Source organism: Equus asinus, chromosome 5 (assembly GCF_041296235.1).
Source record: "Equus asinus isolate D_3611 breed Donkey chromosome 5, EquAss-T2T_v2, whole genome shotgun sequence".
Lineage (NCBI taxonomy): Eukaryota > Metazoa > Chordata > Mammalia > Perissodactyla > Equidae > Equus > Equus asinus.
In genome coordinates, this window is record NC_091794.1 from 92,035,628 (window position 1) to 92,177,703 (window position 142,076).

The 142,076-nt window shown below is 51.7% G+C and overlaps 3 protein-coding genes and 1 non-coding gene across 11 annotated transcripts in view; 3 read left to right on the forward strand and 1 right to left on the reverse strand.

Annotated features, from left to right (window-relative positions):
* Positions 1-19,491: 19,491 nt before the first annotated feature.
* PTPRU (protein tyrosine phosphatase receptor type U) lies at positions 19,492-98,627 on the reverse strand. Of its 7 annotated transcripts, none has more exons than XM_044770213.2 (32): positions 98,424-98,627; positions 83,191-83,322; positions 79,946-80,217; positions 79,333-79,414; positions 79,114-79,229; positions 78,537-78,711; positions 77,757-78,050; positions 67,970-68,278; positions 63,838-63,947; positions 63,311-63,512; positions 62,941-63,043; positions 60,054-60,327; positions 59,203-59,239; positions 58,250-58,388; positions 53,897-53,926; positions 50,820-50,977; positions 41,677-41,867; positions 40,990-41,065; positions 40,449-40,525; positions 38,233-38,250; positions 34,184-34,220; positions 33,449-33,537; positions 33,239-33,355; positions 32,316-32,470; positions 30,153-30,288; positions 29,487-29,636; positions 27,743-27,916; positions 24,987-25,127; positions 22,727-22,852; positions 22,440-22,597; positions 20,932-21,067; positions 19,492-20,670 (listed from the first exon to the last, which is right to left on the reverse strand). In XM_044770213.2, exons 1-32 carry the CDS (start codon positions 98,494-98,496, stop codon positions 20,608-20,610), a joined length of 4,350 nt encoding a protein of 1,449 aa, XP_044626148.2. In that variant the 5' UTR covers positions 98,497-98,627; the 3' UTR covers positions 19,492-20,607. The 7 variants fall into 7 exon arrangements, with proteins under 7 accessions (XP_044626148.2, XP_044626146.2, XP_044626150.2 ...); XM_044770211.2 differs by having other exon boundaries at positions 33,440-33,537; XM_044770215.2 differs by lacking the exon at positions 53,897-53,926 and having other exon boundaries at positions 33,440-33,537.
* A 6,175-nt stretch (positions 98,628-104,802) lies between these two features.
* Positions 104,803-132,654, forward strand: MECR (mitochondrial trans-2-enoyl-CoA reductase). 2 transcript variants are annotated; one of them, XM_014853683.3, is made up of 10 exons: positions 104,803-105,066; positions 117,645-117,742; positions 118,206-118,337; positions 122,924-123,067; positions 125,770-125,872; positions 126,971-127,073; positions 128,063-128,136; positions 130,550-130,610; positions 130,754-130,826; positions 132,252-132,654. In XM_014853683.3, exons 1-10 carry the CDS (start codon positions 104,891-104,893, stop codon positions 132,410-132,412), a joined length of 1,125 nt encoding a protein of 374 aa, XP_014709169.1. In that variant the 5' UTR covers positions 104,803-104,890; the 3' UTR covers positions 132,413-132,654. The 2 variants fall into 2 exon arrangements, with proteins under 2 accessions (XP_014709169.1, XP_070366631.1); XM_070510530.1 differs by having other exon boundaries at positions 105,056-105,276.
* Positions 106,316-106,418, forward strand: LOC123286169 (U6 spliceosomal RNA). Its single transcript, XR_006528441.1, has one exon. It is a non-coding gene; the product is annotated as a U6 spliceosomal RNA (small nuclear RNA).
* Positions 132,655-138,658: 6,004 nt separating the features above from the next.
* Positions 138,659-142,076, forward strand: part of SRSF4 (serine and arginine rich splicing factor 4) — a 26,129-nt gene continuing 22,711 nt past the window's right edge. Inside the window, exon 1 of the mRNA XM_014853682.3 lies at positions 138,659-139,163. Coding sequence (XP_014709168.1) covers positions 139,057-139,163 — 107 coding nt within the window. The 5' untranslated portion in view covers positions 138,659-139,056. The remainder of the gene's footprint in view (positions 139,164-142,076) is intronic.

The following is a 142,076-nucleotide window of genomic DNA, read 5'->3' on the forward strand; positions in this document are numbered from 1 at the left end:
TTTAATCAACTTAGCCACCATTAGCACATGAATTGTTGTCCTCACTAATATAATTTCTATTAGCCAGATAAGAATAATTCCTGCTATAATCAACACAATACAAATTTGTTAACTGTATTCCTTTGCATGTGTGAGCTGGGCCTCTGCCCTTCTTCAGTCTTTTCTCAACTTGGACAGACCCATCTGTTCCTCGACAGGAACATGTCTTCCTGTATCCCTAGTCAGTGGGATGGATTCTGCAGCAGCACCACCACCCTGCCAAAGAACACACTGATTTAGAGGAACTTGCCCTGCTTCTGCTGCCACTCTGGCTACTGTGTATTGAGCACTTACCCTGGGCCAGGTGTGGTGCTAAGCACTTTACCAAGATTATCTCTAAGAAACAGGCACTGTTCTTATCCCCATTTTACAGAGATGGAAACTGAGGTTTAGAATGGTTGAATGATTAGCTCAAAGTCCCCGAAATGCTGAGTGGTGGAGGTTGACTTTGATCTCAGGTCTTTCTGATTCTAGAACCCACAATTTCTGCTTCTATTTTGTGCCATAGAATGGAGATAGTCATTGCCTTCCAGATGTTCCTTCTCCTCCTCTTTGTTCTCTTCTTCCATCTCCTCCTCTTCCCTTCAGCCTCCTCTTCTTCCTCCCAACCCCCTAGTGAATCACTTCTTTCTCCCTTTCCCTTCCTCAGCTCTTGCCCACAGTCCAGCATCGCCAGCCTCCTTTGGACAGGCAGCCTGAGATCTGGACACTCCATGTCACTTGTTGGGACAGCAAGAGGGATATGGCTTCAGAGCCACGCTCACCTTATGAGGAGAAAGTCCGGGCCCTAAGGCCTCTCCCCTGGCTCCAGAGCCACTTGGCTGGGAGATGACACATGGTTTTTCCCTTCACTCCTAGCTGCTCAGATATGGGAGTAGCTTTACCCTGAGCATCCCCTTGCCGCAGGTGTCTGAGTGATGATATCACTCTTCCCAGGGTAACTTTCAGACAACTGTGCCAAGGAGCTTCTTCGGAACCTCATGTGATCCTCGTAGCATCCTAGCAAGTAGAGCATTATGCCACTTGGATGTGGAAACTGGAAGCTCAGAGCGATTTTTTGTTTGTTTTCAAGATAACCGTTAGAATATATTTTATTTAGCAGGTCGTTAGCTTGATTTCCTATTATTTTAAAAAGTTATTCATAATCTGAGATAATTGCAGATTCACATACAGTTGTAAGAAATAATACAGAGGGATCTCTTATACACTTTGCCTAGTTGTCACCAATGGTAACATTTTGCAAAGCTATACATAATATCACAACCCAGATTGACATTGATACAATCCAAAGATCATATTCTGACTTCCCCAGTTTCACTTGTGCTGGTTGGTATGTATGTATGTAACAAGTTCTATACATTTTATCACCTGCATAAGTTCATGCATTTGCTACCCCAATCAAGACACGAAAGAGCTCTAATACCACAAAGATTCCTTGTGGACTTACTACTTTTAAATATATAGACATATAGGATGGCTTAGCAAATGAGGAGGAGTATAGTAAAATTAAATGTTTGGTCTAGGCCAAATTAAGAGTAAAGTAATATGTCAGAATGGAGCACACTTCTGTAAGGGAAAATCCTTCCTGAAACAAAATTTTTGTATTAACATATCGATTCCACTGGGAGAGGTCTTTCGCCCACCTGCATTTAGATGTGGGGATTGTGGGAGGGCTGCACTTCCACTGCTGCCTCTGATTTCTGGCACAGGCTTCCTCTGTCCTTTATATATATATATGTTATATACATATAAATATTTATATATCATATATATTATGTATATGAATATATATGAATAATAAGATCATCATAGTTCTTTTTCTCTGAAAATTATCAGCCTACTGTTCTAACCAAATGTTATTAGATTTCCAATGTGAATTTATTTATACTGTATTTTATGTTGTTTATTAAATTTTAAAATGCACATTTTTGTTTGTTTGCTTTATTTTCGCAACTACAGTGAAAACTATACAATTTCTTAAGTAAAGTTTTGTGGGATCCGGCAGTGACCAAACCAATGTCCTGCCCTTTGGTGCTTTCATTCTCGTGGAGAAGGAGACAGTAAAGACATATACACCTACGTACAAAGTCAGCTGGTAATCAACGCCCTCGAGAAAGATAAAGCAGAGTAAAGGTGTTGCTATTGTTCTTATTATTTTTTATTATTTTTATTATTTTTTCCTTTTTGTATTTAAACTAAAAACAAAACAAACAAAAACAGCTCACTCATTTCTCCCCCTCCCCACCCCATGCCTCTGACAACCACCAATCTGTTCTCTGTATCTGTGAGCTTAGTTTTATTTATTTATTTATTTTTAGATTCCACATATAAGAGAGATCACACGGTATTCATCTTTCTCTGTCTGACTTATTTCACTTACCATGATGCCCTCAAGGTCCATCCATGTTGTCACAAATGGCAAGATTTTATTCTTTTTTGTGGATGAGTTATATCCCATCGCGTGTGTGTGTATATATATACCACAACTTCTTTAACCATTCATCCCTCAACGAACACTTGCATTGTTTTCATATCTTGGCTACTGTGAATAATGCTGCAGTGAACATAGGGTTGCATATATCTTTTCAAGTTAGTGTGTTCATTTTTTTTTGGATAAATACCCAGAAGTGGAATTGCTGGATCATACAGTAGTTCTACTTTTCATTTTTTGAGGACTCTCTATACTGTTCTCCATACTGGCTGCACCAATACGTATTCCCACCAACCGTGCACAAGGGTCCCCTTTTCTCCACATCCTCACCAACACTTATTTCTAGTTTTATTTTTGATAATAGTCATCCTAATAAGTGTGAGGTGATATCTCAGTGTGGTTTGAACTGCATTTCCCTGATGATTAATGATGTAGATCATCTTTGCATATGCCTGTTGGCTACCTATATGTCTTCCTTGAGAAAAGAAATATCTATTCAGATATTCTGCCCATTTTTTAATCAGATTGTTTGGGGGCTGTTGCTATTGAGTCGTATGAGTTCCTTATGTATTTTGGATATTAGCTCCTTATCAGATATATGACTTACAAATATTTTCTCCTTTCAATAGGCTGTCTTTTCATTTTCTTGATGGTATTCTTTGCTGTGCAGAAGCTTTTTAGTATGATGAAGTCCCACTTGTTGACTTTCGCTTTTATTACTTTTGCTTTTAGTATCAGATTCAAAAAATCATCCCCCAGACCTATGTCGAGGAAATTACCACCTATGTTTTCTTCTTGGAGTTTTATGGTTTCAGGTCTTACATTCAAGTCTTTAACGCATTTTGAGTTAGTTTTTGTGTATGGTGTAAGATAGCAGAGCAGTTTCATTCTTTTTCGTGTGGCTGTTCAATTTTCCCAACACCTTTTACTGAAAAGACTGTCCTTTCCCCATTGTATATTCTTGGCTCCTTTGTTATAAATTAATTGACTGTATATGCATGGGTTTATTTCTGTGCTTTCTATTCTGTTCCATTGATCTATGTGTCTGTTTTTATGCCAATATCATACTGTTTCAATTACTATAGCTTTCTAATAGACTTTGAAATCAGGGAGCATGATGCCTCCAGCCTTGTTCTTCTTTCAGAATCAGAGTGATTTTTTTTTGAAGCTGAAGGACTCTAGAGATCCTTAATCTTCTCATTTTACAGATAAAGAAACTGAAACCCAGAGAAAGGTCACCCAGCAAGTGAGGGGCAGAACCAGCATCAGATCCCAGGGTCCTGAGTTTCCAGCAGGAGTAATTAAAATTGTTGCTGGGGAAGGGAAGCAGCTGCTGCCAAGCCAAGCGGTCATGTAGACCACGTCCAGCTTTGTACCCCCTGGGGTAATGGGGCGCTCTGAGCACATCCAGAATGCCTGGGGACTCAAAACTCAGCACCCTGGGCCTGTGAGAGGCCATTTCACAGATGAGAAAACCGAGGCCTGTGAAGGCGAAGGAGAGGCTGCCCAAGGTCACACACACAGTGAGTGGCAGACCTGGGACAGCTCTGCCCCCACCCTCCCCAACTTCTCAGAAGAGCTGGCCGGGTGGGAATCATGCTGAAGCTAAAAACAAAACAAAACAAAAGAACAACCAAAATCCTGGACTGATCACAGGCTGTGCCTGCCATTTCGTTACATTAGGGACTCCACGTATTTGGGCTGAATAAGTTGACTTATAGAAATTGCCATGTCCTGGGGCTGCTCACATCAGAAGCAGCAGGTGGTTGTTCCAAGTGCTCCTGAATGAGCCCGAGTCCAGCTGGGACAAATCCATCCCTCCAAAGCAGCATCTGCTGGGGGTGGCATTGAATTATATCACATTACAAAGCCACTCCTGTAACCTTTATTTAGCCAGAGTCAGAATCTCCCACCAAGAGACCCACTTCCCCGTCTGGGGAGTTTTCCGGTTAGGAGGCGTCTTGGGAGCCAACTGCGTTAGAGAGGGCAGAACAGGTGTCGATGGCAGAGTGAGGGGCTGCCAGGCCTGGACAGGGCAGTGGGGGGGGGGGGTCCCCTGATGGGAGAGAAGAAGGCTGGAGTTGAGAGGGCCACGCTGATGGGATAATTCACTTCCCAGGGTCTGTCACCCAACAGTGCCCTGGAGATTCATTTCATCATTCATTCACTCACTTCTCACTCTCTCACTCAACAAACACTTGTTGGCCAGTGATGTGCCAGGTGAGAGGAATACAGAGGTGATTAATGGCTAGGCTTACCCTTGAGGGGCTCACGGTCTGGCACAGAGACAGAGACTCTGCCTCAGGAAGCGCAATGTTAGACACCGGGGAGCAGAAGGAGGGAGCGCTGAACTCCCTCGGGAGCCAGGTGAGGAAGGCGTGGGTCTGAGGGTGGGTGCCCCAAATCAGACCCTGAGGCAAGGGCTCCAATGCCAGTAGCTTACCTGGGAGGGGACCCGAGGTGAGGACTTGGAGAGAATAAGCAGAGAAGGGAGAAAAGACAACAAAGCATGGACTCACGAGTGGGTTACAGTGATGGGCATATGGGGTTCCATCCTGCTGAAGACCCTCTGAGGACCACGTGGAGATGTCTCAGAGCCATCCTTCTGGAGGAGGGGAAGGCTGCGCATTTACCCACTGACTTTCGGGGCATTAACTCCTCCCATCCACCCCCATACTTCTAGGTGGCACCTGCCACATACACCTGCCACACAGACAATTTCTCTGAGTGCCAGAGAAAGAAAAGGAAGGGCAGGTGTTTAAGATGGGAAGCAGTCAGCATGCCCGGAACTGTCTGTAGCTGCAGGAGAACTCAGAAAGTTCAGGAGAGATGAGGTGGGCCATCAAGAGCATCTGCTATGGCATCTTTAAAAAGCTGACATTTGAGCTGGGTTGAAAGCGTGAGTAGGAGTCTTGTAGCTGGAGCGGGCATGGGGAGTGGCTAACGCAGGCAGCTGGAGAAGTGTCGGATGGGAGGGGACAAAATGAAAGCGGCTCACAGGGCCAGAGGACTTCATGCAAAGAATTTATTTTAGAATTAATGATGGGGGAGATTTGAGCAGCCTTTATGGAGGGAAGGCTTAGGTGGTGGGGGTGGGGAAGCTGACCAATGGGAGAGAAGCAGAGATAGAAAGAGTACTCAATAGGGACAGCCCCTGCAAAGGCAGAAGGAAACGGATCCAGAAGACAGGAAGGGATTGGCCACCCACAAGGAGAGGGAAAGTTCTGTTCCTGAGATGGTTAAGAATTCTGTTCCTGAGCTGGCTGAGCATAGGTGTAGCTGTAGAGAGAAGGGAGCACTCACAGAAGTCAGTCACCCGTTGGGAGTGAAGGAGTTGATGGTTGGGGATGGGAGAGGGCTTGAGAAGGGTGGGGACTCCAATCATCCTTGAAGGCAAGGGGAGCCCAGCAGACTATAGGAAGGCCAGGGGAAGGATGGGTGATGCTGGAGCCAGCTCATGTTGGCACTCACGTTGGCACTCACTCTTTGGCAGTGTTGCCAGTACTCCTTGAGTGCAGTTCTCAGCAGCTTCCCAGCAGCTCAGACAGGAATTAAGAAGCAGATGGTCTGCATTGGGAAATGGCTGGGGTTTGGCCGGGCAGGGTGGCGAGAGGAGAATGCCAGCCGCTGGCAGGCGCAGTATTCCTAGGGGCAGGCCTCACCTGCTTCCCATCTCCTTTCCTACTCTTGCACCAGGGAGAAGAATGGGCAGGAGTGAGGGCAAGGGTTGAAAAGACCCCAGCTGGGAGTTAGGGGACCTGGGCTGTCATCCAAGCTCTGCTGCCCACTTTCTGTGTGACCCTCAGCAAGTCACTTCGCCTCTCTGGACCTCCATTTCTATACCTATTAATTCAGGACTTCTCAACCTCAAAACTGCTGACATTTTTGGTGAGAAAATTCCTTGTTGTATGGACTGTCCTATGCATTATAGGATTCCTGGTCTCTATCCACTAAGTGCCAGTAGCATACACACACCTATTGTTACAACCAAATGTCCTCTAAGAAGCAAAATTGCACCCAATTAAGAACCACTGTGTTAATTGGAATAAAAAGAAGAAGACCTATCCAGTCAACCCCTGCGAAAAAGGTTCTCATGGGGAACACATAAAATAATGAGAACTGAAGGGGACGGGGGACCTTTGGCAGCCAATTAGAGCAGCTTGGATGTGCATAATTATTTGTCACAACTTCTCCTCCATTTTCCCACCTGTCAAATACACGGCTCAGAGGCTGAGCTGAGTCTAGAAGCCAGGCACCATGTTTCCAAGGTCCAGACTCCTCCCATACTACCAACTTTGTGAAACGCCACCCTTTTGCAAGGCATCCTGGGAGGATGCCACATCCTTGTCTTTCCACAGTAACTGGATGTTCCCAAGATGGATCTGAAAGAGGCAGAGGTGAAGAGAGGAGGCCACGATGAGAAGAACAAGAGGAGCCCAAATCCAAGGACTGAGATGGAGGCAGCAAAGGAGACCAGATGACAGGGTAGAGAGTGTTTGAGTCAAGGTCCATTCAGGAGACAGCGAGCACACCAGTAATTTGAACATGGGAAATTTAATGTAAAGAGATGTTCATTAGTCAAAGGGGGTTAACCAGTAAATGCAGTAAAAGAGGACTCTAAAGAACACAGGAATAGCAAATGTAGGGAAAATTTACTACCTCTAGCAATGACGGAGGGTGTGGCTGAGGCTGATTTGTAAAGATGGCTGCAAGGTGAGCAGAGCACAGGCTGAGCGAGCAGTGGACCTGGTGACTGATGGCTACTGAGGTGAGTGCCCCTAGCAGCTCCCACACTGAGTAAAAGAAAACAGAAGGGGGTCCAACACCAGAAAAGCGCCTTCTGAGGCTATCACCTTGCAATATCCCTCCAGTGCCCTCTATTGGCAGATATTAACATTGCACCAGCTGGCAAAGAAATGCTTACAGGGTCCTGCTCCAGTATCACAAAGCAGGGCAGAGAAGGATGGACTTGGCCCTGAGAGACAAGAAAGTGATAAGTGCCACAATCCTTGCCTTTGCCTAATCAGTTTCCACAAACACCCTCGACACACGTTTGAACTTCCATTCACAGCACAGCAGCTCTGTTTCCACCTGACAAGACACAGTTATCCTTCATACAAATAAACTTCTCCCACTTGCCTCAAAATGAGGAGATACATAGTTCCAATGTCACTGTATCCACCGCTGACTATATGAATGGCTCCTCAAATTCAGGACAGTCACACTGACTATTCCGTTTCCTAAAGACTAAACTGTAAAGTTAACCTCCAATAGTTTATATATAAACAATGATGGGAAGGAGAGAGAAGAAGAAAATGGTTAACATATAAATATAAACTTATAAACATAACAAGCAAAGCGACTATAGTCCTCATTTCTGTAATTGGTCACGAAGCCATAATTTATGTCTATGACTTCCTTCTTCCTCTACCCATGCAACATTTCCCCCGCCCTCAATCAGAGCCTCAGCTGGTTGGGTTTTTACCAGGAAGAGTGAGCCAAAACTTTACTACTGAATGGTATGAGTCCTCAATTTTCTTGCTTTTGGGGGTTGCTGAAGTTTTCCATTAACCTTTACGACTGGACATGGAAGCACTAAGAGGCACCCCAGAGAAGCCCCTGAGTTCCAGAAGTAGTCCTCCACGTGCTCATGGTGCAGGCGCTGCCCAATCTCCCCTTGGTAAGCAGGATCAATTATTCCATCCAGTAGAGTAACTCTTTTTTCAGCTTCGGTGTTTGTTCAGTGACACAAGGCCCTCCAGTGGCTAGATGGCAGTCTCATCCGTCCATTCACTGGAACCATCACTGTGTCCTCTGTTATGCCCCCCTGGGAAACAAAGATCTTCAAGCCAGCAGAGTTTAAATTTGCTCAGACAAGAAGCAAATATTCTGCAAGTGGGTGATCAAGAAGGAGAGTTCCGTGCCAGTTGTCATTGATTGCTTCTCAGCTCCAGATCCACCCTTCGGAGGCTGCTTCAGGTACTAGAACATTTTTCCCTTGCAAGCATGATGTTAATCATTGTCAACAGGTGGCACTGGCACGACACTGGACACTATCTGACTGCAGTGTGCTTTTCTTCTTGCTCTTGCAGCACTAGGTGGTGTGCAGGGCTCTCAGTGGAGCACACCCCTCGTAATATCAGCAGCACCCCAATATCTGGCTTTCTAAAGGCAAGATTGGAGGGAGCCGCAGCTCACTTCTGAGCATCTCCCCAAAGATGGCTCCCTATTCCCTGCCACCCAACTCTTTTGGAAACTTCTTGGCAGCCAGTGCCCCAGCTGGCTTTCCAGCAAGTTCAACAGCAGCCCCCACAGGCAGCTTCTGAATTTCACTGGCACCTCACCAGGCAGTTCTTTGCCCACTAACCTTGGCCCACCGCTGGGCCATCTCAGGCCTGGACAACCCAGTGAACTCTTCCACCATTCAATGGGCTGCAACCACACCCTCTCTAATGGTCCCAGGCATGAGGAGGAAACTCTCTCCCTTCCACGTATTATTCCTTGCATACTCTCCTTCAATCTTAGTGGTAGTCTTTAGAGTTCTCTTTTATTTGCCTTTAGTTAATTTGATGTGGTTTCTGTCTCCTGAGTGGACTTTTTTTTTTTTGAGGAAGATTAGCTGAGCTAACTGCTGCCAATCTTCCTCTTTTTGCTGAGGAAGACTGGCCCTGAGCTCACATCCGTGCCCATCTTCCTCTACTTTACCTGTGGGACGCCTAGCACAGCATGGCTTGCCAAGCGGTGCCATGTCCGCACCCGGGATCTGAACCAGCAAACCCCAGGCCACTGAAACAGAGTGTGCGCACTTAACCGCTGTGCCACTGGGCCAGCCCCTCCTGAGTAGACTTTGATTGACACAGAACCACTCCCATTTTCACACCTTGATTAATGGACCGTATTCTAATAGTGAGAGAGGCAGCACTATACAATGGTGTCTATTTCAAAGCGTATATTGCATCCCTTCAGAGTTTATCTGCCAACTGGCACCATACTTGAGCCTTCAATAAGCCATTCCACCTTTCAATTAAGCCATCCAATTCCAGGTGATGAGTTATATCGCAAAACGAGTTAATTCCATGAAAATGAGCGCACTGATGCACCTCCTTTGTTATTAAATGAGTTCCTTGAGAAAAGGCAATTCTAGGTAGAATACCACGATGGTGGATGAGGCATTCTATTATGGATGATGGTGTGGACAAAAGCATTACAGTAAGGGACAGCAAATGCATATCCAGAAGATGGTTCTATTCCAGAAAGGAAGAATCTCTGCCCCCTACATGATGGAAGCGGAACAATGAAATCAACCTACCACTAGGTGGATGGCTTGCTCCTGCAGGGAATGGTGCCATATTGTGGGCTCATGTTGATCTTTTCTGTTGGAAGGTTGAGCACCCAGCAGTGGCAGCATCCAAGGCAGCCCTTTGTAGGGGAAAGTTCATGCTTTGAGCCCAGGTATATCCTCCATTCCTGCCACTATGGCCCCTTTTTCATGGGCCCATTGGACAAGCAAGGGATAGCTGGGTAAAGAGACTGATAACCACAAAGCTTGTCATGCTGTTCACCTGATTATTGAAAGTCTCTGGTGCAGTGGATTCCCTGTAGTGGGCATTCACATGGGACTCAAATCTTAACAGTCTACACCCATTGCGAACAGTCCATCCACATGCCTCTTACCCAGAACTCCTTGTCATCAATCTTCCAATCCTGCTCAAGTCCCTGACCATCCAGCCAAACCACACCACTAATAACTGCTCATAAATAAGTGTGGATCCATACTTCTGGCCATCTCTAATTCCAAAATGGACAAACAAATATACTGCTTAAAGCTCTACCCAGTGAAAAGGCTTTCCTTCGTCACCATCCTTCAGGGTCACTCCTGATCAGTGAAGTCACATCACTGATGTGATGGTTGAGTGTAACGCTGCAGTCTTCTGTTTTGGGTGGTACCAGCATATCATGTGGTGCCATCTGTAAACCAGGCTTGAGTTTTTATTCCTCAGTCAAATGGTCTTTGGGAACTCCCCATGAAGCCAGAGGCATGATTCGAAGGAGAAGAGGCAATGAAGCAGGAGTCTGAATCACTGACTCATACAACGTGTTCAGACCTTCCAGACTTGCTCAAGTGTGGTCTCTTTTATACCACTCCCATCTGATGGTATATTGCTGATGCACAAAGCTAAATTTATGGCTAGTTGTGTCAAGGGAATCCTAAATAGGAATCTCAGGCAACATGACCACCTGATGTCCCATAATGAGCCATCCAATCTCTACCACAGTCCAGTAACAAGCTAGAAGCTGTTTCTCAGAAGGAAAAGTATCTGCATAAGAAGGAATAGATTTACTCTGAAATCCTAGAGGTCTTCACTATGGTCCCCCTTTGGGGGCTTGCCTGAGACTCCATACAGCATCCCTGTTTGCTATGAAACCTTTGAGAATCATTGGGTGTACTGGGTTATAAGAACAGAGTGGTAGAAGGACTTGTACTGAAGTCTTTACTTGCTGCAGTGCCTTCTTTTACGATGGTCACCTCCCGGAACTGGAATTCTTAGGGGATTTTGTCAATGGGTCAAAGTAGCATCCACAAATGTGCTATATGTTTCCTCCAAAATCCAAGAAGCTTATCAAGTGCCATACCCCTTGTCTCGTGGCAGGTACTGTAAGTGCAGCAACTTGACTTTCACCTTAAAGGAGATATCTCAACATGTTCCATACCAGTGAACCCTCAGGAACTTCACTGAGATGGAAGACCCTTGAAATTTTGTGGGATTTATTTCCCGCCCTCTCGTATGTACACAGATGTTGCAATTCCTGTCCATCAGATGCAATCAGCTTGTCATCCACGTAGTGTACCAGTGTGATGCTTTGTAGAAAATCAAGATGATCTCATTGTTTGTAGACTATACAATGGCAGAAAGCAAGAGAATTGACTTAGTTCTGAGGCAAGACTCTGAAGGTGTACTGTTGGCCACTCCAGGTAAAAGCAAACTGTTTTTGGTAGTCCTCACAAATTGGTACACAGAAAAAGGCAGTAGCTAGGTCAATGGCTACATACCAAGTGCTATACTGAATTGCTCCAGGAAAGATACTATATCTGGGACAGTAGCTGCAACTGGGGTCACCACCCAATGAAGCATACAATAATCTAGTCATGCTCCAAAACCCATCCAACCTCTGCACAGGCCAAAGAGGCAAGCTAAAGGGGGATGGCACACGAATCACCACCTCTTTACGGTCCAGGCTTCATCAGTCTCTGAAATTTCCGCAGGATGGAGAAGTGCTTCCAGTTTACCATCACGGTAGAGAGAGGAAGTTCCAGGAACTTCTACTTCGCCCTTCCTTCCATAATTGCTCTCATTTCATGAGTCAGAGACCCAAAGTGGGGATTCTTCCAGTTGCCATGTATGTCTACTTCAATTTGCACACATTCAGGAATTGGGGAAGTGACCAACTGGACACACTTGGGCTAAGTATCTATCACCTGACTACCTAGGTCCTTGCTTTGGCCACAGTGGCATTTTGCATCCCCAGGAATTATCATAAATTCAGAGCAAAGCCTAGTAATCTCCAAAGGTCTGGGTACTTCTTTTCCCAAGGGCAGTCACTCTAATAAGTAGCCATAGGTCCCTTTGGTGAAGGCTTGGAGGAAGATGTAGGGTACATGCTTACAGCACTGCTGCAAGAACATTCTTCAAGGGGCTTGGCCTCTCTTCAATCAGGGGGCTCTGGTCTGTGGATTGGTTTATGTCTGGAAACTGAGGAGAGGTCACAACTCTCCAACACAGTGATTCAACTCAGGTTTTGGCCACTAATCATAGAGGTTGGTTTTTCTGTTATAAAGATCAAGCAATACCCTAGCAAGCTGGCCATCTATTTCCTCCCTAGGGACACACTGATCAATTAGTGACTACCAAAGACCCCTATTGGCCAAGGCCTTCTGATTACTGGTACGCCCTGCTGCCTTTTATGGAAAATGCACTCACCTTGTCTTTGGCTATTAAGCACAGCCAGCTAGCCTCTACCACTCCAGGATCCTGTCATCCCCATGAAATCAGGGAGACCGTCTGAATGACAGAAAACACCATGATGATACCTGGCCTACAAAGGCGAACACCCACAGAGTATCTTAAGGATGTAGGTTCTCACCTATGAAATGGTTCTCACCTATTGAAAAATACGAAAAATACATTTTTCAAAGCCTCATTTAGGAATTTTCATGGAACTCAGTTGCTGGTCATACCTGATAAATCCACTCCAACATCCTATATGCTTAAGCCTTTGGGTTCCCTCTTCCACATCGTTCCATGGAAGCTCTGCACCTCCACTCATTAAACGTAAGCCACCTTCAAGTCCAACTTTGAGTAAACCAACCGAGTCAACTGTTAGAGCCACCTTCAGCTGCACAAGCTAACACGTTAAATCCCAAATCGCATCCATGAATTCAGAATGATTTAGTATTATCTTCCACTCTTAGAACCAACTCCCATGTATATTCCCCAGGATTATGTCAAATCTGGCTATTAGCAAGAATCTTGCCATTCTTGTATCGTATGTATTGTCTCCTCCTGGATCAGTGTGTACCTGAGCCCCTGGAGCATTCTGAGATTTGACTCTCATCAGGGGTCCGATGGCAACAAAGGGTGCTTGTGGCATGTTTTGAGAATGGTCATCCCCTTTCAAGGCATCTGACCCATGTGAGGTTATCACGGGGTTTTCAAACAAAGGAAAAGTAGTCTCAGACACAAGAGGGCAAGTTCTCTCCATTTGTAAAGGGAGGCTCAGAGTCCAGCCTGATGTCTCTAGTCCAAGTTTCAGGATCCCATTCTTTCCTAATTTATACCCAAACTCTTACATGAGAAACTTGGCAATGCTGTAAATTTAACTGATGTTTAAAGTCTGTGACCCACACAATTAAATTTTACGTGTTATTTTCAACAATATCAGCCCTGTGGCTGTGTGAAATAAGAGATTCTTCTAAAGATGCCATGGAAACTCTGTGGTTCTCAAACCATGACTTGAGCTGAGAATTAAATGACCTGAACTCATCATTTTCTTCCTAGTAAGTGCTCCAGTGCATTCCAGAACACATCCCACACCACAGTCCTTACAGTCATAGTTACTGATGTGGTGGTCAACTGCAATAGTCACTTGGGCTCCCAAGGCACTTGCTTCAGTTGGCTTTGCATCAAAATCCATCACAGGCGATAGCATAATTACGAGGCCACAAGGCTGTGGATCATTAGCATCCCATGTCCCATTGGCAAGGAGCTCAGCACTGTGCTCAAGCCCAAGGGCACAAACAAAACCAATCAAAACTCCACCTTTGAGGGTCTGTCTCCTGGGACCCTGCTCCCAATTCTATATGGATTAAGATTCAGTCAGGAGACAGCTCATAACCCACAATTTGAACATGGAAATTTTAGTGTAAAGAATTGTTAGCTAGCAAAATATAGTTAATTACAAACAGGGGTAAAAGAGGACTCTAAGGGACCAGAAACAGCGTCTGAAAGCAGAAACTGAAAGAAGCACTCAGAAGAAAAAGTGTTCTGCAAAGAACCAGCTACTGTGTCTAGGCCGAGGGAGAGGGGATAATGAAGGAACCAAGGACTGAGGTCTTCCCCCAAGACTGAGATGGAGACCTCTTCAGTGAGGGAGTGCCGACCACAAGAACACACAGCCTCTAGTGGCTGAGAAACTTGCCGGGGAGCGTGGGCTAGCACTGGTCTGCAGAAGCGACCCTCTAGAGAGTGAGGCCCGAGGGCACAACTGGAGCTGGTCCACAAGGACCACTGAGGTCTTGGCTCCTGTGCTGAGTTTATTTAAAAAAAAAAAAAAAAAAAAAAAAAGATGGAAGGAGGACCAGAACCTAGAAGTGCCTTTCTGCTGCTATCACCTTACAGTGTCCCTCTAGCGCCCTCTACTGACAAAGTCTTACATCGCTCCAGCTGACGAGAGAGAACTATTCACAGGGTCCAGCTCCTGTATCGAAAGCAGGGCAAAGAAGGGCGTATTTGGTGCTCAGAGACAATAAATCGATAACTGGCAGGGGGAGAGGCAGATATGAAGGGGAACAAAGCGTTTGTTAGGAAAAGAGGGGCAGGCATTTCTCTGCCTTTTGGGGGGCCGGACAGGCCTGGGCTGGAGCCCTGGGGAGAGGACTCCGTGCCTGGTTCTCCTCAAAAAGAGAAATGCAGTCACATAAGTAAACACAGCTCAAGAAAGCCTCATTGTTCAGCTTTCAAATGAAAAGAAAATAAAATTCCTGGACAGGTTCCCTCTGCCCACCCCTGGGAGGAAGTAGGAAGTGAGTTGAGATGCATTTCATTTTTCTTGAAGAGGCTTTCTCAGCTCCTCGGCTCCTGCTGACTCAGGCCACTCCCACCATCTGCAGATTCAACAGACGCTCAAACGTTTCTTCAACAGCATTTTCTGCAGGCCTGCTAGGTGTCAAGCACTGAGGCTGGGAGGCTGTTTGTGGGCCTCAGCTAAGCTGTCTATGGCTGAGCCAGGCTCGAGCGAGCATTGAGAGAGCAGACTGACTCAGGGACAAGAGAAATTGCAAGCAGTTCATCTGGTTTGGTTCTGATTTGCAAGTGTTTCTGTGATGATGACAGGGGCAAAGGCTTGGGAGTCAGGTGACATGAGTTCTAATCTTGTCTGGTTCTTCCTTAGCTATGTGCCCTTAGCGATTTGCCTCACTTCTCTGAGCCTGTTTCCTTGTATATCAAATGGTTTGGGTAACATCTACGTCTGGGGATTGCTGGGAAGACTAGAGACAATGCCTATATTCAGTATAATGCAGGGACCTGCCAGGATGCATCCCCGGGCCCATCAGACCAAAGCCCAAACCACACCCAAGGTTTCACCAGACTCAGACAGCAGATGCTTAACTAAGCCAATGGCCTAGCACCACTGAGGTGCCTCAGCCCCGTTGTCGTGGATGTTGAACTCAGGGTGCCCTACTTGGAATGGGCTCCTAGAGAGCACCTAGTCCCAACTCCTCACTGGACAGATCAGAAGACAAAGCCCCAGAGAGGGCAGATGTTTGCCCAAGGCCACACAGCACGGTAGGGGCTGAGCCAGCATTGGAACTCAGCCTCGTGGCATTGAGCCATTTGACCAACTGGACAACTGAAAATAATGTGCTTGAGAGTATGGGCTTTGGAAGCAGACAGACAGTTTGCATCCTGGCTCCACACCTTTCATTCATTCAACAAACATCCCCTGAGTGCCCAGCATGGGCCAGGCGCCGTGCTCAGTGCACGGGACACTGGGGGACCAGAGCCACATGGTCTGGGCTCTCTCACAGTCTGGGGACAGAGGCAATAAACAAATAAACCAGCTAATCACCCCTGAGTGACAGGGACACACAGGGGTGGGGCCCTGGGGGTGACGGGGACTGTGGGGCAGGGGCCAGGGCACTAGGAAGGGCCTTTCAAGGAGAGGCCATCTGAGCTGGACGTGGACACCAAGAAGGACGAGCCATGCAGAGACAGGCAAAGGGCGTCCAAGCAAAGAGCTCGGAGGGATAAGGAGAAGAAATGAGGCCAGAGCGGGTAAAGGAGCCAGCAGGAGGGACCTGGGCAGAGAGGGCACAGGGCACAGCAGGGGGCGCCACGGAGGTCCCGGCCAGGAGCTCCGCTTTTACTCACAGAGCAGTGGGAGGTCCCTGGAGGGTCTGAGCAGGTGGGCAACATGATCTGGCTTCTTTCTTTCAAACGATCGCTCTGGCTGCTGCTGTTTGTGACACTTGGTGGCTCTGGGACCTGGGGCAAGTCACTCAGGCTCCCTGAGCCTCGACCTCCTCATCTTTCACAGGGGACGGTAACAGGACCTGCCTCACAGGCTGCAGGGGAGGCTGACACGTGACGACCCACACAGAGCACTCAGCATCATCAGTGCCGCACGAAGCTTTGCTTTCACGCCTCGTCCAAAGCCTCATCTTCCACCCACGGGACACGGCGTGGCCTGAACCTGGTGAACCATAGGTCCTTCCAGTCCCGTCAGCACGACCCAGCCCCCCACTGCCCCGGGAGCACCACGGCTGTGGCTTTTTTTCTCCACTTCTCGGATGAGGCACCTGAGGTTCCCTGAAGATCAGGACTGGCCACAGCGCCCCTGCAAGGGGGGCACTCAGACCCAGGCCCTCGGACGCCAGAGTCCCCGCTCTCACCACATCACACGGCAGGTCCTGCCTGCCCAACGACACCATTATTCTGCACTGCCCTCAGCCATGTCTATTAAGCTCCCATCCATCAGAGGTCAGCTGGGGGAGGTCAGCGGGGCCCAGTGACAGGGAGGAGCCAGGCCCCACTCTCAATTAGGGCTTTGCAAAAGGCCTTAGCATCCATCAGAGTCTGGCTCCATCTCCTGGGTGCCCAGGATTATAACACGTCCCAGGGAGGGGCCAGCAGGGCGGGCATGAGAAGTAGTAATCGCCTTGGCCAGCTCCTACGCCCGGGTTTATTATGACGTAAAGAAGCACGTTCAGCTCCTGGCAGTAGTAGGCAGCAGGCCGGATATGGTTAGAAATCCTATTTCCTGGATCCGGTGGGCAGGCACTTCTACCCCACACCTGCCGCCTGCAGCCCTGGGCAGAGCCAGGCCGGTCCACTCATCTTGTGCTCAGGCCGCCTGCTCCAAGGCCACCACCTCTGACACATTTAACGGCACTTGAAAACCAGCGCCCAGATCACAGGTGACCTGTTTGGTGTCGCACCGAGGGGGCCTCTGACTTTCAGCATCGCCCCGACCCACCATGGAGCAGGGAGGGTAAAGGCCAGGCTTTGGAGTTGGCCCACACGTGGTTCAAGTTCAAGTTCTCGCTCTGCTATGAGACGGCTGTGACTTCAGGTGGGTGAACGGCCTCCCTGAGGCCCCGTCTCCTCGTCCCACCCTGAGGAGCCGTGTGGGGATAAGCAAGAGACAGAGGGCGTGGGTGCAGAAGGAAGGGCAGTGCTGACCATCTTGTGATCCAGGGACTTCAGCGCGACGTGCGGTGGCGTTTACTGAGGGCAGTTACGTCACCAGGGACGATGCTGGTTTTTAAACCTCTCTCTGTAGACGCCACAACCAACCCTGCAGGTGGGTCTTGTTACGTCGATTCTCTAGGCTGGGAAACAGGCAGCCCCAGGTCTTGAGCAAGGTCACCAGCTGGTGGGATGTGGGGCGGGGGGTGGGACCTGGGCCTGTTGATTCCGGAGCTGGCCCTCCTCCCAACAGGCAGCCGACATTCCCGGCTCCTCTGGAAGGCCGTGTCAGGCCACTGGTCAGGACAGGCACAGCCACACTCTCTGCTGCCCTCCCTCCCTCACGCCCACATTTCTCAAGCACCAGTTCCAAGATAAGCCCTTTTCTGGGCAGTGGATACAATAAGGTGACCACAGAGACACTTCCTGCCCTGGAGCTCAACACCTGATGGGGCAGAGGAAAGCTGCATCCACACTGCCCAGAACACATATGCATCAGTTAGCTTTTGCTGCATAACAAATGATCCCAAAATATAACAGCTTAAAAGAAAGAGCAATTTATTATCTCTTCCAGTTCTGAGGGTCCGTTGGGCAGTTTCCGCTAAGCTTAACCCTGCGGCTAAACTCACCCAACAGGTCAGCCAGGCTGGAAGGCCCAGGACGGCCTCATTCACAGGCCTGGTGATGGGTATTTGCTGCTTATGGGATGTGTTGGTTCTTCTCCACGTGCCTTCAAATCTCCCAGTAGGCTACACAGCCTTCCTCACATGGCAGAGTTCCAAGAAGGAAAAGCAAAAGCCACAATGCCCCCGAGCTCCAGGATCCAGAACTCACTTGACGTCACTTCTGCCACATTCTGTTGGTCAAAGCAAGTCACATTCTATTGCTTGGCCAGTATCTGTGACATACATTTGTGACCCATCAGATGAGGCTTAGAGAATAAGTGGGAGGGGGTCAGTTTGTGCCCTAGTTAACTGGGATCATAACAGTCTAATAATTTGTGTGTGTGAGAGATGAAGATTGGTTCATCTAACATCTGTGCCAATTTCCCTCCACTTTTTTATGTGGAAAGCCACCATGGCATGGCTTGACAAGCAGTGCCAGGTCCCTGCCAGGATCCGAACCTGCAAACTCTGGGCCACCAAAGCAGAGTGAACGAACTTAACCACTACACCACCGGCCCAGTCCCAGTAACTGATAAATTTTTAATTCAGATTAAAGGATGTTGAATTGTGAGGTCGTTAGAATGGGTCATATCCTTTAACCAATAGAGAAACTGAGGCAGAGAGAGTCAGCCAGAGTGTGAACAGAATCAGTACATCATAGAACTGGTTTTCATATGAAGAAACTGACGCTCAGAAGCAGGAGTGTCTTACCCAAGGTCACACGGCAAGCTTGTGACAGAGCCAGGAGTGACTCGAGTCCCTTCCAGCAGCCCACTCCTCCTCCCCCGGGAACGGCTGGGCTCGGGCACCTGGATGATCAGTCCCAGAAGAGGTGTCTCTCCTCTGCCCCGTCTCTGCTGTGTTTTACATGGAGCCCTTTCCGCACACCTGGCCCCACTCAAGGCACTTAATCCCACCTCATCTGGTCCTAACAGGATCATCCCCATTTCACAGATGGGAAACTGAGGCCCCGAGAGGGCAGCAGACTCACCCAGGGTCTCACAGCTGGGGGGGGCCCATCTGTCCCACACCAAAACGTGGGCCTCCCGTGCTACCTGGAAAGAGCTCGACCCGGATCCAGGCCCCGGAGGTGAAAGGCGGTTGTGTGGCCCTCAGGGTCTCGGGATCAAGCCCACCGTCTGAGGAACTAACTCAGAGGCCTGCGTGGAGGCAGCAACAGCCAGAAACCCTCAGAACGGCCTCTGCCAGAGGAAGAGCCCTGAGCGAGGCTCTGGTCTACACGCCCACCGTTTTATGGATGAAAAAACCAAGGCCAGGCTGCCACTCAGGCCTCTGCCTCCCGGTCCAGGGCCTCCCACTGCACTAGGAGGCTGGGGGCAGGAGAGCAGCCCGGAGCAGGCGGGTCAGACACACACGGCCACTCTGTGGCATTCAGAGAGCACGTTTATTTACAAAGCGTTTTACAAACATCAGCTTAAGCCTCCCCACAGCCCCCTGCGAGGTAGGTCAGTAGTCATATCTACAGTTTACAGATGGGGAAATTGAGGCACGGAATGGGGGTGTGGCCTGCCCCATTTTAAAGAGATCTTCCCACCCCTCCATCAAAAAATAACAAAACAAACAAAAAAGCATTGATGTTCCATCATAAAATATACCTTCTTCCTCCAAACTCTAGGGCTTGCGAGCACCCCTGACCTAGCAGCACCCCCTCCCCAGTGGGCAGTTTGACCAGGAGCCACAGGGACCTCAACCCCAGGGGCTGTCATTCAGCCTCACAGACTGTCACTGGCCCAGGCTGAGCAGGACCGGCCAGTGAGGCCTGAAAGGTACAGGCAGAGGGACTGAGGTGACTTCATTCTGCAGACACTGGGTCAGGCAGGCAGGGGCTCTGAGGGGGCAGGGTGGGGATGGGCAGCTCCTGGTTCGGGGAAGCTCAGAGCACATGTCAGGGAAGCAGAAGTGAGAGGGGTCATGAGCAAAATATCCCTGGGGCTGCAGCTCCCCCCGGGGAGGCCAAGCTGCCATGCCCACTGGCAATTCAGGGCAGAGCCCAATCTCCCCAGGGCCCTCAGCAGCTGGGCCAGATGAGATTCTAGAAGCCAAGCCCCGGTGCACTCTCTACCCATGTCGAGCCAAGTGGTGGAACCCTCGGCCTGGCACACGCTCTGCAGGGCCTCACATATCTCTGCCGAGGGGTGGGACACAGTCAAGGGGCTTGGGCCTGGGTTCCCTGGAGCTGGCAGTTCTGAGCCCCTGTCACTCTGCCAGGCAGTGCCAGGCCTCTCAGCACAGGCCTGCAGGACCCTGTGGACGTGGGCTGGGCTGCAGTCTTGCTAAGCTCCTCCTTGGCCCACAGCCTGCTCATGGGACAGGTCAAAAGGCCCTGTCCACAGTGGAAGGGGCATCGAGGGCCCAGTGTCCACTCCAGTGCTTTCCCTGTTGGGGCTGTGGCTGAGCAGAATAGGGAGCATAGGTCTTTCTCATCAGTCTGGCATGGTGGGCCCGGCCCTGAGTGCGCAGTGGGTGTCCCAGGCCACGGGCCCCGCTATCTTGCCTCCAGCCCCTCCAGGTACTCCAGGGCCACATCGTAGCAAAAGTGGTACTGATCCTGGGGAGAGGGAGAGAAGGAATCACAAGCCTGGCCCCTCTCGAGTCCTGGGGAGAGACGGCAGACAGGGGCCCTGGCTCATCTTTGGGAGAAGGGGGAATTGGGGTTACGCTTTGGCACCATGGGACTAGAACCCAAGGCCCAGTGTGGGGAGCAGATATGGGAGTGTGGGTGCTGGGGGGCCCGGCCGAGCACTGACCGCAAAGTAGGAAGTAGCTGGGCACGGGGGAGTAGCTGGGCACGGAGGGACATGGCCCTTACCAGGGTCTCCACCATATTGGGCTTGTAGTTCCTAAGCGTTTTGGCAGCAAAGAAAACGTCCACCAGGCTGTGGCAGCGGATCATCTCCAGGACGGTGGCACAGGCGCAGAAGGTGCCGCTGCGGCCGCCACCATTTCTGAATGAGACACAAAAGGTTTGGGGTGGGCTCGGGGTTGGGGGCAACTCAGAGGTGAAGGGCAGGGCCAGGGTCCGGGAGCCCAGGGGCGATGGGCGGGGCCAGGGAACCCAGAAAGGAGGAGCCAGGCAGCCCAGGGGCGAGGGGCGGGGCCAGGGAACCCAGAAAGGAGGAGCCAGGCAGCCCAGGGGCGAGGGGCGGGGCCAGGGAACCCAGAAAGGAGGAGCCAGGCAGCCCAGGGGCGAGGGGCGGGGCCAGGGAACCCAGAAAGGAGGAGCCAGGCAGCCCAGGGGCGAGGGGCGGGGCCAGGGAACCCAGAAAGGAGGAGCCAGGCAGCCCAGGGGCGAGGGGCGGGGTCAGGGAACCTAGAAAGGAGGGGTCCGGGAGCCCAGGGGCGAGGGGCGGGGCCAGGGAACCCAGAAAGGAGGGGTCCGGGAGCCCAGGGATGAGGGGCGGGACATGGTTAAGGGAGCGGAGTCAGACGCTAAGACTGGCATCCGAAGCCTGGAAGCATCTAGAAAGACAGCGCCTCCAGGAGAAACATCAGATGCTGAGAGAAAGAAGGCTAGACACACTCCCAGAGAAAGACGCTGGGACTAAGACAGCCACGGAGGAGGGCGGCAGAGCAGCAAGAAAGCAGAATGGAAAATGAGCAGTGAGCACACCAGTCACCCCCAGCAACAGCCACAAGGCGCAAACACACAGACGCTCCTGGTCAAGCCTCTCACACACAGAAACCCTCCCATCCCCATCACTCTCCCTCCTCAGTTTCTGTGACTCTGGGGTGTGGGTGCCTCGTGGGAGAAGGGAGTGGGACTGGGCCCTCAGCCCCCTTCTGGAGGGGTCTCTCCCACCAGCCCGGCCTGAGTCAGCCCCCTATCTCTTGCACCCAGAGTGCCCAGCCTGGCACTGGGAGGGTGGTAAGGCTGAAAGCATGAAAGAGTGGGGGGCAGAGGAGTGACTGCACCCAGACACCAGTGAAGAAATGAATTTGTGAATGAGGCACATGGATGGATGAAAAAGCTGTACAAGGGCAGGCAAGAAAGAAGACCGGAATTCCATCAGCTTAAAACCCGCACCCCCATAGGGTGGGGTAAACAGTCCCTCCAGGACTCTAACTAAACTGGCAAAGTCAGACATCACACAGAGGCTACTGGCCATCGTTCCGCGTTGAGCCTACACCCTGGAAGCTGACTGGGTTCCTCCAGGGAAGGCAGGGCCAGCCTTGCCTGGTCGGGCAGAGTCCAGACCATGGCCATCTGGGAGCCCAGGGGCTCCAGTGCCAGCCTTGAGCCCTCTCTCACGCTGACCTGGGACCCCAGCCCATGGCTCCTGACCCCTCCCCCCGGCCTGCAGCAGGGCCAGCACTCACAGGCAGTGCACAACGGTGCGTCCATCCCCACTCTCCGCCTGCCACTTGTCCACCTCGGCCAGCAGGTGCAGGAAGGCCTTCTTGGAGTCAGGCGTGTCCCGGTATGCAGACCAGCGCAGGAACTGGAAGTGCCGCACCAGCAGGTGCCCTTCCTGCAGCTGGGGGTGCAAAGAGCCAGGGGGACATGAGCACTGGGGTGACGAGGCCCCCTGGTGACCTCAAGAGGGTCATTAAAGGCCACCCCAGCCACCACCCAGGTTCTCACCTGGGGCTCCCGGATCACTCACCCGAGAGATGTTCTGCACCCGGAAGACACGGGCTACCAAGTCTTCATCCACTGAACCCGACACGAACTCCACCTCCATGAGGCCATACTGCTGCCGGCCTGGCTCTGGCCAGTACTGCAGGCACGGCTTGGGGCACAGGCACGGAGAGGGGAGCTGACAGAGCCCGGCAGGGGCAGCTGCCGCTCACACCCGCCCCCAGACCTCCACACCTGCCCTGGGAGCCCCACTCACTCCAGAGGCCTCCCACTCTCCGCCACCCAGTCATCAGACTGCAGGGCACACCTGCAGCAAGGAGTTCTGTACTGACACACTCAGGTCAGCTGAGACGAACCCTTCACAGTGGGTGCACTGACACTGCTGTGCGGCTATACAGCGACACCTAACACGCCCACACACACGCATGCACACACACACACACCTCCATGAGGCTCCTTCTGCCAGGGATAGGGCTAGATCACCCCACCCACCCCAGCACCCCCAGTCCCGGGCCTTCTCTCTCACTCCCTCTGCCCTCCAGCATCACCTCACAGAGGTGGGGTATCCCAGATGCTGTGACACAGCTCAGCACTCCCACGCCTGCCCCAGGACCCCTCCATGGAGTCAGGATCTTAAATGCACTCCCCCAAGCTGCAGACTCGAGACAGGAGAGGAACAGAGGAGGCACAGCCCCCACACATATACACACATGGGCCCTCCAGACTAGCAGGCCCAGAGCCCCGGCTTCTAGTCTCAGCTCTGCCTGGAGCCCAGGTAAAGCTCTCCCTTTCTCAGCAACCCAGTTTCTCCATCTGTAAAATGGCCCCAAGCTGCTCCCAGACAACACTATGCTCTAACTCCCTTCTTCTCTGACCACAGCCCACAGAGAGAGGACACTGCCTTCCTCTTTTTGCCTGGGGTCCTGGCCGCTCCTTGCATTCAGACCTCTGTGTGGACTGCTCCTTCTCCATGGATGACTCATCTCCCACCTCTTCACCTAGTTAATTCTACCCTTCCTACACATCTCAGCTCAGACACTGCCTCCTCCAGGAAGCCCTCCCTGGTATACTATTCCCCCAGGCTCCCCTGCATCCCTGTGCCAGCTCCATGCTAGCCCTTTCCCTCTTTGATGTCACTCTCGGTTTTGTCCCTGCTTCCCCCGGACCATAAGATCCACAACCAGGGGTTGTGTGTTCTGTCTCCCCACTCCCAGCTGCAGGGCCTAGCAGGGAGTGGCTCATGAGAAAAGGTGGTCGAATGAATGAGCAAATGGGCGACCAGTGAATGATGTCTGCATAAGCCTCCCTCTGGGTCCCTCCCCACTATCTGAGCAAGAGCGGGTTCTTGCTGTGTAGGAGTCCCTCCAGATCTCTGCCCAGAGGCTGGAGCCCGTGACCTTGCAGTCCTGGGCCATCTATACCAAGTGCCTGACTCGTAAAGAGCCCAGTTATCCAGTCTTGTCCAGGCGGCCATTAAGAGGCTGTCATGCTCATTTGACAGCAAATCTTCCTGGCCTCGCACAAAGATCTAGGGAATACGGTCACCTGGGGCTGGAAGGCTGGGCATCTGCTTTGCCCGGGAGCTCCAGCTTTGGGAGCCCGAAAAGGAATTGGGGGCAGCCCCACTGGCTGCCCCAGGCTGAGGTCACTGAACCAGTGTCTGGACCAACCTCAGCAGTGACTGTCACCCTCACCATCTTCAGCACTACTCTGTGCTAGGCACGGCCTTCTACACACAGCTCACGTGGTCCTGACAACAACCCCATGAAAGAACCGGTGCTGTGAGGGTGTCCATTTTACAGAGAAGGAAACTAAGGCTCAAGAGGTAAATTCACTCATCCTCCATCAAAAGTCAGAAAGTGAGGAGGCTGGGAACTTACTCTGCCTCTAAGGCCCCCATAATGGGCAGTTTAGTCCAGGAGCTCTGGCGGGAGGCAGCCCGGGCAGGGTAGGGAGCACAGCTCTGCCACTTCCCAGCTGTGTGACCTTGGAGAAGTTGCTTCACCTCTCCAGATCTTAACTTTCTCCCCTGAAGCCCATAAGTGCAAAGCACAGTCCCTGGCATACAGCAGGTGCTCAATAAAGAGGAGCTATTTGTCTCCAGTCTGACAGCCTCGTTTTACGGATGAGGAAACCAAGGCTCTGGAAGGAGTGTAACTCGTCTAAGGTCACTCAACAACCAAGCAGCAGCACTGGGATCCAACCCCGACTGCTGGGACATGCCCTGAACACACTGGGGTCCTGGGCAGCAGGCAGCCAGGCAGCCCGGCCCGCGGGGCCCTCACCCAGGCAGAGTTGGACTGGTGCAGCTGGTTGAGCATGACGATGGAGGTGCACCCATAGTCGTAGACCAGCCGCCAGAAGTCGGGCGTGGTGCTCTGCAGCGGGTGCAGGGTCACGATGAACGCTGCGCTCCGCGTGTAGCTCTGCAGAGAAACCGGGACTCAGCAGGGCCTGTCCACCGTCCCTGCCACAGGTGGAGCCCCCCACAGGCTGTCCTCCCACCCTGCCCACTCTGAGCTGCATGGCTCGGCCCCACAGGACCTCCAGTGGCCCATTTCCAATTTTGGCTGATGCACTGAGGCCTGAATTGACAGAGGGAGCCCCGGGCCTCTAGTGCCCAAGCCCATGGCCCCCGGGAACTAAACAGCAAAAGGTTCCCAAATGTGTGGCAATGGGAGCTTGGGCATGGTAGGCAGAGGCTGGCCAAGTCTGCTTCCTGCCTCAGGGCCTTTGCATTTACTATTCCTGTTGCCTAGCACAAATTTCCTAAGTGTTTACATGGCTCTCTCCCTCACTTCTTTCTGGTCTTTGCTTACCTGCCACCTCCTCAAAGAGGCCCTTCTTACCACCTCATCAAAAATAGCCACACACATGCCCCCAAAACCCACATTAAATACTTCTTCTGCTTGGTTGTTTTTTTGTAGAAATTACTAGTGTGTGACATCCCATTATATATTTGTTTATTGACTGTCTCATCTCATCCCCCGAATGCAAGGTTCAGGAGAACAGAGATTTCAGGCTGTGGCCTGTGCCCAGCACCTGCAGGGGTTCAATAAATATGTCTGACTATTTCTCCAGGTCCCTTCCAACTCCACGGATGAAGGCTCTGAGATCCCAACCCAGGGAGGGACTCTGCTCCCCACTCCCGACCTCATCCCGCCAGGAGCACTGGCACCGGCCTTCACCCCTTCAGCCCCACCCTGTCTCCTCCTGGTGCCCTGCCTTGCCCACCGTCCATGTCCCCCCCACCCCTTCTCCTACGACCTCCTCCCTGGGACTCTGAAGGTCCCCTGACTGGCAGCTCCTCCAGGCCAGGCCCCACCAGGCTCCAACACTCAAGCCTGCGCACCTGACAGGGCTCCCTGCAGACTGACCACCCCAGACAGACCCCAGCTGGCCCCCAGACAAGCTCGCTGCAATCCAAGAGTCAAGGCTCCCGGCTCCAGGGTGTCCTGGCTCACGATCGACAGGCTGTGCCCGGCAGGGATGAAGTACGCAAGGTATCAAGGACCCCAGGGAAGCTCCTCCACCTGACAGGCCCATTCCCACCCAGGGCCAGGGAGCAACAAGACCCTCCCCAGCTCAGAGACGCTCAGGCCCCTCAGAGGGCCTCCTTCCCAGCCTCCCCTCCCCCATGTGCAGATGGGCACGCTGAGGCCAAAGAGTGGACTGGGAGGGAGGTCACAGATTCCTAAGTTCCCATCACAACTCTCCACTCCCCATGCCACCTCTCCAGGACCCCGACCCCCTCAGCAGTCATATGCACACCTACACTCACACACATGCCATCAGGCTGGTGACAGATGGGCCCCTTGCCCGTCGCTCCCTTCAGCGGCTGGGGCTGCTCCTCCCCTTGCCTTCAGCTCCCACCGGGAAGCCCCTGGGAAGCAAGGCCAGGAGCTCTCCCTCTTTAGAGAAAGCCCACTGCCCCCTGCACTGTCCTGCCAAGGGGCTCTGGCCAGGAACCATCTTCCTCGTAGCTGCCACAAGGGACCCTCCCGCTCCATGTCTCTGATTTGCACGTGGAGAGATGTCCAGTGGAGACACACTGGCCTTGGCCCGCCTGCACGCACTCCTCCCATGGGCGAGTGTGGGACAAGGATGAGCGTGCTCAGCTCGGCCCCTTCCTCTTTTTGCAGATAGCCTGTCCTCAGAAGGTGTGTACTGTAACTGTTCCTGGTTCCTGCCACACGTAAAGCCTGGCCCTGCTGGGGAGGGGTGGCCTGTGGCTGTACAATGGTATCTGGGAGGACAGGTCGGCCTGACTAAGGAGGAAGGAGTTGCCAGTCCACTGAGCCACACATCTGAAGTCACGTTCTCCAGTTTCATCAGTTTTCTTAAAAAAGGTAAGGCTGTGATCTCCACCTGTCTGTCTCCTGCGCTTCTCTCTCACCGGGTTCCACCGGGAGAGCAAAGAGGTGATGCTCACAGACTCCTGCCCCTCAGACAGCAGCACCTTGGAGTTATTCATTGGGCCCTAAAGCCCATGCTCAGCTTGCAGCACCCAATAAAGGAGGCAGAGCCCCCCGAGCTGGGGGCAGGGAGAGGGGCTTCTAAATGGCTCCTGAGTCCTCAGACCACAGCCAGGGTGGGGCCAGGGAACAAGTCACCATTCCAGGCCAGGTCCTGGGGCAAGCTCCAGCTCAATCACCCCAGGACAAGCTCCCCTGGCTCCAGACATCACCTCTCAAGTACCAACCCCAAACCCTCCCATCCACACCTGCCAAAGCTTCCTGAATCACTCATCCTACCCCAGGCTCTGCTGGGCCTGATCCTGGAGACGGCCTTGCCTGAAGTCCACCACCCAGACCCCCCCCCCCCCACTCCAGCCAAGGGTAATACCTGAGGGAGAACACTGGCTTTGATGCCCTGAATGGAAGATCACTAGGGGTAGGAGGGTCACCTCATGGGCCTGGTGTCCAAAAAGGGCAGAGGATTCCCCCAACCAGAGCCCTCAGCTCCGCTCCCGTGGCTCCTGGACCCTCCCAGATCCTGCTGGCTGGAGGAGCCCCAGAGCCCGCCCCGCCCTGGCCCTCACGTCAGTCAGGGCTGCGTTGATGTAGTTGCTGGGGTCCCCGTCGGTGGGGATGAGGAAGGGCAGGCAGCGGTCGGGCGGCAGCACGTCCATGCTGCGGTTCTTGTCCCGGTTCCGGGGCAGCAGGGCGATGCTGCACTCCTCCACGTCCAGCGGCGGCGTGACCGAGTTCAGCGTCTACACAGAGCGGGAAGAGGAATGCAGGTGACGTCCAGTGCTTGCTGGGCCTCCTCACAGCCCCAGGGAGGAGACTGGGCTGGGGTATCACCCCCACTTTATGGATGGAGAAACTGAGGTCCAGCGAGAACGGAGAGAGGGCAGGGCCCCAGGCTCCCCATCCAGGCCACGCAGGGTCTGGAGTCTCCCTCCTCACCGCCCGCGTAACCTCAGACAAGCTAGTGCATCTCCCAGCCTCAGTATTCCTCAACTGCAAAGTGGATAAGAACATGCCCGCCTCAGGGGCTGGTGGGGAGATGAAGGGAGCTGAGGCCTCGCACCGAGCACTGGGCCTGGCACACGCAGGATCAACACACACAAGGCACAGCGAGGGTGGTCACTAGCTTATCGGGTGCTTTCATGGAGACAAGCCCTGAGACCCACATCTTCCACAAAGCAGACCCCAGGGACCCGGCAGAGACGGTCACCTTCCTCGGTCACGACCCCGTCTGAACAGAACATAAGTGCAGAGCACCTGGACTACAGCAAGCAGGGACTCCGGTCATCTCTACCCTCTTGCCTTCAGGCCTCACGATCCTGATTCACGAGTCTGTTTCTTTCTCTTGTTCTTGGGGATCCCTAACAGGGAACCCCAGGCTCTGATGGTCCCCAGGGCCTGACATCCTCCTCCAGGAACCACAGGCAGCATTTCCTGTGACATCACTCTGTACCGGCTCTAGAGTGCCAGGCACCAGCACATGCCATCCTGCCAAACCCTCACAGGAACCCTGGAGTGGAGAGGACTTCTGGGGTCTCACCTGCCCCCTGACCACTCTCCAGCTTCTCTGGAGAACCAGGCTTCCCTTGTCTCAGTCACATGACATGGGAGACTGGCCCCACCCCAGAACCAGGCCCGGGTCAATCAGTGTGTTCCATCCCTCTGGCCCCAGTGACCAGCTCAAGGACGAGAGTTTGGTCCAAGAATTTTGTTGAAGAGCTTGGGGGCAGGAAGTGCCTCTTTCCAGAGTGTCCTGATAGTAGAGACAACATGAGCCTGGCACTGCTGGGAACCAAGGTGTGGGTCTGAGAATGAAGCAAAAGCAGAGGAGAGCAGAACCAAAAACAGACAGAGACTAAGGCTTGGCATCCTCATTTGAGCCCCTAGATCCAGCCATAACTGAAGCCACACCATTCTCAGCCTTTTCAGTTATAAGAGCCATTGAGCTGGACTTTTATCACTTTCAACCAAAAGAATCCTAACCAATACAAACACTGCAAGGGCAATATTAACCATCTTTCTTTTCTAGGTAAGAAAACTGAGGCTTGGAGAGGTAAAGTGACTTGTTCAAGGCTACTTACCGCTCGTAACTAGGTAAGCCAGGATTTGAACTCAGGTTTATCTGACCTCAAAGCCTGGGCTCCTAACCACTGATGTACCACCTCCTGCACTGTCTCAAAGTCCTTCCTGGTAGCCCAATTCCGTCCCTCCTGCAGAGGACTCCCACAGCACTGAGGACCTCCCGATACACCATGCACCACACTCACTCATTCATTTACAGTTACACACCTACAACACACACTCATGCCCCACCTGGAACTCCTCCCGCAGCTGGGACGAATTACTCTGAGGGTCAATGCGGATCATCTCCTTGTAGGTGGCCTTGAACTCGCTGACAGGGATGGTGGTCTCCCCACACAGGCAGGCCTCCAGGATTGCGTCGTGGATGAAGATGTACTGCTCCTGGAACATAAGGCAAGGCTATGAGGAACCAGGGGGGACTATCAGCTAGAGATTTTGGGGCGGTGGGAGGGGGAAGAAGCTCAAGGCTGAGGTGGGGGCGCTCTGAGGTAGGACGAGTCCACCCACATGTCACAACAGGTTCAACCAACGCTCCTCGAAATGACCTTCGTGGACACATTCACTTATCTCATCTTTCATCCTTGTGAGAAGCTCTGAAGGTGAGGGCCAGCCCAGGGTTATACATCTGATGAGGACACAAACCTGGGTATGTCTTGCCTGCAGAACCTATGACCTTAGCCTGCTGCTGTCTGACCTCACCTAACAGAACACAGTGGGGCTGAGTGTGGGAAAACCCTAAGAGGTCAGCAGGCCAAGTTCGGGGATGCAAAAGAACAGCGGGGAAACCCTGGAGAGGGGAAGAGCCTCAGGACAGCCTCTGACACACCCCCAGCTGTGAGTCCCTGCACAGGGGCCCCAGTCCTGGAGGGGGCAGTGGGAGAGGGCTGCGTCTCCCACCTCGGTCTGGATCATGTTGACGCGCCGGGAGCAGAGGGTCTTCACGCAGTTGTAAATGTCCACGACGCCCTCACACTCCGCCATGTCCAGCATCACATCCAGAACGATGTAGCAACCTGTGCGGCCAGTGCCCGCGCTGGGGGGAGAGAGAGTCCCAGGGCAGCTCAGGGCCTTGGGGAGGAAGCCCAGGACCAAGGAGATGAAAAGAGGGGCCCTGGGGCACCTGGCCATATCTACACCACACAGGGGATGGAGGCACAGAGAGACCGCACCGGGGGCACAGATGAGCCAGGGAGAAGGCTGCTGGCAGAGTTGTGGTGGAATGTGATAGAGGACGGGCCTTGGGGAAGGAGAGGGGGACAGGGTAAGGAGAATGAGGGGGTGAGACTTAGCAACTTTGACAGAGGGAGAGGGACAAAGGTGATGCTCAGAGCTTAATCCTAGAATGTTCTTGCCTCCTGGATATCCCCCAAGTCTCCTGGCCATCCTTCAAAGCCCCACACACCCACACCCACTGAGAGACTGGGTAGAGCCTCCCCAATCTGTCCAGCAGCTGTCATTCTCCTGCGCTCCCCAAGCAATCTGGGCAGGCTTTTATTAAAACACTCTTCCTGCTATGTGGTCACGGCTTATGTGGCTGGCTCCCTGACCCCCCTGGGAGCTCATCAAGAGCTGGGCTGTCTCAGGTCCATCACTAGGATCCCCACGCTCAGCACCAGGCTGAGGAGATTTGAGAGGAGCGGGGAGAAGACAAAGATGACACCAAGATTTCAAACTTGAAAATGGTGGCATCAAAGTGTTGGCAAGAACACGTGGCAATGGGGTGTCCCGCACACCACTGGTGGGGGCTTAAATCAGTACAACCACTTTGGAAAACTGGCAGCATCTGCTAAAGCTGAATGTTCGCACAGACAGCAATTCCACTCCTCCATACACACCTCACCCCAATGCGTGTGCACGTGGGCCAAAAGACGTGCCACAGAAGGTGCTCAGCAGCACTATTCATAACAGCTCAGAACGGGAAACCACCCAAATGCCTATCAACAGTGGAATGGATAAACACACTGCGGTTTATTCATCCGGCGGCGCAGCAGACAATCTGGACGAATCTTACAAGCATAAGGTGGAGGGAAAGCAGTCAGACCCAAAGAGCACACACAGTGCGATTCCATTTATGCAAAGTGCAAAACAAGGGTTTAGCAGTCAGGAGAGTGACTGTTCTGGGAGGGAGGAGGCGGATACAGACCAGAAGGCGGGTCAAGGGGGCTTCTGGGGGCTGCTAATGTTCCGTTTCTTGATCTGAAGTGTGGTTATTTCACACGTGTGTTCAATGAATTTTTGTGAAAATTCATAAAGTGATATACACACTTATTATTTGTGCACCTTGTTTAAGTACATTATACATTAATAAAGTTTTATTCCAAAAAGACAGTACCTTAAATAGGCCTAAAGAAATCAAAAAGAAGCTGGTTTGGGGGCAGAGCAGAGAAATGAATGAGTCTGCCACGTGGCATTTGGGAAGCTGATAAGAACCCAAGGAGAGGAGCCAGGACGAGATAGAGAGGCCAAGGACTTGTGGGCCCAGGGGACTCACCAACGTCACAAGGGTCAGAGGTTAAGCTCTCCAGGGGTAGAGAGGGGACAGGAATAAGACAGGGCACTGGGTCCCCACTTAGGAAGGTATGGAGCCAAGGGGGAGGCAGAGCAGAGAGGAAGGGCCAGTGGGGTCACAGGAGCCAACCAAGGCCGGGCTGGGAAAGGAAGGAGTGAGGTCAAAGCTGCAGAGAGTGAGAAGGCCCAGGGCGAGGAAAGGCCCTGGGTTTGGAGAGAAGGCGAGGTCCCTCCCAGCACCTGGGCCAAACCTAGCACAGGGCAGGCGTGCAGTGCATACTGCCTACGTGGAAGCAGACAACACTCTATCTTCACCAGCCCCTGCACCTCCGTGTCTCAGCGCCTCCTCGGCATCTGGGCCCAGGGCCTCACAGGTCTCAGGGAGCATAGGACAGGGCCAACCTCAGTGCCGAAGCTCAAAGGGCAGATGGTCCTTGGGGGTCCTTCTCTCCTGTCCTCTAAGCAGGATGAACCCAAGCCCAGCCTCCTGGAGGGACCGTGAACCAACCCCACTCCCAGCCCCTCCTCTCCTGGGGATTCCCAGCGCCCCACCTGCAGTGGATGACGATGGGCCCAGCGTCAGGGGGCGTGGAGGCCTTCACGCGCCGGATGAAGGCCAGCAGCCCAGTAGCATGGTAGGGGACACCATGCTCCGGCCAGGCCGTGAAGTGGAACTGGCGGACCTCATGCCGGGCAGTGTAGCCTCTCTGGGGAGACAACAGTCAGAGTCACTGCTGGCATCTATTAGACACCTGCTGTGTGCCAGGCCCTGTGGTGAGCATCTCACCACAGATCTCAATTAATCCCAATAATAAACTTATAGGGTGGAGGTTAATAACTCATTGCCCAAGCACGAAAACTAGGGCTCAAGGAGAAGAAACCACTTGCCCGCAGTTAGATGAGACAGATATGTGGGACTTGGGCCGGAGTCTCCTTGATCCTAAACCCATGCCATTAACACCCTCCTCTGCGGCCAGGCTACGGTGTAACCCTAGCAGGACATTTTGACTCCCTGGTCTTAGTTTAAAGGGGAAAACTGTCTTTCCTCTGAGGATTTTACAGAGGATCAAACGGGATCATGGACAGGAGAACTTGGCCAGTCACTGACCCTGTGGCCTCTCATGAGTGACGCAGCCACTCAACCTCACTTTCCTCATCTGTAAAATGGAGCTAATGGTAAACACCCAATCCCACAGAGCTTTCCAGGGCTGAAACAAGATGTAACGGGCTCAGCCCAGCGCCCGGCACAGAGCAGGACCAACACCTGGCAGCCACTGTCATCATCTCCATTGTCTCGATTCCTTGTGGAGTGGCCAGCAAAGATGGTTCCCTCCCGTCCCTCCACGGTGCTCACAGCAGTTACAGAGCAGCTGCCTTGCTGGAGAGGACGGTGGTGCCTCCTCACCCCGCCTGCTCCTGGCCTGGGGGATGGGGAGGTGCGCTCTGCCTGGAGGGCCAGGTGACGGGACACTCACCCGCTCCAGGGCAAAGGTGCGCACAACATATTCGGCTAAAGTCTCCGTCTTCACCAGCGTGATCTTGATGTCCCCGTACATGTCCGAGTCCTCCGGCCAGTACCGTGAGCATTTCACCTGGAGTCCCCACGGGGCAGGCTCAGTGGGTTCTTTGCTGCCCCCCGTGGCTGCCAGGCCCCCTCACCCCACAGCCCCGCTTACCCTGCCCACCTCCACCAGCTTGGTGATCATGACAATGCTGGAACAGTGCTCCTGCCACACCATGCGCCAGAAGTCGTAGACCATCTCGGGCTTCGGCCCTGGGGACACAGAAGGTGAGTGTCCCTGAGGCTAGGTGTCCACCCAGAGCCGGCACACCCACTGCCCAGCACCCCCACCCAGGCCAGGAGGCTCCTGAGCCCCAGTGGGGGCTTTCTGCTCACCCCACACACACCCCACCAACTGCCAACTCATGCTTGGAGAGCCCTGGGTGGGGGCAGTATCAGGGAGGGCCTGCCTGGAGACCCTGGCCATCCCCAGGAAGCATAAGTGGACGGCTAGACTCTTGGTCCATAGCACAAGTCTCCAGAAGCGACAGACAGATGGACAGTCGGGGGGAAAGACAGCCAGAGGGACCCAGGCAGCCCCCAGGCTGAGAGGCACAATCCACACCCATGAGGACGGGGCCTGGGGCCCTTTTGCATGCAACACCTCGGAGACAGACAGAGGGACCAGGGAGCTACAGACAGGCTGAGCATATTGGGGAGGGGCAAACACAGAGAGGGTCAGAGACTGATGGCCAGATTCCAGAAGACTCAGCCGAGAGCAGAGATCAGACAGACAGAGACAGAGGCAGAAGGGAGGCAGATGGGGGTCAAGCAGATGAGCAGGGAAGGCAGACAGGCGCAGAGGGCATGCAGCACACTGCAGGGTACACGGGGGCACACGGGCAGAGGCGCCAAGTACCTTGAGTGGCTATGAAGTGGTTTGACCTGTGGTAGCCCTGCAACAGGAGAGGAGGGTGTGTTAAGACCCCAGGGGGCAGCCCCTCACTCCCTCAGACCTCCTCTGCCTTCCTCTCCCAGAAGCAGCACACGAACCCAGGGAACTGTCCCGCCGCTTCCCCAGGACCTCCTAACAAGGGTGGCCCTGTCCCTCAGCCCCCGAGCAAGGAGGGAAGTGCGGCTGGGACGCCAGTGTCTTGGTTCTAAACCCATCTTTGCTGTGTGACCCCAGGGAGGACACGACTCCTTTAGGGGCGTAGAGAGTCTCCCCATCCATAACCTGGGGATAATTATCCACAAGCAGCTTACAACCCAGCTGGTGTTTGGAAACAAGTAAAGTGCAGGGTGACCCTGCCCTCTCCCCAAAGCCCCAGAGGCCCTAATCAACCCCAGACCCCAGGCTGGGGTCTTGCCAGCTATCCCAGCCCCCGCCGGGGCAACCAGAATGGGCAGGGCCCCTCCCCACTTCCTTAGTCATGTAGAGCTTGGGGGGCCCAGAAGAAGGGTTCATGGGGGGGCAAATGAGCACAGGGGTTCCTCATGGCCCTCAGATCAAATGGTTTTTAAATCTTTAAAATCAATAACAATAATAAATATTTTGAGACCCTATTATGGCCACGTACTGTGCTAAGCACTTTACCTGAATTTTCTCTCACAAGAGAGGGGCCAAGAGCTACTTCCTCCTCCATCCCCAGAGCCCTCAGGTTGAGAAGAGGGGCAGCTGGTCTCCCACACCCGCCCTGCGGCCACAGCCCCCGAGTCCTGCCCACACGAGATGCCCAGGGCACCAAGGCGGGCAACACGAGACAGGCAAGAAGCACTGAGGGCTGGTGCAAGAGAAGACAGCCCAGCTCGGCCACTCGCCTCAAGTTCCCACAGGCCCCAGCCCAGCTCCCACAACGCCTCGGGCCTGCGGGCTTCTCGGGCCCAAGGAGCCCTGGAGCCAGACTGCCAGGGTTCAAGTCCCAGCTTTACACAGCTCTCGCCAGCTGTGCGCCCTTAGGCAGATCCCTTCACTTTTCTGTGCCTCCATTTTCACATCTATAATATGGGAATAATTATAGCATTTACCTCCTAGGGCTGTTGTGAGGAGTAAATAGAGTAACGTATGTCAAGGGTTTGGCGCAGTTTCAAGCACCAAGTCAGTACTTGATCAATAGTAGCTGATCATTATCACCACCCCTTTAGGGGTCAAAGAGCACCCCTGAAGCTCCAAAGAGTGCGGATGTCAAGAATTCCCAGGGCAGACAGTGGTTTGCTATAGCGGGTAAGAATCGGAGTCTTGGAGTCAAGGTGATCTGGGTCCCTCGCTGCTCTGCCAAGTAGCAGCTGTGTGACTCTGGGCACCAAAAGGGGGCTTCTTGGCCTCCAATATACACACAAATCTCCTGGGGATCTTGTTAAAAGGCAGATGCAGAGTCAGAAGGTCTGGGTGGGGCCTGGGATTGTGCATTTCCAACCAGTTCCCAGGTGGTGCTGATGCTGGGCCTCAAAACACACTTGGAGGGGCCGGCCTGGTGGCATAGTGGTTAAGTTCATGCACTCTACTTTGGCAGCCCAGGGCTTGCATGTTTGGATCCCAGGCACAGACCTACACACCATTCATCAAGCCATGCTGTGGCAACCTCCCATATACAAGAAATGGAGGAGGACTGGCATAGATGTTAGCTCAGGGACAATCTTCCTCACGCAAAAAGAGGAAAATTGGTGGCAGATGTTATCTCAGGGCCAATCTTCCTCACCAAAAAAAAAAAAGAGACCACAACACACTTTGAGCACCCAGGTTCTCAGCCTCTCTAAGCCTCTGTTCTCCTCTGTAGTATGAGGATAATAGTGAGACATACACCTCAGAGAGTCTGCTGTAGACCTACACACCATTCCCATGAAAATGACCAGAACACAGTCAAAGTTACCAATAATGAAAAGCCTACCAGCATCACTCAGCCCTCACTACCGAAACTTCCCTGGGTCTAGCGTAGTTCCCACCTGCTGTCTCCCTAGCCACGGCCTCTGCTTCAAGTCCTCTGCAGAGATGCTGGGCAACTGGAGCCAGAGGAAAAGGTGGAGGCAGAGGACGGGAGGGTCCAGCAGAGGTGCTGCCAGTGGCTGCCCTCCCAACCTCAGCACTGGTCCAGCTGGAAACAGGCTACTCCACTTAAAACCAGTTTGCCTAAGAGTTCCACATGAAAGCAAGGGCCTCTTCTGACTCCCCATCTCGGTCCCTCCAGTGCCCAACACACTCAAACACCAGTCAGTAAATACAGTAAGAAGCTAAACAAGGTCTTAAACACATAACCCTCAAAATATCTGCATTAACTTTTGAATTGAATACGGGCATTACTGTACAATTACATTACACAGAGGACGCTGACATGGAAAGTTTAAAATGATCCAATGTTAAAGGAAGATCAGTCAATCACCTTGAGCACACCCACTTTAGAGACCAGCGTTAGAGCACTCACTGGTCCTCACACTCTGGGCATCAGCCTGTCCTAGGAACCTGCTCCTGGAGTGGTCACCTGAGCCCTCCCTGGAGTCTGACTGGGGAGCCGGGGGATGGGCCACCTGCATTATGGGTAAGACCCTCAGAGCATCCTGATGCTCCCAAAGTGGGGGAACCACAGTCTAGCATAAGGGTTGAGGGCTCAGGCTGGGTTTGAGACCCAGCTCCCAACAGCCGTGAGCAATTCGCTTGACTTTTCTAAGCCTCGATTTTCTCATCTGCCAAATGCAGGTAGGTCCCCACCTGGCAGAGTGTGGTAACAGTGAAATGACGTGCCTGAGGTGCCGGCACAGAGCAGGTGCTCAGCCAGTGACTCTCTTATTAACGGGCATTTGAAGATGTATTAAGCCAAGTGTTCTATGGGTATTTCTCAGGAATCTGACAACATCTAATGGAAATAGGGGGGATTTAAGAGCAGGAGGTTTGCAGTGGAGATCCTCAGCTCCTAAAGGGGGCGCTAGGGCTGAGCATATCCACTGCCTTTCCAGCCCTAACATTCCATTTAAATCCGAAAACTTTACAAATCAACTGTTTAAGCACACTCGGAAGGAGGGCAGACGTCAGGGAGCACATCTGGGTAACTGCCCACCCCCTGCAGAGGTGACTGTGGGGACCTTTCACTCTATGAATTAGACATCTCCATGTTTTCTGAAAGTCTGAAATTTTTGCAATTATAAAAATCAAGAAATATACTTTTAAAAGAAAATAGGAGATAAAATAGAAAAGGTACCCACAAGATAGCAAACAATCCCATCAGTCATCAAATATCATGAAAATAATATATAGTAAAAATCAAATCAAAGGATCGCTAGATGGATTGGGTTTTTTTTTTTTATTCTTAAAAGGCCCAAAGATGGCACTATTTTTAAAAATAGAATACCCAAACTGCTCCCCAAAAGTAAAACATTCAAATTAGGGCTAAACTGAGGGCAAAGTGGTGGGGGCTGAGTGTCAAGCATACTGATCACCAAGGGACTTAAATCCCTGGTCTTAAGGGGACTGACCAGGGTCATGCTCACTTCCTTGAAGACCCTGAGCCCCAAGCAGCAGCGACAGGGCACCCAGGGCAGCTCCCCCCAGCCCCACCGCACCCACGGCCCCGCAGAAGGTGTGGCTAGTGAGGACTCATCGGACATGGGGAGCTAGAGGACAAAGGTGAGCGAGGCGGTGGCCAGCGCAGAATGGGACCTGGGGAAGCACCCCCAGTACTGCTGCCCGTCTCAGGGCAGGGCGGATGGGAGGAAGTGCTTACAACAGGGAGAGTGTCGAATCTGCAGCCCTGGGCGGCCCCTGGCCAGGCTGTTGAAATGGACGGTTGGTGTCAGGCGCACGGGTGGAGGGGAAGGAGGACAGAGAGAGAGAGAGGGAGAGACAGCTGGAGACTGTGAGAGAGTCTGAGGTACAGCCAGTCAGACAGGAGGAGGAGGAGAAGGAGGAAGAGGAGGAGGAAGGGAAGGAGGAGGGGGAGGGGGAGGAGGAGGAGGAGGAGACGGGAGAGAGATACTTACTTCACGGTTTATCCGAATCTTAATGATTCCAGTGAGGGAACAGTACAAAGCAAAAGAGACAGATATTAGGCCAGAGGCAGATGGAGGTGGACGGAGCACAGCAGTGGCCAGAATGGGCGATGTGAGCAGGGGAGGCAGAGCAGAGACAGGTGGACTGGGGTGGGCCAGAGAGGGGCGAGTGGCATGTCCCTGCCAGGCCCAAGGAGAAGCCGACTGGGACTTTGAGGAGACCGAGGAGAGGCCCCCTGTCACCAAAGCTGCCCAAGTCCAAGAGGTCAGGCCCAGCCAAGGGAGAGGATGGGACGTGGGGAAGAAGGTAAGGAATTCTGGAAACCATGGGGCAGCACATCTGGCCGCCAGGAGGAGGTGAAGACAAGAGCGAGGAGAGATCATCTCCAGACTCCCTGACCCCCCAGATACAGGCCTTCCTCCTCCTACGCACTTCAGGCCTGTGCTCTCCACCTGGCATGTCCCTCCCCTTCCCCTCCAGCCACCCAAAGCCAGCTTGAGCTCTCCTGCCTCCAGGCAGACTGCCAGGACCAACCCTGGCCCTTCCACTAACTGTGCTGTGCAATCTGGGCAAGCCATTCCTCTCTCTGGCCTGTGCCTTCCCACCTCATCTGAAATTAGGTGACTTGCATATTTATGAGTCTCCCCTACTAGAATCCACATGTTCAAGGAAAGCAGGGATGTGTCTGGCTTGGTCACTGCTGCATCCCTGGTCCCCAGCACAATGCCTGGGACAGAGTAGGTGCTCAAACGATAGCTAACAAATGAATAAATGGTTCTCTGCTGAACTTGGCTTGCTGCAGGGTGGGGGAGTCTGACCAGAGTCCCTGGACTCTGTTTGGTCTCACCCTCATCCACAATTGTGGAGCAGACTCATCTCCTCTTCTTCACCCCCAAGCCTAGGCTCCTGGCTTCCTGCCTATCTCTGATCCCGCTCTCAGTTCAGCCAGACCCAGCTGCTGCAGTGGATGGCAGGAGAGCCTCATGGTCAGCAGCAAAGGCTTTGGAGAAACAGACAGGCTGAGATTTGAGTCCCTTCCTGACCACTCACTAGCTGTGTGACCTAGGACAAGTAGCTTCACCTCTCTGAGCCCCAGTTTCCTCACCTGTAAAGTGAGGTCATGATGCTAACTACCCATAGGGTGGTTGCATGGATTACATAAAATTAAATATTTGGCATAAAGTGCTTAGCACACTGCTTGGCACACAGTTCGTGCTCAATAAACAGGAGTTACTATTCTTAAAGTACCACTCTGATCATGGTGAAATCACTTCTAACCACTCCCTGGTGCCCCTAGGGAAAGCCCCAACTCCTTAGCTCACCATTCGAGGGAGGCCTCACAATCCAGCCCCACCTGCTCTCAGCTTCATTGTGTATCATGGACTCCCACCTCCAAGCTCTCCCCCCTCACTGAAAGGGGATGCTCCCTCACCTGTCCCCCCTCACTGAAAGGGGACGCTCCCTCACCTCTCCCCCTTCACTCAAAGGGGATGCTCCCTCACCTCTCCGCCCTCACTGAAAGCAGATGCTCCCTCACCTCTCCCCCCTCACTGAAAGGGGACGCTCCCTCACCTCTCCCCCCACACTGAAAGGGGACGCTCCCTCACCTCTCGGCCCTCACTGAAAGGGGATGCTGCCTCACCTCTCAGCCCTCACTGAAAGGGGATGCTGCCTCACCTCTTGGCCCCTCACTAAAAGGAGATGTTCCCTCACCTCTTGGCCTCTCACTGAAAGGGGATGCTCCCTCACCTCTCCGCCCTCACTGAAAGGGGATGCTCCCTCACCTCTCCCCCCTCACTGAAAGGGGACGCTCCCTCACCTCTAGGCCCCTCACTGAAAGGGGACGCTCCCTCACCTCTCGGCCCTCACGGAAAGGGGATGCTCCCTCACCTCTCCGCCCTCACTGAAAGAGGATGCTGCCTCACCTCTAGGCCTAGCTGTCTGCCCTCTTCCTTTCGTTCTGCTTCACTGAAGCCCCCCCATCTCTCAGGCCCACTCCAGAAGTCTGCAGGAAGCATTCCTGACGGCCACCATCCACTCTGTGCTCCCCTCTGAGCTCCCTGGCACTGACTGCAGGAGGTGGGGGCGCCCAGAACCCAGCCATCTGAACCCTCATTGATTCCCTGACAGGCTCCTGCCCTGCCTGGACAGTGAGCCTGGAGCGGGCGGGGCCAGGTCAGCAGAGATGACAGGGCACGGCACTCACGTCTATGTAGTTGGCGTTAATGTAGTCCGCATCCGGGTCTCCCAACATCGGGTGCAGTTTCACTCGGTGCCGATCATCTGCAAACACAGAGCAGGCGGCCATGGGGTGGGCAGGGGCTGAACTGGGAGCCCAGAGCTGGGGCAGTCAGGGAAGGCTTCCTGGAGGCCAGAGGTGGGGCGCAGGCAGGGCAGCAAAGAGGACCTAAAGGTTCAGGGCCAAACAGCTGGCTCCAGGTAGTGCGGGAAGCAGGCCAGGCCAGGGGATGCTCCCTCACTCAGGCAAGTGACCTCGGGCAGGGGGCTTAATCTCCCAAGCCTGGCTTCCTCATCTGTAAAGCGGGGATTACAAAACGTCCCACTTCACAGGGTTATTGAGAGGAACAAGTGAGATAATGGGTGTAATGCTCAGCGCACAGCTTGGCATTGGGAGGCCCTGGAGAAATGGCAGCCGATACCACTGTAACCTCTGAGGCTGCCCCAGGGCGCTCCCCACCGTAACTCCCACCCACTGCCCCAGACGCCAGGCCCTTCCCAGGACTCACAGGCAGGCACGTGCTCCTGCCGGCTGCCCTTGAGCTTGTCTTTCTTCTTTGTGGCATCCCAGCCTTCAAAGAAGCTCTGCCAGGTGGGAAGTGGTGGTCAGCGGGGGAGGGAAACCCCTCCACTCATAAGGCCCCTTCCTGTCAACAGGGATGATGTGGGCGGGACCACAGCAAGGGCCAGGTTCAGGGCTAAACGTGGGGCTTGAGAGACATTTTAGAATGAGGGTCAGGTTTAGGGTAAATCCAGGTATGAGTTAGGAATAAGGTAAGGTTAAGGGTCAAATTAAAATTAGGAGGAGGGTGGTGTCAGAGTCCAGATGGAGGCAGGAAGGGATTCAAGTCAGAGTCCAGACAGAGTTTAGGATGAGAGTCAGGGTCAAAGTCCGACTGGGGTTAGGTTAGAGGTCAGGGTCAGGTTGGACTGGGGATAGGATAAGGATTACCATCAGGTCCAGATGGAGACTGAGTTAAGAGTCAAGGTCAGATTTCAAATCAGGGTCAGGATGACAGTGAGAAACCAGGTCAGTGAGATAAGAAGGTAGGTTAGGGTCAAAAAGGGTTAGGTCGAATTGATTGTCAGAGCAAGGTCTATCTGGGGCTGGGCTGAGGGCTGCCAGGGCCAGGGTCCACACTGAGGAGGGACCAGGGAGGCCCTGGCGAGGGGTCGTGGCTGGACGGGCCCTGCACCTCGTACTCCTGCTTGAAGCCATAGCCCTCGGCCGTCTTCATCTGGTTGATGTGCTGAAGGAGGTCGGCCACACGCACCGCGGGATGCAGCTGCCCCGTGTGGTACGGGGAGCCCTTCCGGCCACACGGACGCCGCGGAGAGCCCCCCAGGAGGCTGCTGGCCTCAGTGACCCCACCGCTGCGCTGGTCCCCTGCAGTCAGAGAAAGGGGAAGGGGCTCCTGACACACGCCCAGCCTGGGGAACCCCAGAGGGACTCGGGGTGAGGGGGGAAAGGGAGCAGGCCACCATGGAGGACGGCTGGGCTGTTCCCTGGAGCCAAGCAGCCTGGCTGCGCCCACCCCATGTGACCTTGGGAAAGTCCCTTCCTTCTGCATCTAGGGTTTCTCATCTGTCAAAGGAGCGGGTCGCATCTCTGACCTCTGGGGGCCCTTCTGGCGGCGCCCTGCCTGCCGCGATCCTGCCATCCCCTCCCTCCATCCTGCATCCAGCGGACTTCATCGTGCTGCCTGCAGGGGGCAGCGCTCGGCAGAGCCCAGGACAGCCCCTCCCTCCCCCTCTTCTAGGGAACAATCCGGAACATTGGCAATTACCCCCATTCAAAGACAAGCAAATCCCGAAATTAGCGCGGCCGCCGCCCCCCCTGCAGATTAACGCAGTCACCTCAATAGAGGGTTTCTCCCGCGCAAGCATTTCCGCTGTCAGCCTGCGCCGCGACCTCAGCCAATCGGGCAGCGGGTCGAGAGGCTCACAGTGCCCCACACCCCCGGGAAAATAGACCCTCCTCCCCAGGCCCACGCCCCAGCTCTACTCAGCAGCATCACCAAGGACATCCCACCCTGGTCCTGAGATCGGGTCCTGGGACTGAGAGCACATGAGAGAACAGCCCCGCTCAGCGACACCACCCCCACACGCTCACTTAACACTCATTTCCCTTCCCCTGTCCGGGGTAAGGTGCAGGGAGCCTTCAAGGCCAGACCCCCGGCATTTCTCACAGATGTTCTCTACCCACATCTGAGCCGGCAGGGGCAGGTGGCCAACTCTCAGTGGGGCCTAGATGCTGGTCCCCTCCCTTCCTTGTGCCTTCACACATGCGGGTTCCTCTGGTCCGCACACCCTGCCCCTCCTCTTTTGGCCTGGCAAACTCATTCTCATCCTTCAGGCCTCAGCTGAAATGACCCTCCTTGGGGAGACTTCTTGGTGTCTGGCCTCTAATTCCCACCATGACTAACTGACAGAATGAACGCAGGAGCACCGGACAGACGCCCGTGCAGCTCCCCCGCCCCACACCCCAATCCTTGTCTCTGCAAATCAAGGAGACCGCCGGGCCTGCCTCGGTGCCCCCTTCCTGGACCACTACTGGAAAACTGCCTCCAGGTAGAAAGGCGATGGGAAGGCAGGGCCCACTCATTTGTCTCTCTTCTGTCGGGACTCACAGTCCTGAGCTGCCTGTCACTCCATGTCGAAAACAATTGTGTCACATATTTGATCCACATTTCTAGTTGTTTACAGCTGGTGGGCAAGCCAGTTACACCATCATGGTCAGATGCCCCAAACTCTTGATTTTACAGATGGGGAAACTGAGGTCCAAAGAGGTAAGACCTCCCTAATGTAGTGGTTGCTAAAGTGTCTTCCAGAAAGTACCAGTGACACCAGATGACTAAGTGGTAGTCCATTAAAAAGAAGAGAAGGAGGACAAGGAGGGGTTCTATGTTTTAAAGGAGACAGGTGAATTCTGGCTTAAACAAAAATAAGTAGGTTATTTCCCTGTAAGATCTCTCAGGGCTTCCCGCAAGGTAGAGTGCATTTTGAATTTCCAAGAGATGGGTGCAAACAGCAGTGATTCACCACCGTCTTTCTCCATGGAGAGCTTTTTTTGTTTGTTTCATGAAATATCCTCGGGGGAACACAGTGTAATATGGAGATTAAGAGCCAATCTCTGGAGTCAGACAGGCCTCAGATCAAATCCCAGCTCTGCCTGTGACCCTGGGGATGGGACTCTCTCTAGACTTCCATTTTCACATGTCAAATGAAGATAAAAACTGTTGTTCTCCATACGATGATGTAAATACTAAATAAGATAATGCATATAAAGCACGCAGCCCAGTGCCCGGCACACAGTGAACGCCTGCAGCTGGCGGCTGTTGGCATCATTAGTAGCCTCCAGGAAAGGGAGGAACCTCTTTAGTCCAGAAAGCCAGGGCAGTTGGTTGACAAGAGAGGGCCTTTCTGTCGTGGTCCTTCTCCACTGTAGGATCTTGGTCCAGGACCTAACAATTCTAAAGAGCATCTACAACAACACACAAGACAAGTGCAAAGATTTCAAGCAAAAGGATTTCAGCTGGCTCAAAGAACTCAGAGACAGAGGGGTCCCAGTGCTGTTCGTGGAAACCATGCTGACAACTCCACAGAGAGCTCTCCAGGTGGAGAAAGGAGCAAACAAGGATGGTGGAGAATCCAGCAGCTCATCCCAGAGACCCCGAGGGGCTGGCAGCTCTAAGGCAGCCTCACAAGCAGGCATGGAATCAGCTTGCAATGGCTAAAGACAAGCAAAAACTGCCCTCTGGTTGGGATCCTGATGGAAAGGCAGAGCCAAATCTGGGCGGCTTCCAGCAGAGCCTGAGAGAGACACAAGGTGTTCTAGAAATAAGGCCAGCAGGAGACAACGGGATGATGGTGCCAAGAGGACCCTCCATTTCCTGGGCCCAGAGAAGACAGCTCCCCATCTCCTTGCCCATGAATTCTCATGGGATTTCACAAACACACACACACACACACACACACACACACACACACACACACTCCTCTTCACCCCCACCCACACCCCAAGGACCAGCTTGCCCACAGCTGGCAGCCCCTGAAAGGGAAGAAGAGAGGAAAGAAGGTGAGAGCCAGCCCTCAGCTTCAAGGTCACCACCCAGGGGTTCTCCCAGTCTCTCCACAGCTCCACCATGATTGTGGGACATCTTTTGGGAGTAACCACCAGACAGCTGACGTTTTAAGGGAAGGGCTGAGGCCCAGGGAAAAGAACCCTGTGTCTAGAGTCACAGAGAACCTAAGTTCAAATTCTGACTCCAGTCACTTGACCTCTCTGGGCCTCAGTTTCCTCATGTGAAAATGAGAATCCTCAGATCCTTCTCAAAGATGAGCACTTTCCCCAATTCCCATCCACCTTCAGATGAAGATGGGCCCCAGTTATACAATCCAAGAGCACTTTATCCTTTTCCTTCACTGTTTGCAGTTAGCAAATGACTTTAAAGAAACACAGCCGGTAATAAAAGCTAACAATAACTAACATATTGAATGCTTTCATATGCCTGGCACAATTCTTAAGTCATTTAATCCTTAGACTATGCCCATGATGTAGGCACTGTTTCATCCCCCTATCCCAATGAGGAAACTGAGGCCCAGAAGGGGCAAGTTATGTTCTCATTAAGTGGCAGCAGTAAGATTCAAACCCAGGCCCATCTGACTCTGGGTCCTGTTGTCCGCCTGCTTTCTCTGTTTCCCCTTCCTGATAAAAGGGGCATTTATGGTGATGAAGTAACTGAGGACTTATTTGACAAAACATTTGGCCAGAACCCACTGGTACCCACAGAGGTCAAGAGCTCTGCATGGATGGGGGCCAGGAAGGTTTGAGAGTTTTCATAGGCAGAATTTCAGAGACAACGGGGGCACATTCCAACATCTTGGGAACATTCCAGTCGGCTTCTCATGGCCAGCCTGCCACCATTTTACTGAGCATGGTACGTCCCTATTTTAAAATTTGCAAATGGAGGAGGTATCAAAATCAACATGGCTTTCTGTTCTAAACTCCAAAACTCTGGCCTCCACTGTTTGGAAAAGCAAAGAAGGAAGTGGAGGCTAGACCAGTTTGGGGCGTGGAGAAAGAGAGAAGGTGCTGAGACTCAGCTCCGGTCTTCTGAACACACCTTGAGTTTCCCAGCCCTCGTACCTTCCCCGTGTCCTGCATCCTGCCTGCAGTGCCCACTCCCCCTCACCGTCAGTCCAATCTTACCCATCTCAGCCAAAACCCTGATCACCCTGGCCCAAAGGTGTCTCTTCTCCAGACTCCGGCAGCACTAATTGTCCCCACCGTCCACATGGCAATTAGCCTGGTGCTGACTTCCTAGGTCAGTCTCGTCTCCCCAAGTAGTGAGTGAGTTCCTTGGGAGCAGAGTCCATGCTTCCTGTCTCTCTATATGTCTATTAAGGACTCTGCAGCAAGGCATGCGCCCACAGGACCCTCACCTCCCCCTCTCCCCAACACCCACTTGAGTTTCAGCCCAGTCAGACCTCTCCATGTTCTCCTGAACATTTGCACAAGCTGTTCTTCCCCCACGCATGCCCTTCCTTTCCCATCTCTGCCCATCCAAATCCCACCATGCCAGCAGAAGCGGCAATTTGCAACTCAGAAAGACCTGCATGTAAATCCTGGCTCTGCCACTTTCTGGCTGTTTGATCTAGACAAGTGACTTCCCCTCTCTGAGCCTCCATTTCCCCATTTGTAAGATGACAGGTTGATGACAGCTACCACGCAGGGCTGTGGGGAAAAGTGAATGAGGGAGATCACAAAAAGAACAGGGTAAGTAAGTGCATGTCAATGAATTTGAAAATGTAAAGGAAATGGACAAATTCCTAGACAGATATAACTTACTAAAAGTGGCTTGAAAAAAATAGAAAGCTTGAATAGTCCTTTACTCCTTTAAATAAATTGAATTAAAAGTTTTAAATTTTTCCATAAAACCAAAAAGAAAGATTGTTTGACGGGTGAATTCCACCAAACTTTCAAGGTGTCAATTATTCCATTTTTCCATAATAAGGAAAAAAGAGAAGAGACCTCAGTATATTTTATAAGACTAATAGCATCTTGATACTAGAAACCAGACAAGGAGTGTACAAAAAAGAAAAATTACAAGCCAATCCCATTCGAGAATACAGCTTTAAAATTTTGAACAATATTATACTGAATCCAACAATACATTAAAAATATAATGCATCATGGCCAGGATGAATTTATCCCAGCAACTGAAGGTTATTTTAACATTCAAAAATCTAAAAGTGTCTTTCACTTCATTAACAAACTAAAGGAAAAACAAAATATGACATTACAATAAGTGCAGAAAAAATCACTGGCAAATTTCATGTCCATTTAAAATAAAAATCTATAGCCAACTTCGTTCTCAGTATTTTAATGTGAGCAGTGTTCCTTTTAAAGTCAGGAAAACAAGATGAGGATTCCTGCTATAAGTGCTTCCCTTGAACAGAATACTGGGGGTCCCAGGCAGTGCTGTGCAGAAAGACAAGGAAAACAGGATAAGAAATGAGAAAGAAGCAATAGAACTGTCAGTATTCGCAGATGCCTTGACTGTACTTAGAAAATCTGTAAGCTTCTACAGACAAATGAGAATTAACAAGAAAGTTTATCAAGGAGTATGGATTTGAGATCTATATATATACACACAAAAATCAACTGTATTTCTCTATTTGAGCAACAATTATGAAAGTACTATTTTAAAAGTATACCATTTGTGCTGGGGAAACTGGATCTCCCCAAGCAAAAGAATGAAGTTGGACCCTTATCTAATACCGTATACAAAAATTAACTCAAAATGGATCAAAGACCTAAATGTAAGATCTAAAACTATAAAACTCTTAGAAAAAAATATAGGACAAAATCTCCATGACATTCATCTTAGCAATGATTTCTTGGCTCTGACACCAAAGGCACAGGCAACAAAAGAAAAAATAGACAAATCAGACTTCATGAAAATTTAAACATTTTGGGCATCAAAAGACACTATCCACAGAGTAAAAAGGCAACCCACAGAATGAGAGAAAATAGTCGCAAATCATATATCTGACAAAGGATTAATATCCAGAATATATATAGAACTCCGACAACTCAACAATAAAAAAACAAACAACCTGATTCAAATATTTTCCAAAGAAGATACACAAATGGGCAAGAGACACGTGAAAAGATGTTCAACGCACATCATTCATCATTACGCAAATGCAAATCAAAACTGTGAGATGCCATCTCACACCCATTAGGATGACAGCTATCAAAAAAAAATAAAATAAAATAACTATCGGTGAGAATGGAGGGAAATTGGAACCCTTGTACGCTGTTGGTGGGAATGTAAAATGGTACAGCTGCTATGGAAAACAGTATGGCAGTTCTTCAAAATATTAAAAATAGAACTCCTATAAGATTCAGCAATTCCACTTTTGGGTATATACCCAAAAGAATTGAAAGCAGCATCTCAAAGAGATATTCACATACCCATGTTCAGAGCTGCATTATTCACAACAGTTAAAACATGGAAGCAACCCAAGCGTCCATCAACAGACGAATAAGAAAAGTGTGATAGATACAAACAATGGAATATCATTCAGCCTTAAAAAGGAATGAAATTCTAAAAGATGCTACAACATAGATAAACCTTGAGGACATTATGTTAAGTAAAATAAGCCAGTCACAAAAGACAAATACCGTATGATTCCACTTAGATACTTATAGTGGTCAAAATCATAGAGACTGAAAGCAGAATGGTGGTTGCCAGGAGCTAGGAAGAGCGGGGAATAAGGTGCTATCGTTTAATGAGTGTAGAGTTTCAGTTTTACAAGATGAAAAGAGCTATGGGGATGGAGGGTGGTGATGGCTGCACAACATTATGAATGTATTTAAAGCCATTCAGCTGTACGCTTAAAAATGGTTATGAAGGTAAATTTTATGTTATGTGTATTTTACCACAATAAAGAAAAAGTGTACGATTTGCAATGGAAATCAAAACTATAAAGGACCTGGGGGTACATGTAACAAAAGATGTACAAGATCTTATGGAGAAAATTATGGAAAGACACTCAAAGACCTAAATAAATGGGGTGATATATATCATATTCATCAATGGAAAGACAATTTCATAAGATGTCAGTTTTCCCCAAATTGATCTATAGGTTCAATACAAACCCACCCACCAAAATTTTCCAAGGAACTTGCAAAAGTGATCCTAAAATTTATAAGAAAGAGAATGAGGACAAATATAGCCAAGACACCCTCGACAGAGAACAAAGTCGGGAGGGCTTGATGTTCCAGATATCAAGATAGATTACTACAGTAATTAGGCTGTGTGGTATTGGCTCAGGAATCACCAAATTAGCCAAAGAAAGAGAATAGGGAGCCAAAACACGATCCACATACATATGGGAATGTGAGCTGTGACAAGGTGGCACCGCAAGTCAGTGGTGAAAGTATGAACCGAAACAACTGAGGCCAGGATAGTTGGTTTTCCCCACAGAAAAAATAAAATAAAATCCTTAATTCATATCACACACAAAAATCAATTACAGATGGGTAAAGATTTAAATGTAAAATGCAAAATATCAAAAGTTTTAGAAAAAAGTAAAAAACATTTTATGACCTTGCGTAAGGAAGAATTCTTTAAGAAAACAGAAAAAGGAGAAATCAAAAAGGAAAAGCTTGATGAACGTGACTAAATTGAAATAAAAACGTGTTCATCCAAGGACACTATAAATAACCTACAAAGATGAGCCACAAATTGGGAGAAGATATTTGCAATTCATAAGTGACAAATGTGTATCATCCTAAATATATAAAGAACTCCTAAAAACCACTAAGAAAGCAACAGAAAAACCAATAGAAAATTAGGTAAAAGACATGAACAGGCATTTCATGCAAGAAGAAACCTGAATGGCCAATAATGATTTGAAAACATGTTGCACCTCATTAGTAATCAGAGAAATGCAAATTAAGACTATAGAGAATCACCATTTTATACAAACTAGCTTGACAAAAGTGAAGAAGCCTGGCAAATTCTGAGCTTGACGCAGAACCACAGAAACTCGTGTACATTGCTGTGAGGCGTGAACCCAGGCATAGCCACTTCGAAAAACAATTTGGCACTGTCTTATAAAGCGGAACAAGCGCATCCTCTCTAATCCAGCAGTCCTGCTTCTAGAACCTCCTGTGCAGGTGCATCTGGAGAGTCATTTAAGAATGTTCACTGCAGCCTCATTTGTAATAACAAGAAAACCAGAAGCAAATGAAATGTCCACGGATGGCAGAATGGAGAAATAAACTGTGATCCGTTCATACAATGGAAAACTATTCCTCAGAGAAAATAAATGAACGACAGCGAAACATTCACCTGGGCAAATATTAGAAACATGATGTTGAGTTGAAAAATAGAGTGTGATTTCATTTTTTTAAAGCTCATACACGAGAAAAATCATATAATGCGTTGTCTGGGGATACACGCAGACATGGTAAAACTACCCCAAAAAAGGCAAGAAAATTATAAACACAAATTGCAGGGGAATATTTACATCTAAGAGGGAAGCAGGGGATACAGTTAGGGAGGAGCATACACATGGTGTTCCAGTTCACCAGTGGGATTCATCGGTGTTTGCTGTATTATGACTTTATGACTTTCATAAACATTACGTGTTTTCTTTTGTAAAAAATCAGCACTAAATAGAATAAAAAGATGTGCGATCAGCAATTTACGGCAAGCTCCTAGCACATCCAGCCGAATCACTATACTCTTCCCGCATGCCAGGCACAGCACTAAATGATGTACACACAATATCTCAGTTAGTCTTCCAGCAGTCCTAGCAGCAGAGATGATTTTTATCCCCACCTTATACATGATGAGAAAGCAGACATCCAGAGAGGTTAAGCAACTTGGCCCAGGTCACACAGTTAAGAGGATCTGAGTGGCAACCCAGGCCTGTCTGACTCCAGAACACTCTCTCTTAGCCACTAGCCTCCTGCCACTCGCAGTAGGCACTCAATAAGCCAGCAGACTGCTCTGACCCCTCTGATCACACAGCATCACTCTCTCCTCTGAGTCCCCAGAGCATCTCTCACAATTAACATGTGACTTCGCGTTCCTTTTATAGAGTCTGTGTCTAAGTCCTCAATTTTCCTAAAGCTCCTCCAGTACCAAGGGAATGCCTGTGCCTTCTGTGTACTTCCAGTGCCAGTGCTGGTACCCAGCAGGAGCACAACAGATGCTTCAATCTTGGTTCAGGGTGTTCCAGAACTCATCCAATGCCGGGGGGAGGGGGAGGGGAGCCCAGAGCCATGAGGAAGAAGCCCCAGGGCCCCAGCACTCACCCCGGGGGCTGTAGCCGTGGGCATCCATGAAGGACAGGCCCAGCCGCTCATCCTCCTGCAGGGTGCTCTGGTCTGTGAAGCTCCGGTCCACGGCGCTCATCATGTGGGTCTTCTCCTGGCGGTAGTTGACGGTGGCCTTGGTCATGTTCACCGGCTTCCTGCAGAGGGGGTTCACGGGAGACGCAGGCCTGAGTGGGCAGGACAGAGCCCAGAGGCGGATGGGAAGGCCAAGCCATCAGGGGGCCTTGAGGCCAGGAGTCATTCTAGAAGCATCCCTGAATGCTGAGGGGGCTCTGCCTCCATCCTTTGCTCACCAGAACCAGAGAGCTGCCACTTGCCCCCAAAGAAGCCACAGGGTCCCTGCCCTGGGGACCTTTGCTGAGAACAACAGATGGAGCAGCAGTGGCCTCGGACTGGGACCTGGCTCCGAACTCTCACCGGCATCAAGGGCTCCGGAAATGGGAAGGAAAGTCACTCTGGGCCTATTTTGGTGTCACAGCAGATAGACATCCCACCCCAAACTAGAAGGATGACTGCCCCAGCTCCAGCCCCAGCATCCTCCCTCTCCAGCCCCAGCTTCCTCATACTCCATCCTCCTTTGCCCTGTCCTCGTCTGCCCTGAACACTCCTTTACTCCTGCAGTGGGTAGGGCTACACTCCTCTTTCAGGGTAGTCTGGCTGGTGCTCAGTCAGTGCTCAGGAGTCCTCCCCTGGGCACAGAATGAACCGTGGCGCCTTCTTGCCCCCAGAATGGTCCAACCACAGGCCACACTAGACATGTAAAGAGATCCCCACAGGGTCTATATTCCCGCCACTGCCCACCAGTCCAAACTGCCACTGGAAGCAGCAGAGAGAGGGTAAGAGGCCCCAGTACCTCTTGAGAGGGCAGAGCTTCCAGAAAGGCCCCTGGACAAGGGTCCCGCACAGCCCAGGCCTCCAGCCCAGCTAGCTTTACAGACAAGGATGGCAGTTTGTGACTCCAGGGGAACTCAAGGAAAATGGGAGGGAGGACAGAGAGTAGGGGGCAGGGGTGCAGCTCCAGGATGGAGGGGCCCAGCACAAGCAAAGAGGAAGTGACTTGGGACCCTCATGAGACTGGAGAGGAGCCAGGGGCCCAATCACAGGGAAGGCTTGAGACAGCGAGCCATTGCCTGCACAGCGCTGCAGAATGCAGGACGTGGGGTAGACCCGAGAAAGGACTTCCAGGTTATGAGGGCTCAGGGACGCAGATCATCCATGGAGACGAAGAGGCCAATGAAAGAATATGCCCAGACAGCCAAACACCAATCAACCTGTCCTGGCTCAAGAGCTGCCCAGGGCAGGGGAAGGACAGGAGGGCCTCTGGACACTCCTACTGCAGGACTACAACGTCCTTCCCATGCTGAAAAGATGACTCTGTGTCCACGCTGGGGACCAATGCTGCTGTGCACTGAGGTGGGCACAGCCTTCGCAGTCTGGAGGAGAGACAGCTCAGCGGGCACAGGCCTCCAACTCCCAGCCTCACCCCAGGCTCTGGGTAGCGCCCTCGCTGTGACCAGGGAAGAGCCAGGAGCCCTCTGGGGTCAGGTGAGGAGAAACCTCTGTGGCAGCGACCTTGACCATCAACGTGAGAGAAGGAGGAGGAGGAGGAAGGAGGGAGGGAAAGGAGGGGGGGGGCGTGGAGAGATCAGGAGGATCCAAAGGAGGAGGAGGAAAGTAAGGGACAACGACAAGAGAGAGAGGGATGGAGAAGGGGACAGAGGGAGGGACAGGCCAGACACGAGCAGACCACAGGGAAGACAGACAGAGTGCCGTGGACAGAGGACAGCTGGTCAAGCTGGCTGAACCAAGGTGCCCAAGGAGGACTCGTCACAAGGGGACGCTGGCCGAGAAGGCAGTCTCCAGTGGAGTACCACAGGGCTCTGTTCCCACCCAGGCTGGTGGCCCACTAGGAAGAACCACACACACCAACCAACCAGATCCGCAGAAGACAGAACCCGGGAGGGACACCGACACTGCCCGCCTCCAGCTGACCCCAGGGTGAGATTAAGCAGATGGAATATGGGCACATGGAAAGTTCTGCATTTAGGCTCGAGAGTTAACTGCGCAGCAGAGAGGGAGGGAGAGCTGCCTGTCCGTGCTTCCTGCAAAAGCCATGCTGGAGGCTCCGCGGGGCTGACAGGGTTCGGTTGCTGGAAAAGCTAACGTGACATCGGGTGACATCGATGCAAGCAGAGGGTCCAGGGAGGAGGAGGTGAGACCACCGTCCTCTGTGCTGGCCCAGGGCCACCTGAGCCTGCTCTGCAGGGAGGGAGAACAAGCACAGGTGGGGGAATGTTCTGGAAGGCTTGCAGAGTCAGGACACAGAGGCAGAAGACGGGGTGCCCTCAGGAGGCCGTGGAATCAGACGGTGACCCCAGCTCTGCACCTCCTGTGACCTCTGACAGGGCCCTAACCTCTCTGACCCTCAGTTTCCCCATCAGTAAAATGGAGCGATGGCAGCACCTGCTTCTCAGGGCAGCCGTGGGGCTTCGGTGTAAAGAACTGAGCCCAGAGGAAGCGCCCAGGAGACGGCGGGTCTGGGAGCCTGGGGCTGCCCCATTGGAGAAGTTGCTCGTGGCCCTGAGAGCTGCCTGCACCGTGGGGAGAGCTGTCAGCGTGGGGACAGGTGTGCCCCACAAGCACACACACACACATGGGCTGCCGACCCCAGAACGGGGCCTGTGTGAGGACCCTCCTGGGCGTGGACTGTGGTCTGGTGTCAGGAAGTCCTGACCGGTAGGAATGGCTCACGGACACAAGGGGCTGCCTCTGGGGGCGAGAGGACACGAGGCTCAGGGAGGTCAAGCGACTCATCCAGGGCGACTCAGCAGAGCCTGATCTGGACCTGAGACTCTGACGACAAGCCAGCGCTCGTGACCTCCACACCAGGAGACGATGGAGAGGAGGGACAGAGCAGAGGAGGGATGCTGAGGCAGAGGTGGCCCTGGAGGAGGGGATGACACTCGGCCAGGCGGGGGGTGGGGCCCAAGCCCAGAGGGGTAGCGTGGCGGCTCCCCGTCGAGGGCCTGGACCCCAAGGCGGGTGGAGCTACTTACGGGTAGCAGGAGTAGGCATAGTGGTCTCTCCTGGCAGCGTGCAAAGAGAACAGCACAGTCGGCCCCCGTCCTGCCACAGGCCCGGCAAGGGCCGCGCCCAGCCCGCAAGGAGGGCCCTGGTGCTTTCCGTGCTGGGGAGGGGGCTGGCCAGGGACCCGACAGGTCAGAAGGGCCCTCCTCGTCCCAAGGGCCAGCTGGGCTCAGTCATTGAGGACCAAGACCCAAAACCCCTTCCGGAACCTTCCCCAAGCCTGCCACTGGAGTGAGGAGGAAGTGGGAAAGGGCCTGAGGGGAAGCAGAGCTTTCACACACAGTCACAGACACACACATTCACAGAGAGAAATACACACACTTGTACACTCACACATAGACACGCTCATATGGATACAATACACACACACTCATACACATAGAAACACACTGACACACTCATGCACTTAAAAACACAGACATACAAACATGCAGACACACTCACACACACAAAGACTGACACACACAGATACATACACAGATAAATATTCACAAACACACACACGGGTGCGCACAATCACACAATCAACGTCACGCCCTCCCCCAAGGCTGCACTCACCCTGCATATGGCCCCCACCCTCAGTCCCAATGCCACTCACACCTGCAGGCCCTTCAGCCCTGAGGGGACAGCCCTGAGCATTCACCTGTGCCTGAGAGGGACCGTGGCTGGGGCGGGGAGGGGCGGCAGGGGGCGGGGAGGACTCCAGCTGGACGCCAGAGCGAGCCTGGGCTGCCCTCACCACCCAGATTGCCCCTGGGAGTGGGGTCCATTAAAGAGGCAGCCCACCTCCTCGTGGGCACCCAGCGCACGCGTGGGTCAGGAGCTCTGGGTTACCGCTGTGCACCCCCAGAGAGGAGGCCGAGCAGGTCTGGTCCCACGGCACAGGTGGGGAAGCTGAGGCTGGAGAGTCATGGTCAGCCCAGGACTCTGGGGGTCAGTAGTGGAGCCTAGAGCAGGACCAGGACCCCAACTCCAGAACCAGCTCCCTCCTGAGGCCCCATCCAGGCCCATCCAGGGGTCCCCGAGCCACCGCCCCCACATCACTGGGCAGCAGGGACCCCAACGCTGACGTTGCTGATTGAGGGAAGGCAAGCAGAGAAGGGAGAGGAAGACTGAGGCCCAGCCAGGGCAGGAGACTGGCTGGAGTCACACAGCACATTGATCCAGGGCCCTGCAGCTGGTCACAGAGGCCTCAAAGGGGCAGGACAGCTGAAGGAATGGCATTCTTCTGGTCTCAGCTGAAATCCATGACTTCTGAGGGCCTTCCTGACCGCTCCCCCATAATCACCACCACATCACGTCCCCCTTTACCCTCTCTCTGCCCTCCCCCCAGCACCCTATCCTTTCCATAATTCGTAATTATCCATTTGGGCTTTTTCTGGTTTAATCCCGGGCTCCCCACCAGCCACTAAGCCCCAGAGGGCAGCATCCTGTTCCTGTCTGTCCACCGCTGGATCCTGGGGCCAGGACAGCCACAGCACATTACGGTCCCTCGAGAAACAGTTCATTGAATTGAGTGATCAATAAATGAGGGAAAATAAATAAAAGAACGCCACCCCCAGGAGCCTCCATTCCCTCCTCTAAACAAGCGAGGATGATACTAACTCCCAGGGGCCGCGGGAGGCTGAAGGGACAGGAAGTGCACGCTCGGGTCCTCCCTGCCTCCTCCACCTGCAGAGTCGGGCATGGGGGGCTCAGGAGGACCCGACTCCCTGGGGCCAGACCCCGGGGAGACACAGCCTACAAGACAGACCCTCCTCTGCTCTCATGGAGTGCTCCCTCCAGCAGGGAAGAGAAACACTGAGTACAGCGCTACAGGTACGTAAAAGAAAAAGCAGGGAGAAGACGACGCTGCCAAGAAGGGCAGACTCCGGAGGCAGAGTTAGGGACCTGACCCGGCCTGGGGTGCACCAGGCCACCCCTTCCTTGCCCTGGAGTTCCCAGGGGCAGGTGCACCCAGCCTCGTTGTCCACAGGGCAGGGCAGGATGGAGAATCTGATGCCTCCTCCCAAGCTGGCCCCCCGGGCTGCCTCCTTCCTCCAACAGGGTACACGGGGGGCAGCTGGGTAACTGGCCTCCCTCAGCAACCTCCTCATCTGCCAATGACATTCGCACCCCAAGGTGATCTGAATGCCCCCATCCCTGCCAGGGCTGCTCTGTCCCAGGACATCCCACAATGCAGACCGGGGGAGCCCTGAGGAGCACAGTAGACCCTGAAGGCCAGGCTGGATTCAGGGGGACGCAGTGAGGTGCTAGAGAAAGGGGCTGAATGGCTTTAGAGGAAGGAAGGAGGTGCCGGGGGACCCTAGAGCTTTTGGGGTCCCCTGTAAGGGTTTGTGGGCTGGCAGCTGCGTAAAGCGGAGGGTTTCCTAGTGAGGCACTGGCAGCATCTCTGACCATCCTCTCTTGGGCCCAACGCTCTCTGCAGGGGTGAGGGACATCCCCCATCCTGCCACTCCTCTCTCCTGGAGGGTGGATTTCAAGGCCTCAAACACTACCTGCAGCTCCCCAAACTCCTCCTCTCTCACAGCTCTCTCCATCTGCCCCACGCCCCAGTCCCCAGAGCCAACGCCCAGACAGACAGGCACTTGCCCCTTCCAGGCAGCACCTACTGCGCGCCAGCCGTGGTGAGGCCCTTCAGAGCCCCAACTGCGAGAAGCACAGCTCTGCGGTCAGGCCTGGGTTCAATCCCTCCAGCCATCGGCCAAGCGACACGGCAAGTCACTAAATTACAGTTTCCTCATCCGTGAAAAGGGAGGTGGACCAGCTTTGTGGGTCAGGATCCAAGAAGCAAATGTCCTCTGATGTATCCTGAGTGCACACAGTAGGTGCTCAAGAACTAATATCCTAAGGGATGATGTGTGTAAAGCTCTCAGCACACAGTAATACTGATCAAATGATGGTTTTAAATATTTCATCTCATGAAGCTGTGCAGGGACTAGGGAAGGGAAAAAATCTGAGCCTGACACCCTGGACAGGCCACCTCCCATGCCACCCCCTCACCATGTCCCCAACACTGGCATGCCCCACCCCCAGACTCCCTGGAAGAGTCTTACCTGCAAGGGGATCCCTAGCCAGTTTTCCTTCATCCCCTGGATCCTACTTATCTGCTCCCAGCAGCCCAGAGACCCAGCGCCAACTCACCCACGTGTGCCCAGCCTGGCAGCAGCAGGGGCTACAGAAGCCAGAGCCCAGGAGGGGAGGAAAGGGAGCAGGCCTGCCTCTGGTTCCCTGGGTGACTGTGGCAGGTCCACGCTCCCTCTGGCCTTCAGTGTCTCCATCCCTCAATTAAGGTGCTTGGACCACACTGTCCTGGGGCTGCCTGATGGGGAATGAGGTGGGGCAGCGGGGGCGAGCAGAGAGGTCTCAGAAGCCTCCCCCCACCCCACACCCTCACCCCAGCTCCAGCCAGAGCCTTGGCCTTCATCTGCTCCATGGACCGGGCTCCCAGGGAGGTGTATTTGGTGTTCTGGAGACAGGTTCTATTGCTTTAAAAAGATCTGAAACCCACTAGGCTAGATGTCCTTGAACTGCCTGGCAGCCTTCACTTCCTGGGCTCTGAGCCTCCACAATTCTAAATTCTGAGATTCTCAGAATCCCAGATCCTGGTGTTCTGAAACTCCAAAATTCGAAGTTCTAGATTCTAAGATGTACTGGGATTCACGTCGCCCACTGCAACACATCCCTCGTAAACACACAGCTGCACCTTTGAGGCCTGGGAGAGGGTGGGGGCAGGAGGGAGGTCTTCTGTGAGTCACGGGCCCAGGAGGACTCCTCAGGGGACCTACAGTAACAGGGTCCAGGGCAAGCTGAGGCCAAGAGAGGGTGGGGCCCGGAAACAGCCATGACTCAGGGTCCTCGGTTTGAAGGGGAGTGAGCACCACCACCCCTGGTCAGGGTCAACACCCCAGGGCAGGGCAGACAGGTTGGCAGAAGGTCTGCAGGAGGCTGGGGACTCAAAGTCAGGTCACTTCCACACCCTCCCCACTGGAAAAGCCCCGCAGGCACAGGAGGGTGGTGCCCACTTCCAGCACAGCTCCTTGGCAGCGGGCACCGAGCGCCCTTCCCTGGATAGTGGCAGCAGGCACCAGGCAGACCTGGGCCCCAGCCAAGCCGCTCTGGGGCAGCCCCATCTGCAGAGTCTCTGGCTTCCCACCGCCGCCCAGCTTGGGTCCATCCACAGGCCTGATGCCCAGGCTGGCAGCCCTCCACACACCCGCTAGGCGGCTGGCCCTACCAGTTCCCAGCCACCGCTCCTCTCTGCCCACCAGGCCTCTGAGGGTCAGGAGCCACAGGTGGGCCAGGGCACCAGCGTCACTCACCCCTTGCGGATGATGATAATGATGGCCCCCAGGAGGAGGATTAGAACAGCAAGTCCCCCCGCACAGATGCCCAGAATGAGCCCCATCTCCTCCGATCTCTGGGACACCTCCAGGGGCTGCTTGCTTTCCTTACAGGCAGCTGGAGAGAACAAAGCAGGACAAAGGATCAGAGGGGAGATAGGGACCACTTACCCTCTGCCTGCTGGGGTCTGAGCCCCAAGGAACAAATGAGGCTGCACAAACACACATGCACAGACAACTGCCCCTGGTCCTCACACAGGTCCGGCCTTTCAATCAGATTGATGTCCTCACCATCCTTCACGCCTTCTGCATTCCTGTCAGAGGCTTTACTTTCACTGTCCCCCATCAGGAATGGCTCCCATCTCCTCTCTACTATCTCAAATCCTCCCCATCCTTCAGCGGATGCAGGACAGAGGATGCCTGGGGCCTCCAGACTAACCCCCTTGCCCTCCTGAGCAGTGATGGGGGAAGAGACTTATGTGCCTAGGGCATGGTTAGGGCACCTCAGCATGGCAAACCAATCCTGTCTGGGAGCAAGGACAATCCCTACACTGCAGGGTCCATGCTGTCCCCACTTCTTCCCCACCATAGGAAAGGGGGCAGACAGAACCCAGAACCATCGCCCAGTACCCATCACCCCCATGGCCCAATCATAATGGCTCCCTCTCCACAGGCCTGTCCCAGGCCCCTGCCAAGGCCCCTTCTGTGACCACAGTGGGTGGGGAGTTAAGGGGGTGCAGCCCCGCTGTTGGATCTGGGAGAAGGAGCCCTTGAGGTGGGGCGTATGGGGGCCAAGAAGGGAAACCCTTCCGGACCCCAGGCCTGTAGGACCAGCCTCCTCTGTTCCCACAGCCACGGGTCCTCAGGGTCCACCTCCCCGGAGCCCAGCAGGTGAGAAACCCGCTACTGGGGCTGAAGCCTGCGGGACTTACCCTTCCTGGCAATGCGGATGCAATTCAGTCGGGTCTCCTGGAGGCACAGATGGGGTTTCAGCACCAATGAAGAGCAGACCTGACCCTCCCCGGGGCGGGGGAACCTCGGACAGCGTGTCTTGGGCCTGGTCAGGGCTTGTCTGGAGGAGATGGTAACTAAAGACACCCAACCGGCAGGAGGGCCTGGGGGGGACCAGAGGGAGGGGACGAGAGGGGAGGGGCCTGCAAATAGGGCAATGCCTTAGGAAAGGGGAATGAGATGGGCGGGAACAGGAAAAGAAAGGGGGCTCATCTCATGCTCATGCTAATCAGAAATGAGGCTAAGGGTCTGGTTAGCATGGTTAGGAGGGGGAAGCCTGGGAAGGAGAACTCTGAGGAGGTAGAGTCTGGAGGAGGGCGGGGTTTCGGGGAGGAGGAGGGTCCTAGGCCTCATGGTCTGCTGAAAGCCGGAACCTGAGATGGACCCCTCTGGGGAGAGAGGAGCCTGAGATAGACCAGGGCCTCAGGCAGCGGTCAGGGACTAGCCCAGGGGCTTGGCTAGAAGGGAGTCTGGGAAAATAGGCTCAGGAAGTGGGTAACGCTGGAGAGAAGGAGCCTGGGGTCAGGAGGGCGGGGCTCAGGGGAGGAAGGTGAGGCTATAGGAGGACGGAAATCAATAGAGGAGTCAGGGAACAGGGGAGGAGGGCCGGGGGGCCACGAGAGGGGGCGGGACTCAAGAGGGGCGGGACTACGGGAGGGTGGGTACCAATAAGTGGGCGGGGCCTGAGGTCTCTCTTCCATAGTGGCCCGCTCCAAGGTGTCCCCAGCCTGCCCCCCAACGGCCCCCACCACAACCCTGGCCGGTCCCTCACCCCCTTCAGGTGGCTTGTTGCCTGGAAGTAGATGAGGTAGGCCTTCCTGGGCTCAAGCGGTGGGTTCCAGAAGCCGCGATAGGTCTGGTTGTCACCCACGGTGAAGGGCATGGCCTCGGGCAGACTGCTGGCCGCCAGTTCGGCGCCAAAGTAGTGCACCAGGCCGCGGGCCAGCGCCGCGTCGAAGGTCAGCGGCACTGGGAAGCAGTCCTGGCCACCTGGCTCCCGCCGCAGCCTCCGCGGTCGCTCCTCCTCCACAATCACCTGGTACACACTGGACCGGGAGGGGAGAGGGCAGTGAACACGGGGCCAGAGAACGGGAGAGGCATCTGGTGGCTAAGGGCATGGGCCTTGGGATCGGGCCCAGCTTGGGGCTAATCTCGGCTCTGCCTGTTACTAGCTGGGCAAGTCACTTAACCTCCTCAGGCCTCAGTTTCCTTCTCTGAAAATGGGAGTGACCAGAGGACCGTTCCATGGGTGGATGAGAGGAAGGAGGCAAGGTCAGGAAGCAGCCAGTGCCTGTCAGCTGTCACCACTGTGACTAAGCTGAAAGAATGCAGGCCCTGCTCAATGGCACCAAGCCCTAAAGCCCCACCCAGGCTCCTCAGTGAGTCCTCCTGAGCCTGCCACAGGACCTGGGATCCCAAAGCCACAGGACCCAGGATCCCGAAGCCTCGGGCTCCACCCTGGTATCCACAGCTCCCTCTGGGCCTCAGTGAACTTGAGTTAGACTCGAGGCATTCATTCACTCAGAAAGCGTTGACTGAGCTCAGACAATGGGCCCTGTGCCAGCACTTGGGGATCCAGGCTTCCCGGAACCACCCTCCATGGGGAGACAGCAACTGAGGAAGCAACAAGGACACTCAGCCTACATCCCGCCCAACCCGGGGCAGCCTCGAGTCTGCAGCCCTGAGCCCGGCATCTCCTGGTCCTGACGGCTGAGGTGTGTGCCCTGGTCTGTCTTGCCTCCAATTTGTGTCTCCTGGTTTTGACTTGTGTGTTTCTATTTATTATTCTCACTTTACTGAATGACCTTTTGCTGTGAGCTCCTCCAAATCCTCTGTGGAACAAAGCGGAGAGTAAATAAATGAAGCTGACAAATTTCAATATTTCCAGTCAGAGCCTCCACCACGTCTTGGCATGGGACGCCCCGCACTGACAGCCTGCGCTCTAGGAAGCAGAAATGCCTTTTCCTTGCTCTCCAGCTGTTTCTTTAGAGCTCACAAGTTGTAGGGGAATCACCCCAGCACCCCGAGATTTGAGCCAGAGAACAGAGTTTGTTCTCTGTCACAAGCACGTTACAAACACCAGCCCAGGCCCTGCTCAGCCTCCATTTCCCAGGCTGAGGTCAGGCCTCTCTCAGCCCCAAGTCCCACGAGGAGAGGATAATAATCAACACTAGCGGTGAGCAAAGCACATGTTGATCTGGGATGATCCCAATCATGCAGATAAGGAAAAGGAGCTCAGAGAGGTGAAGGACATGCCCAAGGTTGCACAGCCATCATGTCTCTCCACTCTCACCATGTTCCACCCGCCTACCCCTGCCTGAGGGACGCTGACCAGGCCTGCCCACAAGACCCCTCAACAGGACAAGGAAAGGAGAAGGTACTGCTAAGTTTCCAACTCCTCCCAGATTCAGCTGCACCAGGGCCCGGAGGCACCTGGAAAATGCAAACTGCCCCTCAGACACTCTGGCTTTCTCCCGGGTCTCCTGGAGGGTCTGGGAATCAGTGCAGGACAGACAGTGGAAAATCAGGGAAGGCAAAGCAGGAAAGAGTAGAGGTTGGGGAGTGGGGAAGTGAGGGGTGTCCAGGGAACCTGGGGAACCCTCGACCTTCTTGGGGCAGGGACTTAGTAGAACGTTCCTGTGCCCAGACACAGGCTGTCCCCCTCTCCCAGTGCATGCACCTTTGTGAAAGGAGGGGTGAACCGAGGGCCAGGGAGGTTCTGGGACTTCAAGAAAAGGTACAGCCTTCGCAGACAGACCTGGGTTCCAACACCCAGCTCTATTGCTCCCCCGCTGGGGGCCTTCAGGGCAAGTTACTTAGGCTCTCTGGGCCTGTTGCCTGAAGTGTGAAATAAAGGTAGTGGCACCCACTCCACAGGCTGCCCCGAGGATAAAAGAGCTCGTGCAGGTAAGGTCTCTAGCACGGTGTCTGACTGACAGTATGTGCACACACTCGCATGTACCCCACAAACACTCTCACCCCTCTCTCTCATACGTACACACGAGCTCCTATCCTACACAGACCTCTCACACACCCTCAGACTTACCACCACAACTCTCTCACACAGACACTCACACTTCCACACCACACACTGCACACACACGTCTTTATCACACACACACAGGCAACCCATCTTGTCTCCAGCACCTTCTCCCCAGCAGAGGCAGCCACCGTGGCATCAGCATCCCCAGCTTCCTCTGGAGAGAAGGAAGTGGAGAAACCAAGCTCTTGGCCACTCCAGAAAGATGGCCCTATTTGGCTGGCTGCCCTTGCCTTCTAGAAAGCCCATCCCTGTGTCTCCCTGGGCAAGACCCTCCAGGGACAAAGCTGGGAAGAAATAAGGTCCCCAGAGTTTCACTTCTCGCAGGGGTCTGAGGGAAGGCCCTCTGGAGAGGCCTGGACAGTCACCTCTCCAGACTGGACACTGTGCAGAGATCTCATGACAGTCACCACCAGATACCCATGGCCTCAGAGGGGAGTGACTGCAAGGCTTCTGCCTGCCCAGGATCACAGAACGTCCTCCTCCGGACACTCTGAGCCCTGAGTGGGAGACTGCAGGAGGACTAGGGTGAGCTGGCCTGGGTAGGGGGCTCTGGGTCAGAGGAGGGGCCTCGTCCCTGCAGCCCTGACCTCCCACCCCTCCATCCAGCCTTTCCCACCTGATGGGCGCGCCGCGGCCCTGTGCCGGCCTCAGCAGCACGGTGATGGTGTTCTCAGACTCGCCCAGGGGCGACGGCATGTCGGCATAATCAAAGCTGGGAGCTGGGGAAGGGGACAGGGACATTAGCATGGAGCCTGGCCACTGGACCAGGAAGGCCAGGCCTCCAGCCTCCTTGACTCTGTCCTCACATCTCTCCCCTTCAGCCTTATTCTCCTTGCTCCCTCTGACCTCAGCCCCTGAATGGTACATTCATCTCAGCAGGGGCCCGCTATAACCATCCCAGGATGCTCCCACGCCCCTCTGCCCACGGAGCCCTGGGATTCGGGGCCTCCTGCAGAGGGGCCGGGCCGGGGTCGGGCAGGGCTCACCTGAGATGTTGGTGGTGATCTCAGTGAGTGCCGCCTGGCCAAAGCCCTTGCTGGTGCGGGCCCGCACGGAGAACAGGTAGGTGGTGCCTGGGTGCAGGTTGGAGAAGACGTGGTAGGTCTCGTTGCGGAGCTTGGAGATGGTACGTCGTGGGCCCGGCACATTCACCGCAGGGTCTGATGACTCGATGCTCTGGTAGCTGATCTGGGGGCAGGATGGGCAGGTAGGCGGGCACAGGGATGGGTAGGGCACCACTGGGCCCATAGCCTCCCACTCATCAAGGTGCAGGTGAGCAAGGATTTGCTGGGCAAAGGGAAGACTCAGTGGGATGAAGGATGCCCGTTAGCCCAGGCCGCTGGGCACCTTGGCCTCTCTCTCCTGCCTTCAGGGCCCCTGTCCCCATAGCCCACAGGACACAGACCTGGACAGAGCTGAACCTTAACGATCACCTCTGTCCCCCCAACATACCTCCCTCTCCAAGCTGTGCGTTCACACCAGGGGCCCCCACTGTAATAGGGTCCAAACCCACCTCATACTGAGTGATGAGGCCATTGGGTTCCTGGGGCTCCTCCCACTTGAGGAAGATCATGTCCTCCAGTGGAGTGAAGGTCAGGGACTCCGCCGCAATCCCGCCAGGCACTGCGAGGGAAAGGCCGCATAGGGCACTGGAAAGCAGGTTCTGGAGCCTGACACCCGGGTTCAGATTCCAGCCTTGCCATTTCCTAGCTGGTGCGCATGGAATACGCAACCTCTCTGAGCCTCGATTTCTTTATCTGTGAAATGGGATGATAATAACCCCTCCCTCACCAGAATTAAAAGATATGATGTACATAAAGGCCAAAGGCAAATATCAGCAATTTCACATGGTTCAACCTGATTACTCTAAAAGGGTGGCTGGCATTTTCGTTCCTGTGCAGGTTTCCTCTGGCAGAGAAGAACGTCTGAACGCTCCCATTTTGTTCCAGTTGAGTGGTTTTCAGAAAATACAGACATTTGCCAGAGAAATGAAAACAATTGCATTAGAGTGGCAGGATTATGGGTGGAGATGTTTTCTTGTGTAAAAATGTTTAATTACACAAACAATATGTTCAATGTAGAAAATCAAAATGAGCATAGAGTAAACTAATGGCCCCTGCAATCCATTCCCCAGAGATAAGTACTGTTAGCATTTTAGCATGACCCTTTCAGGTTGGTTTGGTTTGGTTTGGTTTGAATGTATCACCCTAACAGCAGGCACAAGGAATTTCTTCTAGGAAGAGAACGGTCTTTATTTGGGAAAACACCTTGATAAACCATTGTGGGGATGCTAAAATCCTGAGGCAGGGGAAAGCAGAAACCAAATAACAATCAGTGAAAGCTAAAGGGCTCTGTGTTAAAACAGTGAACAAGGCAACACCACTATCCACCCACCAAAATGATCAAATGCAAAAGGCAATTAGCACCTGAAATTTTCACACACTGCTAGTGGGGGTGTAAATTGATACAAGCACTTGGGAAAACTGTCTGGATATATCCACTTATTCTGAACCCATATCCTAAAACCTAGCCATTCTGCTCCTAGGTATAAACCCATCGGAAGTGTGTATGTCTACCAAAAGAAATAATAATAATAATCTACAGGGATTTTCTTTGCAGCACAATTTAAAGTCGCTGAAAACTGGAAACAACCCAAAAGCCCAACAACAGTAAATAGGATAAATAAATTTGGCATATTCACATAATGGACTATTCAGTAATGAGAATGAATTCTCTAGAACCGCACACACAACACAGCTGACTCTCTCAAGCATAAAGTTGGGAGAAAGAAGCCAGTCATAAAAAGAATACATGCTGTATGATTCCATTGATATAAAGTTCAAAACCAAGCAGAAATTAATCTCTGGCATTATAGGTCAGGATAATGGTTGCCCCTGGGAGGTTGTGAGTGGGAGGGTATAGAAAGCCGGCCTTCTGGGCAGCTGGAATTGCTGTTCTTCGTCTAGGTGTGGGTTATCCTGATGTGTCCAGTCTGAGAATTCACTGAGCTGGCCATTTAATTGATAAGTGCACTTCCTCTTAGTATTACACTATTTTGATTAAAAGTAAAAAACATTAAATAATAAGCAGCTATTGGAAGGAAGGAGGAGAGGGGCAGAGAAAGAAGAGAGAAGGCCAAGCAGGCCAAGTGAGGCCTGGTCAGAGTGGATGACGCAGCCACAAGCACACCTGGGAGTGGGGGGGACATCAACATCAACAGACTTTATGAATGGGGTCATCTGATGTTGACCTTGAGGTTGTCTGTGAAGGGGAGCAGACTATGCTGCCCCACAACATACAATTTTGGCATAAGGATTATTTTGAGCTGAACTGAGAAGAAGCAGATACAAGGAAAATTCTCTGCCCTCCCCCATCTGCCTAAAAGCAGGACATAAATTTGCAAAGGTGCCCCCTCCCCTCTCTACAGGAAGGAAAGAAGTTAATCACTGAGACAACTCTGGACCCTTCTTGGCCCAGAAGAATCTACATAACTTTTACTAACTAGCCCATTTGTTTCCCCCATGTGTTTGCCTTTGAATAATTTGCCGCCCCTAGAATCGCAGACCTTTTTCTTTGTCTTGTCACTTCTCTAAAGATTCATGGTTCCTTTGTTAAGATGCTATATAAGCCCAAATTCTAACCACCCCTTTGAGTTACTCATCACTGAGGATTACCATGTGTATGTGCAATGCACATCATAGCAAATTCCTGTTTGTGCTTCTCCTGTTAATCTCTCTTTTCTAAGTCTAATTTATCCGGCCCCAGCCAATGAAACTAAGGTGGGTAGAAGGAAAAAAGTTATGTTTTACCTTCTCTACATTTTCAGTGCTTCAGGGTAAACCCCTCCAGTCCTCACTGCCACCCCCAGCAAATCCTCAGTGCATCAGCACAGGGCATAGGCCATGCACGCTGCCCAGAGTGAGTGGGGTTTTATGAAATCACAGAAGGAGGTAAATTTTGTGTCTGAGCCACTGCTGTGCAAAACAGAAAACTGCACGTGTGGAGAAGCCAAAAAACCATCAACCAAGGAGCTTAGGGTACCTGGGAATTTGAGGAATCTGGGGGAAGGCTTTGGACCTGTGCTGCCATTAGAGCATAGCTGTTAAGAGTGAAAACTCTGGGGGCTTGCCAGGTAGCAGAGCGGTTAAGTTCCCACGCTCTGCTTCGGCAGCCCAGGTTCATGGGTTTGGATCCTGGGCACAGACCTACACACCGCTAATCAAGCCATGCTGTGGAGGCATCCCACATACAAAATAGAGGAAGACTAGCGTGGATATTAGCTCAGCAACAATCTTCCTCAAGCAAAAAGAGGAAGACTGGCAACAGATGTTAGTTCAGGGCCAATCCTCCTCACCAAACAAAAACAAAAACAAAAAAAACAATGAATTCTCTGAAGCAGACGGCTAGGTTTGAAACCCAGCTCTGCCACCTATCTACGAACAGCTCTGCCACCTATCTACTAACTATGTGACCTCATCTGTAAAATGGGGATAGTAACAGTCACCTACCACACAGGGTTGTCATGGGGATTATATACGTTAATATATGAAAAGCATTCAGAATAGTGCTTGACGTGTAGTAAGTGCTTAAAAAGTATTAGTGTGACATAAGTAGAACACTGCATCCAATGACATTTTTTTTTCAAGTATACATGGAATATTTACCAAAATTTAACCATATGCTGGGCTATAAAGCAAGGACAAAATTTCAAAAGACCAAAATTAGAATATGCACTCTGACCACAGCAGAATTAAGCTAGATATTAGTAACAAAAAGATAATTAGAAAAGTTTCAATTACTTAGAAATTAAGCAACATAATTCTAAATAACTCTTGGGTCAAAGAAGAAGTCAAAACAAAAGTATAAAATATTTTGAACTTAACGATAATGAAGATAGAACATATCAAAACTCGTGGGATGCAGCTAAAGTGTGGCTTAGAGGGAAATTTATAGCTTTAAATGCATAAATAGGAAATAAAGGCACAAAATCAATGATCTAATAAGTTCCCATCTCAAAAAGCTAGAAGAACAGCTGATCAAATCCAAAGAAAGTACAAAAAAGGAAATAAAGAATGGAAAATAAATATACAACAAAGAAAATCAACTCAGCCCAAAAGTTGGCTCTTTAGAAAGATTAATAAAATTTATACATCCCTAGCAAGAATGAACAAGAAAACAGAGAGAAGGCACAAATTATCAATATCAGGAATGAAAAAGGGGATATCGCCATAGATCCTACAGATATTAAATAAATATAACCAGAGAATATAATAACCAAATTTATGTCAAGAAACTTGACAATTTAGGTGAAATGAATAAATCCCTTAAAAACATGGTACACCAAAACTGATAGAAGAGTAGAAGATCTGAATATTCTAACATCTATTTTAAGAAGTAAAACTATTATTAGAAAACACTGCCACAAAGAAAACCCCGGGCCCAAATGGCTTCACCGCTGAATTCCTCCAAACATTTAAGGAAGAAACTATGCCAATCTAACCCAAAGTCTTGCAGAGAATAAACATTAGCCGTCATTACATTGTTGTTACACAGTTAGTTTAATCCTAAGCAAAAACTTTCAGTCTCGGACACGGGGTGAGTGTGGGGGCACTGAGGGCCCTGGGGATCGGGGGGCGGACCCTTACCATCCTCGTCCGTCTGGAAGGTGACCTCCTTGCCCTCCTTGCGCCCCTCGGGGTTAGTGAGGACGAGCCGCACGTGGACATTCCGGTAAGGCAGCAGGTTCTTGATGGCGTAGCGGCTGACACCCCGCTCCATCTTCACGCACTCCCGGAAGGTCTGGTTGTGGCTGCTGCCCAGGGTGTAGTGGTAGCACAGGGACACAGTGTAGGTGTGGCAACGTGTCACGTTGTAGCCCAGCGGTTCCCACTGCAGGGTCAACTGGCGGGCCTGGATCTCGGCAAACGCCAGGCCTTTGGGGGCCCTCATGGGCTCTAGAGAACCCAGGCAGCAGAGAGAAGAAGGCAGAGAAATTGGGAAGAGAAGGGGGACAGGAGAGAAAACATCAGTTGGCCGACTGAAACCATCCCTCCTTTGCCCCCAAGAGCTCAAGGGACACCCTAGAACATGGAACAGGGAGTAAAAGTCTGTGTTTTGGAGACAGGCGGGGCCACATCTGAATCCTGGCTCAATCGCTTGCAGCTGGCAACCACTGGCTGAGTTTCTGTACCTCTCTGAGCCTTAGTTTCCTCAACTGCAAAATGGGACAACAGGCCCTACCTCACAGGAGAGTTATGAGGTTTAAGGGAATGTGTGCAAAGCATGTGCGAGAACGGCTAATACGAACAGGCCTCAAAAATGCTGGCGATGATATTTTTAATAACACAGTCTACCTCCTATTTCAAGATCATCCTGGAGAACATCAGGACAGTCTGAATCAAATGGCCACATTTTTCTTAATTTATTAATTCCAAACTTGCTCTAAAACAGCTTATAGTAAAATATATGAAACAATAAAATATAGAAATCAAGCTGATGGGGGAAATGAGAGCCAAATAGTTAAATAAAGGCAGAGAACGTTAGGGAAACAGAAATGCATGCCATTAGGTCCTATGCGGTCTAAAGCTAAGGTTCAAATTGAGTGGTGAGTTCCCTGACTGCCAAAGCAAAAAGGGAAATACAATCTGTTATTATCAGGATAATAATAATAATGGCCCTTAACATTTATTGGGGGCTCTGTATGTGGCCGGCATTGCTCTAGAGGCTTTAAAATGCCTTATCTCATTTAATCCTCTCTGAAATCCAATAGACAGGTGCTATTATTAGCCCTATCATATGTGGAAATGGAGACACAGAAAGATTAAGTAACTTGCCCACAGTCACACAGACAGTAAGTGATGACACTTGGATCCAAACCTGGACAGGCTGGCTCCAGAATCCATAGTCTTAAACACCACTACCCTGCCTCCCCATAAGGAATTCACTGTCAAAAAAAAAAAAAAAATCACACAATGCCTTAGGAGAGACAGCTACCCCAACACGAGGGAGGAGTCTATAACTGTGCCTTACAGCTTCTTGATGATCCCATGGGGCCAGAAAGTTATCCCCATTTTACAAGCAAAGAAACTGAGGCTTCTGAAGCAAAGCCAGGCTGGAGCCGAGGGGCTCAGCCCCCAGTCCTGCATCTGCATTGACCAGCTGTGTGATCTTAATCTCTGGGCCTCAATTTCCTCATCTATGAAATGATGGAAGAAGCCACGATGACTAACAACCCTTTTCACTCTTGCACCCTGACTCTGTGAATGCAGTTTTATCACCCTTGAGTTCTGTGAACACCTGCAAAGCATCCCCAGTCAGAGGATCTCGGAACACGCCTTAATGACCAGGTGAGACAGCTTCGCCTCTGAAGATGATTAAGTATGACCCCATTATCCTTTCTTATCTGATTACTTTGCTCAGGATGCTCTTTACAAAGAAGATGCAAAGGGAAACATCAGCCCAGGCTGCTCTTTACTCCGGAGTTTATGGGTACCACAGCTTTAGATGCTGGCCCCAAGTACAGCACAACACAAGGTTCTGTTTCCGCCCAAGAGCGCTCCTTTCTTCCCTGGGCCACGGGCAAGTGGCATTCTCCAGTCATGTATCTGGCCACCAAAGAGATATTTCCTGCTAGGAACAAGGCCCACCTCCTGACTTCTTACAGAGTCTGGCTCCCTTCTCCCCACAAACAAGGCAGACCTGATTCCCATCCGACAAGGACATTAAAGGGCTGGCTCCCACAGCTACTGCAACCCGAGGGCTGCTGGCTGCAAGCCCACTTACTGCACTTATGTTTTCTCTCACATTCCTGGCCCGCAGAGGAATGTTTTCCTATGTAGTTTTATTTTAACCCATCATTCCAATCTGTTTGGAGCGGACGGGGCGGATTTTGTGTGTGCTCGCCCTGCCATCTTGTTCAGAGGTCCTTGTTTCATTCCCTGACCTTCCGGCTCTGGTCCTGGCTGCCCCAAGTGTACTGTCCCAAGGTGTCCATGGGAACCAAAGGACCACTGCTCTATCTGCACCAGTGAAAGCAGGTCTCAGTTCCCTGCAGCTCTGCTCACATCTTCCCTACCCCCGGAACACCTGCCCCATATTCCTTTCCATCCTTCCAGGCTTGGCCAAAGCACGCTGCTTCCTTGGTCCTCCTGCAGCATTTCGAGAAGGGCATGGAAAGGTACATGTAACCTGGTGACACAGGCTGGGTCAGGACTATGACAAACAGGACAGTAAGTGTCCCATCCAAAAGGGGCAGCTGCTACTCAGCTCCAGGCGATGCTGCCCTGCAGGACTACAGGCTCAGGGTTGCCAGATCCTCCCATTTTTTAAAAGAAGCCAGATATTCAGATTTTTGTGTGACATCTCCAAATTTTTAAATACTGGCAACCTACTCAGGTTTTTGAAAACCACTTGGCAGGGCACAAGATGGCAACCTCTAAGTTGGAGGATGAAACTTCCACCCTCATGCTGGGTGTCTCCTTCTCCATGAGCTGGGTTGGCCCCCATCTACCTCGCTAGACGGAGGGGCCTTTGAAAAGAAAGCTCGTTTTTCTCTTCCCTCTCCACCCTGATCAAATCTGGGCAGATCCTGGGGCCCAAAGAGTTTGTTGACTCTAGACCAATAGGTTGATTGAGGGGTGTGAATTCATGAGTCTCTCTGTGTTTCCAGAAACCATCTGGTGCCCAGACACGCTCTCTTCAGCTGCCAGCACACGCTGGAAAAACAGAACCTGGGGATCTCAAAGCCCCATCCCTCTAAATTCCATAGGGCTGCAGGCTACTCAGAGGTCAAAGGTCAAAGTGCACATTAAAACAAGGAGGCTAACAGTTAAGATCGATTAAAGTAGGCCAAAATGTGTTGATTTTAACAATGCTAACGAGGATGCAATAACCCTGAAACATCAACCGTTTCTGGGAAGGGGCTTTGAAGCGGGCGGGTGCTCAACATTTAAACCCTATCTCAACCTCTCTCATTAGTTCTATGACTTCAGCTAAGTGACTTCCCCTCTTTGAACGTCAAGTTCCTCAACTGAAAAATGGAGACAATAACACCTACTTTGAACAAGTGGGAGAGTTGTCTGAGATGTTGTGAGTCGAAGGCCTAGCTTATGGTAATTAATGAATGAATGAATATGTGCACACTAAGGTAAGATACTGGTAGCAGCATAAATTAGTACAACCATTTTTTAAAGCAATAGATGTCAAAGTCCCTTCTTAAATCACTCCTGACTATTTCTCTTAAAGAAATAACTCAAGAGGATAAAAGCACTGTAAGCACTAAGTTTTTCAATGCAGTATTACTTATAACACAGCCACGTGCAGCAAAACAACATTTAGGTCAACAGCGGACCAAATACACGATGGTGGTCTCATAAGGTTAGCACCTTACAGCTTAGGAGTGTACAAGGCCATACCATCTAGGCTTGTGTAAGTGCACTCTGTGATGTTCACACAACGATGCAACCGCCTAATGACGCATGTCTCAGCACGTGGCCCCGTCGTTAAGCGACGCATGACTGTAACAGGAATCTAGAAACAGAAAGTCCAGCAACATGGAGACACTCCATGGACTTCTATAGCCACTAAAAATAATTACAAACAACATAACACGTGTAACACCACCAAGCAAAGGAAGCAGAATACAGAATGCTTTCTACATCCCGGTGACGAGGGTGTAAAAATGTGTACTGTTGGCACAGGGGCAGAGATTTGAAGAAGGGGGAAAAATTAAAACAGCTGTTGGGCTAGGATTGTGGGATTTAGAGAGACTTTTTAAAAATGCCTTTTACTGATGTTACAGTATTGTTTTTACAGTAAATAATATTGTGGGAGGGAAGCTATGGGGACAGAGAAGATGACAACACAGCTGGCCACCAGCAAAACAACCACTGGCCCAGGCATCTAAGCAAGGAGGGGGTGGTGATGTCAACGAAAAGAAGCATGTAATTAAGAGGGGCAGGAGACGGTGTTTGGGTCCTGTCTGCCTGGTCCCTGCTCCAGCTTCTGTCCTGGCCGGCCTACGTTAAGTGTTTAGCAGGCCTGGCACAAAGCGGCACTCAGCCCATGACGGCAGCTGCTGCTGCTGTTTCAAACACTGGATTGGAAATCGAGACATTCAACCTTTGGTTCTGGCTCTGCCATGGACTCACTGTGCAGATTTGGGCAAGGGACTGTATCTCTAAATCTCAGTTTCCTCATCTATAAAATGGGAACAATTGACAGCTGTCACCATGAAACCTGGGATCTTAACCCACTGTATGATCCCAGGCCAGTGCCTTCCCCTCTCTGGGTTTCAGTTCCCCCATCTGTACGCTAAGGAGAGTAGACTAGAGATTCTCTATGGACCCCTAGCTCCGATTTCTTTTATTCTAAGTACCTGACCAGAACTGGCTTTGAAGAGTTAAAAACACCATGATAATGACAGTTGTCACTTACTGAGTACTCACTGTGTGTCAGGCACCTTACTTCACGTGCACTTCAAACAGTCACACGCAAGGACCTGTACTGACCACCAAACACTGGAGTGGCCCAGGGTTGGGGATTCACAACTCCCCTCTTTTCCATCTACACTTAGTCCCTAAAATCTAAGGACTAAATCAGGGGTTCTCAACTGCGGCATTACTGACGTTTTGGACTAGAGAATTCTGTTTGGGGGGCTCTTTGTACATCGTAGGATGTTTAGCAGCTTCCCTGGCCTCCTCTACCCTTTAGATGCTATTAGCAGCCCACCCCCAGTTGTGACAACCAATATGTCTCCAGACACCGCAAATGTCTCCTGGGAGACAAATTCACCCGCGGGTTGAGAACCACCAGCGTAAAGATCTCATCCAGTCTCACGGCTTTAAACACCTCCTACACCACGTCTATACTGACGACTTTCAAATTTATATCAGCAGCCCGAGCCTCTTCCCTGAACTCCACACTCGTAAATCCACCCGCCTGATGGATACCTCCACTTGAACGTGTAATAGGCATCTCAAAGTCAACGTTCCCAGCACAGAGCTCCTGATCTACGACACCCCGTCACACCTGCTCCTCCTGCAGTCTGCTCCTTTGCAGTAAATGACAACTCCATCCTTCCAGCTGCTCAAGCAAAACATCTTGGAGCCACCCTGACTTCTCTCTATTTCCCTCTCTCTCACTGCAAATCCAATGCATCAGCAAACGCAGTTAGCTCTACTTTCAAAGTAAACCCCGAATCTAACCACTTTTCACCACCTCCACCACTTCCTCCCAGCTGCCAGCCTCCACCAGCTCTCAGCTGGATTGTGGGAGCAGCTTCCGCACTGGTCTCTCCTCTGGTCCCTTTGCCCTCCTCGAGTCTGTGCTCCACAAAAGGACCAAAGTCATCCTTTTAAATATAGGAAGAGATGTCAGTCCTGCTCTCCAACTCTCCAAACCCCGCAAGGGCTCCCTAGCTCACTCAGCGTGAAATGGCTCTGAGTCCCACACCCCGAGCAAGAATCTGACCTCTCCTCCTGCCATCTCTCCCTCAGTCACCGGATCACAGGTACACTGGTCTCCTTGCTGCTCCTCACACATGCCAAGCAGGCTCCAGCCTCCAGGCCTCTGAGCCCGCTGTTCCATCTGCCTGGAACGCTCCTTCCTCCAGCCTCCTGCATGGCTCACTCCCCCACCTCTTTCAGGTCTCTACTCAAATGCCACCTGCTCAGAAAAACAGTCCCTTGAGCCTTTTTAAAATAACAATCCTCCTACCCCCACTCCCCACATCCCCTCCCTGCTTTATTCTTCACAGCGCTTACCATCATCTGACAACCTATATGTTTGACTTGTTTACTTATTTACCGTCTGTTCCTACCATCAGAATGTGAGTTCCATGCAGAGTTCCTACGTGAGGAATTCACATGCTAGAGGCCTTTGTCTGTCTTGGTCGCAGCCCTGCATCCCTAGCAACTACAATAGTACCTGACACATAACAGGCACTCGATAAACGTTTGTTGAATGAATCTTCATGCTAACCCTGTAGACTAAAGACCATTATTATTCCCATTTTATAACACAAGAGGACTAAAGCCCTAAGAGGTTAAGTAACTTGACCCAGATCCCTTAGCTAGAAAGTAATTCCCACTGGAACACTGGGACCCAAGACCCAACAGCCTCCCCAAATGCAACATTAAACTGAATTTTAGATGGTTCCCAGATCGGCTTTTAAAAACACTTAAGAATATTGATTGGCAAAAAATAAATAAACCTCAACCTAAACCTTGTACCTTATCCAAAAATTAACTCAGAGTGGATCATGAATCATGGACTTAGATGTAAAATGTAAAACTATAACACTTTTAGAAAAAAACAGGGGAAAAAAATCTGAGGAATCTAGGGCTAGGCAAGAAGTTCTTAAACTTGACACCAAAAGCACAATTCATGAAAGGAAATTTTGATAAACTGGCCCTCATCAAAATTAAAAATGGTTGCTCTGTGAAAGCTCAAGTGAAGAGGATGAAAAGACAGGCTAAAAGCTGGGAGAAAATGTTTACAAACTACACATCCAGCAAAGAACTAGTATCTAGAATGTGTAAGGAACTCTCAAAATCCAACAGTAAAACATAAACAATCCAATTAGAAAATCGGCAAAGACATGAACAAGTCACCAAAGATGATATACAGATGGCAAATAGCACATGAAAAAGATGTTCAGCATCACCAGGCATTAAAGAAATGCAAATTAAGACCAAGATGGGTGTCACTACACACCTCTCAGCAGGGCTGAAAGCGAAAAATAATGACAACACCAAATGCTGGCAAGGATGCAGAAAACTGGATCACTCATACACTGCTGGTGAGAATGTAACACAATGCAGCCACTCTGGCAGTTTTATTAATTATGCAATTACCGTACAACCCACCAGGTGTACCCTTGAGCATTTATCCCAGAGAAATGAAAGTTTATGTATATGCAAAAACTGGAACGAGTCCAGATGTCCTTCGACATGTGAACAGTTAAACTGTGGTATATCCACACCATGGAATATTACTCAGCAACAAAAAGGAACGAACCGTTGATATGCACAACAACTTGGATGACTCTCCAGAGAATTATGCTGAGTAAAGAAGCCAGTCTCAGTGCCAAGACAATTCAACGGGAAAGGAACAGTCTTTTCAACAAACGGTGCTGGACAACTGGCGTCCACGTGCAATAGAATGACGTTGGACCCCTACTTCACACCACACACAAAAATTAACTCAAAATGGATCAGGGACCTGAATGTAAGAGCTAAAACTATAAAACCTTTAGGGAAAAATAGGGATAAATCTTCATGACTTTGGATGAGGCAATGATTTCTTAGATAGACATCAAAAGTACAAAGAACAAAAGAGAAAATAGATAAATCGGACATAATCAAAACCAAAAATTTTTGTGCTTCAAAGGACACCATCAAGAAAATTAAAAGACAATACACAGAACGGAAGAAAATATTTGCAAACATATCTGATAAGGGTCTGGTATCTAGAATATATAAAGCACTCTTACAACTCAATAATAAAAAGACAAATAACCCAACTCAAAATGGGAAAAAATCTAAGTAGACATTTCTAAAGAGAAGACATATAAATGGCCAATATGCCCATGAAAAACTGCTCAATATCATTCACCATCAGGGAAATGCAAATCAAAACCACCAACGAGATACCTCTCCACACCCACTAGGAGGGTGATAATCAGAAGACAGATAATAGTGTTGGCAAGAATGTAGAGAAATTGGAACCCTCACACACTGCTGATGGAAATGTTAAATGGTGCAGCTGCTCTGGAAAACAATCCAGCAGTTCCTCAAAGGATAAACATAGTTATTATATGATAAATATGCTATATACCCAGGAGAAATGAAAACGTGTCTACACAAAAACCTGTACATGAATATTCATAGCGATATTGTTCATAATAGTCAAAAAGTATAAACAACCCAAATGTCCATCAACTGATGAATGGATAAATAGTGATATGTCCATACAATGGAATATTATTTGCCAATAAAAAGGATAAAGTATGATACATACCACAACATGGATAAACCTTGAAAATATTACGCTAAGTGAAAGAAGCTAGTCACAAAAGACTATATATGATTCCATTTATATTAACTATCCACAAAGAGGCAAATCTATAGAGACAGAAAGTAAATGAGTGGTTGCCTAGCGTTGGAGGTGTCGGGGAAGTTGGGGAGGTAGACTGCTAAAGGTACAAGGTTTCCTGTTGGAGTGACAAAAATGTTCTAAAATTGACTGTGGCAATGGTTGCACAACTCTGGGAATATACTAAAAACCGATGAACTGTATACTCTAATGAGTGAATTGTCTAAGATGTGAATTCTGTCTCAATAAAGCTGCTACGAGATTAAAAAGTCAATTCCAAAAGGTTATATACTGTATGATTTCATAATTTAACGTTTTTGAAATGACAAAATTTTAGAAACGAAGGACAGATTAGCGGTTACCAGGGGTTGGGGGTGGGGGAAGGGACAGAGGCAAGTGGGGAGGAAAGAGCGACACAAGGATCTTTAAGTGGATTGAACTGTTCAGTATCTCGACTGTAGTGGTGAACACGCAAACTTACACATGGATACACTGTATAGAACGAAACACACACAAATGAGGACCGGTGAACCCGGGGAAGTCTGAATAAGATCTGTGGACTGTTTCAATGTCAATACTTTGATTGTGATACTATACTACAGTTTTGAAAAATGTTACCATTGCAGGAACACGATAAAGTGTATAGGGAATTCTCTCTGTATTTTTGCTTACAACTGCCTACGAATCTACAATTATCTTAATTCCAAAAAACAACAACAACGCTGAAATCATAGAGTAAGAAAACTGTTCTGTTCTCCATTTCCTTTCCGGTTGAACAAAGTCTCCTTTGGTGCAAGTGTGCCATTGCTCCTAACATCTGCTTTACCCTTTTAAACCAGGAAGAGCAGACCTCAGGCTCAAATGCCCAGACCAGAGGATCCAGCTAGAATGTAATAACACTTTTATTTTATGGCGTTTAGTTGTTTATTTTATCTAGCTGATATAACGTAGAATTAAGAAGACACATTCTGGAGCCAGCCAGTCAAGGTTTCTAATCCCAGCTATGCCACTTAATAGCTGTGTGATTTTGGGCAAGTCATTTAACATCTCTGTACCTTAGTCACTTCATCTGTAAAATAGACATGACAAGAGTGCCTAGATCATGGTGCTGTTGTGAGTTTTAAAACAATAAATGTGTGTGTGTACACACACATATTTGTTTCAAGCACAAAGTAAAGTGTTATCTATCATTATCTTTACCTTAACAAGAATTGAGGGAAAATCACGAAGTTTTAGAAGCACAGATGCAGGCCATACTACCTCTCAGAATGTGCCCCTTCGCGCCTGGGTTGCCCCGAGTCCATACCCGGTTGTCCCGCGGGGCCAAGAGGCACCCACCTGCGCACTTGGTGCGGCTGACGAGGGGCGGCCCTGGGCGGCCGGTGCCGCCGTCACCCGGGCGCGTGAGCAGCACGCTGATCTCATACTCGGTGTCGGGGTCGAGGTGCCACAGCTTGTAGGTCTGCAGGCTGACAGCGTGCACCTCGGCCCAAGGGCCGCGCGCCATGCGGTACTCAATCTCCTTGCGCACGATCGGCCCGTCGCCAATGATGGAGTTGGTGTTGAGCTGGATGATGAGGTAGGTAGGACCCGCGCGCAGTAGCTGTGGGGGCGCGATGGGGGTAGGGGGCTCTGGGAGATGGGGGAGAGGCGGAGCCGACGGATGCTGCTGTGAGACCCGGGCCCCCAACTCCGCCTCCCACCACATCCAAATCTCCAAGAGCCCTCCCCGTCCTCCCAGACCCCTCATGCAACCCCCAAGCCCCCGACGAGACCACCTCTCCCCACCCGCTAAAATCCCGGGCCCTTAGGAGCGCCCCGCTCCAAAGGCTGACCCGCCCTCACCCCTCAGCCCACACCCTCTTCCTCACTCCCCTCTGAATCCCTGAGTCCTCGCCTGCAGGGGCTGACCACACGCCCGCTCGGGTCAGACCCCGCCCCCTGGATCAGACCTCCTCCCAGGAGACAAGGCCCCGCCCCCGGTCAGACCCTGCCGGCCCCACCCCTCCGCGGACCTCGCCCCTCGGCCAGACTCCGGCCCGGCAAGACCCCGCCCCTCCTGCATCGCCGCCACTCGCAGGGTGCGGGCCCCGCCCCCGCGGGCGCCGGCGCGCTCACCCTTGACGATGAGCTCCGCGAAGTTGGAGACGCCCGCGCCGCGCGGGGCCTGGGACACGCAGCGGTACAGGTCCTGCTCCGCGCGGCCCACGGCTGCCAGCGGGAAGGTGGCCAGGAAGCGCCGGTGGCTGATGTGCCGCACGCCGGCCGCGGGCACCAGCGCCCCGCTCTGCCGCTGCTCGAGGAGAGGGCCGACAGGGTCAGGGGCGTCGGGGAGGGAGGGTCCCGGTCTCGCTCTGACCCGGACGAGGGGAGTGGTCACTGTGCTGGCCCCATTTAACCGTCCCTATTACACGGGGGTATATGGGGTTCCTGGAACCAGCTCCGCCACTAAGAAGCTGATTAAGGGAACGTGGTCGCTCTGTCTTTGATGGAGAGTGTGGTTGGGGGACCCTGGAGCCACACACTGTCTTGGGAGGATGGGGGCTCCCAAGAGGGCAGAGCAGAACCTAGGGCAGAGCCAGGACGCCTGTGTGTGGGTGCTGGAGGATGAAGTAAGGACTCAGCACCCCGCAAGGGAGCCAGGGCCCAGAATAAATCCCCCGCCTTGCCTAAGATGCCTGCCCCCTCCGCTTACCTGCAGGAGGAAGCGCTCCGCCTCGGCCGCTCTGCCTGCCGCCATGCACTGGAACGAGGCGTTCTGGCCCGCGTTGACCTCCACGTCTCCCAAGCGGGAGAAGTGGGGGGCCTTTGCTGCGAGAATAGAGCTGCGGCGTGAGCTGGGCCTGCACCCCTGCAGACAGGAGCCACAGCTGCCCGCACCCCTCCCCCTGCGCCCCAGTGGGCTGGGACTCACCGCAGGGGTAGCTGAGAAGCAGGATGTCATCTAGGCCCATGTAGCCCCTGCGGTCTGGGGAGATGAGGGCCTCAAACAGCACCTGGGGGAGGTGGGAGGGCTCCTGTCATACTGATATCCCTCCAGCCCAGCCTGGGAGGTGCCCAGAGAGGCCCCTTTCAGCTCTGCTCCAGCCCCATGCTCCTCAACCAGCAGAGGTCAGCCCAGCTCCCAATGACCCTCCCTACCAAGCCAACTAGTTGTGAGAGGGGGTGTCCGTACCCAGAGCTAACAAGGTCAAGGCCAGAGGTTCCATCCCAGTCCTGGACAGTTAACTTCAAGCTGCAAAACTCTCCCAGCCAGACAGGGTTTCCAGGTCAGCACTGTTCCAACTCAGCCTGGATCCCAGCCATAGACTATTCCTATTAACAACGACTCTGAGGCTGAACTCAGACTGAACCGTCACTGAATAACCCAGTGCTGACCGCAGACTGACACCTGACCTTGACCACAGAGTGACTCCTGATGCTAAACACAGACTAATTCCAACCTCAGCCACTCACTCTGACCTCAAGGTGACACCCCTCTACCCCCGCCCCAAGCACAGGCTCACCACAGACTAAACCCAGCCCACCTGATATTCATTAGGCCAGAAAGTGCTGACAGCCAGCTCAGCCTGGTACCACTGACGGCCGTGGGATCCAGTCATATTCCAGACAGCGCTGCCCAGGGGACCCCCATTGACGCGCACGTAGATGCCCAAGGTGCCCGGACTGTGCCCATCCCGGCTGTACAGGAAGTAGCTGAACTGCACACAGTGGGTGTCATTCTCGCTCAGGCTCTGGAAGATGACATGGGCCCGCTGGCCTGGGGCATGCTGAGAAGCGTTGACCATCAAGTACGAGCCTGGAAAGAGAGGAGGAAGAGGCAGGATTGGAGGAGAGCCTGGGGGAGGGCCAGGGCCAGGTGGGCACAGAGGAGAGGCAGGAACTAAGGACCCTGGGCATTTGGATCCACCCAGAGTCAGGGGTTCTGAGTTCTGGTCCCAGCTCTGACTCACCGTGTAAGTCCCATCACTTCCCTGCCTCTGTTTCCCAGAGGAGAGAGTTGCAGCAGCAAAAAAACACACAAATCTGACTTTGTCAAAACCCCTTATGGCTCCTCACCACCTACAATCCCAGTCCAGGCCATGCTGATCCAGGCTTTCCCCGTTTTCCCAGCTGTCTGTCCTTGGAGGCAGGAACTGGGTCACTCAGCTCAGGAGTCAAGAGTCTGGCGCATGACAGGCCCTCAAAGGCCACCTCTTCTGAAGGCCTCCCTCCCTGTCCCTCTATGGTTTCCTCTCCTGGCCCTGGATCATTCATAAAGGGTGTCTGTCTCACCCCCAGCCTGTGAAGCCTTGGGGCTCCACTGTGTCCCCAGCACTGGTCTGAACCCCAGCTGAATGAATGTGTAGAACAGATTGAATGAAAGGACTCTAAGTTCCCTTCCAGCCCCACCCCCTGAGTCTAAATTCCTGGGATACAGTTCTCTTCACTTCCAACCTGGAGAAAGGCAGCCCCACCCCTTCCCCAGAGATACGTGCCCTGTGCTGGGGGGGATGGGGGGGTGGCTGGACTCCTCAGGACCTGGCTGGGGGACTATGGCTTCCCTTCTGTGGGGAGAAGACCCCAGCAGCTGTCACGGGTGCCCGCAGCCGCACAGCACTGCCTCCTCCCGGGCTTGGCTGCCAGCCAACACAAGCTGATTCAGATCCCAAACCATGAGGCTCCCTGCTCTGGGAGGACTCCCCAGGGACTCCACTGGAGGGGCTCCCATTCATCTCTGTGAGCCTGTGAAGGCGGCTCCTGGATCAGTCCTGGTGGGGTAGTAAACAGAACCCCAGGTCCCCGAGCCCACCCAGGAAGGGACACATCCCAGCCCCCACAGTCTCTCTTGGCTTCCTCCATCCTCCTCTCTCGTCTCCCTGAGAGCAGCTGCGGTCCTTCTCGCCGTTTCAGTCTGACACTTTGTTCTTGCCTCTTCCTCCTGTGCCCTCTGCCTCTCTCTCCTCTCTCTTTTTCCCTAGTTTTTCTCACTCTGCTTCTCTCCCCATCTCTTTCATTTACTCCCTTCATTCCTGTGGCTCTTCCTTCTCCCTCCTGCTCTCTGTCTCTCAGTGTGACTCTCCCTCCTTCCTTCTCTCTCCACCCCTCCAACCCTATTTCCAGAATGTGAGCGCCAAGAGAGCAGGGACTGTGTCATCTCGCTGACGCCTGCAGCCCCAGGATCCAGCACAAAGCCCACACTAAATACTAAATTTCTCTCCCTCCTCTCTCACTGGGTATTTCTCTCCTTGTGAGAGAGAGAGAGGCTGGGCCCACGCAGGTGGTCAGAACTGTAAGAATTTCCATCGGCCACCTTGTACCTGAGTACCAACCATGTACCAGGCCAACACTGGACCCTGGGGATATGGAAACAGCCCACACAGGGTCCCTGCCATGGTGGGCACCTTGACAGATCATTGTCACGCAGTCAGATTTGACACCTGCTAGTACAGAGGTCAACTAGGGGCTGAGGGCCCCACGAAGGCAGAGATGAATGCCCCAGGGAGGGCTCAGGTGAGCAAACACATGGAAGAGGGAGGCAGGGAGGCCTCCAGGAGGCAAGGTGAGGGGCAGGAGACGAGGCTGCAGAGGCCGCCGGTGCCAGGTCGTGGAGGGTCTCTCTCCTGTTGGCTTCAAATCTGGGCCCCACCACTGAGATCCTTTGCTGCCCGTCGCTGCACCCTTGACAGCAGGTGCCATCTCAGCCATGCTGTGAGCTGAGCAGCGAAGGCCCTGGCCACTACTGTGATAGGACGAAGGGGAGGGGGCTCGCAGGCTGCCCAATCCTGGGCTTCCCTCAGGAAGCCCATTTGGTCCTCACACTGTGCTATGTCCTCCCACCCAGGCTTTATCAGTGAGAAAGTCAAGAATTTGGCCTCCATCTGTCTTATCCTTTTCTTAATTTCCAGTGGATTCTGCACCCCGTGAAGAGGGGTGCTAGTGTTTGGGTCCCCTCAAATACCTCCAGCAATAGCAACTAAACATTAACTGAACCCCTACATGCCATCCCTGTGTTATGCACTTCATATACATCATCATCTAATAACCCTACGAAATGGATTATCGTTCTCTCTGTTTTACAGTTAAGAAAATGGAAGCTCAGAGAAATTAAGTGACTTGCCCAAGGTCACCCAGCTGGTAAAGTGATGAAGCCAGGATGTGAACCCCAGTCTTTATGATTCTGGAAGCAGAGCTCTGGGCTCCATCAACAGAGCAGGAGGTCAATACTAGAATCCATGGAATTAGTCTCCTTACTCCCAGTCCAGTGCTCACAAGGCCAAAAGTGCCCCGTCCTGAAATAGGGGCAGCGCAAGGTAGAAGTTGGGAAAGATCTGGGACTTCCAGGAAGAAGGAGGCAGAGGAAGGGCGGTTTACACCCGTCCAGCCCCCGATGTTACTGCCCTGTCAGCATCTTCACGTCCTAAGGAGACCAGGATGCAGAGGCTCTCAGGGAGAAGGGGACATCCCAGAAGGCGGAGGATTCAGGAAGACCTGGTGGGAGTAGGGTGGATTCTGAGCTAAGCTGCAGGAGGGGTAATAGGAAGTAGAGTTTAACTCACAGCTGTAAGGGCCTTTGATTACTTGAACCTGCACCCATTTCACAGGTAAAACTACCTGATACACACAATCGGACAGTGTCCAGAGAGCTCCACATTCATAGTATCATATTCATCATTACAGATGCAAAAGCAGATGAGGCCCAGAGAGGTTAAGTAATGTACCCAAGTTCACACAGCAGGTGAATAGAAATGGAAGGAGACGAAGGGAGAATGGTGACTGAAAGCAGGCTCACCATGGGGCAGGTCTGCAGGTGCCCGGGTACCAGGGTGGATCCGCACTTGCTCCCACTGGAAGTCATCGTTCTGGGCCTGGCTGTATTCGCAAGGCACTGCTGGGTCACTTGCCTCCTCGAAGGTGCAGCCGGCTGTGAGAGCAGGACCTGGTTAGCCCAGGCTAGGGCTGGGCTGCTGGCCAGGAGGGCTCCTGGGGCTGCCCTCCAGGTGCCCCCACTGTCCCATCCTTCTGCCCAGGCCCACCCTCCACCCCTGCCTCTCCTCAGGCCCTCCCCCCACTGCACCCTCCAACAAAACTCTCCCTCCCCCACCCTCTCCCTCCACGGAGGCCGTCCCTCACTGTCCCTTCCCCATACCAAGACCTCCTCACGCGGCCCACACCCCCAGGGCTCCCCAGGACCCCCCACTGCTCAACCACCCATCAGACTCTCCTCAATTAAAACTAGTTGTCATTAGAGCCTCATGACAACTTGGGAGAGCAAGACTAAAATTATCCCCATTTCACAGATGAGGAAACTGAGGCCCAAAGAGGTTAAGTGACTTCCTTAAGATCTCTCAGCCAGTTAGTGACAGAGGTGGGATATGCACAGAGGTCTCCTGACTGCTAGTCAGTGTCCTGTCACCTGTCCCTCCATCTCAGCACAGTGGGCCCCAGGACTAGCAGGGTCATGAGTGCCCTGAGCCAGCCCTGACAGTATCCCCTTAAAAATAATGATGGCCACCGACCACCACAGGCTTACAAGCCCAGCACAGGGCTGATGGGTCCGGGTACAGGTCTCACTCAGGCCTCTCCTGCTGAGGCAGGTACCACTATTATTCCTACTTGACAGATGGGCTGCAGGATGCAGTCATTGTCCAATGTCACCCAACTTAGGTCTCTGCCTGCAGGAATGTGACATGCAGAAGCACAGTCATGAGTGGAATGGGCACACGTATGACCAGAGGGAGCAAATTCTCATGATCTGGAACCAATATTTACAGTTTAAATGAGAAGGGGAGGGAGCAAGAGGGGACTGAAACGGATGTGAGTCCTCTGGTTGGTAATGAGGTCCACAGATCTTGGCTAGTGCGTCAAAGCCCTCAGCTGCGCCCCTCATAAACCTGAGGGCACCACTGGCTCAGAAAGTACCTGCCAACTGGTCCTGCACTCACTCCTGTACCTTGGCGTCTGGAGCCCCATCGGGGGAGTCTAAGGCCTCTGAGACCCTTAGCCTGGGCAAGTGGCGAGGAAGCAGGTACAAACGATGCCAGGCCCTGTCCTCAGTACCTGCCGGCCACTGGTGCTTCTCCCCATTTGACAGATGCGGTGACTGAGGCTCCGGGGGTGAAGGGATCTGCCCATAGTATATAGTGGTACATGAGTGAGTGGGCTTTGGCATCAGAGAGACCTGGGATTGAATCTTGAATCTGCAATTTGCCAACTCTTGTGACCATGGACAAGTCCCTTCCCCCTTCTGAGCCTCAGTTTCCCATCCCCAGAAGGATTCAGTGAGGGGTGCACTTAGACAGTACCTCGCACATGCAAGCACTCAGGAAATAGCAGCTCTTCCCAGCTGCCACCTGAGCCTACTAAGTAACAGAGCAGGATTTGAACCCATGTCAATCTGAGGCCAAAGCCCATGTCTTCCATCAGAAAGCCATCACCATGAGAAGGAGCAAACCTGAGTGGCTTCCCAGCCTCAAGGAGAGGAGGGAAGAGAAACAGACAGTGATGGGGAGTGAGGGCCACCCACAGGGCCCGGTGCCGGGCGTTTGCACACGCGGCCAGGGACTTCACTCTCGGGAGGCTATGTCATTTCATCGGGAGCAGAGACTTCCCTAGGTTGTTATGCGGATCACGTGACACAGCAAACGGAAACACACCCAGCACAGCCAGGCAGGAAGGGGCTCGCCACCGTTACGGGGTCTCCCTTTTCCTCCTCTTGAATCCCATCAGAGTGTGAAACCATAAGATGGGGGCATGAGGCTGGTGCCGAGGGGATGGGACAAAGTGACAGAAGCCTCTCTCCAGAGCTGGGGCAGGACCTTGGCTGAGCTCTTTGCCTCTTTGTGTGAAAAGGCCTGGTCAGCATCATGCCCTGTGGCCTGTGGGAGGTGCGTTTTAACACCATCTGTGCTGGGAAGGCCTCAGCAATCGCTCTAGAAAATGACCTACAGCACAGCAGAGAGAGAACATAGGGATGGTCAGGAAGGGCTTCCTGGAGGAGGGGGACAGATGACGTCATTCAGCCTGAACTGAGTCTGCTCCTGAGGGCCTTAGCCAAGGCCTCCCTGAGGCACAGGGATCTCCAGAAAGGGAAGCCCAAGACCTAGAGCCCTGGCTGACACTCAGGCCCTTCCTGTTCCTTCACAACGAACAAGGCAGCTGCCCCAGATGTCTCAGCTGTGGCCCTGGGGTGAGCCTAGGGGTGTCAGCTCCTTGGCTTCCTCCTGTCCATCCTAAGCCAGGCCACACCACTTGCCAGGACTCCCAGCCTGACTGACCTGGTCAGAGGGACCCCCAGACCATCTGACCTTAGCCAGTGTAACCCTCCGTTTGACTGACTTCAGTCATATGCTCCCAAGACTGACTGACCCAGGTCAGTGACCTCCAGACAGATTGACCTCAGCCAGAGCGGCCCCCAGCTGATTGTTCCTGGTTAGAGTGGCCCCAACGTCATCCGGATGACTGCCAGACCATCTGACTTCAGCCAGAATAATCACCAGACAGATTGACTCACCCTAGACTAGCTGACCCTGGCCAGAGTGACTCTTGACCTCTGCCAAACGACTCCTACCCCTGACCTCAGCAAGGCTGATCCTCCCCATCCAGAGTGACCCCTTAAGCAGAATGGCTCCCCCTCCCTCGGCCATGTCCATCCCCAGCCCTGTGTCTCTGGGCCAGGCTGGAGTTCAGCCACAGCCCTTAGAGGGTAACATCTCTGGGGCCAGGCTCCCCAAGGAGAGCCCCACCCCCACCTCCTCTCCAGTTCGCCCTGGGATGGGAACAATCAGCCCTCCCAGGCCCTGGGAAAAGCCCCATCACCTCCAGTCTGGATGGCTCAGGAGCCAGGAGCCCCCAAACCAGGCCCCAGCTCCTGCTGGAGGCCACCAGTCCAGGGGAAAAACCTAGATCGGACTTTGGGTTCAGAGCAAGAACAGTAGCAGGGGATCCCTCTTGACTCCATCATCACAGACGTGGGCACAGACACACACACGCACATCAACACCAACACAAGGGGGCTGCCACTATCCACCATGACCACCTGTGCCATGAACTCTCAGAGTAACCCAGAAGGGAGGAACCAATATTATTCCTATCCTACAGATGGAGACTGAGGCACAGAGAGATGAGGCGGCTTGCCCAAGGCCACACTGTAAGTCCCAGAAGCTGGGATTTAAGCCCCCTATCTTTATTCAAGGAGGCTAGGCACACACCACCTAAGGCCCTGGTATTTCACTGGCCACATGTTAACTCGGTTCCATCCACAGGACAGTTGTTTACTGACAATACAAATCAGGTCCCAGGCTGGCAGTATTAGAGGACGAGGATGGTTAAGACTCTGCCCTGCCCTCAGGGACCTCCCAATCTGAGTGGGGGGTGAGGGAATGTGATGAAGCAGAGAAGGGTCAAGGCCACAGGGGGGCCCAGGGAGGAGGGTGGGTGCAGAGGAAAGGCTTCCTGGAGGTAGGTGCATCTGAGCAGAGCCTGGAAGGATGGGGATCGTTCTGACCAGTAGAGATGGGTGGAAGGGCATTAGAGGCAAAGGGCCCAGCAACAGCAAAGGAAGGTGACGAGTAACAGGACACAGAGGAGCCCAGACTGGCCAAAGCAGCAGAAATGAGACCAGAGGGAGGGTCCATCAGGGAAGCCTTAAGTGCTGGGGTGAGAAGTTTGGCCTCAATTTCTTTTGGTGAGGAAGATTGTCACTGAGCTAACATCTGTCCCAGTCTCCTTTTATTTTGTATGTGGGATGCCGCCACAGCATGGCTTGATGAGCAATGTGTAGGTCCGTGCCCAGGATCCGAACCTGCAAACCCCAGGCTGCAGAAGTGGAGTGCGCGATCTTAACCACTATGCCACCAGACCAGCCCCGAAGTTTGGCCTCATTTTGAATTAGGAAGCCACAGTGGTGTCTGAGCAGGGGAATGCCTGGATTCAGATAAGACAAGTGACACATCCTATAAGCCATGAGGAGGAAAGGTGCCTTCTCCAGAGGGCAATAGAGGATCAGGAGTGGGACAAGCCACCAAGAAGTTCAGAGTCAGATGTCAGGAACTGGTGAGGAAAGGGGCCTCAAGTCTCCAGCCCAGACAAAAACAGCACACACTCCAATCATGCCCAGGGAGATGCACAATACACACACACACAGCCCCAGACTCAAATGTTCACACACATACACCCTCCCTTCCCCCAGCCTAGTCCAAGCCTTAGGGACACAGTCTCAACTGGGCTTGGGACAGGAAAAAACCAGGCCCCTCTCCGGATACCCCATCTCTGCTGGGGCCTCCCGGAGAGGGTGGGCTGAATCAACCCAGGACCCCCACCGGCTCCCCCAGCCTCAGCTCAAACTGGCCCAGCTACATTCCTGAGCTAATCTCCACAATCTGGCAGGCGGTTGCCTGAGCAACCGTCAGCCACAATTTGGGAAGGCAGGAGGATGGTTTCTCCACATCCGGCTGGGCTCTAGACGGGGTGATGTAAGGGGCAGAGCAACCTCTGCAGGAGGAGCCCGGGTGTGCGAGGGGGTCTCCCTGGTGAGTCTGGCGTGAGGGTCTCCACCTCTCCGTGTATGTGTGTGTGTTCCCATATGCCGACGTGTGTGTGTGCGTATGTGTACCTGGCTGTGAGAGTGAAAGCCTGGTACCGACTTGTGAGTACTCAATCGGGAGGCAGGAGACCTGCATCTAACTCCTGCTGAGCCTCTAACTCCCTGTGTGACCTTGGGCAGGTGATTTGCCCTCTCTGAACCCCTGCCTCCTCACCTATGAAATGAGAATGGGCGCCCAGGTGACCTCTAAGGCGGCTTCCACCTCCAGAATTCTGATTCCATTTGTGTGAGTATACATGTGAGCAAGAATAATTCGAGGGAAGAGAGAGATCCTAAGGGGAGAGGATGTGAGGGTGAGCCCACGTGTCTTAAGGTGTGGGTCCTCCAGGCACTGTGCTGTGAAGCTGGGGGCGTGCAGGTGTACTCTTACGTGCAGCGGTATGTGGGCACATTCAGTGATCCACATGTGCCTAAGGGGAGGTGCGTGTACGTGGTGGGGTAGAGGCGAGTTGTGCGTGTGCGTGGGAGCACCACCAACGTATGAGCACCAGACTTTCCTCCCGACCAGACAGGGAATGGTGCTCTGTGCCAACCGCGCCTGCCAGCTGCCACCAGTGTTTTCTGAAGACCCTAGGTATACAGAGTCTGTTTGCAATGAGATTTTTGTTCCCTTTGGTTTGTCAATAGAATATCCAGTTCCCAAGGGTGGCCCCAGGAGAAATAAAACTTCTCCCAAAAGATTACAAAGGTAGGGGCTGGATCATCCCCAACCACAGGCACAGCCACAACCCTGGCCTGGGGAACCCAAATACAACCCCAACAACAACACAGGTCTATTTCATCATCCAAAGTCACACCCCACTCTAGGTAGCCCAACCCCACCCTGGAACCAACACTGGCCTCACCCCTGGACGTGCTTGCCCAGTCCAGCCCTATCCCACGCTCACCCCAACTGCAGCCGCGTCTCAGGCCTATCTCACCCCCACCTCCTCCCTTCCTGAGGTCAGGGACTATCTCGTATGCCTTTGAGCCCCATCCCCAGCTCTGTGTACAGTCAATGGCCAACAGTGGCTAGACTTATTGACTCCATGATCCCACCTAATCTGACCCCAACCAACCCCACCCAGGCTCAGGACCATGACTCCAGCCCAGAGTCCCGGCACAGCCCACCTCTCTGCTCTCCTGCCCAGAGCAACACACCCAGACCTTGGCCAGGGCTCCCTGGAGCTGCCCTCAAGAGCCCTGAATAACTGATGAACAATTAATTAAAGGCAGGGCTGCCAGCTATACGCCCACCTTCAAATCACCCAGGGTTCAGCATGCTGCAACCAGAAGGATCAGCCAGGGCCAGGCCACAGGGAGGGAAAGCTGAACTAGTCCCTCTACAGGGACCAGCACAAATCTCAGTGATGCCGACATCCTCCCTTCTCCACTGAGGACAGAAGGATGCTAACCACAGCAGGGGAAACTTAGGCCAGACCCACTCCTCATCTCCCTGATCTGTAGGCACCGCAAATCTCACAGTTAGTGGTAGGGCTGCCATATTGGCAGCCTTATAAGGGGAAGGCACAGGGCAGGCACTCAGTGTTAACTCCATAGGTGTGTGGAGGGAATGCCAAGGTGGTAAGTTCAAGCCTTAACAGTTCTTCCCCCTCCCCAGATGCTAACACAGGGCCAGGCACATAGTTGGCGCTCCATGAATTCTCACTGAAAGGATGTGTCCAGCGGAGGCATGCACAACAGTACAGAGACAGGGGGAAGAGAAGGATGCGGTGTGGTGTAAAAGAAACTTCTGGGTGTGGAGACCCAGTCCAGAATATAAGCCCAATACAGTCCCAAGGAGCAGAGTAGGTCTCAAGGGCAGGGGTCAAAAGTGGCACAAAAATGAAGTGCAGTGAAGATGCCATGTGGAAGAGTGAATTCAGTGTCAGGGCTCTGGGTCCTGAAATGCAGTAGAGTGCACACAACCCAACAGTGAGCAGGTACAGCACAGGGTAGAGGCCCAGGGTAGCAATCCTGTGCAGTGCACAGAGGCAGTGCTGGGTCCTGTGCAAAGGTGCTGCCTACAAAAACGCAAGCCAGCACCAAAGCCCAGCAAAGTGGCCCCAGGCTGCAGTGTAGAGAGACTCCTGGGGCAGTGTGCAATGTGGGCAGAAGTGCACATGGTGAGGATGCTTGACGCAAAGATGGGGCTCAACTGGGGCTGACAAACCTGGGAAAGGACACCAGCTGACAACTCAGTGGTCATACCAAGAGAGGCCAAGATACCACAGGGGGCTGCGTTACAGTGGCAGTGGTGCAGCGTGAAGGGCTGGCAAGGAGAAGGCACATACGTGGTGCAGTGCAGTGGAGCAGTGGGACAGAAGTGCTCTGTGAGGCAAAGGTGCACTGTGTTGGTACAGCGCAACAGTGAAAGCAGAGGGGCTCTGCCCAGAAACTCAGGAAAGGCCACATACCCAGTGCAGTGCACATGCCCACTGCAGTAATGCAGTGTAGTATGGAAATGGCATGTGATGCAAAGATGCAGTGTGGTGGGATCATGCCATCTGTTGGCATGGTGCAGCGGTGCATTGCTAGGAGCTATGCCCAAATCCCAAGAGAGTCCAAAAGCCCAATGCAACCGTGACATCCAATAGAGTGATGCAGCACAGAAGAGAGCTGCAACAACACAAACGGAGTACAGCCGCAGGATGGAGGCACAGTACAATGGGACAATGCAGAGGTGGCGCACACAGACACCCAAGGAGACTTCACACAGCCAACACAAGGCAGAATCCCAGCGCAGTCATGCAGTGCGGGGTTGAGAAGCAGTACAGGGCAAGGACGCAATGCAGGGGCCCAGTCCTGGGTGCTGGTCCGGGGCCATAATGCAGCGCCATGATTAGTGTAAGGCAAGGACACAGCACACTGCAAAAGTGTTGTGAAGAAGGGTGCACATGCCTCCCTGTGATGCACGGGTGAGCAGGGGAGCCCAGCCCCCTGGAAAACCCCGTACCTGCAGCTCTGCCAGGCAGGGCTGCCCATCCCATGGGGTGGGGTGAGGACTCATCTGCCCTGTGGGCTTCCCCCACCTCATCTCCCAACCCCAACATCTTCCACCCCAGTGACTCTCCAAGGGCAAAGGATGAAGCCACCGCCGCCCATGGGACGGGCAGCCACAACTGAGCACATTGTCCAGGTATTTATATCCCAGCAGGGCTCCAGCGCGCTGGCAGGCAAACAATGAATTCAGATCCTGCTGAAAAGCTTTTGGACAATTAAAGCACATCCCCTGGCCCCCAGCCCGGGGCTGGGCAGTGGGGGTCAGGACAGGGGAGAGACAGAGAGGGAGACCCATTGGATTAGGCCCTGGTACAGAGTGGGTGAAAAGCGGGATGAACAGGGAGAGGATGAGAAGAGAGCCAGACCCAACCAACCTGGCTGGTCACTCCAGTGCCGCCCCTACCATCACCCCTCCCCGGCCTGGACTTCATCAGGAGCCGAGAACAAACTTTTCTGAACACACAGGATGCTGCACACACGCACACACACACACACTTAATAATAGTTAACACTTACACAGTGCTTACCATGTGCCAGGAGCTGTTCTCAACTCTATACACGTGTATATGAAATATATCCGCACAGCAACCCCACGCAGCGTGTTCTGTTATTATCCCCATCTCACAGATGAGAACACTAAAGGCCCAGAGACGTCAAGTAACTAGCCCAAGAGTTATGTGGCCAGTAGTGGTGGAGCCAGGATTAGAACGACGATGGCCTGGCTCCTGAGCCCGTGCTCTTAACCACCACACTCTAGGTCAAACACCTATTTACACACACGTACAACCACAAGGTGCATGCGTACACACATCTAAACACACATGCACGCAATCTGAGCAATGTACTTCCCACTCTCTTAGCTGAGACACACTTATCCTTTCCAGATAGGTTTCTGGCACCTCCCAGTTGTCACCCCTTATCCCCCAGCTATCCCACATCCCCCTTCTCTCCATCCCCCATCTGTCCCCCAAACCTCAGCTGTTCCCCCTACGCCACCTGTCCCTTCATTCCCAGCTGTCCCCATCTCCCAGATATATCTTCATTGCTAGTTATCTCCCATCCCCCAGCTGTCCCCTATCCCCCAGTTGTCACCCATCCCCCTCTGTGACCTTGCCCATCAAATGCCCCCAAAAACACCCCTTCCCAACTTCCCCATTCCAATCCTTCCCCGCCACATCTAGACTCAACTCCAAAACCTCAGCGACCCCTCTAAGCCCCCTTTCTTTTCATCCCTTCTCGTTCACCACTAGGTCCTGGGGTCTGCACCCCGGGAATCTGCCCAAGACCTCCTGACTCATCCAGTAACAGCCTTTTCTGAGCTGTCCGCCTCAGGAGTCCTCCCCCAGCCATTCTGCAGGCAATGGTGGCCTCTGCCCAGAGCCAATCAAGGAGGCATACCGGCCCCCATCCACGACTGCCCTCCAGAGCCCCAGCTCCACCCTCCACCCCCTCTGAGCCCTCCCTGGGTACCTGGGGGCTCACATTGAAGCTAACACTGAGGGGCTACCTGCCATGTACATGGCCCTGGGGACAGGAGATGACAAAGACCCAGCCCAGCCCTCAGGGGGCTCCCAGCCTAGAGGGGAAGGAGACTGGAAATGGCAGCAGCACACTGTCACACGAGTGTGATGAGAGAAACCGGAGAAACCGACCCACTGTGCCCGGAGGCGGAGGCGTCTGAGAAGGCTCCACTGGGGAAGTGACATGGGAGCTGGATTCTGAAGGCTGAGCAAGTAGGGTGGCAAGAAGGGTGGCAGGGGCGTTCTCAGCAGAAGACACAGTCCGTACAAAGGGAGACAGGAGGGACAGGGCCTAGTGGGTTCTCGGAGTAGCGTTGGCCTGATGATCCTGGGTCATAAGGTGGATAGGAGGAACGGGGCCAGGGAGGACAGGCCTAAACATGAAGCTGTCATAGGAAGCAGCAGCTGGGGTGTGCAAGGCCCCGCCTGTCACGTTAGGGTTTGACTTGTGTCCCCTGGGTGCTGGAGAGCCTTCAGCTTGGGGCAAGGGTATGCAGCATCTGATGTCTGCCTAAGTGAGGTCATTCAGGTCACAGGGTGGTGGAAGCACTGGAGGCTGATGGCAGATTGGAGACCAAGGAGGGGGCTACTGCAATAGTCCAGGCAAAAATGATCGGGCTAGAGAGAAGGGGATATGGATTCAACACAGCCTTCTTCAACGGCCGCTCAGTGATGGTCTGTCCGGACCACTTCCACTCCCTGAGGCGTCCAGGCCTCACTGAAGATGCCGCAGGCCTCACATCCCAAGACCAGCACTGTCCATACAGCTTCCTGCCATGATGGAAATGTCCTCTACCTGCACTGACCAATACAATAGCCACTAGCAACTTGCGACTTTTGAGGACTTGAAATCTGGCTGGTGAGACTGAGGGACGGAATTTTTATTTTAATGAATTTTAACTAATTTAAACTTAATAGTCACATGTGACTAAGCGGTCACCATACCAGAGAGTGCAGGTAAAGAACATTTCCATCATTGTAGAAAGTTTTATCGGATAGCACAGCTCTAGACTGAGTAACCGTGGAGAAGCAGAACCATATGGGCCTCCTCTAGGGGCTCCTGGCCTTGGGGCCCCAAAGGAGATCAGGAGGCAAGCCCCAGGGAAGGGAGTGTCAGCAGCTGAGCTGGCACAGCCCCAGCCCCTGGTCCACAGCTGGGCACAGTCAGCAAGACACTCCCCACCCAAAACATGCACACTCCTTTCTTGAAGACATACATACCTAAACACACAAATAGACACACCGACCACAGGGCACCCCACAGCCAGACTCAGAAACACCCGGATACTCCAACACATGGGTAGGCCATTGCTGGATATGTAAATACCCCACATTCAGACATCCAGACACTTTGGTACTCCACACCCAGACCCCCAGGCACCTGGACAGCCCCACATCTGGACATAATGCTCCCGCACTTGAACACCCATTTCCCTGAGAACTCCCACACACCTGGACACACCCACCTCCAGATCCAGAGACACTGGGACATCCTTGTGTCGGCACACCCTGAGCCTCCACACCTTGGGACTGGGGTGCCCACACCTAGATACTGAGACACCACCCACCCAAAGAGCTCCGCACCCAAACTCCAGGAATGTGACACCGGGGTACCCAGACACCCTAGCATCAGGCTCCCCGGGGATCAAAGCAGCTGGTTGCCTCTCTACTCTGAACTCAGACCCTGCCACACAGGGTAAGCAGATGGCTAGATGCCCTGACATATGTCCTGTGCCCAGGCTACAGTCATACACACACAGACACCCCCCACTCTGCCCAGATGCCAGGATCACACCTACACACACCTTGGTGGCCTCCCCCAACCCCACCTGCAGGAGTCACCACAGGGAACACTTTCCCTCAGGCTCAGAAGCTGCCAGGACAGAGGCTGTGACCCCACCTGCCCACCCCAAGAGACGGAAGACTGACAGAGGGTCTCCGGCTCCTGACGCAGGGCCCTCCCTCCCTCCTGCCCAGACGCTCAGATTGACGGTTGGGACTCGATGCCTTTCACCAACTGCCAGGGCCTCCAGCACAAAGGGCTGACACTGGGGGGCCCACAGGCCCTGCCAGCTGCTGGGGGTGGGGTGGGAGGACAGAGGGAGGGAGTGCTGGGAGCTGGGGGGAGGGGCTGGCAAGCAGAGACTGCTCCCTTCCTCTCTGCCAGGGACCTAACTTCCCCAACTCGCAGCTCCCAGATGACACTCTACGTGGCCTTTTCACACACAACACCATTCCCCAAAAGAATTTTCCAGATTCCTGGAGGGAAACCGATTTCTTTAATCTACTTTCAGTGGAGTCAGTGCGCCCCCATCTGGCATCTCCCGCCTAGAGCTTGACCCACTGGACCTGACACTTTCAGGCCTTGACTCGGCTGGGCCTTGCGTCTGGCACTAAGGATTCAGAGGTGACTAAATATCCAGTTCCTGTCCTCACAGAGCTCACGGTCTGTAAGGGAGAAAGGGCCAATAAACTATAATTACAATAATTACAATGCTAAGAAAATATCCAATCAACCCTCACCCTTCCTTCCTAGACTAGAACAGAGAGTAACTAAGGAAGGCTTCAGGGAGGAGGCGATATCTAAGCTGAGGCCTGAAGGAGAAGCAGGATTTCACGAGGCAAAGAGGTGGAGTTAGAGAGTTCTGGGGAGAAAGGACAGCTTGCGCAAAGCCCCAGAGAGGAGATGGCAGGTGACGGGCATTTAGGGGTTATTGGTAAGTGGTGAGACTGACCAGAACATAGCAGGCAAGAGGCAAGGGGCATGAAACAAGATGAGGTTGAACAGGCAGGCAGGGGCCAAGGGGGATGGCCTTGACCCTGAAGGCCATGGGAAGCCTTCAGAGAAGATCCCTGGCACCATGGAGAGAGGGATGGAGGGGAGGGATGCCTGAGGATGGAGAGAGGGGGCAGATGAGGGAGCTCCTGAGAGGGCATAAGGGTAGGATGCATCAGGATGCAGGGAGGGTGGCTTGGAGGAGGGAAGAGGGTTGAGGGAGGAAGGGGGGCACAAGGCACCCCCTGCAACTCCAGCTAACCCAGCCTTCGTGAAAAGGCTGCCCCAAGTCTAGCCTGGCTGATGAAAGCATGGAAGGACGACAGCACGCCTTAAGCAAGCAGGGGGCCCGCCCTGGATTTTCCCTGACACCTGGGCTGGCCTGGGCTGGAGGCTGCCCACGAGCTCAGCACCCCCACTCTGGCCACTCTCACCACTTCCTGCCGAGTCCCCTCCCTCAGCCCCAGGGAGAAGGGCCAGCTGCCCAGACAAGCCTTTATTGCCCAACCTGAAACCACTGGGCAGCCTCTCCCTCATTCCTGCTGTCCACAACTCCAGCAACCAAAAGGACAAAATGAGCTAGAACACAGTGGAATAAATTATTGCCAGACTTGCATGGCTCAGAGACATCACGCACCACCCTCGGTGGGGCGGAGACTCAGGAGGCATTCAGGGAGCTGGGCTGTCTACCCAGATTCGGGGCAAGGCACGATCCCACCCCTTCAACTAAGGGCTTCTGAATTAAGCTCTAACAGCAATAGCTACAAGAGGGCCAGGAGCTTTAGATGTGAAGTGACTTGCCCAAGGTCACAGGGACAGCAAGCGACCAAGGCAGAACTCGAACCAGGTCCCCCTAGCTTCAAATCACACCCTCTGGGGCTCTGTAACAGTCCTCAAAAGCATCTTTTGTTCCTTGGCACTCACATATAGAGCCTCACTTTACAATCTACCCAGTACCATAACCATTGTTATGATGCCCATGAGGCAGATGAGGAAACTGAGGCTCCAAGAACAGAAGTAACTCACTCAAGGTCTCACCCCCAAACCTCTGTTCTTCACATGACCCCCTGCTGGCAGGAGCTGGGGCACGTGAGTGTTCTTCGAATCAGGGTGAAGGTGGTAGGGGTGGGGGAGTGTATGGTACCCCTCGGGTTTGATCTCAGGGTGGGGGAGGGGGCGACGCTGCTGCAGGATGGGAATGGGGGGTTAGGGGAGGATAGGGAGGGAGGTCGCCTTGGTGTCCTCTCCAGCACCGAGAGATCAAAGCTAAAGCTGTGTCTGATGCCCCCGGGGCGCAGGGCCAGGCCCCAGCTCGAAGCCAGCGGCAGGAGCGACCGCGGGAGTCCAGGGAGCTGCGCCTGAGAGGCCTGAGGGGCAGCGGGGCCGAGAACGCGATCCCGGGAGGCTGGTTCCCGGAGGCCGGAGGCCTGGAGGAGGCTCCGGCGCGCGTCTCGGCTCGGATCCCTGGCTGGGGCGTGTCTCCCCGCTACTCGGCGCCCGGGGTACCGCGCTGGAGCCGCCCAACCGGTGGGGAGGAGGGAGCTGAGGCCCTAGGGAGCAGGACCGGCCATCCCTGCCCAGCGGAGGGGTGGGCGCAACTCCACTGGCGGGGGCCCGCGTCTGCGATCCCAGGCCTCAGGGTGGGATAATGGGGGCTGGCGAGGGGGGGCGGGGGCGGGGACACGCACACACAAACACACAGCCGACACACGGTCCGCAGCACATATGGACACACAAACACAGCTCCGGATACACACATTCAGATACGCGATCACACGTACACACACACACACACACCCCCAAAAGACATCACACTCCGAATCACACCCAGACAGCGCCATCACACCGACACAGACGCTCACACACTCCACACACACGGCGGTCCCGGCCGGCCGGGAGGCCGCATAAAGTTGCGGAGTCGACCGAGGGAGTGTCCCGGGAGACCCCGGCGTCCGCGGCGCCGCCTGCGCGCAACGGGAGGGGCGCCGTCCGGCGGCCGAGAGCCAGGCCCTGCCCGCGCCCGGACGTCGCCGCGGGCCGCCCGCCACCGCCCGGGCGCCCCGCAGCCCCGGCGCCGCTCGGATCCGCCGCCCGCCAGCGCCGCGCCGAACTTGCGAAACAACAAACAGCCCGACATGTCGGAGTCGGCGGCCGCGGGCCCCCTCCGCCCTCCGAGCCTCAGGCCCGGCCCGACCTGGGAGGGGAGGGGGCGCCGCCGCGACAACTTGTCCGGGGCCCGCGCGCCACACACGCACACACGCGGGACACACACACAGACACACACACGCACATCCTGCACCGCCCCCTCGGGCGGCCCCGGGCCCGGGCACACACTCAGCCACGGCCCAGGCGCGCAACACACTCGCAACATTCCTGGACACGCAGCCAGCTCGCACGGACACACTCACATCCGCTCCAGACACGCTCCTACACACGCATTCCCGGCACACTTGGCATTCACTGGGACCCACGCAGCCCCCGGGGGCGCACACCACAAACCCCAGACACTCCCACATGTACACAGCGCGCACACAGCGCACGGACACACACGTTCCAGACTCGTTCCCACGCCTTCACACACGTACACGCAGCACACAAGCACACACACACCACACGCGTTCCCTGATCCACACGCGAGCAGAATCCACACAGCACTCCTGGCCACACGCATAACACAGACACACAACACATTCTCAGACACACAACAAACAGCACTCCCGACTATGGCATACAAAATGCAAACAATTGCAACACATTAGCGGATACAACTCTGACCACACAAGCAAACTCAGATGCACACACAACAGACACACAACCTACTTGGCCGCACAAACACTACACATTGGCAGACACACAAAGACACTCAGCGCCCATCCAAAGCCTCGATGCACACAACATTCACCCCAACATAGTTGTAGACACACAACACACACGGCACCTTTTCTTGCACACACAACTCATGGACACACAACATTAGCAGACACACAACACCCGGAGCACACGATCGCACATCCAACACTCAGACACACACAGGGAGCAGGCTCATAACGCCCGGTCACCCGACACTCACACTTTCTCCCGAGCTGCGCCACGGGCCCCGGGGGCTCCGCGGGGCGAGCTTGGTCCGACCGGCGCGCGCTTACCTGCCGGAGTCTCGGTCTCCGGCGCGCACAGCTGGAAGGTGAGCGCCAGGACCAGAGCCTGGGCGCGGGCCATGGTGCGCCGCCGCCTGCCCCGGGGCCCGGCGCGGGGGGCGCCGCCGCCGGAGCCCGAGCCGAGCCCGAGGCGAGCCAGAGCCGGAGCGAAGCGGCGCGGCGCGGAGCGGGACTGGCGCCGAGTCCAGAGCGGGAGCCCAAGCAAGCGGGGCGCTGACGTCAGGCCCGGCCGCGCGTTCCGCGGTCTCGCGGCGCCCCCTGCTGGCGGCCGCTGGCAGCCGCGCGCGCCGCCGCCGGGCCGGGTCTCCCGCTGCTCGGGCGCGCCCCTCCCCCACCCCTGCACCCCTGCCTGGAGATCGGTGGCCGGGCCTGGACGCCCAGCCGCCTGCCCAGAGCAGCACCGACGTTTTCAAGCGAGCATGCTCACTGCCCAGGCCTAGCTCTCGAATAGTGCTCTCAGAAATACAGACCCAAAGATATGGGGGTACCAGGTACCCTGTGATGCTTGAATTCCCTCTACCTAGGCCCCTGCAAATGCACATTCAGCCATACCTCCAAAGACAGGGTGCTCATCCCCTCCCACGAGCGAGTGGTTGGGTTTTTGGAAACGCTAGCTTTTAGAGTTGTTCATACTATTCCTTTATTATCCTTTCAATGTCCATGGGGTCTGTAGTGATGTCTCCTCTTTCATTTCTAATATTGATAATTTGTGTCCTCTCTCTTCTTAGTTAGCCTGGCTAGAGGCTTATTGGTTTATTGATTTTTTTCAAAGAACCAGCTTTTGGTTTGGTTGATTTTTTTTCTCAATTGATTTCCTGTTTCCAATTTCACTGATTTCTGCTCTAATATTTATTATTTATTTTCTTCTGCTTTCTTTGGGTTTAATTTGCTCTTCTTTTTCTAGTTTCCCAAGGCAAAAGCTCAGATGATTGGTTGTAGGTCTTTCTTCTTTTCTCATATAGCATTCAGTGCTATAAATTTCCCTCGAAGCACTGCTTTCACTGCATCCCACAAATTTTGATAAGTTATGTTTTCATTTTCATTTAGTTCAAAATATTTTTAATTTCTCTTGAAGTTTCTTCTTTGACCCATGTGTTATTTAAAAGTGTGTTATTTAATCTCCAAGTATTTGGGGATGTTCCCAGCTATCTTTCTGTTATCGATTTCTTGTTTAATTCCATTGTGATCTGACAGCAGACATTGTACGAGTCCCATTCTTTAAAATTTGTTAAAATGTGTTTTACGGCCAAGAGTGTGGTCTATCTTGGTGAATATTCCATGTGAGCTTGAGAAGAATGTGTGTTCTGTGGTGGTCTGATGAAGTCGTCTATAGATGTCCATTATATCCAGTTGGTTGATGGTGTTGTTGAGTTCAGCTGTGTCCTTACTGACTTTCTGCCTGCTGGATATGTGCATTTCTGAGAGAGGGCTGTTGAAGTTACCAACTATAGCAGTGGATTCATCTCTTTCTCCTTGCAACACTGGCTTTTCAAAAGTTCTTCCTTTTCATGCCATGAAGTCCACCTCCCTCGCTAACTCTCACTGGTCCTAGTCTACCCTCTGGCTATACAGATTAAGTATATCTGGGCTTCTACCCAGTAAAACCCTTGTGCAATGACCACAAACTAGTTGTCCATTACTTTGTAAGACCAGGCACTTTCTATGTGTTTTACCCACATGGACTCATTTAATCCTCACCACTATTATTCCCATTACACAGTTGAGGAAATTGAGGTAAGAGGGAGGTGACTTTCCAAGATTGTGCATTAGTTTGTGGCAGCAGCAGGATTTGAATCAAGGCCACCTGGCGCGACATGAACAGGGGCTGAGACCTGCTTCTCATCTGGAGCAAATCAACAGATATTGGATACGGAGTCATTTATTCAACAATTACTGTAAGCCAAGGTGGAGAATTAGACAAATATTCCTACTCTCATGGAGCTTACATTCCAGTGGTAAGACAAGAACAACAAATTACTCAAAACAGCAAACTCTCTGGTATATGAGACAGTGCTATACCAGAGAAACCCGGGTGGGGGAGAGAAACAGTGATGCAGAAGGGGGTTACTGCGGTTTTAGACAGAACACCTACTACATGATGTGTTCATTATTTGTCTCCACCTCTAGAACATGAGTTCCCTGAGGGCTAGGACTTTGTCTTGTATCCCAGTGCTTGGTGTCCGACGTGTAGTTAGTGCTCAATAAATACTGGATGGATAAACGAATGAATATTGACATGGTCCTTGCCTTCATGAAACTTACATTCTAGGGGAAGAGACCAACAGCAAACATGCAAATAAATCTATAGTTCTGTTCTGAGATGTGCACTCTAAAGGAAATGGATGGAATGTTGGAGTAAATAATGGGGGGAGGGGCGGGTCTACTTTACTTAAAGTGATCTGAGAGGAATTCCCTAAGGAAGTGACCTGGTGACACCTGCAGTATTAGAAGAAGCCAGCAAATCAGTGGGGAAGAACATTGTAGCCAGAGGGGACAGCCCATGCAAAGGCTGGAGCTGGTGGGTTTGAGGACCAGCAAGGCCAGGGTGGCTGGAATGGAGTAAGTGCGGAGGGAACGGGAGCCAGGTGCACCAGGAGAGGCCATCAGGGCCTGCAGGTTATACAAGAAACTATGGGGCTTTGGCTTAAACCCTAAGAGCAGTGGGAAGCCATTGGAGCTTTAAGCAGAAGAGTAAAAAGTTCTGATCTCTCATTTTTTTTAAAGTCCCCCAAGCAGCTGAGTGGAGAACAGATTGTGGAAGCAGAGGGACCCAAGGGTACATGGGTCTAATTAGTGGGCAGTGATATTGGATAGAGCCCAGGGGTTCAAGGAATATGTAGGCCCTCCCTGTGCACTGCCTCCACTCTCAGCTGGCTCTGCACTGACGTTGGCACAACTGAGGTTGCTATGGGCCTGAAGGAGGGAGGACTGAGGGCTCTTGGGTTCTTGGGTTCCTCTCTTGTGAGCACTGATGAGCTCTAGGCTGAGCCAGGGAAGGAGGCAAAGAGATAGCAGACAAGAACCAGAGGCAGAAAATTAAACAGAGAAAGTCACAGGGAGAGAGAGACAGAAGCAAGAAATGGTGATGGGGAAGAAATGGAGACAGAGAAATGCTGGCTGGAGCAGAGAAGAGACAGAAAGGATGCCCCCAGAAAAGGAAACTCAAGGAGAGAAACCTGGAGAACAGAAGAAGCAACGAAGGATGCCGCTGTTTGCAGCAGACTCGTGCAGAAGCCTCACGTCAGGAGTTTATCATTGATCCCATTTTTGGGGCGGGGATGTGGAAACTGAGGCTCAGAGAACATACGGCACTTGCCCAAGGTCACACAGCTAATAAATAGTGGGCCCAGGACTCAAAGCTAGGCCTGACTGATTCCACATCCTTCACTCCTTGTACAAGGGAAGTCTATAGGGCAGAGACTGCGATGGAGGGAGAGAGAAAACACAAGCAACAGGTGGACACATGAAAAGGGAACATTCTGTTTCACTTGAAAAAGACCACAAACTTCCATAATCCTTAAGAGAAGAGGGAAGGGAGAAGGAAAGTCCTGGCCTGGAATGACCGACCCAAATCTACGGAAAAGGAGACGGCACCACAGACAGGGCCAGGCCACGAAGAAACTCAAATACCTTCAAGTCATGGAATATTTATGACACCTACCCTGTGCCAGGCCCCATATTGGGTGCTGGCGTCATGGAGATGCACCAAACATGCCCCACTCCTGCCTGGAGGGAGAAGAGGACACATAAATAAATAAGAGACTGTGTCCTAAAGGCCAAAACACCAATCCAGAAAAAACATAAAGGCAGCAGGGGTTGAATCAGCCTAGGGGATTGGGAAACAACATCAAAGAAATTATTTCTGAATCTGGAGTTTCCCAGGTAGGCAAGGCAAGGAAGAACATTTCGAGCAGAAGGAGGAGGCCAAAGAAAGGCACAAGACATGGAAGTGCTGGGAAAGGTGGGTATCAGGTGCAATTGGATCATAGACTGCACACAGTCCAACAGCAGGAGATAAAGACAACGTGGGAGTCAGTGCAAAGCGTCTTGAATGCAAGGCCAGGACAGTTGGACTTGAACCCCTCCATCACTGGTTCTCAAACTGTGCCCCTGGGGTAGCCAGGTATTCCTCAAGCCAAGCTGAGGGTTTCTGCCATTGAATTAAAACCATAGCCATCTTTTTCTAATTTGCAAGAAGGCAGGTTAATTACAATGAATAGAATTTTCTTTGTTTGAAGGTGTTTTTCCTCCATACCTTTTTCCAAAGACTTTAGTACATGTGTGAGAGAATGATAGAATTAGCATAGAATCGTAGTTTCACTTTGTTTTGTTTACAATTTTAAGTTTAATATATCAATAGTTCATGGAGTTCTACAAAGAACTGTAGCTTCTGGTTCTCCCTAAGTACTGGGGAGTCACAGAAGGACTTTAAGCAAGGGAAAGACAAAATGTGATATTTCTATTAAAAAAAAAATCATTCCGGAGGCCTGAGAAAGAAGGAATTGGGAAAGGAGAGAGAGGGAAGAGGATCTCAGTTAGGAAGAAGGCCGTTGACATCATTCAAATAAGAGCCGATGGCCTGGACTGAAAGTGAGGGCTGTCGGGATGGACAGGTGGGCTAAATCTGGCCCCAAGGAGGAAGACCTACTGATGATTCTCCAAGTTTCCTGGCAGGGCTGCCCAAGTAATTCAGAGGACCCAATTTGATAGAGAACATAATGTCAACAGCTCAGTGTCACCTAGGGAGTCTTCCAATAGAAGGAGACCTATGTGTCATCGTGAAAATAGAAGATAGGCAAGACTGGGTATTGTGTGTGTGTGTGTGTGTGTTTGTGTACACACTGTATGGGACCAAGTCTTTCCCCTATCATGGGACGTCAACTTTCTTTAATAATAAATTGAAGTACAAACACTTTTTGAGCTCATACTATGAGCCAGACCCTAGTCTGGATGTTTTACATGTGATGTTTTTCATTTAATCTTCATGATAACCTCCAATATCATTTATCAAATGCTTTCATGTGCCAAGCATTGTGCTAAGTGCTTCAAGTTGAAACAGATACTATTATTTCCTTCATTTTAAGGATGAGGAAATAGAGACACAGAGAGGCCAAGTGATTTGCCCAAAATCAAATGGCTGGAAAGTGGCAGAGCCAGGACTCAAAGCCAGTTTTGCTGGAATCCAGCTCCTGCACCCTCCATCACAGCACTTTGCCTTCTTCTCTTCCTCAGAGCAAAGGCTCTGAGCTGGCAGGCTTTGGGTCAATAAAATCCAGAGAAAGGAACTCTTCTTTATCCTTCAAAGCCCTGGCTCAGTGTTTCTCCAAGTCTGTTCCCTGGGCCACCTGCCTTGGAATATTCTTACGAGCTTGTAAGAAATGTAGATTCCTGGACCTCTCCCCAAGATTCTAATTCAGTAGGTCTGAGGTGTGACCTCAGTTGATTTTTATGTACATCGAAGATTTTGAGTCACAGGACTGGCTCCAACAGCACTTCCTCCAAGAACCTCTATCCAGCTACCATCCCGGAGCACCTCTGTCCTTCAGACTCCAGCAGCGTCCTCTGTCCTGTCTATCATTCAACTGGGGTTTTAGTTATGCTCATGTCTTCCCTCCACTGAAAATATGATCTAGCATCTTTCCCAGGCTACATCTTTTTACAAAGCACTTCCACTGTCTCACTCAATCCCTTTCTACACTGTGAGCGTTCTGAGAGGAGTTTCTCCTCCTTGTGACCCCTCCCTTCTATCTAAACACACTTAGCTTTTTACGATGTACTCTCTCACCCACGATAACGTTATTTTATTGTTTCATCCAATCCTCACAACCACCTTCAAGGTATATTCTCCCCATTGTACGGCTGAGAAGGCAGACTCGGAGTTTTAGCCACTTACCCAAGGTGGCTAAGCTAGGAAGCGGCAGGCCTAGGATTTGAACCTAAATCTTCTAACTCCAAGCCCAGTACTCTTACTTCCACATCAGTTTACATCTACTGAACTCAGTGTAGCGAAGCAAGCTTGGCCCCCTAAAATGTTAGAGGGTAGCGGGGATTAAAGGAGATGAAGCCTGAAAGAGCCTGGCACAGTCAGCACTCAATAAATGGTGGGGAGGAGAAACTGAGGCCAGGGGAGGGTAAACGACTACCCCAAAATCAAACACCAAATCGCATACTGTAGACACAGCTCTAGGCCTGTCCCAGACGCTCCTTGTTGGGAGATCAACTTTGGCGGGCTCGGAATTCCGCCACGGCCTCAAGTCCCTTCACCGCCCAACCCTCGCTCCCGGTGCAGTTTCACCAGGCGGCACTGCGCGGGCAGCGGCGGAGGATGGCCCTTTAACAGGAGCAAGGGGCGTGGCCACGCGACGGGGCGGGGCGGGACGGGGCGGGGCATAAGCGCGCGGTCGCGGGAAGATGACGCTCCCGGGACATCCAGTTCTGAATTGACTGGAGGGAGCATGTGGGTCTGCCGCGCGCTGTGCGGGGCTCGAACCCCTGCCCAGCTGCGGCGGACGCTGCTGCCTGCTTGGGACCGCCGCCGGCCTGCTGCCGCCTCCTACTCCGCCTCTGCCGAGCCCTCCCGGGTCCGGGCGCTGGTCTATGAGCATCACGGGGACCCGGCCAAGGTCGTCGAGTAAGAGATGGCGCCGAGACGGGGCCAGGGGACTGGGGTTCCTGGAGGGTTTTAGGACGGGCTGTGGAGAAGGGGAAGTGAGAACGGAGGGACAGGGTCTGGGGAAGAAGGCAGAGAATAATAGGACCGAAACTGAAACCCAGGGCATGTTTGTAGCTCAGAAAGTCTGAGCTTCGAAGAAGTTGGAGACCGAGAGGCACGATTATAACGGTAATAGTAGCTGACGTTTATTGATCGAGTACTGTGTTGATCGAGTACTGTGTGTCAAGCAATCTCTGTGTAAATGGATGCTCTCATTTAAGCGCCACAACGACTTTTTGGGGTGGGTACTTGATTTAGCCGCGTTTTGCAGATGAGAAAACTGAGGCACAAGAGAGGTAAAATTACTTGCCCAGAGTCACACAGCCAGTAAGTGGCAGAGTCGGAATTTGAACTCAGGTCTGACTGATCTGCCCGAGTTCCTACCCTCTATTATTTTTTGAAGGGGAATTTCAGAATACTTTTACATCCATTTGGATCTTCACTTCTCAGTAAAGTAGGCCAGAGATCATTGTTTTCATTTTACAGAAGGTGAGGGACTTGTCCGAAATGATACAGCTAATAAAGATTGGAACAGGGACGGGAATCCATGGCTCCTGACTCCTATCTCATGTGATTATGTGATTTCCGTCCCACTATGCTGTAAATGTGCTTTTAATAAGTTAAAAAGAGCCCGTTTTGGAGCCATACAGACCTAAGATCCAATCAGGCTCAGCCTCCTAGTAGCTATTTGATCTTGGACAAGTCACTCAGCCCCTCCTAAAATTCAGTTGTATCTTAATCCATGATTTTTGCATGTGGCTGATAAAAACAGTATGTGAATTGTCAACCATTATAAATTTGCACATAAGTGACTACAGCTATTCAAAAGGGCTCGGGGGTCATTTAGTGGAGCCAAGGTGAAAGCACTGGTCTGGAAATCGGAAGACTTGGGGTCAAATCCTTGCCCTCCATGTCCTAGCTGTGTGTTTGGCAAGTTACTGAGGTTTTCTGAGACTTGGTTTCATCGTGTTTGAAAATGGAGACAATACTCTCATAGCTCATAGTACTAATCATCTGAGATCAGTCTAATACTCTCCACCAAAAAGCACCGCTTACTCTCCTGCGCTCCCTTATTTACAACTCTTTGATCCCCAGCAAATGGTTTGATTGTTTTCCAAAGCATAGGTAAACGGAATTATTTTCATGATTAAAATACAGGCTGGAGTGCTTGCTTTGGCAGCAGGTATACTAAAATTGGAAAGAGACAGAGAAGATTAGCATGGTCCCTGCACAAGGATGACATGCAAATTTGTGAAGCGTTCCATGTTTTTACTTTTAAAAAAAGATACAAGCTAGATGTCTTGGCAGCCCAAGGGGATACACCTCAGATAAATTCAAGGTCATGCACTCAGCAGAGCCACATCCACCATTAGAGCAACTGGAAAGAATATTGAGAAGACACACCAGGCAGTAAACCCTAAAGTGTATGTTGATCATAGGTAATAAGTCACCATGTTGGGAAGACATCTCCTTGAGGACTGCGCTATGATGAGCTGGTAAAGCTCTGGGGAACACTCCTTTTCTAGGAATGCCCCCCTAAACGGGAATAATGTAGTGCCTCTCTCACAGGCTTGTAATTTATGTGTCTGGTGCAGGACCTGCCACGAAACAGGTGCCCCAGAAATGTTGTTAAATCTGTATCTAGGGGCTGGCCCTGTGGCATAGTGGTTAAGTTCAGCACACTCTGCTTCAGCGGCCCGGATTTGCAGGTTTGGATCCCAGGCGCAGACCTATACCACTCATCAGCCATGCTGTGGTGGCAACCAACATATAAAGTGGAAGAAGATTGGCACAGATGTTAGCTCAGGGCTAATCTTCCTAAGCAAAAAAAAAAAGTCATGTCAATAAGAAGTGCACCTTTTATTGAGTTCTATGATGATGAGGAAGGCATCTCCGATGTTCAGGGACCCTGAGGAAGGCCTGGGAAGGTTAGGTAGCTGAGTGCAGTTGCCTCCTGATTGATCCTCTCGTCTTGGAGAGCCAGGGAGGCTGGAACAGACTGGTTGCAGATGCCACATAGGCAAAAAGACAGCTCTGCTGTCTCCTTAAGTGGAACTTCAGTAATGTCCCAGAAGTTCAAAACATGATGCTTCCATGAAGCATTGTATTCAGTGTTGGCTTCACATCTCGGTCACCTGTGACACTTTTGGAAACTGCATATTGCCAGGCACCACCCCTGAGGTACTTGGTAGGTCTAGGATGGCCCTGAAATCGGTGTTTTTTAAAGCTGATTGACTCTGATGCCCAGGCCAGAGGTGAGAACCATTGCCCTGTGGATATGATTGTCAGGCAGGCAATAATTCTCCCTCTGCCCCGGAAGCAACTTTCCCTTCTGACCTAGATTCAGGCGCCTTGACTTGTTCAAGGATGGACTGAGGCCAGAGGCTGGGGTTCTCTTCTTTGTAGTCATGTCTTAGCTGGTTTAGAGTAACCACACTGTCACGGAAAGAATCAAGTGTCCTTTCAACAGCCTGGTGACTGGGTATGTGGGTCAGGATACACCTGGTAGGGTCATGGAACTATGCAGAGTCCAAGCAAAGGTTTCTCAGGCTGCAGAGTCCAAGCAAAGATTTCTCAGACTGGCGTGATTTGCAATGCTTGCACTGTGGGCGGATGCTCTGGGAGCAGCAGGGAGGGAACGAGGACTGGTCTGCTCTGGTCTAAGGGGCTGCAGAACTCCTCAAAATGAGGCCTCCAGGGATCTCCTGTTCTCACATCAACATCCTGAACGGCGCTGTGTTCATTCCTGTTGACCCCCAAACCTTCTAGCTGTTCTCTACTAAGCCTTTTTCCCTGGGCTCTTAGAGTTTCTTTTCCCCCCAAAATGGATTCCCCTAAATAAACATTTGGGCCTGTTTTATTTAAAGCGTTGAAGTGCTAATCTAAGAGAAGTAAGAATGTGCAGGAGAAAGTGACAAACATGGCAGAATTACAGACATTCTAGAAATTTCAGAAGTCCCCACAGCCATTGTCCCTTGTGCAATGTTCCGGAATCTCTATCATATAGTTCTCGGAAACTCCAGCTTCCTCTTTCCCTTTGTTCCTGAAAGTCCCCTTTCAGAACTTTGCAGCCTCTGGGTCTTATGGTAAAACAGCTCTCATTTATTGTATACATACCATGTGGCAGACACTGGGCTAAGTTCTCCACATATATTATGGAATTTAAAAATCATAGTAACCCAGTTTGATCATTATTATCCCCATTTTACAGAGAAGGGAACTGAGGCTCAAGAAGCTTGAAAGTTACTTGCCCAAGATTATACAACTAGGATGTCCCTTTATTAAAAGTCCTTGATATAGACATAGACCTGAAGAAACAATGACAGTCATCTCACATGTTTCTTTGAGAATGAGATGGAGTATAACATTGGGAATAAGATAGGTCAGAAGAGATGAAGGGGAAATTATAGGTCATTCAGGTGCCTCAAACCTCTCTTCTTCCTAAGAGGGCAGTCGCACCCTGGGGATGGCGGTAGGAGTCCTGTCCTCTGTCTCCTCCTCTTGTCAGGATCCTGAAGGTTTCATAGAACAGCATCCTGGTCAGCACGGCTTTCTCACTTGTCTGCTATAGCACAAAATGAAACAAAGCTGGGGCACCCTTGGACACACACACGTTCTCCTAGCCAGGTGGAACTGGGGGGAGCAGATGGTAGGGACCCAGACTAGGCAGGCAGTGGGTTCTCTGTTAACTCTCAGGGGATTTCTTTTTTACAGTTGATGTCAGTGTTTAAAACTGAAACTCTATGCAGGTGACTTGGTTTTTAAACCAGAGTTATAGTACTTAGAAAAAAATTTAACCTTCTGCTTTGGCACTGTGTTGAGAATGGGGATTTTATTTGTTTGTCTGTCTATCTCCTGGAGTTCTTTATTGTGGTCATGAATGAAGGAGGTGGGAACAGAACTCACTGATGTGGTAAGTTAGGCAGCATTTATTCTTTGAGGTCCTACTAAGTGCTAGGCACTGACGATGCAGAAGCGAGTGGAGTCTTTGCCTTCAGGGACCTCATACTCTAGTCCAGGAGACAGGTGACCATAGTCCAGTGGGGTAAGTGCTGTGATCGGATACGTTTAGAGTACTACGGACACGCAGGAGAGGGGACCTAACCCCCTCAGCCTGCTCATAGAATGCTTTCTCTGAAGACACCAGGTCTAAGTTGAGTCCCCAGAAGATCAGGTGGGCAGCATATGAGGAGAGAAAGTGTAGGAATGGTCCAAGCAGAAGAACCTGCATGTGCAAAAGTCCAGAGGGAGGGGCCAGCCCGGTGGCACATCGGTTAAGTTTGCACGTTCCGCTTCTCGGCGGCCTGGGGTTTGCTGGTTCAGATCCCGGGTGTGGACATGGCAGCGCTTGGCAAAAGCCATGCTGTGGTAGGCGTCCCATGTATGAAGTAGAGGAAAATGGGCATGGATGTTAGCTCAGGGCTGGTCTTCCTCAGCAAAAAGAGGAGGATTGGCAGTAGTTAGCTCAGGGCTAATCTTCCTCAAAAAAAAAAAAAGTCCAGAGGGAAGAGAAAACGTGGTGTGTCTATTAACGAGTATTTATTGAGTGTCTCCAGTGCACTCAGTATGCATTCCTGTGAGGCAGGTATCTGCTGAACCAGGCTCAGATGGGACTAGCCTGAAGTCACAGGATTCCACACCCTGTACCACTTGTACATTACTTTCCCTCTGGGCCTCACACTGTGGGGTATAGAGCCAGGCCTTCCACCCTCGTTTTCTCATTCTTGCCTCTGAGGGTGAAACTTGGCAGGCACGTCCCCAGGGACTTGCACAATTGACAGGGGATTTCCCTGTGTCCAGAGTGGGAGGAATGCTGCCACCCAGTGCAACGCCAAGTTATCATGATTGTCTGGCCCTCTCCTAGCAGCTCTGCAGCTCTCTGGGATGCTTCCAAGCCTTCCCTACCATGAATCGGGTATGAGGGATCCTTGTTTTAGAGGAGAAAAAGCAAAGATGACACGAGGTTTGTCTGTGGCTCAGGTCATTGGGGATCACCCTCAAGAACACCGGCCTGGGTTCTAGTATCAGCTCTGCCACTCATTAGAATGAGGAAATCACCCCACGCTCTGTTCTTTTCAGTTCTTCTTTGATAAAATAAAGGGGTTGACCAAAGTCAGCAGTGGTAAACTCGGGCACGGGAGCTGTGTCTACCCCCACCTGTCTTCTGTGCCACTGATGAACCTTCACAGCTCCCTTTTCACCCCAAAACCTGCACACCTCTTTACCCTATGCTCCTCAAGCAACACTCTTTCCTGCCAAGATAAGATGAGGCCTCCACATCCTTCTCAATATAATATTGCAGCCCCAGAAGTGTTTATGAGACATGAATCTTCTTTGATCCAACACTTGTCCAGCTCTGACAACTCTGAAACTGAAGCAGGCATTGGACTGCTTGCCCAACAGTGGTTGCTCCAGCAACCCAGGGAGCAACGGTGTGGCTAGAAATCTGGGGTCCTGGGCACAAGATTTCACCAAGGGCCCCCTTTGCCCTTGGTTAGTTACACAATCAGCAGCCCACCAGGCAGGGACTGCAGGGTCATCTTTGTACCTGTCAAAGGGACAAAAGCAGCTGCAGACAGGGCCCTGCGCCCTGCTGTGGCCCAGTCTTGTTCTCTGGAGTGACAAGAGAGTTAGGCCTCAGCAAACTAAGCAACAGAGACTCTGCAACTCCATTCAAGTAAGTTTCCTGATGTCAGCAGATGTAGAATGCTATGGGACTTACGAGCTTTCTGGTAATCTTAATTGACAAGAAGTAGGGGATAGAGAATGTAGGGAAAGGGTTTCTTTGCCAACCCTGGGAGAAACTTCCAGAAGTTGCCCTAAGTCTCTGATTCGCTTCCATTCAAAATGCTTGTGCTAAAGAGGAAAAAGTCCTGAGTGGTGGGACAGCAAGATTACTTTGAGACGGGGAAGCCAGAAGAGGCGCAGCAAGTGGGTGTGCCTGGCACACCAAGAGGCATGGAATGTATGAGCTTTGCTCAGGGAAAGGAGCTCTCCCTGAGAGCCCAGAACTCCTTTAGAACCCCGCCAACTGAGGCCGCCAACATCCCCTGCTGGGGGGCGAGCTGTTACAAGCTGTGAGCTGAAGAACTTCATTCCTCCACAATTTCCCGGTTGTGCCCTGCTGATTAATTATTAAATCTCAGAACAATGTACCCAGCATGCGAGGCATTTCACTAAATCACACAAGGCGGCTTGTTTGTGACCATGGGGATTGCAGACAGCCTGGGGAGAGGCACATAAGACGTTGGTTACCTTCACCCAGTGCCCTATTCTTGGCACCCAGGACACACATTCTTGGCTCTGTAATGAGCAGAGGAGAAAGTCTCTGTGGCCTGTGACAGTCTCCCTGCGCATTCTTCCTGCTCAAAATGATATTGACCAGTTTGAGGTGATTGAGTGGAAGAGGCAAGATAAGTACAATGGCTGCTAATTAAATGCAGAAGGCAGGAAAGATATCTTAGCAGAGCTGGCTAGTGCCCGCCTTACACAGCAAGTAGAACTGAGCCAGTCCCCAGAGTACTGGCCTCTTTTTCCCTCCTCTCAAAAGGCTCTTTCTTCTGCCTGCTTTTGTCTCCCTTGTAGTTCATGTGGCATCACAGGTGTACAGCCTCAGCCTCAAAGGAGCCATTGTGACCTTATCCAGTCTGGGATCTGTCGAGTGAGGACAGTGGCATCCCTCTGAGTTGCGTGGCGCCGTTACACTCACAGGGGAAGGCCCTGAACAGTCTCAGGAAGGCGACTTGAGATCTCGCCAGGCTGTGTTTGGGTGCCTCGTTTGCAGTCCATAACACAACCACCAGTTCCTCTGGTGAGTTTAGAGAAAACAAGGAAGAAATTGCTCTCATTACACCAGAGGTCCAACTCCTGGAATTCAGACTCACCCTGCTTTCCTTCCTGTCTTGGCAGAATGGTATCCTTGAGGACACTGTTGGAACTGTCTGCAGGATCAGCAGTGTCTGTGGTATTGATGGCATTCCATGGGGCAGGCTGGGGCTGGTCTCCCTGGTGAGACACAGCTGGACCAACACACCTCCCCCGGGGCGAGCAGCGTGTGTCAGGCCTGCCTGCTGCCCTCACCCACCTGCGTGTGCAGCTTCAGCTTTCCATCTGCTAGACCCTGGTCCCTGTCCCACTCTCCTTCCCTCCCACTTCTGTGAATTTCAACAGGCCGGAGCAGCTAGCCTCCCAGAAGACCAAGAGGAGAACTGAGAGCCAGTGGTAGCCCAGTGCAGCGCCTCTCAAACTGCTGTCTGGGGGCAGGCAGTCATCCGGTGTGCTGTCAAAATAGTGTTCCCAGCTGAGTGAACTCCGGAAGCTCTGGATTACACAAAGCCACATGGGTTTCTTTACTGGAGGACTGCTCAGAGCTTTTATGATTCTCATGTGCAGTCTGAATCTTATAAAGGGGGTTTAGTAGGCAGTGTTTCCCAAACGAATTGGACCCTAGGGAATACCTAATAATCTCTCTTAGGACGAGAATTCCACAAACACGGTGTAGGGGATGCTGGCTTAGTGTTCAGCAGTCTGAGCTTTGGAGTCAAGCTTAAGACTAAGCCTTGCTGCTTACTAACTTGGGCAAGTTACTTAACTTCTCTGAGCTTCAGCTTCCCATCTGGTAATTGAGGTGGTAACACCTTCCAGATAGGTGTTTTGAGGACCAAACAGCATCGTGTATATAAAATGTTAAGCACAACGCCTGGAACTTAGTCAACTGTCAGCGTTAGTTGTCATTTAATTATCCAACCCCATCACCCAGAATAAGTTTATCTGCTACCTAGACTCCCACCTGTATACAGACTCACAGCTCTGTGTGTCCAGCCCGGAGTGCTCTCTGCTCCATACCGTTCCGCAGGTCTCCTCCTTCAAGCTTCAAATAGAACACCTTCCTCCCCACTCCAAACCGCTCTTCCTTCTTCCCTATGTCAACAGCTTGCCCAAGCGAGAAGCCTGGGAGCCATCAAAGACTTCCCACTCTCCTGCCATGACGTTGGTCACCAAGTGACATCAATGCCTCTTCTTATTTGAGAGACTCCAGGTTATCGAACCCTCTCCATTCCCACGGCTCCAGTCCAGACTGCACCTGTTGCCTGGCCTACCATAGGGTCAGATTCTTTGTCATTCTCTCTGGCAGGAAAGCCTTCCTTCCTCTCTTGGTTCACCCAGTAAACTCCTGTTTATCCTTCAAGCCCCTACTAAGGTATCACTTCTTCCAAAGCCCCTTTGCTAGCTCTTTGTTTTCTTCCTCCAGCCGGTTAGACACTCAGTTGGCGTTGGCACACAAGCCTGCCTCTGTGACAGCACTTCTCCCAGCGTTGCCATGTATGAGTGCCCACACCATCAAGCTCCCAGCCAGGGGATTTTAGTTTTTCATGCTTAAACCCCTTGGCACAGTACCTGGCACATAGTAGGACTATCAATAAATATTTATTGAGTTAATTTTACTAGAATTTTCCCAAAAGTTGCTATCTTCCTTTCAGTGATTCTTTTCAGAGGTATGGCCAGTCACTTGTTTCAAAGGTTTCCTGGGATATTCCTACAACTGATAACAGCTGCCATTTCTTCAGCATCTCCCATGTATCAGATACTCTAGCAAATGCTTTCTGTACATTAACTCATTTAATCCTGTGAGCTGGGTTCTAGTGTTCTCCCCATCTCACAGATGAGCATTTTGAGGTTTATCTAGCTGGAAAATGACCAAGGCCAGATTCAAACTCAGGACTGCCTATTCCATATGCCTAAATCCATATTCTCCCCTTCATCTACACACTGAAATCTACTTGTATTCTCATCTTGACTGGTCATCTAGGTTTTTAAGAAGAGCAATTTTATTGCAAATCTGATCTGCACTTTCCTGTGAGGAAAAGAGCCATAGGTTTTTGTGCAGACCAAACTCTCTTAAGGATAATCTCCATTTTATTTGTACCCATCCTTCAAGGTTCTTTTCCTAAACAGCCCAGAATAGGAAGAGCAAGTACAAGCCTCAGTAGCTGAGTCCCTGTGGTTCGTGTCTCTTCCCTGACTCCCTAAATCGCTGGCACTTTTATTCTACATTTTCTCACTAGAAAGAAAAGTTTGGTCATTTCTTGAGGAAGCATTCATGAGCACTGTTTTGGTCCCTGGCACTGTGCTAAACACTGAGTTAAGACTAAAAGTTCTCTGCCCTCTCTGAGCTCACAGTCTAACAGGGAGACAACACACACGCACACACCCCTTCTGACTATAAAACTAGGAGGTAAGTAAAAAGAGCACTGAACTGAGTCTGAAAGACCTGGATTCAAATCCAGATTCGTGTCTCCAACTCCGAAATCCAAAACCTCTGAACACTGACAGTTGTTTTTGTTTGTTTGTTTTTCCATAGCTCGTTTGGAGGCAAAACCTGATCTAATATGAAGTTTTTATATGGTCATCATTCATCCCACTTAGTGTGAATACTCGTAGGTTTTTGCTGCAGAAACAGTGTGTCTGATCCCAGAGTGCTGCCCCTGCCCCATGGGGTGTAGATGATACAGGTTCAGGACTCCAGAGTACATCTTGCCCCGAGAGTTGTGGAAAAGGAATGTGAACTTAGGCCTTGTTATGATCAGTTGAAAAAAATGTATGAAGAGACTTCGTAAACTAAAAAGCAATAAACTCATGTAAGATGGTCTTAAATGGCACAGTCACCCCTTCTCTGTAATGGGAGCACTGAGGATGGAGCAAGTGATTTTTTTCAGGGCCAAGAAGAGAGTCAAAAGATGTCTTAGGGGAAGTAAAATTTGACCTGAGTCTTAAAGGGTGAATTGAATTTCTCACTTCGTGGAGAAGCTGTGGAAAAGAAACTCCAGGCTAAGAGAAGAACATGTAGAAAATATGCAGAAAAAAATGTCTTTAAGTAGCTTGAGTGCACGGATTTTGTCAGCTTACAGGAAAATTCTGATTATCTGTCAAAATGCAAGAGAGAAGCAGGTACGGATAATACAAAGGGGCAGCTAGTCCACAATCCATTTGCTCTGGGCAGGATTTTTCTTTGGAATGCAGACTTACACATGTGTTCACAGAGAAACATCGCTGTCCAGCTGATGCCTCCCTGCTTAGCCTGTTGGGGAGGCTGGGGAGCTGCTGACCCCGCTCTTTCTCCCCAGGCAGGCTCAGCAAGGATCAGGCCCACACACCACTCCAGGCTGGTGCTCATCCTGCTGCCCTCGGCTTGGTGTGGGGTCAGCCCCTCACCGGCTGGCTTCTCTAGCATCAGACTGCCAGGTTCAAATCAGATCTGCCACTTACTACTTCTGGGGGCCTTGAGCAAATTATTTACCTCTTTTGAATCTTTGTTCCTCAGTTATAAAATCAGAATAATAGTAGAGAGCTGGCGTGGAAAGCACTTAGTAGAGTGGCTGACTGGTAAGCACTCAAAGAATAATAATTATTATTATTATAAGGACTCTCCCTCCTCCAGCTGTGTATAAATATATGCATTCCTTAATAGTGATCTTAAAAAAAGCCCTTTCCTTATTCTGTCTGCCCTGGTCACCAACTCCTTGCTAGTTAACCATTTCCTGTAGAGTGTTTCTGTTTGGGTTATTTGCAGCTGTTTCTCAGTCATGGTGAGGTGTGGCCTCCCTTACTTTGATCATGATCTAGCACAGGGATTCCCAGATTGGGCTTCCTAGATCCCCAGGGGTCCTTGTAGGCAGTCAGAGGATTCTCAAACTGATTTCAGGAGGCTGGTGTAGAGCAAGGTAGATAAGAGCGCTGACTTGGAAAGTAGGTAGGCCCCGCCACTGACCAGTGCTCCTGCCCTGTGTAAGTGTCCTAATCTCCAGGCACCTCCACTTCCTACTTAATGGAATAGGAATATTAATACTTTCCTCACAGGAGTGTTACATCTTAAATCAGCTCATGTATTTAAAGCCCTTAGCACAGAACCTGGTATATAATAAACACCTCATAAATGCCTGCCACCATTTTTATAAGCAGTATAAGACATTTCTTGAAAATCACACTTTTACCCCAAGATGGAGCCTCGGGTATAATTAAAAGGTCAGATTTCAGGGGCTGGCCCCGTGGCCGAGTGGTTAAGTTCACGCTCTCCGCTGCAGGCGGCCCAGTGTTTCGTTGGTTCTAATCCTGGGTGCGGACATGGCACTGCTCATCAAACCACGCTGAGGCAGCGTCCCACATGCCACAACTAGATGGACCCACAACGAAGACTATACAACTATGTACCGGGGAGCTTTGGGGAGAAAAAGGAAAAAAATAAAATCTTTTAAAAAAAAATTAAAAAAAAAGGTCAGATTTCTGCAGGAAGTGGGTGGAATTGCATCAGCTTAATGTGGTGACTCTGTTGCCTAATGCTGAGAATCTCTGATTGGCTGTTATATGTGCCTTTGGTAAGTAAAAATGAGAATTATTGCTTCACCAGTACAGTTAGGCAGAGAAAAGCATCGCAAACATGAAGTCTTAGGGGTGTGGAGAAAGACAGAACAGGAGTCTCTGGTAATGAAAAAGTCACAAGGACCCACCAGTCTAGACACGGATCAGTACCATCTGGTTGGAAGGTCTCCTTTTATAAAAACAAAAGTAAAACATGGACATTGTCGCTGGGCCTCCCTCAAAAGCCCTTTGGTGGGTTTTACCCATTAACCAAAGTTCCAGTGGATAAAGACGTTAGTCCCGTGGTGTCTAGGGCCCACCTGGAGCAAAGGGAGTTCTCACATAGACTTGAAACCGGACAGGCTCTCGGAAGTGATCAAGTGCAAACCACCATTACCCCATCTTACAAGTGGAGGGACAGAGGCCTAGAGATGGGGAACAACTTGCCCACAGTGACACAGCCATTGTGTGGTGGGGCTTCACACCTAAGACCCTCAGCTCTCCGTCCAGTGTCCTTTCTGACAGACCAGCATCCTCACCGGGAACAGGCGTCACTCTAAGGGGTGATTCACAGTCACCCAGGGAGTTCATTCTGAACGAGGCAGGCCATCTCTCTCTCCCCCTCACCCCCTCTGCAACTAACGGAAATGTCTCCTCTCCCCTGTGTGTGCTGGGGCAAAAGAAAACGGAGAACAAATGAGCCAGCCCGGGTTTCCCAGTCATGCCTGTGCATGAGAACTACTTGGGGTGCCCGTATCTGGAGATTCTGGTTCACGGAGGCCAGAGCTATGCCTGAGAATCTATATTATTAGTAAGCACACCAGGTGATTCTTATAATCAAGCTAGTTCTGGAAAACGAGGCTAATCCATGCCAGCAGAAGTTTTAACTATTTCCTGTCCTAGAGCGGGCAGTGGGGTGGAGAGGTCACTCCGGCTTTCCACTGCAGTTAGTGAGAGTGAACCTGTTTCCTGTGCTAATTCCTTACAGCACCTTTCTCTTTCCTCACAGAACCCTCATTCCTGGACACACAATGGCAGCTCAAAAATGTTGCTGCCTGACCTACTTTGGGGAGATGATTCGAGCAAAAGACTCCCAGTCTAGCCTGGGCGACATTAACATCTCTCTTTGGCTCTGTGCTTAGACTGAAGAACCTGGAGTTAGCTGCTATGGGCGGATCAGATGTCCATGTGAAGATGCTGGCGGCCCCTGTCAATCCCGCTGACATAAATATGATCCAAGGTAACCTTGGTTTCTGTGGCTTATGTTAATTGGCTGTTTTGCTTAGCGCCACCTCGCTTCCATCCTCCTCAGGTGTGGGTGTGAAATCCCTGTGATTAGCAGCAGCTGTTCTCCAGATGAGCCGTCTGCAGAGCGTGTGAGCTCTGGCCTCCCCTCTCTGGAATGTGAGGTTTTTTGAGAGTTAGGAAGATTGCAGTGGGGAGAAAATCAACCATTATGACGTGCCTGCGAGCTGCTGGGCTCATTTCACACATTATTTTATCTAATCCCCATAATAGCCATGAACACTAAAGCGTATTATCTCCCTTTACAGATGAAGAAGCTAAGGCTCAGAGAGCTTGGTTAGTTACACAGCTGGTCGAAGGCAGAGCCCAGATCGGGCTTAGGTCTGTCTGACTCCGAAGTCCACGCTCTTTCACTGCCCAGGCTTCGTTGGGTGACCCTCTGTGCTCTTCCCCCTTAGGAAATTACGGCATCCTTCCCAAGCTGCCTGCGGTTGGAGGGAACGAAGGCGTTGGACAGGTGGTAGCTGTGGGCAGCAGTGTGACTGGGGTGAAGCCAGGAGACTGGGTGATCCCAGCAAATGCTGGTTTGGGTGAGTTTCTTCAGATGTCTGCAGCCTCTGTTGTTCCAGATCCTATTTCACCCACACTGTAAAGGTTTGCTCATTGGCTCAGTGTAACTAAGCAATGCAGGGTTTATTATTAAGTTCATACACGTACCTGAGATAGGGATGGGGGCTGGACAAGGAGAGCAGAGATTCTGTTTCTTTTGCTCAGGAGATGATGCACCTGCTCTCTCATCTCCTCAGGCCCCGTTGTGCAGAGCTGTGATTCTCTGAGTCCCTAAATCCCTTAATCTCTGCCGTAAGGTGTGATGAGGAATACAAATAAGACGGCCCCTGCCCTCCAGGAGGTTAAAATCTAATTAGGAAATCTCCAAACTAATAACCCCCGGAAAGGGAGTGCTACAAGGCCAGAGGAAGCAGAGGGCGCCTCTGGCTACCGTGTGTGCACATGTGTGACAGAGAGAGAGTCTTACGGAAGGATCAGGGCTTCATGGAGGAGGCTTCACTGGAACAGACCTTTAATGGGTGAATTTTGTTAGGGAGAGATGAACCAAAAATCACTGCATTTGGGGGGCCAGCCCCGTGGTGTAGTAGTGAAAGTTCCACATGCTCTGCTTTGGCAGCCCGGGTTCAGGGGTTTGGATCCCGGGTGTGGACCTACTCCACTCATCAGCCATGCTGTGGAGGCATCCCACGTACAAAATAGAGGAAGTTTGGCACAGACGTTAGCTCAGGGTGAATCTTCCTCAAGCAAAAAGAGGAAGATTGGCAACGGATGTTAGCTCAGGGCGAGTCTTCCTCACCAAAAAAAAAAAATCATTGCATTTAGAGGAAACAAAATGAGCAAAGTCACAGAGGTGGATTTGGGCAATGGTGGAAAATCCAGGGTAGCCTCAGCAGAGGATTTGCTTGTGGGAGAGGATTGTGTAAGTGAAAAAGAAGGTCACGTGGGTAGTGGAGCCACATGGGGAAGGCCCTGCGAAAGCCAAGCTAAGAGCTAGGATTTTCTTTGGTCTTTAGTAAGAAGTCATTGGTGAGTTTTGCTTTTTAGCACTTGACAGTTTTTGAGACACAAACATTATACAGATGGATCCTGACAACAGCCACAAGAGGGAAGCAGGGCAGGAACTGAAGCTTGAGGAGAAGCCTTTCTAGAAACTCAAACAGCAGACTGAAAGAGAACCCATCAGACTCGTCACCTCTGTTTTTCCTGCTACACTCTAGTGTTAGGACCCTCTGGGTTATAAGTTACAGAGAGTCAACTCAAACTTGCTTTACGAAAAAAAGGAAGAAATTAATTGGTTTTTGGAACTGAGAAGTGCAAGAGATGGAAAGCTTCAGGCACAGCTGGATCCAGAAACCCTAGTGATATCAGAGCTCTTTCTCTTGTTCCTACTAGTCCTCAGATGGCATCTCCCCACACAGTGATATAGTAAGAGCAACAAATATTTATTGACAATATCCTTTGCACCAGGCCCTGTTCCAAGCACTTTACATACATTAACTCAACATGAGGTAGATACTGTTATTGTTCCCATTGTGCACATGAGGCAACAGTAAATGTAAAGGATTCAGCAATTTGCCCAAGGTCACCCAGCCAATAAGTAGTAGAGCTAGGTTTCGAACCCACTGTGATATGTACCTTTCATAGGTGGTGGAAAGCAGCATGAGCTTTACATCATCCTGGGAACAAACAAGCACGTCCTCCACAAGCCATCCAGCACAACCCTATCCATCCCCGAGAAGGGCTCTGACCAACCCTGCCTGGGTCCTTGCCCATCCATGAACCCAGCGTGAAGGGGATGGGGTTGGGCCGCTCTGACTGCCCTGGGTGAGTTTCTTGCCCACCTCTGTGGTAGAGAGGGTGGGGCCTTATGGTTGACACCCCAGAGGTTAGGAAGGAGTAGTTCTAGAAAGAAAAAGGTACCAGGCAGGAAAAACAGTAACAGCAGTCTACTAGAAGCTCCGAGAATTCCGAGAATGCCTCAACCCTCTCCTACAGCCACCTGGCAGTGAAAGAGCCTTGCCACAGGAGCAGATTGAGAGCTGCAGGGATTCATGGGTGCTGACTGGTGTTTTGGGCCAGCCCCCATGCTGAGTGAAGGGCACACAAGATGGGTTAGACACAGTCTCTGCCCTCCAAGTACTCTTGGCTGGGAATGGAAAAACAATGCTGAATACAGTGCTATATAGTCAGTGCTATAATCCCAGGATGGACACAAAGGCAAGAGTGCCCTGTGTTGGGAAGCATTAGGAAAGGCTTCCCAGAGGAGGGATGCTTGAACTCTGGAAGACTGAGTAGAAGTGCAGCCAGGGGGCGAGGTGAGGAAGGGCTTTCCAGGCAGAGAGTGCAGCATGTGCGAAGCTGTGGTGATGGGAGAAGGCACAGCACCGTCAGAACTGCAGGTAGCTCAGTGTCGCTGGGTCAAGGGTAGGATGGGGGAAGCGAGATGAGGCTGGAGAGGTAGGCTGGGGCCCAGTCGTAGAGGGCTCGCATCCACGATCAGAGGGCGCCTGATGAAAAGTTAAGAAGAGGAATGATTTGATCAGATTGGTGCAGTACAGAGAATGCTCTGGAAGGGCAGAGGGTGGAGGCCAGAAGCCAGTAAGGATGTGGCTGAACAGTTCAGGCGTCAGATGATGAGGGTCTGAAGAAAACAGTGCCATAGGACTGGAGAAGACAGGGTGGATTTAAGTGCTAAAGCAGGGGGCCAGCCCAGTGGCCGAGTGGTTAAGTTCGCTCACTCCGCTTCAGCAGCCTGGGGTTTCACGGTTCAGATCCTGGGCGCAGACATGGCACCGCTCATCAAGCCATGCTGAGGCAGTGTCCCACATAGCACAACCAGAAGGACCTACAGCTGGAATATACAACTATGTACCGGGGGGTTTTGGGGGGAAGAATAAATATATATATATATAAAAGAGCTAAAGCAACAGGCCTTGGTAATTAGATTTGGAGAGAAGGATAAAGGACGTCTGCCAGGTTTATGGGTAATTGCAGGTGTGGTGGTGGCGATGGTAGCCAGAACAGGGATTTCTCCCTGGAGAAAAAGTGAGTCTTTTAAACCAGGTGCCAGTTGGAGAGGATGAGGATTTTACAATTGTGGGGACTATAATTAACTCAGTTTATTCAGTAAACATATTGTGAGCATCTGCCACACGCTGGGCTCCAGCATACAGCAGTGAACAGACACGGCCTTCTCACAAAGACTGCAGTTTAATAAGAATGGCCATCGTTAAAGCGGTGGGTCCTCAACTGGCCTGATCTTGGTCATTTTTCATGGTACTGAGCTGCCCAGCTGTTGCTGTGCCCGTAGCCAGCTTTTGCCCACTTGCAACCAGTCCCAGGGGAGACCGGGCCAGAGAATGTGCAAACTGATCACTTGTAACTGGAGTTAGAACATAACTCCTGGTTACTGTGGGTCAAGGTCATGAAAGTCTGTGGTCATGAAAGTTTTGTCTAGCCCATGCAACATCTGCCACGTCTCAAGCCACGCTTCCATCACTCTCACTCTCTGCCCTCCCGTGTGTATTCTTGCAGTTCCTTTCTTACATCTGGCCTGCCTCAGAGTCCCTGCATGTGCTTTTTCCTCTTCCTAGAATGTTCTTTGTGTACTTTTTGAGTGACTAGCATCTCTGTCCTTTAACGCAGCCTGTCATCTCCACAAGAACTGTCCTTGACTACCATCTAGTGTAATTCTCTCCACTGTTACTCTCTAGCTCTTTATAACTTATAATGATTGTATTTGCTGTTTGTTTCTCACCTGTTCCACCCCACTGGAATGAAAGCTCCACGAAAGTAGGGAACTGTCTGTGTTGTCCACGTGCCTGGCCCACAGTGGCTTTGAGATAAGTATCCAGAGACGGAAGGAGGGCAGCCCAGATTAGCCTGGTGACTTTCGGCAAGTTGCTCCCTCAGTTTTCTCCCCTATTCAATGAGGAGTTTCAACTCGCTCCCCTAAGGACCTGCTCAGCACTGACATTTCAGGCTTCTTTTGTCTGGAACTGGAATGTGGGCTGGGGCTTAATGGTCATCTCTTTCCAGTTTACAGGATTTTTCTGTTTCCTTTATCGTGTTTGATTTGGGCAACAGCTCTTGGAGGAGGCAGTCAGGCTCTTCTTGCCAATGTCATTTACATATTAGAGTCACCAAAACTCAGTGAGTTAGGAATTTGCTCGAACTAGCAGACTAGCAAAACCAGGTCCCAAACCGAGGCCTTCAACTTCTGCATTCATGCCTTTTTCCACAATACCTCCCCTACCCAAGCTGCCCTAGATGAGAAGCATGAGTTGAAAATGGGGGCTTTCTCAGCTTCTGTTGCCCTGGTGACAGTGTCCCATCTCACCCTCAGAGTCCAGTCGTCTGAGATCCTTGTCCACCTGCTGTGTGACATTAGCTAAATCTAATGGTAACTGATGTGAGAATAACAAAATCTACCTTACATGGTTCTTATAAGGACTCAAAGATACTCCAGAGGATTCCAGGATTTTCTTTTTCTCTGAGCAATCCTTGAAGTCTGCTGTCTGGATGCCCAGTTACTGAGGAGGGGGCACTGGGGTTGAGTGTGGAGCAGGGGCCTTCCTCACTGCCCCGGACTCGTTCCCTGCCTCAGGAACCTGGCGGACCGAGGCTGTGTTCAGCAAGGAGTCACTGATCAGAGTTCCGAATGACATTCCTCTTCAGAGTGCTGCCACCCTGGGCGTCAATCCCTGCACGGCCTACAGGATGTTGATGGACTTTGAGCAGCTGCGGCCAGGTAGGCACCCGCAGGTGGGGGGAGCAGGCCAGGCTCTCCCGACGGGGCCGTGACCCAAATCCTGACCCTGAGGCCATGGGAACTTGCCAGTCAGGGGCCTGAGAGGAAGACGGGCCCCTAACCTGGGTGAGTGTGTGGTTGCTTGTGCTTAGAAAGATGTTAGCTTGGTTCCTAGAAAACATGCTGGAACCTCAGGAGGCGTACGCTCTGGGAAACCGCTGAAGGATCACAGTCCCTAGAGCTCGGGATGGAATTCTCTCCTTCAGCAAAAATGTTTCAAGCTGTGCTAAGCTCTGGGGATACAAAGCCAGATAAGACAGACGCAGTCCCTGTGTTTCCGTAAAATGCTGAACTTAGTAGTTCCACTCAGCATTGATAGAGCACTTTCCAGTTCACGTGAGTGCCTTTGCATGCATTACCCCATTGACTGGTGCAGTCTTCAGAGCAGTGCAGCGAGGCTGGTATCATCACTGGCAAACCACCTACGTCCAAACCCCAGCTTCACCTTTCACTGACTGTGTTAACTGACCTCTCAGATCATCAGATTTTGTATCCATAGAATGGAGAATATGGAGTTCTGAGGGTTAACGAAACAGTGCAGTGTAATGCTTAGCACGGTCCTGGCATCCAGTGCAGTAAGTGTGCACTGCCTTTAGTATTCTTCCTTCTTATAAATGAGGAAACTGAGGTCCAGAGAGGTAAATTATTTGAGCGAGATCACTCAGCAAAGAAATGACAAAGCCAGGTGTTTTATTTGGGGTTCCCCTGAAAGCAGAGCCTGAGACAAGGATTGGGGGCAGACAGTTCGCTAGAAGGTGATCCCAGGAAGCAGGAGTGAGGGAGTGGGGAGAGCGAGACAGGGAAGGAGGAGAAGCTGGTGAAGCCTGGTTACTGCTGTGGGTGAGTGGGGCTCAGTTCTGCTGGGGACCCTCTGCGGACCCTCAGAGAACCCACCTCAGCATTCACCTCCAAATGACAGGAGGCTGGGCCAGTTCCCTCCACCTCCCGTGCCCCATCCTTGGAGGGTTACCCTGCACACTGGCATATCCGTGAGCTGGCAAGAGCCATAGAAATCATGCAGTCTAGTTCCGTCATGCTGATGAGGAGACGGAGGCCCGGAGGTGCTGGAGTATGATGAACTTGGAGTGTGGCCACTGCTGCTCGAGGCTGGCTAGCCAGTGCCCGCTTCCTGCAGAGAAGAAATGCAGCTTCTCACAGCGGGACACAGCAGTCCTAGGAGCCTTTGGTGGAGAAAGCCAGCAGGTGTGACCAGGGACCTCTGCTCAAGTCCTAGTCAGCAGAGGCATTAGTCACCTGCATCTCGTCCTCTCAGGCCCTCTGATTTGGGCTGCAGCTGTCATGGACTCATCAGGGTGTTCTGACACCACCCCGTCTCAGGTGCCCACAGTGCCTCTCCGCTCCTGCCTCAAGGCTAGTGCGGCACCGGCTAGATCAGGGTTAAACTCGTGATCTTGACCCATAGTAAGAATTACATTTTACTTGTAATCCAGTACATAGGCATATACAAATGTATATATAATGGAAACCAAAGCTTCACGGAACATATTTACCCTTCTATGTGTGATACACTCAGCTATTTTTAATTCTGTTTTCCTTCATTTTAACTAAAAAAAAAAATCCCACTTGCAACCCGCTATGTTGATATCATAACCCTCTGCTGGGTGACACCTGTATGCTGACCCCGGCTAAGGATGAGGGGCGGTCTTCCGGGAAGTCCTCTGTCTCTAGCACCAGACCCCTGTTGCCTCCCAAAACCCAGATAGCATATCAGGGGCCCCAGAGCACCTTCCTTGACACAGGGCATTGGACTCTAGTCAGGAGCACCCTGATCGGTGTTCCAAGGACTCCCGTTTTATGGGGAGGAAACTGAGGTTCAAAGAGGTCATGACTTGCCCCGTGTCATTTAATTACAGTCAGTGGTGAAGCTGGGACTCACACCAAGTCCCCCTCATTCCTGAGTCCACCTTCTTCCCAATGTGTCACGCTGCCTCCCCCGGTGGTTAATTCCCAAGCTAGGCCTGGGCTTTGACCACAGACTCTGGAGGACCCTGGCTCAGGGGCTGCCAGTTTCTCCAGCACGGCTCTAATCCCATTTCAAGGCAGGGCACCTTTATTAAGCAGTACAGAGAAGGAATAAGGCATGGCCTCCTCAAGAAGCTGCAAGCCATTGATACAAATGGACCTTTATACAAGCGAGTGTAAGATGGGGCAGACCATGAGCATTAGTAGAGACGTCCGCAGAGTGCTGCGGCAGCATGTGGAGGGAGGAACCTGGCAGGCTTCATGAAGGAAGCCACGCTTGAGCTGTGCTTCCAAGGAGAGGATTTCAAAACAAAGGGAGAGAGAAAGAGGGAAACACTGCAGACCAAGGAAATAACCTAAGCAGAGACTGGGAGGATGAAGAATATAAAATTACCTACACAGTAGGATCTAAATTACATCCAGTGTAGCCTCTGAGTTGCCGAGTCTTGGGAGGCATCATGGGTGTGGTGGAAGTTTGGGGGGCATTGGGAGAAGAGTGAGCAACATTCCAAGGTGTGAGAAGGGTTGGCAGCCAGGTCTCAGGTCCCCTTGGAACCTGAGGACTCCATCTCTCGCTGTATAATAGGATCTCAGGCTGGAAGCCCTTGACCTATTACAGGTCTCCAGGGCTTGACTTGGGTCTCTTCCCGGCTCCACAGGGGATTCCGTCATCCAGAATGCGTCCAACAGTGGAGTGGGGCAAGCAGTCATCCAGATCGCGGCAGCCCTGGGCCTGAGGACCATCAATGTGGTCCGAGACAGGTGCGTAGGGAGGCCTAATCGCAGACCCCAACTTGGGCCTTTCCACCTGGCATCCCTGCGGTTGCCCACGTGTCCACCAGATGGCGCCCTTGCATAAGCAGGCCCCCTTTCAGCCCGGACACTGCTCGCTAACAGAGGAGTCAGCCTCCAGAAGTCCAGGCGGCTTTTGGCTATAGGATGAGTGAATCTTTGAAATGTAAAGGGAGGGCAGGAAGGTGGTGGAGATGGCCTTACTGACCAGCTAAGAGTTTTTAAGGCTCTTGACTTGTGATAACCCCATGTTTTCAAAACCACAGCTCACATTTGGGGATGTTTTAAGCTGTATTACTCTTTCTGTGAACCGTCTGAGCCAGGGCCCTTTTTTCCCTTGCATTTGTGTGGTACTTTGAAGCGCACCAAATACAGATGTCAAGGAGATGGGGCAAGTTTGTCATCTGCGTTACTTATGAGGAAACTGAAGTGTCAGAGAGAAGCAACTTGCTCAGGAAGACACGGCAAGTCCGTAGCAGACGTAGTTTCCTGACTCGTTCCCTTTCCCTCATATCATCCAGTTTCCTGGGGCCTCACCACCCAGGAGTGTGGCCATGTCTGTCATGGAGGTCCAGTCTTAATGGGAGAATTGATTCTCGATTCAGTTCCCTATCCCCTCAGTTGTGCTAACAAAAATTATTCTGTTTGCCTTGGCCAAAGAGGCCCAGAGCCACTCCTGGGCTGGAGGGTGTTTGCACAACACTCTGAAGAGCCCCTTGAAAAGAGACGGGGGAAAGAAGTGGAGTTTGTCGTTTCAGTAGAAGAAATCAGGAAGTGAAATGACTACTCCCAGGGCATGGATGGTTTCTAGCATCCTTGAGCTGGCAGGAGCTATAGAAATCGCCCAGTCTAGCTCCCTCCTGCCAGTGAGGAACTGAAGCCAAGAGATGTTGGAGTATGACAAAACTGGGTGGCCAGTCCCTGCTCACTGCCTGGCTCAAACCCAGTCCGAGCTTCCCACACAGAGTGACCCAGGTCCTCACAGCCGTAGCAGAGGGGCCCTGGAAGGCTTCAGTAGAGACAGCAGGGAGGTGTGACCAAGGACCTTGGATTGTGTTTGGTTTCCAGACCTGACATCCAGAAGTTGACCGACAGACTGAAGAAAATGGGGGCTGAGCATGTTATCACTGAAGAGGAATTAAGAAAACATGAGATGAAAAACTTCTTTAAGGTACCTAGGATGAGGGCCCTTGTGCCTCTGTTCCACACCCATCTCCCTGAAGAAAGTTGACTTGAACTAAGAAACGCTGGGGACTGACCCCATTGTTCCTCTCCAGATCCTCCCTTTGTCTCCTTGTGGAAGGACAAAGCCCATTCCCTCAGCCAGGGGACAGCCTGCATGAAGTGCCCAGATGCTGTGAGGGAAGCAGGAGAGACAGTTTAGGAAATGCTGTGTGATTTGTAGTTGTGAACATCTGTGCTGAGCCACGTCAGCCACACAGCCAATGTGAGTCTCAGAGCTGGGAGAGGAAACTGAGGCACAGGGAGGGTAGACAAAGAAAAGGAGTAACATGGCCTAGGGACCTACCTTACATTTTATCTGATAATCTCCGCAAAAGCTCTACAAAGTGTGATCTGTTTTATAGACAAGGAAACCGAGACTCAGAAAAGATAAGGGACTTGACTGGGACCACATGGTCATGTGTGGAGGAGTCAGGGCTGGCCCCAGGACTCTGAACTCAAAGCCTCTTAACCTTCCAGAACCTCTACCCTTCAGCACCCCTAGTAAGTGACCAAACCACATCTCAGCCTCTTTTCACTAAACTCTGGAGGGACCAGACACACAACCTCACTCGAGAACACACACCTCTCGAGAACATTTCTGAAGCAGTAAATTGGCACATCTAATATAACCCAAGTTGTAAGTGCCTAGAAGAGGTGCATGCGGGGAAGTGAAGTCCATGAAAAGTGAATGTAGATGCCTTTTGTCTGTTCTTTTCCAGAGGAGGTAAGTTTTGAACGGAATCCCAAAACAGATAGCAGGATTAAGCTGGTAAAGAAAAGGCCCTTCCTGCGCAGAGAGTTCGAAAACCTGGACATCCCATTTTCTTCGATCCCTCCATCTTCCTAGCACTCGGGCCGGGGAGGTGCTGTTTGTAGCAAGCCTCAGGCCCCCATGTAGAGTGCTGGCTCCCTCACTGCGGGTTCCTTGTTTTCCAGGATGTGCCCCGGCCGCGGCTTGCTCTCAACTGCGTCGGTGGGAAAAGCTCCACAGAGCTGCTGAGGCATTTAGCGTAAGTCCCTTGGCTCTGCAGATTCAGTTCACCGGTGCTCTCCAGGCCTTTAGCTGGGAGGACCATCGGTGACCAAGTCCCAATGGCCAATGCGAGCCAAGGCCAGGTCAGCACGCCCCTGAGTAGGAAACTGGGACCAAAGTCGTGTCCTTGTTCTCTGGGCCCTCCTTTCTCTGCCTCCTCCTTTACAGATGACCACCCGGCTTTGTTTTTCCAAGGGACCACAGAAGTAGACTGCTAGGCTCTCTGTGATGGGGGAACAGTTAAGGAGTCATAACCTAGGGGCATCTTATAAAGTCACTTAGTCCTAGCTTATTAGCTTTTAAATTTTTCGTTAGCTTTTAAAAATAGATTCTAATTTTGGAGTAACATGCCTATTACCAAACATTTTGAAAGCGTGTAGAAATACAAAGGAAAAGTTAAACACAAAAGTTAGTGTCATCCCACCACCAAGGGGGACAAGCACTGTTGACAGTGTTAACAGTGCGTGTCCTTCCATTCTTTTTCCCTTCAACATAAACTTCTCGAGCTGAAGGGTGCCTGGAAGGACACTTCCAACTAAAGCAGGAACCCCCTCAGCAACATTACTTAGTAAATACTTGCTAGCACTCACTAGCTACGGGGTACAGACATGGCTGAGACACCCAAGGAACCCTCTAGAACTCACTGGCTAGATGGGAAGCTGGGTCATGTGATCGGCGAGTACCTCTCCCACAACCACTGGGCGAGGGGTTCTGTTCTCATCCACATTTATACAAGGTCCAGGGCAAGTGACTACCAAGGTCTAGGCAGCAGGAGAGCCAGGCTTGACCCCGAGTTGCTGTGACTCCTGAGCACACCTCTTCAGCCCTACCCCAGGCAGCCTCCAAGGCAGGCTGTGATCCCCATGTCACTCACTGCAGGAGGAAGCCTTGCGCAGTGGCTCCAAGTGTAGGCCTTGGAGTTGGAAAGGCTGGGTTCAAGACCCAGCTCGGCTGGCGACTAGCTGTGGACCTATGAAAAATGATCCAGACCTCGGTCTGTTCGTCTGTAAAAGGCAGGGGATAGAAACCCCTTCTGCTTCAGAAGTTAGTCTAAGGGACACTGAGGTGATAGAGAAATCGCTGTATGAATGAGGGCTGGGCTTCAGTTTTCTCACCCGCAAATTGAGGGTAATGAAAGTGCCCTTTGGGGTTACTGTGAGGCTTCACGGAGCCGATACACGTGAAGTGCTTGGACCTGTGCCTGGCACTTAGTAAACCTCCGGTAAATATTAGCTCTTGTGCTTAGATAAGTGTTGGGGGGGGGCGGGGCTTGATTCCCTAGGAGCGACTATCTGGGGCAGGTGGCGGGCGGTTGAGGGGAACTTAAGACCAAAGCACCCCCCAGCCTCAGGGACAACGAGTTACCTGCCTCACACAGGAGCTTCTTCTTGTAGTTTACAAAATCTCCCTTGTGTTGTCCCAAACTGTGCCTCGGATCATCCTTGATCAATAAACTCCTGGGGGCCGGCCCCGTGGGCCGAGTTAAGTTCTCGCGCTCCACTTCAGCAGCCCAGGGTTTCGCTGGTTCGGATCCTGGGCGCAGACATGGCACCGCTCATCAGGCCACGCTGAGGCAGTGTCCCACATGCCACAACTAGAAGGACCCACAACTAAAAATATACAACTATATACTGGGGGGATTGGGGGAGAAAAAAGCAGAAAAAAAAAAGATTGGCAACAGTTGTTAGCTCAGGTGCCAATCTTTCAAAAATAAAAAAAATTTAAAAAAAAATAAACTCCTAAAAGGGCCAGGGAGTGCATGCGGAGAGGAACACAGGTTAAGGCAAGCATGTGAAGTTCCAGCTTATTAGCTTTTAAAAAGTATATGAGCCTCTGTCCTGTTTGACTGCTGCGCTTGGGTGCGGGTGTCAGACAGCAGATCCTGACGCGGACACTCCTGCAGTGAGAGGCCAGTCGCCATCGTCCTCTACCATCCACACCATTCCTGAGCCGTACAGCTACTTCATCTCACTGATCCTCCGAAGGAGCACATACAGAGGAGGCCTGGACCGTTTTCGACGCGTTGTCCCTGGTCACTTACCCATGAGTGAAGCAGAGCCAGACTGAACTCGGTCTCGAGCTTTTCTCAGTAGCTCACGCTTCTTTGCTGCATCTCATCACAGCCTGACTCTGGTTAGATCAGTGGGTTCCCAACCCTGGCTCAACATCCGGGTCATCCGGAGCAGGGCTTGTTTGTGGTTTTTGATATAGATCCTTGCCTCCTGATACATTCGGTCTGGGCTCGGGCCTAGGAATCTTTATTTTTTTGAACCCTTCCCAGCGATTCTGAGAGCAAGGCTTAGGAACCAGGGTTGGAATGGAAGCACTGTGGTGGGTTCAAGACGTGCCATCTCTGCCTGCGCCCACTCTGTTCTCTCTGGATTCTTCAGGCCCGGAGGAACCATGGTGACCTACGGGGGGATGGCCAAGCAGCCTGTCATAGCCTCTGTGGTAAGCTGGTGGGGGAGACAGGCCTGGGGACAGGGGCACGGACACCACAGTTGTCTAAACGCAGGTGGTGCCCTGTCCCTGGGAGAGAATCTGTACCTTAAGCGGTGCCTCAGAGCCCCACTATGTCCTTCCTGTATCCACAGAGCCTATTCATTTTTAAGGATGTCAAACTGCGGGGCTTTTGGTTGTCCCAGTGGAAGAAGGACCACAGTCCAGGTGAGTGGACAATGGCCTCATTGCCTAGGGTCACACAAGAGGGCAGCGGCTATGAATGGCTGCAGAAGTGACCAGCCACTCTGAGGCCTGGAGAGGTAACTGGGTCTCCAACTTCACAACAGGTTAAAGGAAAATAGCCTCCAGCCATAACTGTAATCAGCAAAGTTATCGGACTAAAGTGAGCGGGTCCCTGGGGGCACAGCATTGAACAAGGCAGCCACTGCCCCTGCCCTGAGAGCTGACAGTGGGGAAGACTGCCATGGAAGACAGCCAAGTAAAGAGAACAGACTCTGGAGCCAGCTTGCCTGGGCTCCAATCCTCCCTCCACCATTACTGGTTAGAGGTTCTGCCGAGCCTAGCTGTGAGACCTGGGCAAGTTCTTAACCTCTGTCTCAGTTTAAAGGGCATAATAGTTTAAACTATTGTTAGCCTTGTTTGACAGAGGAGAAACTGAGGGTCAGAGTGGTTGGGTCACTTGCCCAGAGTCGCCCCACCTAGGCAGTGGTGCAGCCAGACTGTGAACAGTTAGTCTCTCTGACTCCGAACCTGAGCCAGTACACTATTCTTCCTCTCCTGGAGGACTGGCTCCCCAGAGTGTGACCCACCCCACCAAACTGAGACTGAAGAATGACATGGAGTTATCCAACCGGAGGGGAGGACAGTCGTGGTGTGAGTAGGATGTTTCAGGCAGAAAAACTAGCATGTCCAAAGGCCCATCATAGGGAGTGGGGAGCCGGACAGATGGGCTGTGACCAGATTATGAAAGGCCTTATAAACCTTTTTAAGGAATTCAGATTCTATCTGAAAGGCAATTGGGGAGCTATTGGAGTGTTTTAAGTAGGGGATATGATTAAATTTGAATGTTGAATGAATTTATGTCCATGAAAAAACACTTCTCAGCTAAGGCCTTCACTTCTCATCTTCCCGTACCATATTGGGTCCTTAGTGGGAGGGGCTCTGGGAGGAGATGTTGGCAGCCTCAACTCTTGGGGTTCTCAGGAGTCCTGGGCTCTCAGGGAGAGCTCCTTCCCCTGAGCTAAGCTCCTCTGTTCCGTATCAGCAGGTGTGCCAGGCACACCCACCTCCCCCCAGTGCCTCATCCGGCTTCTCTGCCTCAAAGTAACCCTGCCCCTCCCACCACTCAGGACTCCCCGTCACACCCCAGCAGGTTCTATAGGTCTAAGCCAGCATAGTGCCCCCTCTGCCTGCCCATCATCTCCTGGGGCCGCCCCCATGCTCCTCTGTCCCCACCATGGCTCTCACTGTCCTGAACACAGGCAGGGACCAGGCTGTCTCCCAGCCACCCTCCGGGCTCTTGAGGGTTTCCTGGCGCTCAGCGCCAGCTCCTGATGGCAGAGGTGGCCCGTGTGCCATCTTGCTGAGCCCTGCTGCTGCTCCCGTCTGACCTCCTTTGACCTCCCACAGAGCAGTTCCAGGGGCTGATCCTCACGCTGTGCGATCTCATCCGCCAAGGCCAGCTCATGGCCCCCATCTGCTCTGAGCTCCCGCTGCAGGACTACCAGCGTGCCTTGGAAACCGCGATGCAGCCCTTCGTATCTTCCAAGCAGATTCTCACCATGGGATAAGGCCAGAGGAGCCAGAGCCAAGTGGGTGTGAGATGGATCAGCAGGACTGGTTTCGGGCCCCTCAGTCAGGGCCCTCAGCCTTCCCCAGGCTGCTCCTCTCCTCACTGTCACTTCCGACCAGAAGAACTGTGAAGCCAGCCAAGGCTTTTCCCAGGGCCAGCCTCAGGGTATCTAATAAAGTCTGAACTTCCTAAAAACAAACAAACAAAAACCAATAGAAGTCATCCCTGTCGGAAAGAACCAGCCCTAGAAGCCCCCTCCTTGCCTCTCCTCCATTTATCCCCCAGCTAAGGCCACCCTGAAAGCAAAGCCCGGATGGGCGCTGGCAGGTACAAAAGCCAGAAAGACGCAGTCTCTGCCCTCAAGCTGTCCATGCCCACAGAGGAGTCAAAAGGAAGGTGTGACACGTTCTCAGTGACGTGCAGCTCAATCTGGGGCAGGGAGGATGGACTGCGTGGAAGAGTGAGTGCCAGGCTGAGGAACCGAGCAAATGGGGTCTCCAGTGGCTGGACCACCTCGTGGAACGTCCATTCTAACTGAGGAGACAGACCTTACACCAGTGGTTCTCAGCCTGAGCTCACTTTTCCCCAAGGGGACATTTGACACTGTCTGGAGACATTTTTGGTTGTCATAACTGAGGGTGCTACTGGCCTCTAGTGGGTAGAGGTCAGTAATGCTGCTAAAACATCCTGTGCGCAGGGCAGCCTCCCTCAACAAAGGATTAGCCAGCCCCAGATGTCCATAGTGCCACGGCTGAGAAACCCTGCGTTAAACCAGGAATCCAGAACAGTTAGCGTAGTGAGTAGTGCGCTAAAGAAGACACACATGGAGTGCTGAGAGAGCGTGCCTAAGGTTTTGTCCCAGACCTGGGGTCAGGCTGCCTTCCTGAGGTGAAGCCCAGAAGCAGGCCCTGAAGACTGAGCTTTATTCAGACAAAGGAAAGAGTTTGACATTGGGTGACTTTTTGGTGTTCCCCTCATGACCCACTCACCCAAAGCAAAGGACTGGAGCTTTGTGTCTCCATGTCCTGGCCCTCTGTCATTCAGGGAGTGCCGAGTGTGTGCCGGAGGCTAGGGATGCCCTGAGGGATGTGGCCCTTAGCCTAATGCAGGGGACAGACCCATGCAGTATGCTGATGAAGCTGCTGATACGAGGTGTTCAGAGGGCCGTGGGACACAGCAGCTCTGCCTGAGGGTTTAAGGAAGGCTTTCCCGAGGAAGTGTCATCACAGCAAATCTTGAAGGCCGAGCAGAAAAAGGTGTACCAAGCAAAGCCGACAACACGAGTGCAAGTTTGCAGGCCTGAGAGCCTGGCACCGCTGCCTAAGATGTGAGGGGAGTGTGAGGACTGAGGTGGGAGCAGTGGGCAAGGTCAGAGCAGGAAGGGTCACAAAGTCAGGACTCACTCTTAAGACCTGGGGAGGCACTGAGGGCTTTTAAGCAGTGGAGTGATGTGGAAAAACTGCCTTGGAAGGCCAGGGGACACCCAGGTTTAGTTGCAGGCAGACATGTTCACGGCTCCCAGCATGATCCTCTTGCCTTTGGGAGCATATTGTGAGTCCTCTGGAGGAAAGGACTCGGCTTCAGCCTGGGGTTGCAGAAGGGCTGCAGGTGCCCGCTGAGTAAGATCTGCCATCTTGTGCACCTGGGCTCTGGATCAGCCCCAACTTGCCTAAGTTCTCTCCCAGGTCCTCTATCCTTGAGGTTAGTGGGATGGATGGTTTGCACAGATGGTCAATGTGGGCAAGTGAAAAACGCCTGCGGGGGTCAGGGAAGCTACCCAAAGGCTACAGGAGTGAAAATTGAGATTAGGTTCCTCAGGGAAGGCCCACAATGCTGGGCTTAGGGGGAGTGATGAGCCTGCGGCCATGGAGAGGGAGCAGGCCCCGGGGGACGGACTCAAGAGGCCGACAGGATAACACCATGGTTAGAGACCTCGGAGAGGGGCGTGCATGATGCCCTGAGAACAATACCTCTGGGGGTCTGGAGGTGACATCTGGGCTGGGCTTTAAAGGCTGATTATCCTTTTCTCAGGCAGGAGAGGGAGACGAGCATTACAGGCTTAAGGGACCAGACTAAGCAAAGTTATAGAGGCAGGACATTTATGTTAGAATCTTCTCATTTTCCCCAAATATCCATTCTCTGCCTAAGAATTAAAACCGACAACTTTCAAGTGGGCACATGGTTGGCTGGAATAAACACTGTCCCTGCCTCCCTTGCAGCAGGCAAGGTGGTCCCTTGTGATGCAAGCAGAGGTGGCGGGTGCCAGTCTCTCCGGAGCCTCTTTAAAATATACCTGGCATCTATCCCGTACCCTCTTCCCTTTCCACCTTCCTCCTGGCTGGGATACAGCACGATTCCTGGAATTTGCACTCCCCTCTTTGACCAGGTTAAGAATGAGACAACAATAGATCAAAGGAGCCTGGGTCCCTGACACCCAGAAGCCCCGACTGCCCACCTCAGGCCTTCACAAATAAGTTTTACCTGAGAAATAAGCTCTATGTTACTTAAGCCCCTAGTATTTGGGCTTTCTCTGAACCTAATCATAATTAATACATATTCATGATTTAATTTATATTGAAATCAAGTCAATCAATCTGAAGCTGAAAAAGTGAATTGTGACAATTTGTGATTCCCAGCCAAGGAATTTGGACTTGATCCTGTTGGCAGTAAGGAACAAAAGATTTCTGAGCCAGATCAGAACTGCTTTGGAAAAATCCCTCTGGCAACAGGATGGGGGACAATTTGGAGAAGGGAAGCACAAAAGAAAAAGATAAAATCAGAAATTCCCAGGCTTCTGAATTTCAGAGACGTAAAATCCCCCTAAGTTTTAAAGACTAACATAGGGATTATCAGCATTTAAGAGACCAGCAGAGGAAAGGAGACTGAGGAAAAACCATGTCAAAGAGAATCTGACTTAAAATGGATCACCAGGTCCAGCCCCATGGTTTAAGTTCATGCACTCCACTTCGGTGGCCCAGGGTCCACAGGTTTGGATCCCAGGTGGGGACCTAGCACCACTCATCAAGCCACACTGTGGCGGCATCCCACATAAAAGAGGAAGATTGACACCAGATGTTAGCTTCCTCACCGAAAAAAAAAAAAATCATGGACAAGTACAGGAGATTGTTTTTAATTTTCAGGCTGAGTAATCTGTGTGTGTAGTTGGGGCAGCTCTTCTGGCCCACTAAGTAAACAATATGCTTTTTAAATGGCTAAAGGAGGAAGCTTTGGCTCCAGGAGACTAAAAGCAAACAAACAGGCACCACCTCCTAAACCAAAGCTTGGGCGCACCTGAAGCCCCAAGGCATTGTGACTCTGGCTCTCCCTGTTGTCTTCTGGGAGCATATACCCTGCAACTCCCTACAGCCACTGCCATAATATTGATGACTGTCTTGTGTCTTGGGAGATGAGATCGTTAAGCCTCCTTTCCTCAGGGAAAGACTGAGGCCCAGAAGAAAAAGGTTCTTGTGTTAACCTGTGTGTGCCAGGCATCCCTGTCCTTCTGCCTAGAAGCTCTCAGCAGCACCCACCAGCCCCATGCTTATGGCAGGTGCCTTGTCCTCAGTAGGGCACCAGGCCCAGCCACAGCAGCTGGAAATGGTGGAGAAGAGAGACAATCCTAGCACAGCATCTCCCTGGATCTGAAGGCAGGAATATCCTGGGAAGATAGCAGGGCTGACCTAAAGGTAAGTGGGAAGGAGACGGTGGCCCCCCTGAAAGGAAAGAAAGCTTTCCCTTGTCCCTAACCCTTTGCAGTGTACAAGCACTTTCACATGCATCTTCATTTGATTTTTACAACCTCTCTGTAACACTGAGATGTTGATATCACAGCTTTACAGAAGAGGAGGATGCTGAGAGAGGTGAAGTGAGTTGTTCAAGGTCACACAGCAGGCAGAAGAGCTGGCACCAGAAGCCAGGCCCCCTGACCCTGTCTAGTCACCATACCAGTCAGTCCCAATTCTTTTGGTCCCACAGTTGGCCTTCAGCTCCCTCTTTTCTCAGGACTCCTTGATTTTGTTCATTGATAATTGACATGCCAATCAGAAGAGAGTTCGAATTTCCCTGAGTCTATGTTTCATGCAGATGCATGAAAACAAAGAATCAAGAGACCATTGAAGGAATCCAGGTTGAGAGATCATTCGTTTATTCATTCAGTAAATATTCTGAACATCCACTATGTGAAAAGTACTATCGTCAGTGCTAGGGATACAGCAGGAGACAACAAACATGGCCCCTGATAAGAGGGAGCTTACATTTTGGTCGAGGAGAAAGACAGTGAACAAGTGTTTAAATAAACAAGGCAATTACAGAGTGCAATAAGTGCTGTGAAAGAAAAAATACAGTGATATCATAGTGCCAGGGGGTACCTGAGATAAGACAGGCAAGGAAGATGTGAGGCCTGAATGAGAAGGAGCCAGCCATATTCCAGGCAGAGGGAGCAGCACGTTTAAAAGCCCTGATGTGTGAACAATATGATGAGGCCTGAACTAGCTGAGTGGGAGTGAAGTGAATGGGTCTGTGAGTGCTTACAAGGAAGAACCGACAGGACAGACTGAACGTGGTGGCTGAAGGTTGAACTTCAGCACCTTGCTGGATGGAGGTGCCACTCCCTGAGTTAGGGGACTCCAGGGGAGGAACAGGTTTTGGAGACAGGCATTTCCCCTGTGGGGCTCTCTTTCTCATCGGCACAATAGGTTGAGCAGATAACATGACAGGCAAGGTTGATGCTAGTTCTTAAGAATATTATGATCCTCACACCTTACTAAATTCCAAATGGATTAAAAAAAAAAAAAACCTCAGAGTGAGGAAGGCCTTTCAAACTGTAACACAAAATCCAGAATCAAAGAAAAATAAAGGATGGATAAATTTGATCCCATAAATATCTAATGTTTTTATATAGCAAAAAACACTCTAGGCAAAATCAAAAGTCAACAAACTGGGACAAAATATTTGCAACTCATTTGACAGAGCTGATTTCCCTAATATATAGCGAGCTCCTATGAATCAATAAGAAAAACGGGCAAAAGATATAAAAGGACACAGAAAGTAAAATGTGTCTCTTAAACATAAAATGAGGCTCACTCCACTCAAGAAAATTGCAAAATACACTAGCGTGAGATACATTTTTCCGATACCAGATTGACAAAGATCATAAAGTTTGATAACAGTATTGATAAGGAGATGGGGAAACGGTACTTATAGAGAAGTGAGCAATATCTATCAAAACCACACATTCCCACACCCTTTGACCCAACTATCCTCCTTCTAGGAATAGATCCTACATATATGTATATACAAAGTTACTTACTGCAGCCCTTATAACAAAAGGTTTGATCCTGTCTCATGTCCTTCACTAGGTCACTGATTAAATACATTACTGTGTATAAAATGGTATATTATGAGCCATAAAAATAGTCCTGAGGCAGCTCCTTCTGTACGCTGATGGAATAATTTTCAAACTATAGTAAGTATACAACTGTGCGTATAGCACACTACTATTTGCTTTCTATGTGTAAAATACCTCGGAAAGGACATTTAAGAAGCTGATACACTGTTTGCCTCTGAGGAGGGAAACTAGGCGACCAGAGGGCAGAGATGAGAAGTCTTTTCACCGTATATCACTTGAAGCAGTTAATGAATTATCCTTTCAAAATATAATTTAAAAAATAAGAACAGCAAAGAAACAAAACTCCTTTGTGGCTTCAAGTCAATCGGGTTACTGAGAAGGGAACCAATATTATTTATTGAGTGCCGACCCCGTTCCAAGCACTTCCACATCCACTACCCCAGTTCGTCACTGAGATGGGATGAATTACTGGATTCTAATTTTGCAAGTTAGAAAATAGGTTAGATTGGTCAAGTAATTTACTCAGTGTCACGCCTAGTCTAGCTCCAAAGCTTCAGCCTTGTCCACTTCCCACGTTGCTTGTACTGAAGCACAGTGTCCGATTTTTAAAATAATATCGGCATCACTTATTGGGCACTTGCACAAAGTACGAAGTGCTTTACGTACCTATTTTCAACTCTCAAGACAGCTCTGGCAGGTTGGAATCACTATCCCCCTTTTACAGTGAAGACAAACGAGGCTCAGAGAGGTGGCGCGTAAGGAGCCCAAGGTCAGGGAGGCACAGACGGTTAGAGCCCAGATTTAGTTCCAAAGCGGCTGCTCTAACGGCGAAACCACTCCCGGTTCAAAGGACAGAAGCACGGACGCTAGCTGGGCGGGGGAGGCGCGCGCACTTCCGGGGGGCGGGGCGAAGCCGGCGGCGGCGCAGGGCAGCCCGGGCCCGGCCACGGCGAACTCGCGAGAGGATGTGCCGAGCACCGGACGGCCCCCGCGCCGCCTGAGCCGCCTGTCGATCAGCTGGCCCCGCCCCGCGCCGGCGCGCCCCCGGGCAAGCCCCGCCCCCACCCTTGGCCGGGCGGGAAGCGAACGCGCGCTCCCTCCCGTTACCCTCCGCCTGCGGGAAGGGCGGGGGAGGCGGAGGCGCGCGCTCGTGAGCTGCGTGCTCGTGTACGTCGCCGGGGTTCGGCTGCGTCCGTCCCGCCGCCCGCCCGTTGCCGCCGCCGCCGTCGCCGCGCTCTCGCTTCGCCGGCCGCCGCCTAAGGGGGCTGGGGCCGGGCCAAGCCGCCGTTGCCGGGATGCCGCGGGTGTACATCGGCCGCCTGAGCTACCAGGCCCGGGAGCGCGATGTGGAGCGCTTCTTTAAGGGCTACGGGAAGATCCTGGAGGTGGATCTGAAGAACGGGTGAGGAGGGCGGAAGAGGCCGGCCGGGTGGGGACAGCGCCCCGGCGGTGGCGGGGAGGCCGCGGGGACGGGAGAGGGTCGCCTGCCCCGCACGGAGCTGCACCGGCCTGCTCCGGCTCCGCCATAGTCGCGGCGCCTCGGGGGCGCGGGTAGGCCCGGTCCCCACTGCGCCTGCGCGGGTGGGGGTGGTGGAGGGATAATGGGAGCGGTGGGGAGGATCCGAGTGGGACGGGGAGAAGGAAAACCCGAGTGGGATCGGTGTTCCGGGCGGGAGGGCGCAGCCCCGGGGCGCCGGGGAGGCCTGGGTTTTCCTTCTCAGGCCCCGGCAGAGGGGCCTGGTTCGTCTCCGGCTGGAGACCGACCTTTCCCGCCCTGAGGGCAGCTGGAAATAAACAGGATTTCCTGCTCCCTTTTCCCCTCTTCCCTAGTCTAATGGATCAGACGGTCACCACGCATCTTTCCCGGGGACAGGAGCTCTGGAGGGAGGCCCTTTTTTTGACTTGCCATGTGCCACCCTTTTTTTGGGCGGGAGACTCCGGTTTGAGTAGTCTAGTGACAGTTTCGAAAGTATCGTCTTGCCTTCACCGTTCCCGTTGCAAGGGTAAATTAAAGTCTTAACTCGTTATCTTTAAGACTCCGTGCAGAGTTTCCACGCTGTGGTTTCCGATCTCAGAACTTGCCAAAAAATTGCTTTGTCGTTGTAGAATGTGTTAGAGAATCGTGGCCACTCTGGCTAATATCTGCGTCGACTGGTTAACGAGACGGAGACTCACAACTCGAAATTGCTAATTTACTGCCTCCCCGGGAATGGGCTGTTACTTGTATTCCTGAGCTGCTTTGGCGACGCAGGGCCAGCAAGGGCTACATGTTTCAGGGAAAACGAAAGAGATGAGGAGTCAGGCCTGGAGAAGATACTCAACGGGGAAAACTCTGAAAACCAGGCGATGTTAGGTAGGCCTTCAAAGACATGGGTGTGAAAATTAAAAGGAGTAGGAGGGACATTTAGGATACTAAACCTGGGATGTTAGAGGAGCTCTTGGCTTATTTAAGAAACAAGACCAACTTTGCAACAGGTCTGATACGGCTGCAGTTTACTCCCAGTGTAATACTAGCAACTAACACTTGAGAAGTTATGAAAGATATTTAAGTAGTTGCACATTTGAGAAAAATTGGTGGCTACCATATATTCAGATTGTTGGTTGGGTTAAAAAGTCATTTCAAATTGACCATTCGGAAGAATCACCTTCTTACTAAGGAAAGTGTCCTCAATAAAGTGTTATGAATACTGATTTCTTCTAGAGTAAAAGGCTTGGAAAATTACTCATTTTGTGCAATAGAGCTTTCGGTTCTTAAGGAATTTACTAGATAAAACGCGGGGGGTTGTTATTGTGATGTATACCATATATCTGAGAGATCAAGTTAAAACTCCCAATTTTCTTCAGAGCCCGACTAAGTTGTCAGAATAACTAAATTTTGTGGGGAAAGCATGGATTTTGAAGCCAGACAAGCCTGGGTCAAATCCTAACTTTTTACCACTTATTATCTGTGGGCAAGTAACTTCTTTAAGTTTCCTCATCCACAAGGAAAAGGAAGATTGGAGATAATGGCTCACAGCTATAAATGAGGGCTATAATCAGAGGGATTTGAGCGTAATCATTAGGAGACATCTTATGCTTGATAACATGAAGCGTATTTGATGAAGTCTGTTTTCCACAGTTACTCAAGTGATAGCAGAAGATGAAGAATTGGGGAGGAGGCAGAAAACTCTGCTCTTGAGTAAATTAAGTGTTTACGGTCATAACATGTACACTTTGAGTTAAGAAATGCTTGCTCTCTCTTTAAACTCAAACAAGTAAAACTTGGAATGGTTTGTTTGAAAAGATTTGTTTGAAATGAGCTTTGAAAAATGGATTGACTGAGGCTTGAAATGCAGAAAGAGAAGTGTTTGGGAATAGTGTATGTCATAACTGAGGAGGAGGAGGGGTCCAATAAGGGACAGTTCTGAGAAATAATAAACAATCGAGCTTGGACTGAATCTCATGAAGGATCTAGAAATTTAACAACATAAACCAGAAACAAGAAGTAGAAGATTTTACATTAAACACTCAAAATCATAGATGGGAATTCAAAGGCTCTGGGGGGAGTAATTGAGCAACCTGACAAACGATGAGATAAGAGGACAAATGCTTGCAGGACCCTAAATACCTGGGTCTCCTGTAGGGAGCTATTCATACTTTACATTTCTGCTGCTAAACCATGATATGCGTGGCATCTGTGATTGAAAGTCAAGGTTGAAATGAGGAATGGGAAGTCATTTCAGGGATTTGAAGGCAGGGATGACAGTCACCAAATGGGCACACCTCCTGGCAGCATTCAGAAATCATTGCAGAGGAAAATGACTTCTGAGCAAAGGACCAATGTATAGATGTATTTCAAGCAGGAATTGACTGAGGTAGATGCCACCAGTGTGAAGGAGTCTGAAAGGAAGGAGTTGGCACAAAAGGAAAAGATGGCATAGTTTAGCAACATGTAAGCTTATAGACCTGGAAACTAAAAGGCACAGTAGATCTCCCTGAAAAGCATTTTTGAACATATCTAGACTGTGATTATTAGTAATTGAAACTCAAAAGCAGATTTTGGACAGACAGAGCTTTGAAGAATTGTTGAAGCGTTCAGATTTGTTCAAGTGAGGTATATCAGTAGACAGATAAGCTGAAGGATTGGGAGTAAAGTTCAGGATTATTAAAATAGTCATGAGGTGCTTAGTGGTGTAATAGAAAGTTTACCAAATGAGGAAGCAGATGAGCTCTCCAAAGGAGATTTAGGGTCCAGGAGAGGATTTTATGGACCCTCTTGGTGTTTGGAGAAGACCTACGTATGTAGTAGTTCATTGCCTGCCATTTTATTGTACCC

Coding starts and splice junctions, on each gene's coding strand:
- PTPRU (XM_044770211.2), bottom strand. CDS start 98,496: ATGGCCCGCGCCCAGGCTCTGGTCCTGGCGCTCACCTTCCAGCTGTGC. Junction 53,927..58,249: donor ATTATCATCATCCGCAAGGG/GTGAGTGACGCT, acceptor GCACGCTGCCAG/GAGAGACCACTATGCCTACT. Junction 20,671..20,931: donor CCAATATGGTGGAGACCCTG/GTAAGGGCCATG, acceptor CCCTCTCCCCAG/GATCAGTACCACTTTTGCTA.
- MECR (XM_014853683.3), top strand. CDS start 104,891: ATGTGGGTCTGCCGCGCGCTGTGCGGGGCTCGAACCCCTGCCCAGCTG. Junction 105,067..117,644: donor GACCCGGCCAAGGTCGTCGA/GTAAGAGATGGC, acceptor CTCTGTGCTTAG/ACTGAAGAACCTGGAGTTAG. Junction 130,827..132,251: donor GAAGAAGGACCACAGTCCAG/GTGAGTGGACAA, acceptor GACCTCCCACAG/AGCAGTTCCAGGGGCTGATC.